Below are 116,872 nucleotides of genomic sequence, written 5' to 3' on the forward strand. Positions count from 1 at the left end.
CCGTTTTACGTAGAATTTAATCGAATTGTCCTATGTTACTGTGTAATGATATTATTCAACGTAAAAATCAAGTTGATCAAGACTGAAATTATTTATCTCACAAGTTAATCATAATACTTGAAGAATCAGTATCGATGTTCATGACATAGTAAACATTCACAAATTATTTTTTATTGAACTCAATATTTTATGCATTTAATAGCATTTAGGTAAGCACATTTTAGGCCGACATATATGCAATGTATTGTTTCTTAGGTAATATTCGAGTTCTAACCGATCAGGCTTTAGAAAATCATAACGCGGTATACCGTCTTCGGAATTGATGAAGGTTAAACATAGTTAAAATGAAGAATATTTATTTTAGTATTAGCAAATGACGCGGAATTGTAATCGCCGAAGAATAATTCCTTGTGTAACTATATAACCATGTATTAATTTATCTAATTTATCTAACTTTATTACAAACCCTGATTTCGAATATAGCTCATAGTCTGAAAAGCACCACGGGCAAACTGCATTTTTTTGCTGTACAGATGTTGTTGCTGTGAACAGGTTAATTCATTTAACAATTTTTCTAGTTTAAAACAACATCCTTTATAAAAAGGCTCTAGCTTTCAAGAGAAGTTACACGTGCATGCATAGAACCAAAATAAAAATTTATTCCATAGAGATTGTTTTTGCTAACATTAGAAACCTGTCAAACGTCACAAATACGAGTACAGTATATGCTAGATGCTTAAAATGTTAAATGTTCCGTGAAACGTAAAAAGAAAGATTTTTTTTCCGTTTGCTTTTTACGGTGTCCCGTTAGAGCTACAGCCGCATAATGTAAGCTCGAAACAACGTTACGATGTTGAAAAGTCGAATTGACGAAACATGTAGTTTCGTGATTTCGACTTTCAACCACCGTCGTTCAGTGTTTTAATCATCGTGATTTCGACTTTCCACCATGATTATTTTAATTTCGATTTAGATTTACAAACGTCTAAGATAGACTTAACGTTTCCAAATGACGTGTTAAATGTACGGATTTAATATTTCAGTTGAGAATGGTGGAACAGTGGTAGTGTTTGATATCAATGGTAAATGTTTCATTGTTATGTAGAAATTTCATTTCAGGACAGTTTTTTGTTTTGCAATATTGAGTATTTTGTTAATATCTGGATGTATGGGATTCGTTTGAAAGCATTTTCTTACTATTTACGATTAAAAACTAAAATTAATTGTAATAAACAAGATACATTCAAAACTTATTAATAATGATATTTTCAGATGAGATTGGTAATTCACTAAATTTCCCAGGGCCTGGGAAAATATCACAAATACATTGTGACGAACAAGAAATACAGGTAAATAAAAACGTATATACAGTATCACTTTTTCAAGGTATCAAAACGGTTTTTGGTGAGAAACTACATGAGCCGTGCCATGAGAAAATCAACATAATGGGTTTGCGACCAGCATGGATCCAGACCAGCCTGCGCATCCGCGCAGTCTGGTCAGGATCCATGCTGTTCGCTAATAGTTTCTCCAATTCCAATAGGCTTTAAAAGCGAACAGCATGGAGCCTGACCAGACTGCGCGGATGCAGAAGACTTCAAACAATTGCTGAATGTAAATGTAGTTAGCATGTTTGCTATGAGTAAGGTGAGAACATTGTAAAAAGCTTTACCGTATATGTTTTAAGAATTTTATTTGCACGAGTTTTTTCCCAGGCTTTCTCTCTCCCTCTTGTTCAGGAAATTCTTTCTTTAAAAGCTTGTTAACGTATAACGGGATATTTTTACTGCTGAAAAAGTTTACAGATTGGGGTAAAACTATGGAATCCCAGTGCGACATGCTTTTTGCTATATTGCGTTTTGCTTTTTTAAAAGCAATGACATACACATATACTAAAATCTATAAAGACATCTTCAAGGGCTTTAAAAATATTAAATCTATGAGATCTTAAACTGAGGTCGTGAACTCAATTGTATTTTTTGGAAATCATGTGCTCCATGTCTTTCGCTATCTACTTTTTGAACGCTCATGAAACGGGGCGTTTTTATTTTATTGGAACACCTGTGGCGGCGGACAGCGTTCACTAAAGTTGTCCGCACTCTTAACTTGAGCAGTTCTTATCAAATATCCACTAACTTGGTCACAAGCCAGATAGTATTTGTTTTTCTTGCAAGTACCGGGCCTATTTTTGGACAGTTTACCATTCATTTACACGGTTACATTTTTAGGAATCTCGGTGCGACATGTATTTTTTTGCTATTTGCTTCTTGTATTTTGCTCTTTGTTTCTTGCGTTTTCATATTTGCTTCTTGTGTTTTGCTCTTTGTTTCTTGCGTTTTGCTCTTAGCTATTTGTGTTCGCGTTTACGTTTTGTGTGTGTGTGTGTGTGTGTGTGTGTGCGTGGGTGGGTGCGTGTGTGTGTACGCGTGTGTGTGTTTTGCTTATTGTGCTTCAGTCTGACTGAAATCTTCTCCTAAAATGCTACATTAGTGAGATCGTGTACGTCAGTCAGATTAATTGTGTTTTTTTTTTATCTAGAAAAGAAATATTACATACTATGTTTACAATAACGTTTACCTAAAGCAGTTCCTATAAAAAGTCGAGCAGATCTTGAATTTCAGCAGCAGGGACTGTATCTTAAACACAACTGTCGAAAAAAGCAAAACGCAAAAAGCAAAACACAAACAGCAAAACATGAAATGCAAGTAGCAAAAAGCAATTAGCAAAAAGCATGTCGCACCGGGATTCCATATAAAACACATGATTTTATTTTATACGATTTTAAAATTTACGAAATCACAAGATACCAGTTAACTTGACTCTATGTGGCGAATTAATACGAGGCCAATATTTGCAAATCTGATTTGATCGTAAAAATAGTAAAGATTAGAAGCAGGCAAAATACCCGTTATACGGTATTTTAAAAGATATTCTAACAGTGGTAAATTGTTCCAAATGCTAGTAAAATGTTCAGTTATTGATAGTATGTGCGTATGTTGATATAAACAAATATGATCGGCAGGGCACGTGGCTTTTAGGCTGTTCTTAGATATGTGGCAGGGGCTGTAAGTATGTGTATGACAATACATGATTATTGACGATATAAAACAATGTTGGCGTATGACATAACAAAAGGTTCCTCATACACACATGTCAACGGTAGTCAAATAATGTCATCTAATATACAAAAAGATATATAAAAGAACAGATCATTTGTATGTAAAACCCGTAGTTATTTTCATTTACATATACAACGTACTTAGGCGTAAAAAAATTGTTTGTTTCCGGTATCCCGACCTACCGTAAATTTATGGCCTGACCCTAAATGTTTTTATGGCCTAGGAGAATTTTTTTTTTAACTTTTTAACAAAATATTGCAAAACTGAACTTTTTATGCTTTAAACATGCTCAGTGATGTTAAAAATAAACATACTGATGCTCTAAAGGCATAATCCCCTTGTTTGTATTCGTTTTTAGACACAAAAATATTTTGTGAAAAGTCTGCCTTAATAAAAATATCCCCCCAAAAAATCCGGCCTACCTACCCTATTTTCTTTTGAGCATGTTACCGGAAACAAAGAATTTGTCTAGGCCTATATAATGTTCATTGCTGATATGATCACAATAACGGTTCATTGAGAGGGCAAAGGGAGGTAATAACATAGCTGTGGATCAGTGCTAGTGATAAGACCTGTGATTGTAAAGTTTCGGTTTACAAACTGATTACTGTCTACTATTGACTGCTAACTACGTGACAACAACTAGATTTTAATACAGTACGTAAGTGAAAGTATGAAATATGACAAACATGTTCCATATATAACTCGTCCTTGCCTTTAACCCTTTAATACAGTATGTTCCTGAACATATAAACTCTGTTATAAATGGCGTACTACACATGGCCCATGTAGGTTACTGATAATTATACACTAGAATACAGATTATAACAATTGATTTTTAGGTGGTTTGTTATAGATTTAGCGCTATTTCTACAGAATAAAGTGAGCTTTTTTATAGAATAACTTTCCTAAAAGGCATGTGAATGGTTTTAGATAATCGGTCCGGTCTGTTTCAGTATACACTGCCATATCTCCGAAAGTCTGGAGGAAGTATTGTGAATATTTCAAGTTTTAGTGGTACAAATGGACAGGCAAGGACACCAACATACTGTTCCTCAAACGTATACCTGTGCTTCTCAGTTCTAAGGCCAGTTATGAATGTCAGTATTTAACCTTATAACTGATACAATTCCTTGCTTAGTCACTCTCTGTCAGATGCTAGAGCTTGTAGACTGATTTTCCTCTTGTCAAGTAGATACATGGTGAAATATTCTTTTATATTTTAGAATCATATTTTAGAAACAAATTATTTATTTTTTGTTGGTTTAACGACGCACCAATACATTTATAGGTCATACGGCGACTTTCCGGATTTGATGGTGGAGGAAGACCCAAGGTGCTCCTCCATGCATTATTTCATCACGAGCAGGTAGAACCACCAACCTTCCTTAAGCCAGCTGGATGGCTTTCTCACATACTTAATACTTAATAGTTAATGTAATTATTTTACGGTGGGGATCCAATTAGGTGGAATGTGTCTTAGTTTAGTTTGATGTTTCCTGTTCGATATTTTGTCAAATATAACATTCAGCATACTACCGAGTTGATTTAAGACTGATAGCTTTGACATATTCGTAGATTTTGTTAAACTTTCAAACATACCTATTGACGTCAATCTATAATGAACTGCGATTAAATGTCTGTCATACAGTTTCGTAAATTGTTGTAAATTAACAGTTATTAAATCCAAAGAAGAATTTTCAAACGTGTTTTTTCTTTCTACAGCGTGTGTCCTGGCCCTACAGATACACCGTTACTTCGTAGATTGCTTAAAGATGATATCGAAAATCGGTCGGTATGTTAACTCAGTTTTATCAGTTACCGTTATATCATTACGAAAAGTCACGAAAAATATTACACAAACGTAAACTGTTGCATGAGTAATAGTATCTATAGTACGCATACGTGATCTTAGATAATGCTATATGCAAATGAATTATCAAATTACAAACAAAATCTCATGATCCCAAATGCAGAGCATCCCAAAGGTCAGAGTATTGGAACTGCTACGTTTGTTCACATAGGTCGCGTTGAAACATAAAAATGCAAATTTTATTGGAAGTTAAGTGTTGCACATGGTGTGCGTTCGTTATGTTGTGACGTTAAAATGTTGCTGTTCCAACAGTCGCCCTTAGTAGACATTGTATCATATCAGAGCTATATTATTTCAAAGGTATGAACTATTGGACCAATTAAATCATATGAAAGAAATTGTTAACAGAATTGTATACATAACAAATGATTTGCGGTTACATACAATATATGTCTGGATAGTAAACATGTTTAAGCATATAGCCGTTTGAAGTATGCACGAGGTAGGTCCTTTGGGCTCCGCACAATTTATGAAGTCCTAGATTTGTTTAAAAGATGTTAAGACATTAGTTTGCTAAACTTTTGAAAGGCTCATAATGCCTTTCTGTTAAATCCTATTTCTGAAAATTGAATATTACTGAATATATTAGAATGTTTTATTGATTTAAAAAAAATATATTTCCTCCCTTTAAGGTTTTAACTATAACAGTTCATGTGCAGTATTATAAGTATTATTTTTCTTACCATGTAATTACATGTACGCATAGCATCTTTATTTGGAAAGCTGTTTCATCCCTCTCGAAGACAAAATTTAAAGTATTATATTAAGTATCCTGCTAAAATGTTTATATCTTTAAGAAAAAGACTTTAAATGCTAATGAAACCACACTTTAGCACCACTTGTGTCCTAGCAATCGCTTTGTAAATATGAATCAGTACTGTCTACCATAAATTTAACTTGCATAACTCTGAAAAAAGCACAAACTTCCAAAAGTTTTGAAAGTGCTTTTAAATTAACGATTGATTTTTATGCATTTACACAGCAATTGAGAAGATTCGGGGAGCCACGTGAAATAGGATTAGCATGTCTATTTTTAGCAACAGAGGCTACGTTCACGACAGGTACGGAAATCATGTACACCGACTGAAATTGGATATGGTGAAATTTTTTTTGAATGTATTGATGCCATCTTGTGATCACGTGTAAACTGTAAACCAAACACATCAGAATTTGAAAAATGGAAACGTCATAAGTTTAACACAAGACATGTTGCAGCTTCTTAAAAGAATGCATCTGAACGTTCCTGCTCAAGCGGTCACATCGTCAATAACTTTTCACTGATGCCAGTTAAGCGGTACAATAATAGTAACACTCGCTTGTTCTGATGGTATTCTCAATACAGTTTGCAGCAAGACGTGTACTCCGAAACACTGTTTAAAAGGCTCATATGATTGTCTTTTTAACCCTGTTTAACAAATTTCATTTTAAACGTCATTAACTTTTACTTTCTACATTGATATATTTTGCTTTGCATTCTTTTGTCATTTGAATCCATAATTAAACTACTAAGTATGCTAAGTGTTATAACATTATTTGACGTCGTCGACGAATTTGAATTTTGTGTATTTTTTATATCTTTGAAGGAGGCTTTAAATCGAAATATGTTACAAAATGGTAAAACAATAGTTATACGCATGAATTGCTCTCTTCAAATATCTAGTTGTAACATAGTATATAATTTAATGCTTAACACAAGACATTTTGCAGCTTCTTAAAAGAATGTATCTCAACATTTCTACTCAAGTGGTCAATCACTGCCAATGTACCTATAACAAGGTATATAACTTAATGTAAATGATTCCTGGTATGCATTACAGTTGATTGGATAACTAGTTAATCTTTTTGCAACCTTGTATTTCTGGAAATGCTTGCATAATTCTTCATGTTTTTATAGTAAGTTATGTCCTTAATTCAGATAAATCTTACTAGAAAAACTAGTGTGTTCTAAAATTATAATGTTTATTTTGTCACATATTATATTCAGGTTATAACACACTAAATAGTCGTTGTTTTTTATTCTATATAAAATGGACATATTTCCAATGGCCGCAGGACACATCAGGACCCATTTTAAATGTCTGTAACTTACATTTTCTTGAAGAATATTGTCAGTGCTAAATAAAAATCTAAGAACAGTGGGGGTCATGTTTGATGCAAGAAAAGTAATTTCAGTCAAACACACAAACTGCAGAATCTATTAAAAATTAGACCCAAAATTATAGTGGTGGTATATGATCTAAGTTTCCATGCAAAATTCGGTCATATTGTTATTTGATTATGAAAATGCTACCTACATGTCAAACATAGCTCTTTCATGTGATTTTAGCAACAAATGCAACGAAAATAAGGAAAATACACAGCTCTACATAGCAAAAAAAATCCGAGGACTATTTATATCCGCCATTTTGCGACTACCATTTTTTTTCGAGCCGTTTTTCTATTTAAGGTATTGGACCCCTAATAGTAGTGTTTAAGAAATGGCATTTGCTTGGTATATTCTTAAAGTTGACCATGTTTCGCACTGTGTTGCTAATTTTAAACAACTTTTACCGTGTCGTTTTTTGTAAATTTTGTATAATTTATGGACTTTCCTCAATCTCAAGTAGAGACAAATTCCAATGTGATGGTCACTATCTAAAACGTTTGCAGAGAATTCACTACAGCATTAGTTTTGATAAAAGAAACATCAAACTATTGTTAAACAATTATAAAACACAAAATAAAACTGTAAATATAATCTTTCCTAGGATGTCTCAAGTAAACAGATTTAATGAGACAGCATTCTAACTCCAACATTGAAAAAATTTAAGGTAGAATCCTGTGGGTCTGTTTTGAATTTTGCTCACTTTAATCAAAAATAACCTTGGGGCAGAAGTAAAACCTACCTGTATTTCTTCCACAATATGTAATCCAAAGAATGAAGGCAAAATAGAGAACATTTACCGCATGTAACTCAGTATTTTTAAAAGATGTCTACTCTACCCCTCCTGATTCAGAGGCAATTCACTTTGAACAGCAAGAAATCACTTATAAAATGAAAATTTTCCACTTTTGTTCAATACATCCATTATAAGTCTTGAAAGAAGTAAAATCTTACTAGAAAAAAGGAAAATATGGAGAAAAAAATTTGGTCCTAGTGGGGCTTGAACCTACACCCCCTGAAAATTGCAGTCAAAGTAGGTTTATGGTAGGAATTGAATACTCTTCAAAAGGGAGGAACTCTATTACGGGTCCAATACCTTAATGTCTGTATGCCTTCAATGGTTACATTAAACTGACAAAATAAGTACGTAAGTAGAGTTTCCCTGTGTTACGGACCTTGATTACTTTGTCTAGATATTCAAAATATTTCAAAATAGTTCTTGTGTTTTTATGTGATTGGAAACACCATGAACAAATTTTGTACGGCCTTGTACTTTTATTGTTTTAGTTCACGCGTTACGACGAATAAAGTCAATCTTGTTCTTCAATCTGACTAAAGTACATATCCTATTACGCTACGCATAGGATCTGACAACGAGCTATTGATAGCCTCGTTCTGACGACCCTTCCACTAGCCAATCAAAAGTCAACTTACAACATTCTGCAAGCTTTAAAAAGCCTTGGTTTTTGATATCAACAATTTTTATGTCAAAAGATGTCAGATAGCCGGTTAGCTCAGTCTGTAGGACATTTGCTCTGTAAGCGTTAGGTCCCGTGTTCGATCCCTGGATTGAGTGCAAATTTTTCTTACTCTTTGACATTCGAACAAGTTGTCTGATTGGTTCAAATAAAAATAGCAATATTGGAAATCCAAAATATACAGAAGACGAATGTGAATAGGTCGTTCTCAGATCTTCGTTTAGAAAATCAAGTACTTTAGTCAGATTGTCAGGTTCTTTATATTTAAAAGATGTCTTTACATTTGAAATTGCTTTTTGTTCAAAGCTAGCTTTTTTAACGATAACAACGTGAGCTTTGATCTATTTTCTGAAACGGTGTCATTTTGTTACATTGGGTATATGCGACAGTTATAATAACTATTTAAATTTTCACGTGCACTCTTCAACATTTTATGTCTTTATCAGTTTTCAAACTCGTATCTGGAGAGCTTAAACTAGGTCGGCAAGTGATCATTACATAATTGAGACGATAAATGTTAATCTTTACTCCCTAGACTTAAGTCAAGGTTGTGATTGTTTGCCAATAATGTGAATTTAAACTGTACGAATGCTTGCGTATGACATCTGTTAAGGATTTAAACCAGCAAAGGTAAGTAACTCATGTTATATTAATACTAACTGTTTATTAATGCATTTTTAATTGAAAGAAGTTTAACTGTATTAATATATCGCGACAATGTTCGAACTATTTACCTACTACAGTAACTGTAAGATTTATTCTGTTTTAAACTTTAAACATAAACACATAATTTTAATGAATTGTTACAGTGATATGCTGAGCTGTCATGTTACATTCCAACTTTCAACTTGTACAGCTTATACTCATTTCATATGCAGCTATCTATGTGCTATCAAAGATATTATTCAGAATTAAAGATACCGGCAGATACGTTAGGTATTATGCAACAATGATGTATACATATATAAATATGAAATTAATATAGATTAATATTATAGTATTATCAAACGTTTAAGTGCGTGATCGGATAAGAATCACCCAAAGTCATCTCTACTGCCCTTGAAACAAAAAGTCCTCAGGTTGCAGAAAAAACATGGCAAGCGGACTGCGTTTTAAAGACAAGGTTGCTATAATAACGGGCGGTTGTAGCGGTATCGGTGAAGGATGTGTAGAAGTATTTGGTAAGACTCTTGTTTGCAAACGTCGTAGAATACATTAGGAAACATACACCGTTAATAATACCGCTGTTTGAACAAGTTTTGTCACCTATTGCCTTTGTAATAAAAGTGTTTGTGTTTTTAAATACAATTAAAACGTCGTGTTTTGAAATACTTTGAAAGAAAAATGTCATTAACGTGAACAGCCAACATTTGTTAAGGGGACCTTAGATGTTTTTATTTGTTCACACATTAACGAATCATTTCTTATTCGTTGTAAACACAGCAAGATATTTTAGAGCAAGACATTTTAGAAAATATGTCCATTCAGGGAGACTTTTAATGACAGAATACCAACGTTAAAATATGGCCAAGGAGCCATAAACTCTGACCTTTCGAACTATAAATACTATTCCGTAGTATATTTCAGTGTTATAAAGCATTGATATGAATTATGTTTGTAATAACGGATTCTGTTCGTTTGAAATAAACACTTATTACATATACTTACTTCTCTTTTTCAGCTGAGAATGGTGGAACAGTGGTGGTGTTTGATATTAATGGTAACTGCAACACTATAATGTTATTTTGTTTTCATATCCCTTCAAAATCATGTTTTAGCAAGAGTGAATTAGACTTGGTTGATATTTGAAGTTTTTCAATACTAGGTTAACAATCAAAGTATTGACAATTTCTGTATAGTACGTTAAAATGCATACAGAATTATGTCAGAAAAGAAGTTGTATTTGTAGATAAGAATAATTGAAGACGTACCTGCTTAAACTAGGTGTCAATGTAGGGTTTGTCTGGGTAATTCAACAATGGTTTAAATCAAACATTGTTTACAAATAATATTTTCAGACGAGGTTGGGAACTCGCTAAAAACTCCAGGACCTGGAAAAATAATTTACGTACATTGTGACGTCACAGACGAACAAGAAATAAAGGTAATATACATTTACACATAAACATAGACGAAAGCAATAGTATGTATAGAATTTCGTTTCTAGGTACAGTAATGTGGATTCAAAGTGTACGAACTCTTGAAATTGTTTTCTTTCATTCGTTTTAATGCTATTCAATCGCGAGAAGTGACATTTATCTCCGTTCACATCATACCTACGTTACTTTTTTTTTCAGTATATTGAAATAGTCGTTAAATTATTTGGCAAGCTTTATTTGTGTTTTATATTATTCAGAAATCCATTGAAGACACAGCTGCAAAGTTTGGCAGTATTGATTGTCTCGTGAACGATGTTGGACACCGTATGTTACAATTGCTTCGTAAAGAACTGTGGATAATCTTCTATAATATTAGAGTAACTTATAAATGGGCAACCGCTTTCATTTTCCTGACTGAGTGTACTGCTATCATTTACATTGCTAAATTTCTAAAATGGACTGGTCTGTCGTTCAATTTGGTCAGTACAACTTCTTATTCGAAGGAGTGTTCGCTGAAAATTTACTGATCGCAAAGGCAGACTCACTTGCTGCCACGTTTATTCGGTGCAAACTATTATAGACTTTCATGGGAGAATACCATTTTCTTAAAATGTGATTTTTTGTGTCTCTGAATTGATTTATCTAAATGATGTTGATATTCACTGGATGCTTATCAAGCACATTTTATTAATTAAGCGAAGGTACGACCCTCCTTTCAAATATATTTTGTCTAATTTTAAGATCACGGCACTCACACCATTGACGAGCTGACTGTAGAAAGTTTCCGACAAATACTGGATGTAAATGTCGTTAGCATGTTCGCGATGAGTAAGGTGAGTTGTAAGTCTTAAATAGGCTTTGCCTCAAGCTTGCAAATCGAAATACCTGACCTTCGGTCACTGTAGCTTTATACACATTATTTGCACCTCACATCATAAGATCAACCAAACACAGAAGTTTCTTATCCCTCAAAGAAGTCCGTCTAACGTGAGTCTCCAATATGGATTATGTTCTACTGAAACTCAAGATATTTCTTCCCAATAGAAATTCTACTTTCCTTCAAAATCTGTATCTGTTTTCGAAAAACTACTTTAACATGTTCATTATCTACTGTGGAAACACTGTCCCCTTTCTGTTGATTACTACTAGAGTGGAAATCGAAGTTGAAAAATAGATTTATTGCACTGACTAGATTTCATCTTCTGTTTCATTTACAGTTGAGGCTTTTTAATTGAAGTAGCAAAAACTTTCGAAAACTATCGTTCTGAATCATCTTTTTGTGCCGACCAAAATATGCCTCCAGAATTAACGTTTCTGTTTTACATATAAAGTCATAAGAATATTTGAAAAATAGGAAAAGAATCAGCCGAAAAAAGCAAGAGACCCCATCTTTCAGAAACATATGATTTCAAAATTATTGCTTTATTGTCGTAGAGGGTGCTGCCGAACATCAGTCGAACACTGTTTATACTGTATTGTATAGCAATGTTTGTAATTTCAGTAAGTTCCTGATAATATTAACATTATTCCTAATTAACTGTTATGATATTTAATATCTGTAATGCTGTATATTCAGAATATGCAAACATTGCCTATTTTAGTACGCGTTGCCACATCTCCGGAAATCTAGAGGGAGTATAGTGAATATTTCAAGTTTTAGCGGAACAAATGCGCAAGCAAAGACTCCAACATACTGCTCTTCTAAGGTATACCCATGTTTCCAAGGTAACAAATATGAACACAACAATTACGACCTGGAGTTTAAAGTAGAAACTGCCTAAAACCTTAGAGTTAAGACCGTTGGTCTTCATTTGTGGCGGTTTTAAAGCTTGAAATGTTGATCTTGCCTTCCATTTAATGTATATGCATAATGTAGTTTCACTTAAGTCTGTGAAGAGTGACGTTGGTATGTAGGATTTGCATAATTAATCAATGGCCGCCGTTTTTCGGATGACAGCGAGAATCTTGCTTTTATTACATTGGTGTGTTATTTCCCGTACAATGGCACACAGAGCATGAAAATCTTACATACAGCTGATAATAAACAATTTCCAGATTTCCTAAGTAACAGATATTTCGTGTACAAAATGCCTTTATCGGACTTTTATCTTTAGGAGCTCACCACATCAGAAAATTTGTTTCGCAATAAAATATTCCAGATGTGTTATTTGTCAACATTTGACTAGCGATGAGCTTTTTTTGTGAAGGAGGGAGTTCTTAAAATTATTTTGAAAATGAAAGTCTGATATGGGTGTAGTTTTTGTCTAGTTTAATATGACAATTGGCAGGCTGACATATTTTTCCTCATTTAAAATCTTTATATAGAAACTTGCCATTTAACATAATTTTGGTGTGTATATTTATGCTGTCGTTTATTACTGCCGTATAAATATATTTGAATTTATGAATGTGTAGAGGAAAACAGACTGCACTCAGTTTCTTTCAACTGAATTAATTTTTCTTTTTGCATCGCCTGACGACAGTCTATTGTATTTTTCAAAACTAATATGGTTTCTTGTATTACGCATAGCAGACACCAAAACAGTTTGACTTTGACTTAAGGAAGTCAGTAACAGAGAAACATTTTTTAACTGTTTATACACATATTTACGTTTGATTAAAAGACGTCTATCATTTTAGGGTGCTATCATATCCTTGTCAAAGGCTCTGGCTATTGACGAGGCCAAAAACGGAGTAAGAGTGAATACGTAAGTCTGTGCTACTAGTTTAATGTGATTCAGTAAAGGAACAATTTACGCAACAATGTATAAAATTATTAAAACTTATTTTGTATCGGTGGGTTAATAATTTTGCAATAAAGATTCTAGCAACAAACAGGACTGAACAAAACTCCAAATTTATGAAGAGTACTAGTTATCTAGTTACTCCCGCTTTTCGTCCTATAGATAGATATGCGTTGTAGTAAACAAGAAATGCAAACAGTTCTGTTCAATCAATTATTTGTTGTTAAGCCTTAGATATTTGCTAAATATATGTTTTCCGTTTTTTACAGAGTATGTCCTGGTCCTATAAATACACCATTACTTCGGGCTTGGCTCGAAAGTGATGATGAAAAACGTAAACAGGCGGAAAATTGGACGGTATGTTAACTTTTATTTTGAGGTTGATGTATTGTTCGAATGTGCATTCTAGTCTTAGTGGCACACTTAGTGCCAAAAGTGCCCGAAGGCCATTATCGCCACAGTTTTATTTTCCTATTTGTTGTGTACCTTTTTACCTGTTTCATATCCTTCACAAAATAATTATGAATTGTATTTCTTTTTCTATCGGTAATGTCAGATATATAAGAGAATCGATCTAAAAACGAAACATGCCATTACATTTATTCTGCTTGGCTAATAGGTCAGAATGCGCCGACGTTCCAATTACACAGGGTCCATTTGCCACCTTAGACACAGTTTTACACCACGAATCTGTCAAATGCGATCGTAATCGTTTTTTGTTAATAATATAAATAATAAGATTATTCCGTCATGAAATTTTGAAAAAAAAAGTTATATATTTCAAAATGGTAGCACGAGTCTTATATCCGATTGTTAGATCAAATTAAATACACCTTATATATTACTTGAAAGATAATGTGATGGACTTATCTCAGGCCTAAGCATATACAAAATAATTTAAAAATGCATTTTCATCACATATTTTCTATCTATACAGCAACTGGGAAGATTTGGAGAGCCACGCGAAATAGGACTTTCATGTCTTTTCCTAGCAACAGAAGCTACATTCACGACTGGTACGGAACTAATGTGCACCGGCGGATGTGAAATTGGATATGGTGTCAAAGCGGACTTTTAAAATGATTATACAGTCATAATAAACTTAGTAATTACTGTAGTGTAACTGCTTCTGAATGAAATTCTGCAAAAGAACTAGTTTTCTGACATCACACAGACAACCTGCTAAAAAATTACAATTCGACAGACTGGACCTTGCAAATAGCCTTCAAAATAAATAGACATTTCTCATATTCCTTTATTTGTTAGTTAAAGTGCTTTTTATTTGACCTGGCGGAGTTAATCTCTGGCCTATGCTAATAAAAAACGAGCACAATAGGTAGAGCTACAGTGGTAAAGTGTAAGGCCAATAAATAAGAAATCTTGTTGCCGAATTTACTACATATCCTGCACAATAATGCAGAGGGCTTTCACAAAACCCCGTCCCACCAGGTCGATTAAAATGAACTATAACACAGCATTAAATAGCTTTCTTGAAGAATTTATTTTGTAATATCATTGAGTTTATATTTTGTATAAACTGTCTTTATATTTTTGTATTGGGTAGGATGCATTTGCACTTTATTTCCCAATTATTACGGCGTTCTGCAATCTGTTTGGTGTGTTGTTATGGTAACGGAATGGAAGAGATTTCAAGCCGTCTGCGAGTATTATTCTTTATAAAGTGCTGGGTATAAGAAAATCCGTGTAAATGTGTTGCTCGCTTTATTTGAGACAAAACGTATAAAACTAAGAATTCAGATTTTTCAAATCAAAACTTTACTTTTATAACTACGAAATTTGATTTTTTTACGTACACATAGTTGCATGTATACAGCATCATTATTTGAAAACTACTATGTTCTGAAGTAATGACAATTCGGAGCTAATTTTTGTAAAAGTAAAGCAAAAAAATATACTCGTACTCGTGTTACACAAGTATGTAATCAAAACCTTAATAATTTTGTTAACCGGAACATAAAAGGCCGCAATACAAATACACGGAAGCTCAATGCCTAAGACGGAAAGGATGTTGAAAGATTTGCGCATGAAAACCAAGTAATGTCCTTCCGTCAGTAACATCTTATAAAGCATAACGAATACGCTGAAAAACAGATACTTCAGTAGGTCAGTGGAAGGATCAGCAAAATTGCTACCTGTACTACAAGTGAAACACTACTAGTGAACATTAATGTTTATTATGGAATGCAAAGAAAATTCAGGGAAGAGTGACATTACGTTTGAATATCCCTCATTTGATAATAAAACTTGACTGAAATAGTTGGATCTGTAATAGAATAATAGAGTAATTAAGCCTGTGCTAGGGGGCGTGAGAGGTGTTGCATATTTCATTACCTCTCATGAACATAGCAATCAAACCGAGTCTGCTCTTATTCTGTTTGGTTTCATTCATTGATTACAGATTTCATTAACTATCAAAACAGCAATCTTTACGTGCCGTGTGGCGGCTGTAAAAGGTCTCCTCGTACTTGGATTCAGTGTTGTTATATTTGCTGGTCCTTTGGGATCATGGAGTCCATTCAACATGTGTGCATTTGAGTTCCGCTTAAGCCGTTACTAGGGAGTGTGAGAGGTGTTGCATATTTGATTACATGTACTTATCATGAACATACTCAATCAAACCGAGTCTGCTATTATTCTGTAAGGTTGCATTCTTTACTTCCAAGGGATCTTTTTACAGATTTTATTAACTATCACAACAGCAATATTTACGTGCCGTGTGGCGGCTGTAAAAGGTCTCCCCGTACTTGGATTCAGTGTTGTTATATTTTCTGGTCTTTTGGGATTACGGAGTCCATTCAATTAATATCTAACAGAGTTCAGCTTAAGCCGGTGCTAGGGGTCGTGAGAAGTGATGCATATTTCATTACCTGTCATGAACAGACTCGATCAAACCGAGTCTGCTTTTGTTCTGTTAGGTCGCATTCTTTGCTGCCAAGGGATCTTTTTACAGATTCTGTTGGTAGTTCACGCGGAAAAACATATGACATACGTTCGTCCAATGACGTATTGTCATTTTCTCCTTCGGCATTTCCGTACAAGTCGTGCACTTGTATTTAAAAAATAAGTAATTAAGTGCCGTTACATGATTCGAAATATTAAATATTTCTGTACCAATGAAGCCAATGAACATCTCACATAAAGCGTTTCCCTGTATTACGGATCTCGCTTTATCTGTCCAGTGCCGCATTGTATGTGCTTTTTATTAATTTTTGAAATAACCATGAACAATTTTTGTATTCTTTGTGTTAACGCGTTATTTTGAATAAAGTTTATCGTGTTCTGTATTGTTATGACATAAACGATGTATTACAATATTTCACATTTAAACATACCAGGGGCCATATTCATAAAGCATCTTAAGTATAAGTTTTGACTTAAGTTTAACATTTTATTTAAGTCTGTGATGATTTCAACTTAAGTCTAAGTAAAAACTTAAGTTCTAGTCATAAAACAGCTAAAATTTAAGATGCGTAAGAAATGACTTAAGTCAGAAAATAAAATAGCGCGGTGAGTAGGATTAAAGTGTTGTTTTCAGATAAAAGCACTTTAAACATAAGTGTGCATGTTGTATCTGTCTGAAATTAATGTGTTTGTTTTAATGTTTTCGTCCACAATAAAAACAAAAATTATTTATTAAGTTGTTTTATGAATAACAAATATACTTATTAATAAGTAAAATAATTTCTAACCTAAGAAATACTTAGGTAAATAATCATTTTCTTTTACTTATACTTAAGATGCTTGATGAATACGGCCCCTGATATACCAAATATCAAACTAGCGCTTTTTACCGATAACTACTTAAGCTTTAAAGGCGTTATGTTATTTTGGTCGAGTAAGTGACCTAATAACTGTTTAAAAGCTTCATGCACACTTGCACACAATTCTCTTCATCATATCTAGGTTACGACGGCGAGTTATTTTACATAGTTGAGAAATAAATGTTTATGTCAACTTCCTAACAAGGTCGTGATTGTTTGCGAATATTAAAACTGTTTGAATACTTCTGCATGACATTTGTAAAGATCTGAAACCAGCAAAGGTAAGCGAATTATAGTTATGTTATATTAAGTACAACTTCTGAAATTAACTGAATAAAGCTTTTATTGTATTAATATGTCGAGATCATGTTCAACATATTTAACTGTTACTGTAAGAAGATTGTTATTCTTTAAGTAAAGCGCATACAATGAATTGTTATAGTGGTATGCTCTCATGATATACTCATTTCATATGCATTTTTATCTTATGTTGCAAGGGCTTGTCGCACTTCATTTGAAGTTGTATATGTGCTGTTGAAGATATTATTCAAAATCAATCAAGCATGTCTTTCTGTATGTTAGTTATTATGTAAATATGACGCAGTCATGATATAATATTGATATAGTACTCCTATTAACAAACGTTTATGTGTGTTATAGAATTAGAATTCAAAACAATGAATGCTAAAACAAACTGGTTGAATATGGTACTCTGTTTCATCCCTAGTCATGGCAAGCGGACTGCGTTTTAAAGACAAGGTTGCTATAATAACGGGCGGTTGTAGCGGTATCGGTGAAGGATGTGTAGAAGTATTTGGTAAGATTGTTTTTTGGGCCAATTATAATGTTTAACAAGTAAACATCATAGAATACAATAGGAAACAAACAAAATATCCGTGTTTGAACAAGTTTTGCAACATATTTCCTTTGTAATAAAATTGTTATAAATACAATAGCAATGTGGTTTTAAAAAGAAAATCATTCATGTGAACAGCAAATACTTATTATGTTGACTTCAGATCTTTTGTTTGATAACAAATTTACGAATAAAATTTGCCTTTCCGTTTTTGTTTTAAAAACAACAACACATTTTAGAAAATTTAATTATGTTATCTATATTTCTTTTAAAATTGCGAATTTTCCTACCATGAACCGGATGCAGCAGTTATAGCTTTGGACCATTTAACAGCTTCAGTATTCACTATGTTCAATGGCAACTGTGCCATAGTAGAATTAACAAGAAATATCTTTGAAAATGATTGTCGGCGAATTGTAATAAGGAAAGAAGTTTATGAATTTTTCATCTAACATTCATCTTTCATCTAACATTTTTCAAACTGCAAAACTAAACACCGCACTTCAACAATTTAAATGATTCTCTTTTAATTTTTCGCAAAGGTTTCGTAGGGTTGCAATTTTGTTTCGTTTATCCTTAGACGAATAATTACAGCAGTAGTTTGATGAAGATTCATGAAGCGGTTCATGAGAAGAGGTCATTAAACGTGTTTATATTTTTAGCTAAATTGGTCCCTATCCCCATTTGTAACAAAATAGCAGGAGACCTTACGACCCAGCTGAACAAAGTTGGATGCGGGCCTAATAAAGATGCTACAAATCAAGTTTGATTAGAATACATGAGAAAAAATCAATTAAAGCATTTTTTTATTTATTATTTTTATTTATTTCTAAAATAGGCCAACTGATCCCGCTTTAACAAATGCATTTTCTCTATTCATGAATCTTTGGACAATGACGTCACACCTATAAAAAAGTGAAGGTCAAGCAAAACATTGTAATTATTTCAATATTTCTGTTTCATAAGCAAAGTTTGACCGTAGTCATATCACATAGATAAACCGTATGCAGCGTACCTTCATTTCTGTGTAATGAGATTCAGTCATTATATAGCATATACATAATAAAACAGATTTCAACTGAGTTCAATATTTGCATACCATACTAAAGAAAAATATTCATATATAATAAATCAGTTAAATAATTTATAACAAATATATCAAAGCAAACAAGTACTCATTTTAATACGCAATCTGAATAAGTCACAAAAGCAAGAAACCTTTTCATATACAGACGACAATTGTAACAAGGAAAATCTTTAAAAAAGCACTTCTCTACATAAAAGACTCTTATCACACCCTTATTCATGTGATACGCAGACCGTATTCAGCTCTTTCTTTAATTTGATATATGTTGGTATTTGAACAGGTTTTTATCATATTCATTAAACTTACTCATCATTTTGAGATATATCAATATTCTTGCTAAATATACTGAGCCAAAGTTAGCTTTAAAACTGTGAACAGCGTCGTTCAGGATAAAAGCTTTGTCTACATTTCACTCAGCGTAGCACAATCAACAGAGTGAAAGAAATTGACACTCTCGTCCAATCAGGCAGAGTGTTGCATAAATCTTATCTTCCATTTTGATAAATTATCTATAATGCGTTATCAAGTAGTTTGATTTGCAAACAGAAGTCACGTGGCATAGGTAACGAATTCGTTCTTAGACGGCGTTCGCCGAAAAAGAAAACTGACCAAGGATGTTTAATGAAAGAATAATGGCGCTAACAAATTGTCAAGTAGCCATTATTTTCACAATTTGCAATTTGGAACTGATATTTTATTCTGGAGAATATTTCAATGTTATAAAGAACTGAGATTGATTATGTTTGCAATTTTGTATTATGTCCATTTGAAAATATAGACTTCTTATGTGTATTTATTTCTTTTTTCAGCTGAGAATGGTGGAACTGTGGTGGTCTTTGATATCAATGGTAAATACTGCACTTTAATGATGGATTTTTTTCAAAGGCTCATAGTGAACGTTTGTGACCGCTTGATGTCCGTCGTGCGTCGTGCGTCCGTCTACATTTTGTAAAAAAACATAAATCTTGCAAAGTTGATGACCCCTTTGGTTTTTTTTGGTCACTCTATCAAAGGTCAAGCCCACAGGGGCGATCTGTCCGTCACACTTCTTTTTCGGTCAATAACTGGAGAACCATTTGATATAGAACCTTCAAACTTCATAGGGGATAGGGCTTCCAGAGTAGGTGACCCTGATAATTTATAAGGTTACTAGATCAAAAGTGAAGGTCACAGGGGCCTGAACATGGAAACCTGTTTCTGATAAATAACTTAAAAAATAAGGGCAACTGATGACGTACCGGTCGGCTTAAACGAGGTGTAAATTAAGGTTTATATTGGTAATACAGCTGTGGTATAAGACATTATTCACAAAAAATATTTTCAGATGAGGTAGGGAATTCGCTAAGTATTCCTGGGCCTGGGAAAATAGTTTACATACATTGTGACGTCACAGACGAACAACAAATAAAGGTAATATACAGTTACACATATACATTGCCGAAAGAAAGGTTTTTGTTGTATTGCTATTTCTAGGTACTGTAACGGTTGACACACGTATATACGAGCTCTTGAAATGACATTTTTTTTCTTTTAATCTTTTTTCTAATGATACTTTATCACGAGAAGGTATATTTACTTCCGCCTACATCTTGCCAATATTACTATTTGTCTTTTTAAACATACTGAAATAGTCATAAAATTCTTATGCCAACTATAAATTTATTTGATGAATTTCAGAAATCAATTGAAAGCACAGTTGCAAAGTTTGGCGGTATCGATTGTCTTGTGAACGATGTTGGACATGGTATGTTTTAGTTGCTTCATGTGGAAGTTTTATATAACATTTAATTAGTTAATAACTGGATAACCTCTTTCATTTTCCTGCAAGACTGAGTGTACTGTAAATTCGGTGAAAACGAATATATCATTCTTGAAGTGAAAATGTGATCTCCCTATATTTATTTATATAAATAATGTAAACATTTACTGAATGTTTTGCCGGCACGTTTTGTTAATTAAACAAATGCACGTGGTCCTTCTTTTAGATATTTTCGTCTGAATTTAAGATCACGGTACTCACACCATAGACGAGCTGACTGTAGAAAGTTTTAGGCAAATACTGGATGTAAATGTCGTTAGCATGTTTGCGATGAGTAAGGTTAGTAGATTTGTTCAAGGACTAACTGTACAAAGCGTTATTGTGTAAGTCTAAAAACAGGCTTTGCCTTAAGTTGGCAAATAAAATATTTTGACCTTGAAGTTTTGCACCTTACATCATAATTATGTATAAGGTCCTACCAACTCGTAGTCTTCAAAGAAATGTGTCTGATGTGAATCTCCAATATGGATTATGTTCTCCAGTTGTCGAGGTGATTTCTTTTCACTAGAAATTATACTTTCCTTCAAAATCTGTGTTGGTTCTTTTTATCATCTTTTCTCGAAATTTGTATTGGTTACTTTGACAAACTATTGAAGTGAAAATCCTAGTTGAAATATACATACATTCCATAAGGTAAATTTCGTCATATGTTTCATTGACACTGGAAGACCTTTTTATTTTAACCAACTTCAGATGATATCCGTTCTGAATCAATGGGAGACTATGGTCAGTTATCTCCCTTTCATACTCTATTAAAGTAAGTAGGTCCTTTCATTTGGATTACTCTGTTGTTATCGCTATGTTTTTGTAACAGTATGATGTAAATGAAAGTAAGTTATTGATCATCCTGACTGTTGATTTAAAATGCTTTCAAGTACATATTCTATAAACACTCAAGTGTCTAATTTTGACATTCCAGACATTCAATTTAACAAAAATGCAAGATACCTCATACCTTAGAACTGAGATATCTCATTGGCCAAACAGCGATAAAGTCAGAGGTTTCCAAATGATGGGACCTACTTACAACTTACAATTTTTATTATCTTGGACATTATCCAGTAAGAGAGACAATTTAAAACTCACCAAAGTCCCTTATTGTTTGTTTCGGTCAAAGCGTGCTTCAAAATGTAGATATTAATTATAATAGATATTGTACGAGTAGCTTAAACATTCCACTTACATTCCATCTTATCGTAAAAAAACATTAGTGAAATAAAATGCATACGAGTATAAAGGACCGGTTGAAAAGTAGAGGTTTGTTCTGTTAGAGGCATATCGACAAATTTCATAATTATTGCTGTGTAATCATATGGAGAGTTTCCGAAAACATTCAGACTGTGATCTCTGATTAAACTGTACAGTGCGTACAGGAACATGTTTAAATTAAAGACTTTGACAATGTAAATACTGTTCCTAATTGAATTGAGTTTAACGTCGCATCGACACAGTTATAGGCGTCTTTCTAGCTTTGATGATGGAGGAAGACCCCAGGTGCCCCTCCGTACATTATTTCATTACGGGTCGGTACATATGTAGAACCCCCGACCTAACGTAAGCCAGCTGGATGGCTTCCTCACATGACGAACCCAACACCCCGAGGAGTGAGGCTCGACCCACATTGTCGAGGGACAAGTGATTTGAAGTCAAAGACCTTAACCACTCGGCCATGGCCGCCCCCAATCGAATGGTCTATTATCAAATATCGGTTTTGCTGTATGTTCAGAATTTGCAATATTGCTTGTTTCAGTATGCGTTGCCACATCTACGAAAATCCAGAGGGAGCATAGTGAATATTTCAAGTCTTGGCGGAACAAATGCGCAAGCAAAGAAATCAACATACTGCTCTTCAAAGGTATGCTCATATATCCAAGATTATAAAACTAAACATACCAACCAAGCACTTGAATCTAAAGACTGAGTTATATTCTTTGACCCTTTATTTATCACCGTTTAAAGATTGAAAATGTAGATCGTCATCTGAGGTAATGATATCCGTTCAATTTATATGCATAATCCAGTCTTACATTAGCTTGCAGAGGGAAGTTGGTATGTAGGATTTACGTAATCAAATGACCCCCGAACTTTCGGAACATTCAGAAACTTTTATGACAGTTAACATCTTGCAATTATTAGTTCGGTTTGAGATCTCCTGTACAATGGCACACATAACATCAAAATCTGGCAAACAGCTGAATAACAATTTCAAGATTTCCAGTTACAGACATTTCGTGTACAAAATACCAAATATGGGACTTTTATCTCCATGTGTTCTCTATCAGAAAATTTGTTTGGTATTAAAATTCTCCGAACGTATCATTTGTCAACATTTGATCTGTTTTGTGAAGGAAAGAACCCTTAACATTATTTTAAAATTCGATGAAAGTCGGATTTTGAGTGTTGTTTTTGTTCACGTTTACGAGTTTACGCCTGTTTCTCTCTATTGCAGTAGTTGAATATGACCACTGACATATTCTTCCTGTGTAATTTCCGTTATGTAAAATGTTTAATAAATGTTTATACAGATAAATACATTGTATGAAAATAATTTTATTATATAAGGGTGCTGTTATATCCCTGTCAAAGGCTCTGGCCATTGACGAGGCCAAAAACGGAGTAAGAGTGAATACGTAAGTCTATGCTATTAGTTTAATGCGATTTAAATTAGTAAATAAACAATTTAACAAAATTATTATTTAAATGATTAAAATGTATTGTATATAGGTGGGTTGATTAACTGTTTCGGAATGAATGGTTCTGGTTACTCCGGCGTTCGACTAGCATCGACGAAACTAAAAAATAAAAACACAAATTTTAAATGGCTTTAACCTTATGACAGTTTTTCTTTTTTATTTGTCTTTTGCATTAAAATGAATAATAGATACAAACAGTTCTTTTCAATTTAAAATTCTTTCAAAGCCTAAGATAATTACATTGCTAACAATGTGTATTGTATTTTCACAGCGTGTGTCCTGGCCCAATAAATACACCATTAATGCGAGCTTGGCTCGAAAATGATGATGAAACACGTAAACAGGTGGAAAGTTGGACGGTATGTTTGCACTTACAGAGGTTGATATAATTATTGTTTGTTGTACAATCTAGCAAAAATGGCACACTTAGTGCCAAAAGTGCCAGAGGACCATTATGAATGATGGTGTGTCATAATCGCTAGAAGGTACACACAAACTGTTTACTGTTATTTTTTGTTTGTTCTCTTTTTAATTTTTCATATTCTCCACAAACTAGTATCAATTGTATTTTTCTATTGTCTTTTTATTCATAATATAATAATCGATCTCAAAACGATCCAGTACTCTTTCACACGCCATTACAACGTTGCTGGTTGCCTTTGACGCCAGAATGCACCAACGCTCCGGTTACGCAGGGCTCTAATGGCATATTATGCATAGTTTTGCATCATGAATCGTAATCCTCCTTTTTCTACCTTCTTTTTGCTAGTAATATAAATAATAAAGAGAGTTTATTCCGTCTTGAAATTTCTAAGAGATGTTATGTATTTCAAAATAGTTGCACGAGTCTTATAACATTAAATACACCTTGGATATTACTTGTAAGGTAATGTGATGCAGTTATCTTGGGCATAAAGCATATATATCTATCAACCGAGTTTAAAATGCATTTTCTTCACATATTTTTTATTTACACAGCAACTGGGAAGATTTGGAGAGCCGCGCGAAATAGGCCTAGCATGTCTATTTTTAGCAACAGAAGCTACTTTCACGACTGGTACGGAACTCATGTGCACCGGCGGATGTGAAATTGGATATGGTATCAAAGCGGACTTTTGACATGATTATACAGTCGTAATTACTGTAGTATAATTGATACTGAATTGAATTAAGCAACGGAGCTAGTTTCGGACATCACACAGACAACCTGCTAAAGAAGTTAAAATTTAGAGTGATCACTCCAGCAGTCAGCTTTCAAAATAAATAGACATTGCTTAGATTCTTTTATTTGTTAGCATTATATATATAAGAGAACAATAGACTTCATAGTTCATATTTTAGATAAACTTTCTTTCTGTTTCGGTTATGGGTAAGATACATTTGTACTTTGTTTCCCATTTTTACGGCTTTCTAAAATGAATTTTTTGTTACAAAGGTAATCGAGAGGGAAAAATTTCAAAACGTATACGAGTATTATTCTTTATAAAATGCTGGGTATATGTTCTTTTTCTTCAAGTAAGTCCATGTATATGAGTTGCTCGCTTTATGTGAGTCAAAACGTATAAAAATAAGAATTTAGATTTTTCAAATCAAAACTTTAGTTTTATAACTACGACATTTGATTTTTTACGTACACATATTTGCATGTATACAGCATAACTATTTGAAAACTACTATGTTCTGAAGATATGAAAATTTGGAGCTAATTTTAAAAAAAATAAATAAAGCAAGAAAATATACTCGTATTCGTGTTACTTAACCACAAAATAGAAGGCCGCAATACAAATGCCCGGAAGCTCAATGCCTAAGACGAAAAGGGTGTTGAGAGATTTACGCCTGAAAACCAAATAATGTCCTTCCTTAGCGTCTGGTACATTATGAACGTCTTATAAAGTATAATGAATATACTGAAAATTGTTGCGACATCAACCATTCCTGTCAATTCAGCATACAACGCCAACATCATGTCTCTGGTACTGAATTAATAGAATTATTGTGTCTAATACCTTTTTACAAAATAAGACTTCTAGACATCAGTATGTTTAAAATGTAGTTACATTAATGTAACTGTTATGATATTACATTTTTATAGTACGTAACTTATATCGTGTCGGAACAATGTTGTCTTTTTTTCTCCTAGTATCGTGTGCGCGGAACTAATGTATCAAGGTTCCAATTTCACTGGTTGCAGTTCCAATGTGGTTTTGTCTTTTGCCTGGCATTAAAAGATAGTCACGACTAGAGATCACATGGAATTAATTTTGGCTAGTGATTGATTAAAAAACTTGAAACGGGGTCAATGTCAAGGTGTATGCCTTTCGATCCTGGGGTTGTAGGTTCAAGCTCTTCTGGGGTCGCAACAACACCTTAAGCTTACTTATCTTCCAGGAAGTGGACTGTAAAAGTGTGAATCTTCATCACAACTAGGGTGAAATAAATAGATAAAACGTGAGACCATGTGAAATGCAGTAGAAAATCATTACTACTACAAAATCTAACGTAATTTATACTTTGGTGATGAAAAGCGCATCTGTCATCATTCTATTTACATAGACACATTTTATTTTATATTATTATTTTGAGTGTGTGTGTAGGGGTGAGGGGGTGCGGGTAATATATGAACCTGCTAGGCTAATGCTATTTAGTGAGAGATACGCAACGAGATATAGCTTTTATACTGAAAACCCGTTCTTTGAAGTAAAAACATGGTGTCTTCAGTCAAAACTAGACGATGACTATCCCGGAAACATTAGAAATAAGCAAGTCAAAATAGAAGACAGGAGCAGGATTCAAAAAGACACATTTGGTTGACTTGGTGAATAAATAGGGACCATCAACCTGACATGTCCGATCATCCAATTAAGTTTCAAAGTTCTAGGTCAAGTGGTTCTTATGTAATGGATTGAAAATGGATTCCAAATATTCTGGCCCCTAAGACCTTGAACTTTGACGTAGTGACCCTAAAACACCAGTTTCTTTTACTGTTGCGGGACTGGACCCCGACACCGACACCATTTTACGTTCTGGCCCGACTTTGACGCAAGCTCACGAAAAAACCAGACCTTAACCGGGATGGCCACAATGCCGGGTCCGCATGCACGGAACCTCTCTACAACGCCCACCCGGTGGCACCCCAGTTTCTTCTACGGTTACTGCCAGGCAATCAACTGCTGGAGGCGAATGTTTTCGAGCGTTCCTGACCAAACGCAAAAGTCCACCCTTGCTCGGAAACCACACCATAACCAGGATGGCCACCACCCGGGCGTGTCGGGCGTTCACCCTCTCTACAACGCCCGCCAGGTGGCACCCCAGTTTCTTCTACTGTTGCGGGACTGGACCCCGACACCGAAACTCGCCGTTTTACGTTCTGGCCCGACTTTGACCCACCCCCACTCATTTGGTTTCTTGTCATACATTATGTTTATTCTTTTTACGTCTCCTTTGTTCTATTATAATGATAAATAACTATTCGAATATAAATGCATGTAAAATTTGAAAATTTGTATTCAAATTAGAATTTTATGAGTAAATAATACCTACCTGACATTACCGTAAGGATTATTCCGTTCGGCACGGCTTTTAACCCGCTCTAAACCGGAAGTAAAAAACTTGACCTTCACGGTCAAATGTACTTCCGTTAGAAGCACCATGCATCAGTTTCCTTGTAGGCGTAAGCAAGTCGCCTGGAAACAAGATATTAAAGGGGAGGATGGGAGGGTAAATGTAATGTCAGGTAGGTATTATTTACTCATAAAATTCTAATTTGAATACAAATTTTCAAATTTCATTTCGTAAATAACCTACCTGACATTACCGTAAGGATTTTCTAGATTCCAAAGCAATGTCATGGGAGGAGGGAAATTTATTTCCAAACCCAAAAACATCTGAATCATATAAAATAAGTATTAAACAACAGATAAATTAAGTTATTTACCTGAATTAATCTTCATCTGTACACTACAGTTTATATGGACATCCAAGAATAAAATACCATGCTCTTCCCACTATTTACATCTAATATACAACAGTTACTGTAATATCCCCTATATACATGTCTGTAATCCTAAGTTAACTGGTTTTAATAAAACACTGTTCAAAATCCAGGCAACCCGCCGGAAGAGATAACACAGAAAAAGTTTATTTTAACTTCCAAATAATTAACATTAACTTGTTTTAAATAATGTTTCACAAATGTGGTCTCTCTTGACCAATCCGCTGACTCCATAATTTGCTGAAAAGATGCTCCTTTAAAAATTGCCCACGAAGGTCCTATACTCCGTGTAGAATGTCCAGTTACACAACCCACTGACTTATTGGACTTTTTATAACAGTATTTAATAGTACCAGTTATCCATCTAGATATTGTCTGGGATGAAACTGGCTTATGAGGTTTGTTGATTGCCAAGAATAATTTCAAAGAAACGTCTGATTCACTACGAAACTTTTCAGTTTTCATTAAGTAAAATGTCAGAGCTCTTTTGGGATCCACAAATTTATCTCTTGTGAATGCAGGTATGAAAACTGACCTTTTTATATGACTAGGTCTATCAGTCTTGGATAAACCAGTTCTAAGAAATGTGACACCTTTCTTCTGTATATTTACATTTTGTTCTCCAAGCTGTAAAGATTGTAGGTCACTGCATCTCTGGAAAGTGGTGACAGCGATCAAAAAACAGGGTTTCCAAGTAATAAATTTCAAAGCAGCATCCTTCATAGGTTCGAATGGAGCCCGTCTCAAACAACCTAAAACGAGAGGTAAATCCCATTCGGGTATTAGTTTTTTTTACGGGTGGTCTTTGATTGAAAATACCTTTTAGTAGACGAATAATACAAGGATGCTGACCTACAGGTTTTCCCTCAATTGAGGGTAACACTGAAGATAACATGGATCTGTACCCATTAATTGTCCTATATTTTAAACCTTTGTCAAAAAATAGAAAGGACAAGAAATCTGCACAATCAGTTAAAGTTGCTGCATACGTATCAACCTGTTGTTGACTACACCAACTACTGAACAGTCTGAATTTGCAGCGATAATCTTTCTGGGTTCCCTTTTCTCTAGGAGGAGGCCAGTAAATTTCTAGTTTGTTTTGAAAACCCCTTTGATAACAAGTTTCTGTCGATAACAGCCATGCAGTCAGACTGAGAGTTTGTGGGTTTGGATGTACAAGTTTGTTCACCCCTTGAAACAATAGGTCTTTCCTGCATGGCAGTCTGACTGGTTGTGCAATCAGTAAATGTAACAATTGGGGAAACCAAAACTGTCTTGGCCAACAGGGGGCAATCAAGATTAGTCTGCAATTCATTTGACACTGAAAATGTGACAATACCCTGGGAATCAACTGGACTGGGGGGAATGCATACGCAAACATGTTCATCCAGGATATTGACAGGGCATCCACTGCAAATGCCTGATGATGTGCGGTCCAAGAACAAAACACTGGTGTTTGTTTGTTTTGTGCTGTTGTAAATAAATCTATCTGAGGTGCCCCCAGAGTGTTGAAAATCTGAAACACTACTGTTTTGTTCAAGCACCACTCGGTTTCTCGGACTAAGTTCCGACTCAAAGCATCTGCTAGAGTGTTCAAACTCCCGTTTACAAAGGCTGCTTTCAGCTTGATATTGTTCTGTAGAGCTAAATTCCATAGCTTCCAGGTCAGGCGACACAACTGTTGAGATTTGGTACCCCACTGTTTGTTTATGTACTGGATAACAGTCGTGTTGTCTGATCTGATCAGAACATTCTGGTTCCGTAATTTCGGCAAGAAATGTTCCACTGTATGAATTACATCTTTCATTTCCAGACAATTTATGTGTAGCAACCTCTCTATCGGAGACCAACGGCCTTGCACTGTACAACGGTTCATGTGACCACCCCACCCCCATGTCGAGCTTGCATCGGTCGTAATTGTGACTGGAAATAATTCTGTCACAAGTGTGCGACCCCTCAGAATGTTCTGATCCTGTAACCACCATTCTAAATGTTTCAACAGGTCTGGTGTAACAGGAATCTGGTATGACAAAGCCATTCTGGAGGGACTCCAGTTGTTCAACAGATGAAGTTGGAGTGGTCTCATGAACAGACGAGCATTGGGTATAAGTTCTAAGCAAGATGCTATCCGACCCAATAAAATAAGGAAATGTCTTGCAGTTGCTTGTCCTTGTATTATACTGAGAACTGCTTTTTTTCAAGTTTACTATTCTCTCTCGAGTAGGGTACACTAATCCATGATTTAGTAGAAATAGGCAGCCTATGAATGTTGGATTCTGAACAGGATTCAACTGAGATTTGGTTTTGTTTATCCTGAACCCCAGCTGAAAAAGTGTACTGAGAATTACAGTTCTGTCCTGTAATAACCTTTTTCTGCTTTGTTTCAGAGCTAGCCAGTCGTCCAGATAATTTGACAGTATTATTGCATGTTTGCGTAAATGTGCTGTTACAACTGAAACTATTTTTGTAAAAATTCTCGGAGCTAAAGTTGGTCCGAAGCAGAGAGCTCGGAACTGATAGATTTTGTTTTGAAAAGCGAAACGAAGGTATTTTCTGTGATTTTTGTAAATTTTTATGTGAAAATAGGCATCTTTCAGATCTAGATTTATACTCCAGCTGCCTTTTTCTACTAAATGCAAAACCTTTTGAATTGTCTCCATTTTGAAATGTAATTTCCGGAGATACCTGTTTAGAGGTTTCAAGTTGATGACTGGTCTCATTTCCCCATTTTTCTTCGGGACAAGAAATAATGTGCTGTAAAAACCTTCTTTTGCATGGTTCATTTTTACTCTTTGAATGACATTTTTGTAAAAGCTTGTCTATTTCTTCTTTTATGAAGGGAATATGGTTTGAAGGCACTTTTGTAGTTTTGATGCCCGAAAAAGAAGGTTTCTTTAAAAATTCCAGTTTGTAACCGTTTTTTATTACATCTAGTACCCATTTGTCTTGAGTAATTTGTTCCCATGCTGGTAGAAAATGAGACAGTCGACCCCCAACAGGAATCTCCGGATGTTTTGCTATAGTACAAACCTTGTCATTGTTCATCTGCTTTTCCCAGTCTTCCTTTAGTGGCGGTACTCTGGGAAGATCTCTTAAAGTGGGGAAAGCTAGATCTTTTCTGTTTGTGACTGAACTTGTCTTGATCTCTGGATACTTTGGGGATCCGAAAATTGTTAAAAGTACGGTCTGCAGTGCTAGATGTTGCTGCAGTATTTTGACGTTGTTCCAAACTAGGTTTTTTAAAAGTATGATCCTGAGCTGGTATAGCACCTTGTTTTCGTTTAAGATCTCTCCTTTTTATATCTGGAACAATGTCTTCTATTTGTTTCTTTTTCTCTTCCCTACTTTTGAGAAAGGTTTCAAAGTCTGGACCAAAAAACACCTTTTCCTGACAGAGGGAGATTGGCCAGCTCATTAGCATCGTCTAATTCAAAAAGTGCAGAATCGGTCATGGCTACAGTGCGACGAATAACATGGTGAAAAGCACCAGACCTTCCCATTTGATCTAGGGATTTAGTTGTCATTGCGAATATATCCTTGACTTGCTTCATAGCCTTTTCTTTGTCAAAGGAATCATCTTGAAACTGTTGAAGTAATGTCGCAAGACTCTGTTGAATATATGTAGTCAACACGATGCCTAGCCTAGCAGCTTGCTGACCTTTATATGCTATTTGTTCCACTTTTTTACAAGGCTGAGTAACTAAAGACCTCGAACGAGATTTACTGAACGAGGCCTTAGATCCATGCCGTTTAACTAAACAACTTTCAGTAAGGGTGTCTAGTGGTGGCACCTGTAGAAATTCATTTGTTTCTTCATCAACTGGAAAAAGTTCAAAGTTTTCTTCTGAAAATGAAGATAAATATCTAGGTGTCTTTGACCTAAAACTGTTTTCTATCACTTCCTTTTGAGAAGCATCGAGTGAAATGCCCTCTTGTTTGACATTTTTCTTGATTGTAGCATCTTCGCCAAACAAATCAAACAAGCACTTTTTATTTGTTTGTGATAACTGTTGATTGTCATCAGAAATTTCTTCTGTGAACATATTGTCATTTTTAGACCGTACCGACAGCGCATCATCATTTTCACATGAGTTATTTGATGAAGCATAAGAATCACTGTCTTCAGAATGATCTGAAAAATGTATCCGTCTGTGTGACGAAACTTTCTTTTTCTGTCTGTGTGACAGAGACTGTTTTTTCTGTCTGTGTGACGAGAAATCATCCTGTCTGTGTGACGGGGAAGAAACTGAAGACAATGACCGTCTGTGTGATCGGTCATTCTGTCTGTGTGACGGGGAAAAATCTGGAGACACTGACCGTCTGTGTGATTGGTCAGATTTCAAACTTTTAATCAAATCTGCTAGACCTTCCACAGTCTTATTGACATTGGCAATATTTCTGTCTAAACTATTCAAACGACCATCCATATTGCCAAATTTTTCATTCCATTCCGCTTCTAAAATATCATAGCGAGAACGACGCTTACCTTTATTACCAGTGGAAGGTGTACCGGAATTTGTTTCCGAATGAGAAACGTCCGAAATGTGTTCATCTTCGGAGGCAATATCCATCCGAGAACGTTTGACCTCTAACTCGGTCATTCCCAGACACGAAACATTCACTATCCTCAAACAACAAACTTTAAAAAATAAAGTTAACACTAAGAGCGAGTAGAAAAACGTCCGACTTAATTGCGCCGAAAGAGAAAACTGAAGCATGGTGCTTCTAACGGAAGTATATTTGACCGTGAAGGTCAAGTTTTTTACTTCTGGTTTAGAGCGGGTTAAAAGCCGTGCCGAACGGAATAATCCTTACGGTAATGTCAGGTAGGTTATTTACGAAATGAAATGCATATACGCCTTTTATATAAACTTACGAAACTATCAAAATCTTTTCAATTCCACTTTACTAATTGGAATTTCCTACTTTCGTTTTAGTGAAAGATAATTATAAGGGGATGCAATTCCGAAGAATTCTTTCTGTTCAATTTTCCTTTTTTTGGACAATAACTGACAATTGTTAACTGCTCACTTCCCACCGATGGTGGAAGGTGCGTATTACCGTGTTTCAGTGTATATAATTAAGCCATTCCTGTTATTGCTGTTCAAAAGAAATCCCATGACCAGAAAGTGGTTTATCAAAATTAAATGATCAACTTATTTTCATCATATTCCCGTGCTGCTGGAATTGGCTTACTACGTACAGAAAATGTCAATGGTCGGTTATATAAATTAGCTTAAACTGTAATTTCTTATTAAGCAGTATTTCATTGTTTAGTCTTTTATATTTGTTAATTATCATAGTTTGTAGCGATCTTCATGTTTCTTATCCCATTGCAGAATGTAAATTTCTGATTTTCTTTTTTCTGTGATTATTTTTCTCCATCGCCGTCCTTCCGTCCGTCCCGAAATTCTTGTCCGGATATCTGATCTTCAACAAAATGCAAAATTATGAAATGAAATTGTGAGTATTTCAGGACATGTACGTGTTGTGACATGACCCTTTGACAATATACATTAAGCTACAGTTATTCTTTTAGAATAACACCTGTAACAGTTTTCAAGGTAACTGGTCCAAACGTACAAAAATGAATTTAGTATGAGGTAAGCTTATGCAAATTGCCAGGCCATCCGTCTACTATGTCTACAGCCTTTGGCAGTAAGTAAGAAATTAAAGCGTTCTATTAACTTATCTGAAGGATAAATGCATGTCTATTAAGTACATACATCCCCATACATCCATTGTAAAACTTGAAGCATTATGAGAAAGTGTGAGTATTTTAAAGAAATATACGTATCTTTAATATAATCATAATGATACATTTTTGCAATTAATTTGCAAATGCAGAGATATTTATCTTTCAAATGGTTTACTTTTAATTGTGTAATCAGTTGGGAACTTGTTTTTTTTTTTAAACAACACTATCAGTATGGTTTTTTTCTTCTTCTCTTTTTGCGTCCGCGAACAGTGTATGAAGAGAATTTACTGAGTCTTAATCGGACGAATTTTACCAGCGGTATGACATGCTTCCAGTAAGATTGTTTCATTAAGATGAAATTGCATTTGCTGATTAATTTAATAAAGAGAAGCAGAAAAGGGTCGCTATGGTAATTTCTCCGTTTAAATACTAAGAATCAACATAATAAAATCGCGAGTAAAAGGCAGATGCGTTTCCAGTCGATGTAATAGCATCTGGTAGTTTTCATACTTGCTAACAGTATAAACTCTAGCTAGGTATTATTGTTTCCGGAACACCTAACAGACTGATTTTTCATTATTCCGGAACACCTAACCGACTGATTTTTCATTATCATTGATTATTATTACGTAAGCGTCTGAATTTATTTAACGATGTACAAGCGATTTTTTTCTAACGTTAAGAATGTTTTCATACCCTGTGAGCTTGAAGAACATTAGTTTTTAAGACAAACAAGAACAGAAAAAAATATATCACCGAACTCGTTTTAATTTTATAGGATATTTTCTTCACCCACGCATTTCTAAAATTTTGTAAAATTGAAAAAATGTTGGTACTTTATAAAACATATAATAAATTAATCTTATAGGGATTTCAGGTCTTACAGGTTAATATGAATATATGATGATGTCAGTATTGTATAAGCATAAATGTCACTAACAAATCTCTTTATTTTTTAAACGTTGACATAATTACCCCACCCACTTTATTTTCAATGGAATAAACGTATTTTAGATCTACAGAAAAATTCTGACGTTAAGATTTTCAGAATATTTTGCAGCATTAATGACACACAAAAATGCTTCAAAATGGAAAGAAAAAAAAGTTGGGGTCACCATGCATCTAAGAGATTTATTAAGAAAAAACTGTTAAAAAGTGGTGAATTTTGATAGTTTTTGTTTTTTTTTTGTTTTAATTTATATTTTCTAGATAATATAAAGTGCTATCTTGAAAACATTTATTTTATTTATAGCTTAACATTATATGTATCAGTCAGAAAAATATAGGACTTCAATAAGCCTACTGGCTTCCAGTCCAGAATTTGTGTATGTAAATAATCATTTGAAATGCACATACTGAGAAATAAAAATATGTTTAAACCAAAAATATCAAAACCAAACCTGATCTGCTTTAATAGAAATTACCTACCCCTACCCCATTGTAAATCTTACGTCAATTTTAGGCAAATGCCAGCCCAAAAAAAGTGTGAAATGTTTTTTTTTCGCAAAAAAGCATAATATATTTTGTTAAATGGTACATTATTAGCCATATTTTCATTATTTAGCATTAATTTTTGGCAAAACTTTTGTTAGAAAGCAATATTCGAAAAAACATTTTTCAAAATGGCGGATATCCTGAAAAACAAACGCTCGTACATCCTTAATAACGGCGAATAATGTTTGCTTGGCGATATATGTAATATCGTAAAAGATGCAACTCTCTTAAATTAGAATGATTTTTTCTATATTTACAGTTCTATTGTGTGTTATTGTCCACTTCTATTTATACTAAAGAATTGTTTCACTGGATTCAAATTAACAAAGTCTTTTAAATGAGATATTGTATTGTACATTTTAGTTACTTAAAGAAGCACAAAACCAATCAATAACAAAATAGTTTCTGTTGGATTAGTCCATTAATAAGCTTTTATATGTATCCAGTCTTCACTTTATTCAAAAACATCAAGATGGTAGGAGATGTGTAACACTTAGATAATAACAGATTACTGTCTTTTAAGAAAGGGTTTCTCAGACGAGGCTTGAGGTTGGGTGCGCACCATAAACCGGTTTAAGCTCCCCAGTGGTGTTTTTGCCACTGACCGTTGCAAGGCGGTGCCCCACTGTGCTCCTTTGTTTGTTCGTTTTGTCCTTATGTGTTGACTTTGTGTGCGCGCGTGTGTGTGTGTGTTGTTCGTTTTGTCCTTATGTGTTGGCTTTGAGTGTGTGTGTGTGTGTGGTGCACGCGTCTGCGTGTTGTGGGTGTGGTGCACGCGTCTGCTTGCTGGGGGTTTCGTTTTGAGGAGGCTGCGTTTTTAGTGTGTGGCATTCCCTGTTTGATATTTTCCTTTGTTTTTTTGATATGGTCCTGAAAGGAGCGTGGCTTGCTGAGCTCCTTTCGGACCATATCTAGCCGAGTCTGAGAAATCCCTTCCTCAAAAGACAGAACGTTACGTGTTACCATTATTAACAACATGTATCCTACTTTCATGCGGCATAAAGCGCAAAACGTAGGGGTAGAATACATTTTGCTGTTTTGCCGGTCTTTTGTTTTTGAGTTTTGTTTTCAAAACGAACCATCTTGTTTTTGAGAATAAGTGCTAAAGTGGCAGGGGCCAGTTTCGCATTTGGCCCGAGTAAGTTTTTTAAATAAAATAGACATATGTACTACACAGGCATATATATTCAAGTGGTTATTTATGATGTTTACAGAACTAAGGATTCCTGCGTACGAGTGATTATTGTGTAAAATAAATATGTGCATGTATCGATTTTCCTAGCTCCATGTAGACGGCAAGGTGTGCATTTTGGGCCATTTTTGTCTAAACATTTAGTGTCCTGAAACCTGCGGTTTACTCGTTTTTATCACAGAAGCAACAGAATCGACAGATTGAAAATGTCACATAATGAAGTGCTATGTCTATGCAAGACATCCGCTCAACAATTGCCTTGAATTCGTCGAAATTGGATTTTTTATGATTGTTTTTCGCACTGGTATCAGCGCGAAGTTGTGGAGTTTTCAAATTAACAGTCCCTTGCCCCCTAAAATACATATTTACGCAACTACTTTTATAAACGTATTCTTATTAGGTGCGTGTCACTAATGTATAGCATATGTCTACCGTATTTGCAATTACCACAAAAAAGTTTTGTTTATATAACGGAAACGCTCATAGAAACGGAAATGAAAGCGTTCGGTCAGTATTTTAGATTTTAAATATTTCAGTGCAGTATAAGGGCGTATTAATTGTTAGATGCAAGACAAACACAATCTTATGCCCTAGGACCTTATCATAGGTTTACACAGTGTAAAGTGTTCTCAAGTCACTGTCCTGAGAAAGGCTGCTCAGACAGGCTTTATCGTGCAGTTGTTATAGTAATGGCATGATAGATCGCGAACTGTACAAGTTTAAATAAATCAGTAAGCATTCCTGCCACTTAATGCAACAAACCGTTTAACGTAAACAATCTAACCAGATGAAGAATGTCAGTAAGTTTTAAGATCCAGAGATAGGCTAATTAAGCAACAGGATGCATGTTTTTCATTATTTTGTGTGAGTTCTGTCTGGAAAGATGTATAAATTTTGGCTAAGCGTTTGTGTAATTATTGTAAGTAAATCTATCCTCTTTTTGATATTTATTTCGTTTAAATTTTTGAAAGAGGGGAATATATAGCATGCCTTTCAAACATGTATTTAAAACCTACTCAGGCATGTTGTACGAGTTAGTCTAAGGCGTTGGTCTTATTTTGTTTTTGAAAATACGACTTTTGAAAGCTGACGTTTCAATTTTCGATGTTATATTTTAAAAAAGTAAAGAGTTGTTTAGATGTCTATGCGGTCATTTATGTCAAAGCTGATTTTACACAGTCTTGCCTTGTCAACAAATTAAATATCTCAATAAAATGACAGCAAGAGCATGGAAATACCTGTGTCCTATGGATATATCAGTTAGCCTTGTTTTGAATTTCCGAAAATATTTGAAGACTTCCACAAGTAAATATCGTTATCAGTCGGAAGATCTTCTTTCTATTTAAAAAAGGAGAAAAATACGGATGAGCATAGAAAAAAGTTTCATTCATGATCTATTTTGTATTTTTGATGTGGAATGTTAAAGATTTGCGTAATGCTTACATACAAGAAGTTGTAAGTATGATGTTTCATGTTTTAGATTCTTGTACAGACCCAAAACATTTCCGGAGATTTGTCAATAGACCAAAGAATCCGAGAAGGAAATCGCAAGCGAGGTTTGTTTCTATATAAATGTACCAAACTGTATTTGTACTGAGTACATATGTACTCATAAACTTTTCCTAAAATGCTTTAGCCAAAGTCTTTTTGTTGGACATACGAACTTAATCTATTAATACATAACGCTTTAGTTCATATGTTAGTACTGTACTTTACACAGAAAACAACTGTGAACTTCATGTATACTTATTACATAATGATACGTGCGTATATATAATTCGCAACATAGCCGCTTTTTTAATATTGTATTATTGTATCCTCTCTATAAATTGTGCAGTTATTTGAAATGCACATGTCTAACATCATTTCAATGTTTTGAATACAAAAAGATAAAGAGCCATGACATCCATATGGATGCAACCTCCCATAGATAATTTATACCAACAATCCTTGCTACCTAAATTCCTTAAGCTATACATTTGAACAAACAAATTCGACTAAACAGACCAAAGTTAATGAATACCTATATCCATCTTTCTTCTTACACGTTTCTTAATACCTATTGGTCAAGGGACATCACGTGCATCCAGATATATTCAATATCGGATTAGTCAATTTCCAGTTAAAACAAAATGCGGATGCCACATCGCTGGCCTTGTCGAATCATGTCGGATCATTTTAACTGCATCTAGAGATATTTTTTCCTGAGAATTAACTTATATTATTTATTATTATTTGGGCCGTTTTCATCCAATAATATAAATTTCGTACAATGGCAATAGCCATATTAAAGAGGCGAAAGTAAAGGAACAGAGACTGTGTGTGGGAGCTAACTGAAGATTGTTTAATTCAAGTGTATTATTAAATCTTTGTTAAGCAAGGGATTTAACTTTATTTTTTACTCAGCTGTTTATTGTATAATACTTTAATCTACATGCTAGATAAAGGATGTAACAGGAAATATGATGAAAACAAAGTTTAAAGTAATTTCTGTCATACTGGATTCTGATGATTTTCAAAATGTTTCAGTACTTATTATACAAATATTTCATAACCTGTTTAAATAAGCGTCAAACGGGCAATCCTAATACTCTGGTTTACATGAAGACTGTTTATGTGGATGAAAATTAGGAAAAGTAAAAACATGTGCGTTTTAAGATATAAAACTATGCCACTTGATCAAACTATAAAAACAATTAGTTATAACAGTCTAGCGAGAATGTTTTCTACCTGATACTTATATTTAATAAAATCTAGGCGAAAAAGGAAACTCTCTAATTATCTTGGATCAAACCTTCTGTCTCCAGGTTAAAAGATAGATAAACCTTGCTAATGGAACAGACACTCTATTTAATACCTGATTTACATGGAATAAAATGGGAACATTTTTCTTGATGAAATAGAGATCAACTTTGAAGTTTGATTATTCGGGATCAAAAGCAAAGTAAATGGATCAGAACAAAGGGAAACATTAATACTTGTTCATTTTATATTCGCGGGAACAGTTAACATCCGTAAGGGTAGAAACAGCAACTCCCTCCCCCACCTCCCCCAAAAACAAACAAAGAAAGAAACATCAAAGGGACAGTTTGATTTAGCTGTGTAATGACGGTCTATTTTTTTCACCTGAAATTTCCATGGAATTATTCTTCGGAACCAGAATATGTTAGAATTTTATTGTGGAGGACCTTTTAGTAATTCTAGGAAAACAATGGCAGAAAATGTTGTATTTGATGAAGATATACAACATTTAAGTTTGAGAAGTAGTACGAAGTAGTAATACCTTACAACATTATAATTTTGATATAATTCTATAGACCTTTTAACAGATAGCTATTCCCTTGGCAACCTACGGGAGTAAATTTTCGCGTATGAGCACTCTACGTAGGATAAAAAGACATGACCACACAATATAAACTGCGTTAAAGTTATATAGCATTTCAATCTATTCGATCAATAATGTGTCCGTTTTTATAGTAAATTACCACCGCAAAACAAAGGAAAAAAGTATGTAGATCTTTGCAAACCCGTAACTGTCTTGCTCAAAATGAGATACTTTAACTAATGCGAATTATGATTGATGATTTTGCATTCATACTGATCAGGCAATAAAGTTTTTTCAGCAATTCGGATCTTTCATCCCGACAAATTTAGGTTAAAATTTTAAACTTACATGCTTCAGTAACTTTTATGATTCGCTCTAATTACGTGACATCCTCTGAGTAACATTAGGGTTGAAATCAAGACCAAGGTAATCTATGTTTTATAATGATAATTATCATGTCATTTGCATAATACTTACGTAATTATTTCCGGTATATTACTTAAAACAACTACTTCAGTGACAAAGAGCCGCATCCACTAAGAGTACCTGATAGATTTCGTTCAAGTCTGGTAAAATATAAACAACTATTTGAAATTGTATAAAACAAGAGCTGTCCGTAAGACAGCCAAGCTCGACTATTCGAAATATTGGCCCAGAAGCAGGAAAATATTACCCAAAAAGGTTAAATATCAAAAGATTTAAGTTCAAAAGGGGACATAATTTGACCAAAATGCATATCAGTTATGGGATTTGCAGCTATCAACTAGTTTTATAACCCCGAAGGCACATGTGAAGTTTCAATTCAATATCTGCATTAGTTTTGGAGATAGAAACTTTCATGTAAAACTTTAACCAAAATTGTCTAAGTCCAAAAAGGGGAATAATTTGCTCAAAATACATGTCAGAATTATGGGACTTGATCCAGTGAGGTTGGTAATTGATCTAGAAAAAGAAAAAATAAGTTTCAAATCTATATGCCTTTTAGTAATAGCTGTATGTACTTGCACGCAAAACTTTAACCAGAATTTTCTAAGTCCAAAAGGGGGCATAATTTGGCCAAAATAAAGGTCAAAGTTATGGGACTTGCTGCTATCAACTAGTTTTATAACCCCGAAGACACATGTTTAGTTTCAATTCAATATCTGCATTAGTTTTGGAGATAGTAACTTGCATGTAAAACTTTAACCAGAATTTTCTAAGTCCAAAAGGGGGCATAATTTTCTCAAAATACATGTCAGAGTTATGGGACTTGACCCGGTGAGGTTGGTAATTGATCTAGAAAAAGAAAAAATAAGTTTCAAATCTCTATGCCTTTTAGAAATAGCTGTATGTACTTGCACGCAAAACTTTAACCAGAATTTTCTAAGTCCAAAAGGGGGCATAATTTGGCCAAAATGAAGGTCAGAGTTATGGGACTTGCTGCTATCAACTAGTTTTATAACCCCGAAGACACATGTGAAGTTTCAATTCAATATCTGCATTAGTTTTGGAGATAGTAACTTGCATGTAAAACTTTAACCAAAATTGTCTAAGTCCAAAAGGGGGCATAATTTTCTCAAAATACATGTCAGAGTTTTGGGACTTGACCCAGTGAGGTTGGTAATTGATCTAGAAAAAGAAAAAATAAGTTTCAAATCTCTATGCTTTTTAGAAATAGCTGTATGTACTTGCACGCAAAACTTTAACCAGAATTTTCTAAGTCCAAAAGGGGGCATAATTTGGCCAAAATGAAGGTCAGAGTTATGGGACTTGCTGCTATCAACTAGTTTTATAACCCCGAAGACACATGTGAAGTTTCAATTCAATATCTGCATTAGTTTTGGAGATAGTAACTTGCATGTAAAACTTTAACCAAAATTGTCTAAGTCCAAAAGGGGGTATAATTTGCTCAAAATACATGTCAGAGTTATGGGACTTGACCCAGTGAGGTTGGTAATTGACCTAGAAAAAGAAAAAATAAGTTTCAAAGCTATATACCTTTAATTGATGGCTGTATGTACTTGCATGCAAAAACTTAACCAAGGTGTGACGCCGACGCCGACGCCGACGCCAGGGTGAGTAGAATAGCTAGACTATTCTTCGAATAGTCGAGCTAAAAACTAAATCAAATGAAAGAAAGTATGACACTTTTAAATGAAATGAACAAGTTTTATATTTGTATGATGTGTGGAAATAGACTAGGGATAGTGCTTATTCCTTTCTGACTAACATAAGAATAAAGTCGGCGTCTCAGGTAAGACATGATTAATTACATACATGTCTTTAATCAAAACATTCTGTAAAATAAACTGTTCAATTAAAATCATCTTTATTTTGGCAAAACAAACCGTAATATATTGATGAGTTTATGTAGGTTTACTTATTGTTCAGCGGTCTTTTTGCAACACGCAAACAGCGCATGAAAATCAAAATCAAAAAATCCGCTAGATCTACTTTGCGACCAACCGCATTGTAAAAAGGTCTGTTGCAAAGAAATTTTGACAGGAATATTCTCTCTAAGAAGATATACGACCCCGACAAATCTAATTTTATGCCTTTTCGTAATGTTATCTTCAAAATGAGGTGTGGTGTTCGTTTTTGAACCGGGCCTACCTAAGTTTGATAGCATTACGAATCTAGCATGACACATACAACATTATCAACTTTCACCCTACTAAATTTCTGCAATGGACTAGTCCATCATTCAATTTGGACAGTACCATTTATTATTCAAAGGGATGTTCACTGAAAATTTACTGACTGAATAGCAAAGAGAACAGACCATGATAAACCTGCAACGATGTGATCTTGTCTGCGCTGGTCGCATAGGCAGAATTACTTGTTGCCAGCAGGTTAAAGGTTAAGGATACTCTGGTCTTAATTATTTATTATACGAATCTGGGAAGATATAACACTTTATTATTTGTTAACTTCAAACTAACCCAATGTCGTTGTGATTTTTCTGGTTTTATTATATTTCCTTTTGCTTGTCAAGGCTCGCAACTTTTATAATATTGTGATAAAAGGATCAGTACATATAAATTGTATTTAAAAAGCTGACATCAGAAAAAGTATAGATCTGCAGAATATATCCATTTGTCTTTTTATAGCATTAGACGTCCGTTTGGTTGGTGGGAGTTCATCGCTGGAGGGTCGAATTGAGATTCGATATAACAACACATGGGGTACAGTGTGTGACAAAAAATTTAATAGAAAAGCTGCTAAAGTCATATGCCATATGCTTGGCTATCAAAGGTAATATTAATTTTACTCTGTAGTCCATATATCCTCCCACAATGTTGTCATAAAGAACAAACTAGATAGTTTCAGAAGTCTATACAGTATCCCACCATTTTGGCATACATTTATTCCATGTAATTAAAAGTAGCTAGTTCTAGAAAATCCATGGATACTAACACTTTGTTAATAGAACAATATTTCCAATTACCGCAATTATCATAGACAAAGAAATGTACAATCAGGCTCTACGTAATAAGTGTGTATTGATATCTGCCAACAGATGTCATTTGTTTGACAAAGATACCAGTTGGTCTCAATTTTCAGTTAATTTGTAAGCTTGAAACATATTGTTAAGTGAAAGACACGCAAATATGTGTATAATTAAGAATGAAATGCTTTCTGTGCATGTATTCGGGCATAAACCATCCTTGATTTCATAACACAAATGTTCTGAGTATAAATCAATGATATATATTGAAAGTAAATTATGTTGTTTTAATTTCCTTTAAAGGCTTTACAGAAATAAATATGCTGAGGTTTCGTTTCCGTAATAATTAGAACTAACACAAGTTGTATACATGCTTGATTGTGACGAAATTGTATTAGATAACTCTATAGCGTACTTGACATATTGTAGATATGTTGTAAAATTGATATATTCTATAGTCTTTTCTATTTTATCTCCTTCAGAGGTAACGGTGAATAAGAAATTGCTGTAATACTTGTTCACATTTTGAGTTCAAATGTTAATAGGGTCCGTATTTTTAGCAAATTTAGTAACTCTTCAAACCGTCAACTGCTCCGTTTATTACTTGTCAAATACATATCCCTGTTCCGGGGGGGGGGGGGGGGGGGGGGGGGGGGGGGGGGGGGGGGGGGGGGGGGGATAAGAGATACGATTCATCTCCGATATATATCTCTCCAAGTCATCAAGCGATTTTTTAAGTCTGCAGCATCCGTTTAATGTTTAAAATGGGTACTATCTCGACAGACTAACTCATGTGGTGTAAATCCAAAAGAATTAGTACTAACGTATTACTTGTAAACATTTAGAGCTGGAGCAAAGGCTTACAAGCGAGCTACATATGGTAAAGGGAAGGGACCGATATGGTTAGATAAGTTACGATGTCATGGTAACGAGATTTCTGTGAAAGACTGCCGCCATTTACCTTGGGGATCGCACAGCTGTAGACACAAAGACGATGCAGGTGTAAAATGTAAAGCAAGTATGTACATGGTCATAGAATTTGTGAGATTTTACAAAGTGCAAGGCAGAATTATGGCCGTACTTGGATTCAGTGTTGTTATATTTTCTGGTCCTTTGGGATCATGGAGTCCACTCAATGTTCATGGACAATAGAGTTTCGCTTAAGCCGGTGCTAGGGGCGTGATTGGTGTTGCACTTTCGATAACCTCTCATGAACAGACTCAACTAATCCGAGTCTACTATTATTATTCTTGGCTGCATTTTATGCTTCCAAATGGTCTTCTTTCAGATTTTTAATATAGAAGTCTACTGTACCAAAAATATCCTTACAAAACTTTAATTTAATTGATCGCATTTGTTTATGCAAAAGATCTTTTCGTTCGAGGGCCAAACTTGATACCCTAAATCTTTTAAGCCGGGGAAATAATGCAACCGACTGCAACCTGAAACAATAAATACGACCATTCTTACAGCTGTGAAGCTTCTTCAGTGTTTTACTACAAATAATTGCACACATAGTTCTTCATAGAGTCAAACAGATGTACTCTCACTACTGGATGCACATGCCATTAAAAGGCTCATGAAATTGGCCTTACTTTTTTCAAACTTTTTTAACAGAGTTTTAACAGGTCACCATTAAAATTCACCTCTTACTTTTTACTATTTAATGGCATTTACTTGACAATAGCTTTAATGCCATATATTAAAAAGCCACGAAATAAGTATATTAAAACCCTGGTAAAACATACCTTGTTAAAATGACATTGAGGACCATGAAAAGCTGCTAAAAATAAACCATTAAAATAATTTTATTGACTTCTTTAAACCCCATGAAAATTTCTTAATTGACATTAAATTAATGAGTCATTAAAAAGGTACCCCTTAATTTCACATTAATTAGTAAATACTAAGAGGGCCATTATTTTTTTTGATACTCTATTAATGGCTGTTAATTATTATGAATTACTTAATGGTCTCATTATCTATGTTAGATTCAATTTTAATGAGTTTGTAATATTTTAATCATGTTAATGGTATATCGAATTAAGGGCCATGAAAATTTACCACCAGAATTAGACATCTTTATGATAATTAACTTCATATTGAGATTTACCTTATTCATTTAAACTACGTATTACTACACATGTATAATAGTATCTATACATATGTACTGTTTTGTAAAATGCTAGAAGAATATTTAATACTTTTTTCTCTCATTATTTTGTTATGTAAACACATGTAACAAGCTTGTACAAACATTTGTCATATTGTGTTCATATGAAATGAGAAAATAAATGGATATTGTATTGTGTTGTACTGAGAAGGGATTACAGGTACCGGTTTCACTATTAAGATCAAGTGACCATGTGGGTAGTTTTAACTAACCAACATTTTTATATTGACAAACATTCTGACCAAGTGTTTATTGGTATAGACATTAGGCGCCATGTGTATTCAAAAAGCCACAGTTGTTGACAATGTCAGCACACAATGAGCGATCACAATTTAGCTCTCCTTCAGTACTTTGTGCTAAGAGCAAATGTTTTAGGGATTGCATCACAAGTAGCTCCCCTCAATCAAGCGTACCGCAATCTTAGATTCATTGAAACGAAAAAGCCATTGGTCTGCCCATGCCCCAAGTGAATTTAAATCAGACTGTAAATCTTCACAATCATGTATACTGTTCACTTCCCTATAAACCTTAGTTTCTACTCGAGGATTGGAAAATTTGAAAATCTATACTGGTCTGAACATAACTCATGAAATAGATTCCTTACCCCGCCCACTTTCGTATACAAATGCTGATTATTTGGGAAGGAAAAATAGAAAAGTCGAATCCATAAATACGTATTTACCCTTACCAAAATAATGTAGATAGATGTTATCAAATAAATTAGTATGGTTTCATCCGACTTTCATTAAAAAAAATCCGATTTTTTGTAAGAACACAATTTGGCAAACATCTGAAGAAAATGGCGTAACTGCATCAAGGGGAAATAATTTTAATGCAACTAAATATCACATTATGATATATTATAGGCGATGTGTGCATAGTATGTATTAATTGTGATTAAAGTCCATTTTAGAACAATATGGGACTGGAATTATAAGCATTCAATGGGGTGAGCGCAAGCAAAAAACAAAAAAAAAATGTATTTTTTTGTGTTTCTGAAAATATACGAATCACATTTAACAGAATGTACGATATAATGGGCATCACATTGCTGTTAAGGGCCATTAATTTTACTCTTAAAACAAATCGTACAGAACCTATAATACATTTAACGGGCATTAAATCAAAGTTAAGGGCCATGAACAATCCTGTGGAAGTCAAAATATACAGAATTTTATTATTTTTTCAGAGCCATTAACATTTTTAACTACCAAACCAAATTATTAACGGCATGGTTCATGGTAAAAAATGAGTATTTTAATGGTATTTTAACATGTAACCCATTAATATTGTGAAACCTGTAAAATAAAGTGATGCAAGAATTAATGGGGTTAATTGACGGTTTTACCTATTTTAATGGATATTTTACATGTTTTAAACCATGTTTAATGGTATGTGCATCTAGTAGTGTCTGTAACACTTTATAACTAAAGACTGGGTAAGTTAATTGAAACTATTGTACCATTCGCAGAAAAGAAAGTTGAAAGGGACAGAATGACCACACTTGAGCTTGACATGGTTGTAGAAGAGAATAATAAACACAAAATATTTCACAGGTAAGACAAACATAAACATAAATATAAATCAAATCAATTAGAATTGTTTACGTTTGTAAACATGTGTTTCTACGTGCAAATCTATTACGTTTAAGTGCATTTAAATTTAAAATTCCCTTATTTGCCAACTTAACCGTAAAAACGTCATTCCTAAGTTTCATCGATTAATAGAAATCAATTTACCGCCTGCCTGTTATGCGCAGCAGTCTAAGACGGAAACAGTATCTGTAATCGGTAGATCTTTTGGAAGAATAGAAAACAACTAGGCAAAATAATAACAAATAGTAATCAAAGCCTTGATACGTCTTGTGGTTGCGGGTTTTGGGTTTTCTGTTTAAATGCCAATCTATAAAAATACATGAATAAGGAACAAAAATAAATGTGCCGCATGTCTAATAAACTCTGCCTGACCTAGTTTGTGATGTTACCATTGGCTGCAAAACCTTATCACTGATCTTATATAATCTAAATGGTCAGTGGGAATGGATACAGGTTGGAACAGAACTGCTTGATCATTGATTATTCATCCGCATTGTTCATGAATGGGACTATTTTGTGTAGCACATGAACATCCTTTGGATGGGATTTGGAATAAAATAAAGATGCTACATTGTATATGATTGTCAGAAATATACTTGTAAGTTTGGTAGCGGGCTAAACCTGCAACCGAAAACACACATGTAAAAAAATTTCGTGAAGGGGGTTAAATTTCGCTTAAAGTGTCGTTACTGAACAGAAAATATGATAGCGAAACTTAAGCACCAACGAAATTTAAAGACTAGTGAAATTTTGTTAGAATGTGGGAAATGCTACGTGTTTGCCGGTATATATCGATATGTTTTATCTCTAAATTGGCACCATGGCGTAGGGAGTCCGGAAACATTGATGATTTTGGGATAGTTGTTATTAGATAGTCACGATAAAGTTTTCTTCCTGCCAGTGGTTAATTGTCCTTCCAATTCGGAAATATCATCCAAGGACCAAAACACGAGACATTTTAATTTAAATTTTGCATGACTGTACTTATTTGCTCTTAAATGTCCCTAGTCTCCGAACTTCCCATTGAGTACACTACATGCTACATTTTTTTAAGACGATATCTGCGGTGCTAAAACTCTCCCGACAATCGTTACATTTTGCAACTACATTTATCTCTTCACCCGGAGAGAGGCTATAATTGTCACATTTTACTTAAGTGGACTACCCAGCACGCAAGCATACATGGGGCCCATATGTTTTCCCATGTGGGACCTATAGGGGCTACCCATATGGGACACAGATGGGTTCTGCAAACCATTTTGGCATGGGTCCCATATGGTATGTTTTATATGGGACCATTGTGGGTCCCTTATGGGTCCCAGATCTTATAAACCATGTGGGACCTTTCAGGGTCCCATATCGTATATAATAATAACGAACAGTTTAGGGGCGTTCAAGGATTGTGTGGTTCTTATTGACTTTTTTATTGTCAACAGGATCCGTAACATTATAGCTGCCCATTTAGTTGTTTTCGGATCACTTTGGACAGTTTTATTTCTCCAGATCTGTTGCACCTCCAAGTCACTTCATCACCGATCCTTTGAAAAAGCATTCTGTAAAGTAAATAAGTAATGTCTGTCTGAGCACATGTCTATAAAAAGACTATTTGCAAAATATCATGACATATTTGCAAGCATTTTACATGTTTCTAAAAAATAAATGACAAATATACAAGATTACAGAGACAATCGAGCTCGCAACTGGGAGATAAATTTGTAAAGAACAAGAAAAGTGTATTAACATATCATGAAAGTATAAAGGAATACTTTTTAGACTTTGGTCAAACGTGATACATTTGTCCAGACCGAGCCCAGATATAGCCCATAAGGGTCCAATATGGGCTTGTCACAACGGTTGTGAAAACACATGAAAAACGTAATAGAAATGTATTAAAATTCGTGCTGGGTATAAGGTGGCCCGAACAGGAGCCCGTAGCATATGGAAGAGACAAATCATTCTACGAATAAATGTCATCCCTTTTGTACAGTCATTTATAATGACAGTAGCATTATGTTCTTAGAAAGACAGAAATGTTGACACTTAAAATAACACTTAAAATAAGTTGTGCCTTCCACTCCGCTCAAATTTCTCATTGGGAAATATTTCAAAAATATACTCACGGACATACGTTATATATTTTTATGTCAAGGTTTGAAAAATATCTTTTCTGCAAAATATCATGAAAGACTTCCAAAATGAAACTTTGTGAGGAGTCAAACAATCTACAGTATACTTTTGAAAAACCGGGGTTTCTACATCGTAGAATACGCTCTCAAGTGTATAATTCTTATATGTCACAGTATCATTGAGGAGAGCTATCTGAAAGATCCTTAATAGGCTTTATGATATGTCTTTATGGAACACCTTGATTTATGCAGATGTTCATGTATACATTCCTTGCCTCTTATGCTGAATGGTGTCTGACTTTAATCGACTAGTTATTTAACTCATAACTTTTGCCCTTAAAATAGGTTTCAAATATGTCAGGGCCTAAAAATGTGAAAATATGACAACACATTATTATCTATTGTGAATGAGCCGGATATGAATGGATGCGATGATAAAATACTGTTTTTTTTACTCCATATGCACAGTACCCAGGTGTCCGTTCGTGATAAAATAATGCACGGAGGGACACCTGGAGTCTTCCTCCGCCATCAAAGCGGAAAGTCGCTAAATGACCTAAAATTGTGTCGGTGCGACGTTGAACCGATGAAAAAAAAACCTTCAATTTGCACAGATGCCCCTATCCGACCAAATCGTTCCGTATGGACATATACTTTATAACAATCAAGGGTTTTGTGCCTTTGATACGCACACACCATTTGGCGTTTTTTTTCAGTCCATATACATAAAATCACGCGTTTTTCAGATTTTGTTACTAATGTGTAAATAGCCTTACTAACATTACATCTAAACCTCTTTATAGAATTTCTCATTGTAAACGTGAGTACCGAAAATCGTATCTTTGATTTGCTATTCTTTATTTAAGAAATAATTTATAGCAAAAGAGTGCTTTAACACTATTTATGCACGATGGGTGGTTATACGTCGGGCGTAATAATTTCACGAGGGCGAAGCCCGAGTAAAATTATATGAACGACGTATCACCACCAGAGTGCATAAATAGTGTTAAAACACGCTTGTGCTATAAATTATTTTAATTCTAATATGCCCTTAATCTAAAACAGTAGAAAATATAGAAGCGCTCTTTCTTGCTCGCAACAAAAACTTTGACTTCACCGCACGTTAATGTGACGTCATTATAGCGTAAGAGTGTTTTAACAAGGCAAGCATATTAGAATATTTTTTGAAGTTATTGCTTTTGAAAACATTAATTATAAAACATTCCATAAATAATGAGGCTGTAGATGATGATTATAAAAAAGTCACAATATCTGTCAATGTCAATTAAGTCATTAGGATTTCAAGAAAATATTACATGTATATTTTATAAGTTTATATTTTTTTCAGATTATTCATGTCGTAGATTTATGCTTTAATTCCAGATATAATTACAATAAAAATGCAGCCAAAGACACATCAAAGCGTTGGGCTAGAGGCACTATATTTTATAAGTTTAACGCTAGCATAGGTGAGCACCAAATAATATTTCTTCTTGTCTTGTCATTGCATCGTAGAAAATATCGTAAAATTATAAAATGACTTCACCCGCTCGCTTAGATTTTCTGAAATGTTAATATAAAAGCCATAAACTAGTTTCGCCGTGAATGGCGCGGGGCTCGTGTTCCAAGGTAACGCAATTTTAAACAACTATGTAAGATAAATAATTTGTTTCAGAAGAATGTATATACAAACACATTAAATTTGTCGTAAATCCTAACGTTAACTGTTAAGGTATCTACGTCCTTCATTCTATCTTCAGATAGTAATACAGGTCATCTAATTCGAGATGCCTTCGACGAATGGGAATATTTTTCCTGCTTGCATTTCGCTAAAGATGTCTTAGACGAACACTACAACAGAATCGTCTTCACTTATAATCAGGACGATAAAGGGTAAAAACACGCATCTTTTAGTAAAACCGTCGCCTGTTTCTTATAGTACTCTTCAAAAGTGAAATTAACGTTGACATAAAGAGCAACCAATAATTCACCTAAATTAATATCAAGTGATTGGCAAGCTTCTGTAAAAAATAAGTCCAGTATGTCCTTTTACAGTTTTAAAGGAGAATTGTTCCAGCTCCATTGAAAGAGATACAGGTTTGCCATTATATCTTCCGATAGAGCAGTAGACTTTTAACATTATTTGTATATTTTACAGATTTGCTCTATTTAATGCAGAAAAAGGCTTCGAAAGTCGAATTAACTATCAACAAAATACCAGTTGTTGATTGTTTTCACCCAGAAAAGTTTACAAGAAGTTAATAATAAAGTTTGATATTGCTTATTCAAAATTTTGAAAATAGAAGATAGAGAAACGTTCCTATCAGTTTTGGAATTTGCTTTAGTTTGTAGTTATTATAAACCGTTGGTACTGTCTTATTTAAAATAGAATATACGTGTGTGTGCGTGTTTGCATGCTCAGGCGTGCTTGCTTGAGTGCGTGTGCGTTTGCGCAGGCGTTTGTGCGTACGTGCGTATTTTCAAGTCTGTTAGTGTAAAGATTGTGAATCATAGTCAATTAAAGTAAATGTTTCTTCTCCATAATGGATATACAATTGATACAACCAACGCATATTTCCTACATGTATGACATAAAGCTAAGACTCATGCTGTTATCGACTAACAAGTATTGAATTTATTTGTAGTATAACCCAATAAAGTATTTGTTCATTTTTTAAATTTCGGATGAAGCAATTTTGTTTTGTGACTCTACGTAGGTGTGCCTCCACTTATGTTGAAATGAAACAAGGATCTTAAGAAATTCATCTTGGAAAAAGCTGCCTACACGTACGTTTTCAGTCTTGTGTATAGATTTGACATTTTAATAACAATGATACATTGTAGCTCCAAAAATAAAGTCCACACTATGCAATATTGGACACAATGTTAGAGATTTGTGCAGATCATTTCATACCATATCAAAGACATTGAGCCAATACAAAAATCGAGGTCAGTATGAGAAATGCAGAGCCAGTTAAAAGAAAATCAAGCAAGTTCGATGAATTGGTATCCTCCGCCGAAACGGTTCGTGGTAAGGAATTACAAAAATATTATCCTGCAAAAGGATGTTACTAAGAAGCAAATAATTTCATTAGGCAAGATCAGTTAAACAGAAAACGAATGTTTCAAGTGTACATTATGTAGTACATTTGAACTTAAAAGAACTGATGTCCTTCAGAGAGCACAATCAAGGAAGAAATCTGGCACGTGGGTGGTTGGAGAGTGTGTGTATGTGTGTGTGGCGTGGGGGGGGGGGGGGGGGGGGGAGGTACAACTTAACATGTTGGTAAATGTTCATGAAAGGTTTCGATGGAAAAAGTTGTGTGTGGTAGATTGTGTGTGTGTGTGTGGGGGGGGGGGGGGGGGGGGGGGGATGGGGGGGGGGGAGGGGGGGGGTGGGGCTATCCGTGTGAAGGTACAAAACTTCACATGTTGATAATAAATATTAATGGAAAAAATTGTTGGGGGCAGGGTGGGAGGAATATATGATCGGGGCGATGGGGATGACTAGGTAAAGGAGCGAGTGGGGGAAGGGTACAACCATGGAAGGTTTGAAAAAAAAAATATAAAAGGAATGAAAAAAAAAACCTTGGGGGATGGGGTTGGAAGGGGAGGGGTGTGACCAGGGCGGTGGGGTGACCGGTGGGTATAAAACTTAACATGTTGATAATAAATGCTCATGGAAAAAAATGAAAGAAGTTAAATGAAATTCTATCAGTTTGTTAAGTTTTTAATGTACAAACAGTTATGTGGCTTTTTAAATAATTAAAGGGCAATAACTCCTGATGAAATGGTTATCTAAATTTAATTTAAGTCTCATAGTTTTTGGTCAAATATATCACAAGCTATAAAGCAGAAATTGCCATATTTAAAGTTCCCTAATAAAGGCTATATAATTAACACTAGAAACTTCTAAGAGCCACAACTCTGTTCTTACTTCGGCAATCCTGACTGAAACTGAAGGGCCGTATCTCCCTATAGTGGTTAACATGTAGTTTTAGTGAAATATTTCCAACCATTTCTTATATATAGCTCCTTACGGACGGAAAACGCCAAAACTATATATCTCCGCCTTGGGCGGAGAATAACAATTTTCCAAATTTAGGAGTCCAATGAGCTGTTGAATAAAACATATCATTGATCAAGTGTTTTGTATTGACCTCATTATTCGCCTCTGGCTGTAGAACAGAAAATCGTCCTTCGAGTTCGTGCAAAACGACCATACTTTGACCAACATCAAGATCAATAAGAAATCATGTTGTTATAATAAGTACAATATACCACACTGACAACCTGTGAAAATTTAACTTAACTCTCTTCACCATATTAACAAGTTGTGCAAACCAGACAGAAGAGACTTTCTAACGGGGGTTGCCGTGCTTGAAAATATACGTTTTACCTTTTTTTTAAAACGGAAAAAGAGATCATGGTCTTTATAATAGAGAATGACAAGCGTCATGTTGTTAAACACACTTAAATTGGTTGTGCGATTAACGAAAATTTATTCTTGTTCAGCATGTAGTAGTGTTGTATTTTTTACAATTCTATTTTTACTTTCAGTTCAGAATCTTTGAAATATGTACGATATGCACTATTTTGCAACAACTATGTTTTGGTTTGGCTTTTACTTTCATTACGTTTACATTTTGCTGCATTTCGACTCGATCGACACGTGATCGACACGTGATTACAATACATTATAGATTTCGATGCATAATCGAACAATAAGCTGATTTCCTCTTGATAATTTTACGAATGAAGTAAAATCTATGCTTTAGTTCACCTATAATTAACATCTGCCTGATATTGCTTACAAGTATGTATTTGCTGCAGGGGGATATTATTCTACACGAAGTAGGTCATGCATTAGGTTTTTATCATGAGCACAACCGTGCAGATAGAGACCGCTTTATAAAAGTACATGATGAGAATATCGAACAGGGCTACGAGGACAGTTTCCAAAAAAAGAAACAAAATGACTATGAAGATTTTGGCAAACCATACGACTACAAGAGCATAATGCATTATGGGCAATATGTAAGTACTTGCTTATTGTTCTTCATCATTATACAGGCGACGACAACCTGTCAAAAGCGTGTGCTAATGCTTGCCCTAATTGTTCTCATTGCATACATTGTAATGTTTATAAAACTTTAAATATAATTAATAATTATTTTCAAAATATTTTAGTTTACATTTAATATATACTTATTAAAAGCTATTTAGTTTGGTTCAGGGCACGTTGTATCAAATAGTAGTAGTCATTGGTAAAATCTGTGATTTATCATCACTATTTGTGTATGCCCGTCTTGCCCGGACCATGTTTTTGTAACCCCTTTTGAGGTTATAAATTTTAAGAAGAATGTCATTTCGGAGTAAAGCACTCATAATCTGTTATTACCTCTTCAACACCAATTTATATAATAAGAGCAAATTAAAAGGTACATTAATGTTGAATAGTTATTTATTCTTTTCCTTATTTATTTACAATGTGGCATAAGTGTAACAAAATTTTGATTTAAAACGAACAGAAAGTAACGTCTAATCTGCAAAGAAGAGATCCTTCGTAACCCTTATCATACTAAATACGACTGATTCTGCCTTTGCGGCCATGCAGGCTGATCATGGTCTGCACTGTTCGCTATTCAGTCAGTAAATTTTCAGTAAACACCCCTTCCTATAATAAACAGGTTTTTAGATATTGCACGTTCTTGTACATGCAATTGATACCAATCTGCATTGTCTCAAAATGTGGTTTTTGTCAATGAACCACCTCATATGGCCGATATTGTTTTATACGTAATATATTTAACTGCAGTAATCACTATAATTGCATATTTTCAGTTTTTCTCAAAGAACGAGTCCAAAGGACTTATCACCATGGAAACGCTGGACTCTAAGTTTCAGAAAATAATCGGTAACGCAAAACACCCGAGCTTTCTAGATTACAAAATATTGAATATTATGTATGAATGTTCAGGTAATTATTGCATTTTTCTTTTAATGCCAAAATCATCATTTATTGTTATTATTTTGTTCTTCGATATAGATCTTCCAGGTAGGTATCATTATTTCACTTTGATTTAACTTTTATAAATGTTGAGTCAGAAGGATACAGTTGTATTTCACGAAAATGAATGCGACTTATGTTGTCTTCTTCGTCCTTACTTGATTGCTTTACGTTGTGTATGCATATCGGATCCCTCTCTCCCTCTCTGCTCGCACACAAGACCGTATTTGTAATAAACAACGTACTCCAACGTCAGGGAGCTCGGAAAATCGCAATTCTCGCCCTGAACACGGGCTTGTGCATGAATAACATATGAACCACGGGAAGACGTAGCTGTATAATTTTGTTTTTATATCGTTACATTTGTTTTATCAGTTGACGCAAGTCCAAAAGAAGGTGGAATGTAGACAGAGGGTACTTGCTCGGATGAACATCGTGCGATGTTTATGGAACTTAAATACGACTTTCGTTGAATATAGCAGGTATCTAGTACCTTAGATGTGAAGTCGTTTATCCCATCTTATTTGTAAATACACGTTATGTAGTTATTTTCATCAGATTTCCTTAAAAACGCCTTACTTTCGATTTCCTTAATGCACGGGATCTGTCTCGGTCGGTGCAATTTTGTCTCACGGAATCCCCCTTGACCCTCTGCACCCGGCACGGGAACCCTCTTTGCAAAATTTTCTATCGGCACCGGCACCCTTAACTTCAATGTTAGAATTTTGAGATGGTATTCTTATTGAAAACAATATCTTTTACTGAGGGAAATAAATGGTGTGTTTACTTCCGTTAATATGCTTTTAAAATGAAAATAAATTAGCAATTTATTTCACGTAACATGCATATTAAAATTTTATTATCAAATTTACCTGTACCATAGAGATACTCAAGTTATTTTTAACCTAGAATTTATATAATTTGATTTTATACAAAGAGGGGCTATTCATGCACAGCTAGCCTGAAAAGTGGGTATTTCAGCGACACATCTGTACCATAACAAATCCCCGTCCGCCAGGACACACAAGTCTGTATTTTTACATCCTCGTTTCTATTTTCCAGTGAGTTACAATGGTACTGGACACATCAATATTTTTCCATACACTGACGCCTGACTTTCATATCGGGTGCGTGACGTAATTTAAAATGTGGTGGCATTAATTCTTTTATTTAGTTCAGTATTGTCAATGTTATTCAGGCTATTGAACAAATTTATAGTAGTTACATTGCATTGTATGCGTTATTAATAAAAAGGTTATTATCTTTGCATCGGAAAACATGCACTCGTTCTTTAGCGGAAGAATATTGCGCCCCTAAAGACGCGCAATTGATTTCTACTGCAGAACCCGTGCATATTTCCCGATACAAAGCTATAAACCTATAATAATTGTTCTGCTTTAAAATACGAATACCATCTCATAAATATAACAATGAAGTTATATTGAGATGGCGCCGGTGCCGATAGAAAATTAATTGGGTCAGAAAGGGTTCTCGTGCCGGCTGCAGAGAATCAAGAGTGATCCTGTGAGGCAATATTGCACCGACTGAGGGGGATCCCGTGCATTAACGAAATCGAAAGTAAGGCGTTTTTAATGAAACATGATCAAAATAACCACATAAAGTGTATTTACAAGTAAGATCAACGGCTTCACATGTAAGGTATTAGATACTTGCTATATTCAAGGAAAATCGTATTTAAGTTTCACCATACGACGTTCATCTGAGCCAGCTCCCTCCGTCTACATTCCTTCTTCGTTTGGACTTGTGTCAACTGATAGCACAAATGTAACGATAAAAAAACAACGGTATATCACAAACTTGTGTTCAGGACGAAAATGTCGATTTTCCGAGCTCCCTGGCGTTGGAGTTCGTTGTTTACCACAAAGTCCTGTGCGCGAACAGAGAGGAATCCGTTTTCTCATTAACCACAGAGAGGGATCCAATATGCATACATACAGTGTGCTTGTTTTTATTGTGTAAATGTCAGTCGTCTAACATACACTATGTTGATACAGTAACTGATGACCTTTTTGAGAAGGCTGCCTTGTTCGATAGCAGTTTGCAATAGACCAAAATATTAAAATGCTTTTATGAAAACATTTCGAACTCCGCTCTAACCACAGGCTAACTGATATCCTGAGACCGCTTTCCGATCACAGTTTAAAAAGGTTTTACCAATAATTTATTACTGAAATTTAGCCGACTGTAATGATGTTCAATGTCCTGATGACGCCTTCCTTGGAAAACAATGTCGCTGTTACTGCGAGGGAAAAGAAGACGACAAACCTGTCGTACCTTGTTTTAAAAAGGGTAAGTTTTACGTTTATGATTTTAAGATCATAGATATTGATGATTACGTTTAAGCTGTTTTCATATTACATCTGCAATTTTTCACGTTTGTGCAAACTTGCGATAGTGCTATCTCTCATACCACACGTGCGTTATCAGGACAAAGCTCATAGTGTGGAATAAGTATAAAAAGTTTTACTCTGTTTGATGCAAAAACGGTTTAATACTCAATCAGCTTAGTTATGTATCTGCTGCATACATTATATATTTGTATAAACTAGACTTCCCTCAACCTCTGTACTTTGGGGTCCGACTGGCGTTGCATTTTTTCATTGCCTCTTAATCAAACAAAGTCCGGTATTATTGTGCTTGATTGTGCTCTATGCTCCCAAAGGTTCTTATAGATATTTTAAATTGTCTTTAATATCATTAACTCCTCTTTTCATTTTCCAGACGAATGCCCAAACCCATCGATTAATCCATATCTGTTTGAAGTACTGGATAAAAGAAATTGGACAGAGGAAAATATAAACCTAGCCTTTTATCCCGACAAAACAGTCTTAAACTTATTCTCAAAAAATTTGAAGTGTAGTCTCGCTTCTCAACTTCAATGTGATAATGGCACATGGAAAAGAAAAATTCAAGACTGTCCTGTTGAACTCGGTATGATTCTCCTAATGAATTTTATATGCCCATTACTTCTTACTTATCTGTGTTTTCATATACCTGGTTAACACCCATTCTTATATTTCAATTTTGGTAACTGATCGTAAATCCAGATTTGGTTTTCATTTTTAGCCTATCTAAATATTTTCTTTGCTCTTTTCCGCTTATGACTGAGATATCTTTTTGCAGCGTTTTCACAAATCATACTTAGAATTATATTAAGTTATACACACGGCATTAGTATTGTTATTCTGGTCTCATTCAATTATAGGTTTTCATCAGTCCTTTTCTGCAACACAGAATTTTCGATAACAGACAAATGATAAAATAGGAAGAAATTGGTAACAGAAAATGAAAACCATCTTAAAAATGTATTTCAGCATCTTTTGGAAAAAAAAGTAGCATTTTCATTTGTGCGCTTATCGTTTGTAATTATTGGTGTTTTATACCATTAGTTTAGGAGCAAAGTACATTGTGTTATTGCCAAAAACAGTTCAAAGTATAAATATAACTCACATTCGATGAATGGATAACATTCATTAGGTATTTTATTTTAGTCGTTTGTAATGGAAGAATAAAGATAACTAAACCTACGATTCTTTTCAAGAGATTCAGTTTGTTAGGTGCTCACAGAATGAAGATATTATTGAAGTGATATTAAATGGAGAGCGTGGTTTGATTTGTAATGATAGTTGGGACGATAATGATGCAACTGTTGCCTGTAGAATGATGGGATTTGAGTAAGTATACCTTTAAGGTAAAACAAAGTTAGCTGAGTAAATGACAATGTGATTTCAGTAAGTAAAATTTTCAGGTAGATGTGAGCTCAACGATACCTGAAGGATAATGTGATTCCAATTTGTAAAATATCTACTGCATGATACAGAACAGAGGTTTTAGTTAAAATGATTTTTTTTTATTTTACAAGCTAACCATTAATCAACATTATTAGTCTCAAACAATTGTAACAGGAACCTTAAGTATACCCTTTCCGCGCATGCAACGTAATAAAAACAAAGACAAATATCAAACAGGGAATGCCACGTACCAAAATCGCAGCCTCCCCAAAACGAAACCTACAGCACGCAGACGTGCACACCACAAACATACACACACATACACGTGCACACACACAAAGCCAACACACGAGGACAAAACGAACAAACAAAGGAACACACACATATACACACACAAAGCCTACACAAGAGGACAAAACGAACAAACAAAGGAACACAGTGGGGCACCGCCTTGGAACGGTCAGTGGCAAAAACCCCACTGGGGAGCTTAAACCGGTTTATGGTGCGGACCCAACCTCACTCTTACCCCCACCATGTTCCCCTCCAGGTGAATCTCTAACACACGTAATGGAAACAAAAAGGCATGGCATGTAAAACACAAAAATGCTCGTGTATAAAAATATAAAAAGCAAACCTTTAGAACCAAAAACGTATGTACTCAATGCCTTTTCAGAAGACAGAGCAACAAGAGAAACACCCTTAAGGGCCCGACGAAACCGCCCAGAAGACAGATATCAAAACAGTTCAGTTCCGGTAGGATTTAAAAACTGCTTATCATAGAGTCCTCCCCCTCTTCCGTCAGACACAATCAAAGAGGGAAGCGAAGTGTCCAACTGTAAACGGGTGTATTAGCGTCTGCTGGCCCTTTCACGCTTCCGTAGAATCAACATTTATTACACGAATTTCAGTTGAAACTATTTTTAAAATGTCTAGGTCTGCAGCTCTGGAATACGGAAATATCTACATCCGAGGCATATATGACACTTTTAGACAACATCAAAAAGGACCTTTTGGAACGATTTGACGAAGTTCCAGATATCATCTCCATATACTCTTGCTCCGTTACGGACCCCTTTGGGATTTTTGTAGTAAATGCTGAAAAATGACTCCCCATCAGCAAATAAAAACAGTAAAAAAAGCGAAGTCCACGCGCATACATTTGGACAGGTTGACCACTGCGCGTGACCCCTGACTACAGACCAATGCAAATGCGACTTTCGTTTTCAAGTTTAGCCTGTTTACTTGCATTTCCTTTACTTCCGGGAAAAGCTGAAGCTCGTCTGACGTCACTTTCTGTGTTGTTAAAAATATACGTATGCCTGCTGAGATTTATAAGAATGTGCCCGGTGTCCTAAGGATATTGAAGGGGCCTCCGTGACCGAGTGGTCAATGTTGCTGACTTCAAATCACTTGCCCCTCACTGATGTTGGTTCCAGCCACTCTCGGGGCGTTGAATTCTTCATGCGAGGAAGCCATTCAGCTGACTCGCGGAAGGTCGGTGGTTCTACCTAGGTGCTCGCTCGTGACGAAAAAAAAGCACGGAGGGGCACCTGGGGTCATCCTCCACCATCAAAGCTTGAAAGTCGCCATATGCCCTATAACTGTGTCGGTGAAACGTTAAATCAAACAACAACAACAACAACAACAAAAGGATATTGAAGGCAACCTGACTTCCTTGTAAACCGTGTGCTGTATGATTTTAATGAATTTAATTAATCTATCGGAAAAAATGTCTGGCCCATTGAAGTAATGCTTATGTGGTCATTCAGAATTTATTTTATACTTGTTTATTTTTCTTTTTTTTTCTTTCTTGTTTTGAAAATTTCACATAGCGACATCTAAAATGGTACAAAAATAGCAATTTTATGACTGAAATTCACGGTGAAAAATATAGAAAAAATTCAAGATTTTCGGTGATTTATTTTAATTGCTTTTACGTATTTCAATAACTATATACGTGTTGTCATGAAGATTTCTTTAGAATAATGTATACATACTTGTAAAAATATCAATGCCATTGCCTAGTCTGTAAAGAAAACAAGTGGGGCTCTGAATATGAATAACAGGCAGATGTTATTAAAAATATATTCGCACTCACCTTGTCAAATACCTAACTTGAATTATTTTCTCTAAGAGTTTTTCAAATACTATCTAACTATTTCTTACCTTGATATAAGTTTGAAATGTTATATTACAAATAAATCAAGGTTTGGATATGAAACTTTTAACTGCTTGGTCAATATTTTGTTAGGTATGTCAATATTTAAATAACGCCAGCGAATGTAATATAACATATAGCCCGCTTTAGAAAAGTTACATCACCCTAGGTAAATCCCATTTTCCATATCACCTGAGCAAGCTTTGTTATACAGATGAATTTTGCAAACGAGCTATGAAAGGTAGGACTTGGTAAAATCATCTTTTCACTGACCAAAGCATTTAAAACTATCAAAATTGCCAATGGTATAACTTTTAATGTTAATGTTAATTTTGATATTGATTGAAATGAACCTAATAACGGTATTTATTATGCTGGTCAAACAAATCGATCTCCTTAATATTCGATGCAGCAAAATATTTACTACCTTTTTGTAACAACATTTTTTTTTCAAATCGGGTCACACCTTTAACCCTTTAACTAAATAGCCTGTAGAACAAGTAATGTATGATAAAAATGCAACAATATTTTGTAAAATCAAGGTAGTAAGATGGAAGAAAAACGTTGCAAACACGATTTCTTTTAGCCTAAAATGACAATATATATCAGGAAGATTACATTTGTTGACCTTATTTCGATTATGAACATTCGTAAATCTTGCTCTCATGGAATAAGACGAAATGGTAATAATAAACGTAAACCACATATAACTTTGTCTTTTGCAGACTTGAATTAAATACATTCACATTCTGGTAACAACGCTATGCTATCTCTTCTCACAAACTACTTGATGAGGAAGCCGAGATTGTTTTTCCTACTGATACATTATATTGCTGCAAATATCCTATTCAAAGTTATACTCAACATGTATTCCGGTCCCATTTTTAAGCAGAATTTGGTCAAAACAGGCCTTTTCTTTAGATTTCTTCTTCTCCTATTGATCGATATACCTAGAATATTTCATGATACACGTGTTAACGAATCTGCTCCATAGAATATTAACCACATATTAAAAATGGTATCTTTAGTTATAATTACATTGTTTCGGGCCTGGATATACCATCAAATACGTCTACGGAGTGTCACTGTCAAAACCCTCCGGAAATTTTTATATTATTGAATATAAAAGAATTTGTACTTACTTTTTAAACGCCCTTCAGATACCGACTTTGATGCCTGTCGTGGTGAGTCTATTGAAGCATTTTATGTCAAACTGAGCTGTCTGAAAAATGCAGATGCTAACAGTATTACAGCTTTGAAGTATGCTATTTTAGATATTATTGATACTCGTATCAAAGTTTAGAATTCTTCAAACTAAATTTACTTTTCGACATTTAAAACAGGGTATCCAGGAATACTGTACAAAATACGTTTTGGTTCCAGCAGAAAAAGTAGCTAGTACAAATAATCTGGCGCCTTCAGTTAATAAATATTTCTAAGATGAATAAGTTAATACCTGGTCATACTCTGCGACTCCATCCAATGAGCATGATACTGTTAAGTACTGGATTCCCAAAATAAATACATAGCTTTACAAGCTCGTTCCATTCCCAATTCTAGTTCCAGTACTCTTATTAATATTTCCAAACTTTAAATATAGTGTCTCATTGCTGTCAAAGAACATGTGAGAAAGTACTGTGATAAAGTGTATGAAAATTCTGGGATAAAGTCTATTCTGGTAAGTTAAGAATATCAAAACTACAAAACTGCACCATTTTGTATATATATTTTTTCCACTACCACATTGTCTTTTTAAAGACAAAGTAATTGCTCGAAAAAAAAAAGAAAAGAAAACAACATTTAGTAGTATTGTTAAGTGTTAAATAATTTTGATTTGTGACGTTTTTGTAAGACCATTTCTGATAATTATCTTTATAAGACAACAGTTTTGTTTCTGATATTGGTTTTCCCATTAAAACAAACTGTGCGCGGCTTGTCGCAGACTTGTTTTCATGTCGCAGTTAAAAATATTTTATGTTCAGTTTATTGTCATACACACAGGCAGTTGTCAGCAATAGCTGTAACAACACTTGACGCTATCTGGACTGTATATCTAACATTTATTATCCGTCTTTTGGTCAAGTGGTTGCCTATATATATCCTAGAGAGCTTCAGTAAAATAAAGCTAAGAACGATGGTACTGTTGAACACACGTATTTAGATTTATAAATCTCCAGCAATAATGGAGTTAAACGTACAAACATACATGATAAGAGAGATGACTTAATTATGATATTGTCGATTTCTCTCTCCTTCACAGTGATATACCCGGGGTACATATTTTACAACTAATTCAGCATGTTAGCTTGTAGAAGATCTCAATCTGCGTAAAACTGCTATAATCAGACAGCTTCTTCAGCAGAGCTACAACTAGCATAAACTTCATAAATCGTTTGCTAAATTTTAACACCGTAATTCTGAAGTAGTGATTTAATTCAAAAGAAATATTCTGCGACACGGTATTTTAGTCTGATGCTGTGGAGATATAGTTTTCAAACTTTGCACAATTATCGGGCATATCCATTTCGATGCAATATTTATTAAACTTATGTAATTTCTATTGTAAGAGGCTTTGATCGTATTGTTCTGAGGTACAATGCATGTGTAGTATTCAGCCGTCTTTCAGTTGGTAACCACGCTTTTTTTAACCGTGCGATGACGGTCATGTTGGTGACTACATGGGAAATAGCTCCTAAATACCCCTCTTTGCACGGACGGGTTTGATACTTTTCCTCTGCTCAGCTGTTCGTAAAGGTGCTTCGTTTGGTGCTCCAGCTTCTGAAGTCACTGATTACGTATGTTTACGGTTCCATGGGTTTTTATTTCTATAGTTTACATGATCATATTTTGTGTTTTACAATGTGTTCCTATGGTTACTTTTCTTGTGTTAGAGAGATTAATTTCATTTATACTGTTCTATCATACAGGAACATGGTAGAGCTTAAAGAATGTGGTTTGGCACCAATAAACTAGTTTCAATTCTCATGTGGTGTTTTCCCACTGACCTTAAATTTTAGTTTTTACATCTTTGTTATTACTGCGTTCGTTTGTGTTGTTGTGTACATTTACCCAGCCATTGCACGTGCATACAGTTACGCATACCCATATTTCCATGTGGAGTGCTATGTAGGCGGCTATATATAAGTTCCTTTAATGTGGCTTTTTCTGTAGCCTTTTGTCCTTGTCTTTTGTCATTCTTTTGTTTTTGACTGTACGGACACGATTGATACCCGGGTTTTTTTCAAGGAGCCGCCACAATGGAGCACATGTCTGTACGGAAATTTGGAAATGAATACATTTGTTACAGCCCTGTATTTTTTCAAACCATTCACAACTTAATATTGTTTGATATGTAGTTATTAAATTCTAATTGTCCGAAAGTTTTAACTGATTGTTTACCTCAGATTTTATAAAACCAGTCTACACGGTAACCAATTATTAATGTAGTGGTTTACTTGTTAGTAAGTCTGGTGTACGTTTTATTAGCTGGTTACACACAAACGTTTCGGCCAGTTACGTGTCGATTTACCAATTGTGCAAAACAGCAAAAGGCAAATTTTCTTTTATTTTTCGGCATGCCATCTCACTCTCTAATTTCTTTCCATTTAAGATTTGGTAAAGCTCGATTTGAAAACAATTCCAAGGCAAACGAGTCCCTGCCAATCTTATTGGACGAGGTGAAATGTAGTGGGCATGAATCAACGTTGTCTGAATGCAAGCACAATGATTGGGGAAAACATGATTGTGATCACAGCGAAGTTGCAGCAGTAACGTGTTTTGCTAACAGACTTACTAAACATGTTGATGTTCTAAGTAACTACGACTGTGGTATGTTAAATTCTTCTTTGGTCTTTTATCATTATGATATGTTTAATAGTTTTGTAAAGGAGGGGTCTCCGTCACCGAGTGAGTGAGGTCGCTTACAATGAATGAGTTGCTTGCACGTCAACAAAGTGAGATCAAGCCTTATGGAAGGGTGCTGGTTTTACCCATATGCCTTTGGTGAAATAATACAAGGTCTTCCTCAACCAAAGCTGAGAAGTCGTCATATGGCATATGAATTTAAACCCAACAAAATACAGATTTTTAAACAAATATCATGGTTAATTCAATGGAATATTATTTGCCGCTGACAGTCCCAAGGTGGTGCCATTCTTTTGTCCTTGTTGACTTACTGTTATACCTTCTCATTTTTGTGTATGCGTCAATTATTAACACATAAAATAAAACAGCATTTGCTTTTGGAAAAATGCGTTATTAAAACGTGGCCATTCCTCCTTGTTTTGGTTATATAACAGTGTGTATAAAATGTGCCATTACGCGGGCAAAGGCGATTTCGTTAAACACAAAATGTAAGCAGATACACATTTTAAGTCTTTTTCCTTAACTATACACTGTTCAATATATAATACTGAGGTGATATATTAAATTTGTTGTTGGATTTACTGTATTGCCATAGCATAATGATACAAATAAAAAATGAAAATTTTAGTCAGTTTGCATTAATCATATATATTACTTTCCTGGATGCATACATCAAAGAAATTAGTATAGCAGAGCTCCGACACTCCCAATTAGTATTTACTGATAAAGTATGTTTTATGCGATTAAAATCAAAACATAAATCAATTTCTGTATTCAAGTTGGCTGCTGATCAATGTGAAATACTTTACATACTATTAGAGGTCAGTGAAAGGGAGTGCAGTGATAAGGAACCATAACTCTAGGTGACCCCATTTTTTAATTCTCTTCCTTTTTTTTGAAAGCTTTGTCCGACACATAATTTGAATACTTTGTAAGGTATTGACTTGAAACTTTACTTAGCGATAGAGGTCAGTAAGAGTGAGTGCAGTGACAAGAAACCGTAACTCCAGCTCGACCCATCATTCCCATTTTTGAACTGTCTCTCTTTTTTTAAAACCTTGTACAGGGCATAATTTGAATACGCTGTAAGGTATGACTTCATTCTTTAGATATTCGTAGAGGTCAGTAAGAGGGAGTGAAGTGACAAGGAACCATAAATCTAGGTAGTTACAATTTCTAATTAGTTTCCTTTTTTTGAAAACATTGGCTGGGGCATAACTCGAATACTATGTAAGGTATTGACTTGATACTTGTATATTCATAGACATCAATGAGAGGGAATGCACATTGCTCATTAGCAAAACCTCTATGACTGAAAAACCCCTTATGCTATATAATTTCGGGGAGCATCCGTCGCTGTTACCGATCGCCTTGTTTAGATATTGTCCTAGTTAGAATTTGAAAGCTATGTCAATGGAATTGTTTTAAAGGAATATAAAAGTTGGGCAAGATATCTTATACGGTTCTGAGCCACACATTTGACCTATCTGAAACCACAGTGAAAGTGCTTTGAAGTAACAAGATATGAATATTATACGAACACAAGATTTGAATTAATACATTCAGAACGCAGTAGTGGGGACGAATTAACACAAGCTTTATAAGAATTAATCTTTTATTACTTGTAATTTGTACCCCATTACAATCCCTTCCATTGCTATGAAGGTGACTCTCAAAAGCACGAGTATTTTAACGATAATCCAACTTTCAGTAGACAAACTTAACAAATAAATTCTAACTAAATTTGATAATTTGCCAATGCATCTTTGAGGGCTTTTGAATTTACAGGCAAAATTCCACAAAAAAGCTCCAAACGAAGAAAACGAGAAGAACGGGTATTTGGGGGAGTTGAGGCAGTCAAGGGAATGTATCCATGGCAAGTTGGAATTCAAAGACGGAAAGGAAAATTGATACACTGGTGTGGTGGAACAATTATAAATAGTCAATGGATACTGAGTGCTGCTCATTGTTATAAGTATATTCGTCCTTCTGTTACGAGTGTAGGATACTAGTTTATTGTGATCAAACATAAATATATGATGGTATTAAAACGCAAAAATGCTTACTGATTGGCAGGTTAATATGCTTATGTCAAGTGTACAATTGTACATCTGTAAAACAACCTTAAACATGAACGTAGTACCTTAACTTTACAATGATAACTGAAAGGGTAATGGACAAGCTATAAATTTTATTTTTAGAGATTTAACAAAAAGACAAGATGGCAGAAATAGAAAAGTGAACTATGAAGACTTTAGAGTACATATTGGTGACCACGACTTAAAGAAACCTGATGAATATGAGAAAATATTTCACATTGAATATTTGGTCAAACACTGGAACTATAGTGGTATGTTTATTTGTAACTAGTCTTTTGATTGTTTTCTATGAACATATTTTTTTTTTCATTTTAATATATTCTATCAATTTATCAATCGTTACTTTTAAGGTGCGTCAACATGTCCGTTTATAGGCTGTACAGTAGTAATAAATATGCTACATGTTCTATATGAAATTAGCAATCGTCTGAGAGCTGTTACACAGAGCCAGGCCTATTTTATCAAATAGAAAAGTGAACTATGAAGACTTTATAGTACATATTGGTGACCACGACTAAAACAAACCTTATGAATTTGAGAAAATATTTCACATTGAATATTTGGTCAAACACTGGCAGTATAGTGGTTTGTTTATTTGTAACTAGTCTTTTGATTTTTTTTCTACGAACATATATTTTTCATTTTAATATATTCTATCAATTTATCAATCGTTACTTTTAAGGTGTGTCAACATGTCCGTTTATAGGCTGTACAATAATAATTGATATGCTATATTTGTTTGTTTTGGGTTTAACGCCGTTTTTCAACAGTATTTCAGTCATGTAACGGCGGGCAATTAACCTAACTAGTGTTCCTGGATTCTGTACCAGGACAAACATGTTCTCCGCAAGTAACTGCCAACTTCCCCACATGAATTATCAGAGGTGGAGGAATAATGATTTCAGACACAATGTCGTTTATCAAATAGTCACGGAGAACAAACGCCCCGCCCGAGGATCAAACTCGCGACCCCGCGATCCGTAGACCAACGCTCTTACCCATTGAGCTAAGCGGGCGGGCTGAAATATACTATATGTTCTACATGAAATTAGCAATCGTTTGAGAGCTATAACACATAACCAGGCCTATTTTATCAAAGAATTAAATACATATATAAACCTTAAATTTTTAAATGAATGAACCATGAAAACACAAAGAAAAGTAAGGGTCATATATCTTCTTAGAGAATTTTCTATCTGACAGGTAAACATGGAACATCTTCCATACTGACAACTTAAATTTGAGTATGAACTCATGAGTAAGAAGGTTTGTTTACATTTCTGTAAGTGCAAAAAATGTCCTTTAAAATACTACCAAAATGTCAAGTTAGGTCCACAATAAATAAATCCTGGAACTGGGTTACGCTACACATGCAAATGCTACTGTTCCTTTACCTGAGAAAGAATTGTACAAGACTTTTTTCCGCCAATATCGGACAAGCCTAGAATTGCTGCTTGATTACCTATTTAGTACTACAGTAACTGTTTCTGTATAAAGTATAGACAGAATAAGAATATTTTTGGACTTGGTATTCAAATTTGAGAACCTGGAACTGGAGCGAACTATAAATTCAATCTCGTATTAAACTGATGCAATGATTTTTCTGAAATTTTAATGGCATGCTTAGTTAAGACAAAGAGATTTTTTCTAACTTTGTCGATGTAGACCTGAGCACAATTTGTGTGCTTTTTATGCTCCCGAAGGTGAGCATATTAAAATCGCACTGTTCGTCCGTCCGTGAGTGCGTCCGAAAATTCTTGTCCGGGCTGTACTCTTCCATCCATTACGGAATTTTGTAACAACTTGCAATAAATGTGTATCAGAATGAGTCGACGTGTCATGCGCAAGACTCAGACCCCTAGCTCCATGGTCAAGGTCACACTTCAATGTTAAATGTTAAGATGGCCCGTCTTGTCCGATCCATAACTCATTACTTACCACAAATGTTCCCTATAACGAGATAGTGTCATGCACGAAACCAAAGGTCAAAGGTTAACATGGTCTGTTTCGTCTCCGGTCCATAACTCTGCCATTTATCAAGGGATATTGAAATAACTTGGCATAAATGTTCATCATAATTAGATGACGTGTCATACACAAGACCCAGACCCCTAGCTCTAATGTCAAGGTCAAAGTTCAAGGTTAAATGCTAACACGAAGTGACAAGGTGAGCTATTGTGACCGCTTGATGCCCGTCGTGCGTCGTGCGTAGTACGTCGTGCGTCAACAAGTTCTAAAAAAGCTTCGTCTTGAAAACCACTTGGCAGAATTACATCAAACTTCACAGGAATGATACTTGGGTGGCCCCCTTTCAAAATTTTTCAAAAAAAAAAAAAAATGAATTCCATGCAGAACTCTGGATGCAATGGCAACCGAAAGAAAAACAAACTTCTTGTCCGAAACCACAGGGCCTAGGGCTTTGGTATCTAGTATGTACCATCATCTAGTAGTCATCTACCAAAATTGTTCAAATTATCCACCTAGGGTTAAATATGGCCCCACCCCGGGAGTCACATGGTTTATATAGACGTATATAGGGAAAATTTTGAAAATCTTCTTGTACATAATCACATGGCTTAGGTCTTTGATATTTGGTGTGTAGCTTTGTCTAGTGGTCCTCTACCAGGATTTTCCAGATTACACCCCTAGGGTCAAGTATGGCCCCACCCCGGGGGTCCCAAGTTTTACATAGACTTATATATTAACACCTTAGCTTTCAAATTTTTATGACATACACAGGTTTGCACACAAATGGTAAAACTGAATTTCACTGATCATGAATGTGACCTACTGACTTTCTTAATATTTTATTATCAGTTTGACATTTGAAACATGTAGCTCATATTACTCAGGTGAGCGATCCAGGGTAATCATGACCCTCTTGTTTTGCTTGAGATCAGCTTAAGATAGTGCTCTAAAGGAGCTGACCAATGTTGACAGAAGTATTTTTAATAGCAACAATGGTAAATGATTGAAATTTGGTCAATTTTGTGACTTGAAGACGAAACTTATAGAAACGAGTATTTTACAATATAAAACTTTTGTAGTCCTTTAGGATGCTTTCTAAAGTACAGATGTCTAGATAGCTTGTTATGACATTCTAGGAAATCGTCAAAATCTTCAATGAACAGAAATACAGTTAACATTGAACACTCAGTTTTGCTACTTTCGTGACACACTTTCATAGATCCAAGATGGCCGGCGCACATGCTATTTTTTTCTGTCTAACTGGCACATACTACATGTACTCTCCGCAACTATTCTACTTCATATTTTACCAGAAAAAGTAAATTCAAATTAAGTATCAAACCGGCAACTGCCCGAAAGTTTAGAAATGGATCATTAATTCCTGTGTTTAGCACGCATATTTCTTAAATTATAAAGTTAAGAGAACTGTATGTAAAACAACCTTTTCATGAAGTGTGAAGATAATAGAGAATACCATGATATTATAACAAACAAACAAACAAAAAAAAAAAAAAACAAAAACAAACAAACAAGAAAACAACAACAAAAAAAGCTCTGCTTTTAAAATCTTCAAAATTATAGAAATGTTAACAAACTAAATTAAAATAAAATACTTAGTGGAAGATTAATACTTGATTTTTCTATTCAAGTAAAGTTGATAATTTCTGTAAACACTTTTACAGAGGAGGGTAGATGGTCGCTATTACAATGCTGCAACAGGTTTATCAGTTTCGCAATATAAAACACAATCTCCAACGCAATGCTACTTCCCCTTAGTATAAATTGGACTAAAATTGAGTCGAATGATATTATTTTAAGCGTTTTGTATAAGGTTTTTATTTCAGTAGTTGAATATATATATATATGTATATACATTAAGGGATATAATTATATTCAGAACAGCTGAGTTTCCCATACATGAGATCCGCTAGGATACAAGTTCGCATTATAAATTATTATATAGTAGAGAGAATTTATACGAACTAAATCACCACCACAATACGGCAAAGCGCCTAGCAGTACAAACGAACACGCACATGCCACAGCAAGTCCACTAACCCAATAAGATAAGTTTCGATACTGCTTTATATACGAGCCCGAATTGTACTACACATTCGTACTGGTTCAACATTTGCATATATGTATATTCTCAAATCTCTGTTTTCATGTTTCACAAATCAGTAGTGACTTTTTAGTCTTAATAACTGATTGGGACCAGAGAAGCTATATTTTCTCTCTCTGAAAGTTAACTGGATCTCGAGGATACATTGAATATATATATAGATAATTTGCATTAAGGGATATAATAATTATATTCAGAACAGTTGACTTTCCCATACGTGAGATCCGCTAGGATACAAGTTCGCATTATAAATTATTATATACATGTGTAGTAGAGAGAATTTATACGAACTAAATCACCACCACAATATACCTACCACTATATAAACCTAGAAATAATGCAGAAAGTAAATTACTTCTTTTTCTGGTGTTTTGAGGCGCACCTACTAAAATGTAAGCTATGAAATTATTTTACGGTATTGTGAGTACAGTAAGAGAATTTGACGATTGGCATACTGCATAATATAGATACATTGAAATACTTTCATTATGTTCTTAAATGTTGTGACCTAAATTTCAATTTGCTTAGATTATGGCAATAATTCGATTAATCAGGCGTTGCCAAGCGTGTCGCCACTTTAAGTGATTCGCTTGGAGGCAGGGATGATTGACATTATTCAGCCTGCGCACAGGTTGTTTAAAACATTGATAGCAAATACTTTAAATCGACAGAATTAGAAAACAATTTATCACAAATACTAGAATACACGCAGTATCAAAAAAAAAGGACTTAATCATTATCAGAAAGTAATTGTTTCCTTATTAAAAGTTATTATGCAAGATTGAATTAAACATCCTAGTACATTTGTATTTCTTTTTTATTTTAGAAAGAGACATAACACATCCCATCCATGACGTAGCTTTACTCAAAATCAACTCAAGTGTAGTTTTTAATGATTACGTGCAGCCAGCATGCCTACCGGGAGAAAATGATCAGCTTAATTATGGAATGAAATGTGAGGTCTCTGGCTGGGGAGAGCGTAACAAGAGTGGTAAATATATTGTTAATTAGAAAAGAAAACTGATATTTTCTTTAGATACAGATTTATAGATACTTGTTTGCTTCAGTGTACGATGTTATCTTTCACTAAGTGAAGCAAAGATGTAGTATTGGAATATATTTCACATTTTTCGCATTGAAGTTACCAGATGTATTTCACTAAAATAATTCTACTAGAAGTATCTTTTTACAGCGTATATAAACACAACAGTAATCGTAGGTGCGCCTTTGCTATCATGTACTCCATGCAGCATATGTGCAATAAAATTCCGCAAAGGTCGGTGCTAGGGGCCGTCAGAGGTGTTGCACATTTCATTAAATCTCATGAACAGACTCAATCAAACCGAATCTGCTATTATTCTTCTTGGTTGCATTCTTTGCTTCCAAAGGTTCTTTCTTCAAATTTTATTAACTATCACAACAACAATCTTTAAGCACCGTGTGGTATCTATACAAAGGCTCCTTGAACTTGGATTCAGTATTGTTATATTTTCTGTTTTATGGGATCATGGAGTCCATTCAACATATATGCAGTGAAGGTCCGCTTAAGCCAGTGCTAGGGGGCGTAAGAGGTGTTGCACATGTCTTTACCTCTACTGAACAGACTTAATCAAACCGAGTCTGCCACTTTTTTTCTTTATTGCATTCTTTGCTTAATAAGGATCTTTTTACAGATTTTGTTCATTAGAACACCTTGTGTGACATTCTGATCATTTTCGTTAAATACGAGAGAGACTAATACATGCATAAATACTGTAATATCACAGTCATAAAATAGAACATAAAAATGACTAAATTTGATAATCATGTAAAAACCCATGCAAGTATTACTAATACTGTTCTGTATAGCTAATTCGGTCTTTAGAATTAACTTAATTTATTGGAAGACACACATTGGTATTCGTACGAACGGTGATCGATCAGTATAATTAACAGGGCTTGACTTAAAAAATATAAGCACGCTATAAACTTTCTAATGACCATGCGTAGCATCAATAGAAACATATCACTGGGCTTAGTCACCTGTTCATTTGCCGGTTACGTCCCCTTGATAACACTAGTAAAAGATTAAATGTTCACGAGTTTATTAACTAACACAATGGGGACTACTTTAAAAGAAACTTGGGAATTTCATGTAACTTGATATTTAACATTTCTAATTTATTTTGTTGGATTTAACGTCGCACTGACACATGATAGATCACATGGCAACTTTCCAGCTTTAATGGTGGAGGAAGACCCCAGGTTCCCCTCCGTGCATTATTTCATCACGAGCGGGCACCTGGGTAGAACCACCGACCTTCCGTAAGCCAGCTAGATGGCTTCCTCACATGAAGAATTCAACGCCCCGAGTGAGGCTCGAACCCACATCGATGAGGGGCAAGTGATTTGAAGTCAGCGACCTTAACCACTCGGCCACGGACCCTTAACATTTCTAAAGATAGTAACATTTAGTGAAATTTAAGCATAATTCCGGCAAGTAAAGTTATATATCACAGTTGCAGTAACATGCACGCGAAACTTATTTGTTCACATTCTTTCCAAACTTATTATTTTCTGGCGTGAAAAAAAAAAAAAAAAAAAAAAAAAAAAAAAAAAAAAAACAAAAAAAAAAAAAACATTCACAAAATAATTAAGATTCACAACAAAAGAAAATTAAAATTTATAAGTTGACATTGAGCACACGACCAACACATACACTCACACAAAGCATGCTGACTAGGACAAAATGAACAAACAAAGAACAGAAGACACCGCCTTAAAACGGCAAGCGGCAAAACCACCACTGGCGAGTTTAAACCGATTTCTGATGCACCTAACCTCACTCTTACTCCCACCATGTCAAAAGTCACAGAACAGTAAAAATAAAAGTTATCCATGGTTAATCTTGCAAACATTGATACTGACTTTTCCATCCATCCAAAGCTTTTGACTTATGTGCCATTAACCGATTTTGATAGTGGCCCTACTTTCAGCAAAATGTTGTGTCCTTATTTTTGAATGTCATGTTCAAGTCTCGTTTGAAATTTTGCTTAAATTGTACCGTCTTTCAAGAGGTATTGCTGTATATTAGAATTTCACCGATACTGTACCAGCTATACTTTGCAGATGCCAAACTAGTCGATTTAAGATCAAGTTGAAAGTGCCTTATTACGTTCCATATTAGATTTTGTTCAGAGTATTTGAACTGATATTTACAGGAGGCATTTCGGATAAACTGATGGCGGCTGAAGTTCCGATAGTAGATAAAAAGAAGTGTAAAGAGTTTTTAGAACGCTATCCAGTTGATTCACAAGGAATGTTCTGCGCCGGTGAAATCAATATTGATGCCTGCCAAGGGGATTCAGGTGGACCTCTTGTCTGTGATATGAATGACAAAAACACCGTTATTGGCATAACATCCTGGGGTGACGGCTGTGGCAAACCTAATGCTCCCGGTGTATACACAAATGTTGCTGCATATGTAAGCTGGATAAAAGAACAGATATCACTCCATGAATCAGCAGGCAAGTCAAATAATTCAATGTAAGTAGTGTAAGACATCGATAAGAATTCTTATTTCCTTTAAAAATACAGCATTTGTAACTGGTGGCCATCTAAAATTTACGTAGCACGGACTTTGGTCATTTAGGCAGTTATAATGGAGTTTACTTTAAATGCAGTGACCTCCAGATTTTGGCTAAAAATAATCGTTCTTTTAAATTTAAGTTTAATCACATAGGGAAGATCAGAACATGAGTATTTGTTTCTTATCGTCTTCAAAATGTCAAATCGAAAAAAAGGATAGAAACCCGGGCCGCCGCGGCAATAAGATCGTCCCTATGTTCTTGACCTTTACACCACGGAGGAATTTGTACTTAGCGGTCGTTAGATATAACGCTTTATAATTAAGAGAGTATACCTCCGGTATCCCGTTACAAACGCTTTTCAGTTTTTGAATGGAAAAAAGTAGTAAAACAACTTGTGTATTTCAATAACATATAATTTGCCGGTAATTAAGTTTCAAAGCCTTCTTATAAAATATAGTGAAGATTTTTATCTGATTCAAAATGGTTGTCGTACGATCTGGATGTTAGTGCCTTTAATACCTTTTCTGTCCTTTCGATTAATATTTTAAAGTAAAGGGAACGGAAAAGGATAGCAAATTTCAATAATGCCTTAAATATGTACCAATACATACGAATGAGCTCCAAACATCTCATTCTTATTCTAATTTCAGGACAATGGTACAAGTTCTATTTATTTTTAGCTAACAAGGGTATCTTTTCTAGATTTATGGTGGCATGATGTACATTACATGGTCATTACAATGATACACATCGGTAACAAGAAACTGAAAACTTGGAAACTTGTCAGTAATTATCACATTTCAGAATGAAATTTCAGGCCAATGTTTTAACTTATTTAAAAAAGAAAGTTTGAAATATTCATACCAACCACGGGAATCATCGATCTCTCTCACTCTTACCACGGTTACGTCCCGCTACTGTTCTTTAGCCACTGCCACGTAGGTTTACACAAATACCTTGCCCATGGACAAGAACATGTTGCCATGAATGTTTTTCGTCATAATTAAACTAAACAGTGTATTTGGCATTAGAATTGCTCTATTTTCAAATCTACCAAAATGTTTGCTTGAAACCATCAGAAAGATAAAAGTTAATTAAAGGAAGAAAGAAGAAAATTAATATAATTCGGCCATTTTGCAGCCGAATAAATTGTGTGTATGCAGTTGTTATAAAAAAGTAGTCGCAACTTGACCGCGATGGTTGACCTTAGGCTGATTCATATCGATTATTTCGTAGTAGGAATAAGGGGTGCTTAGGGTAGCCGTGTATATTTATATGGAATTAGTTTGTATACGGTGCAGTATCAAAGTATGTATACTTACATTTGATCAGTTAAAACTTTCCAATACACTAATTTATATTTACAAAAATTTATATCTCCATTTTCTCGTGCAGCTCGTGTTTTTTTTCAACAAATTTGCCTTGACATGTACAATACTGTGTTTATTTGATTCGGACTGAAATATTATTATTATACAGTTTGTACATGTATGGTTAAACTAATGTCTTTGAACAAAAAGATATGAAAAATACATAAAATAAAAAAACAAAAACAAACAACAAAAAAAAAAAAAAAAAAAGAGAGAGGGCCATCAAGGCCCTGTATCGCTCACCTGACCTATTGACCTAAAGATCACCAAGATTAACATTCTGACCAAGTTTCATTAAGATATGGTCATAAATGTGGCCTCTACAGTGTTAACGAGTTTTTCCTTTAATCTGACCTAGTGACCTAGTTTTAGAACCCACATGACCCAGAATCGAACTTGACCTAAAGATCTTCAAGATTAAAATTCTGAATAAGTTTCATGAACATATAGTCATAAATGTAGCCACTATGGTGTTAACAAGCTTGATTTTGATTTGACCTAGTGACCTAGTATTTGACTCACATGACCAAGATTCAAACCTGCCATGGCAACCAGAGTTCTGCATGGAATTCAATTCTTTGAACCATTTTTGAAGAGTTTCACCCAAGGAACATTTCTGTGAAGTTTGGATGAAATTGGCCTAGCGGTTTATGAGGAGATATAGTTTAAACTAAAAGTTTACGGACGGACAACGGACGACGGACGATGGACGCCGGACGGTGAGTGATCACAATACCTCACCCTGAGACTTTGGCTCAGGTGAGCTAAAAAGAAAAGGTAGGATAGTTATTGTTCTATGACAATTCACTTGTTATCAATGTCTTCTACCATTCTGTAAAGTTTCAACCAAATGCCTAAAAACTAGGTATGACATGGTTATGGTTCTTTGACATTGCGCTCCCTGTCAATGGCCTCTATCATTTTATGAAGTTTCAGTTCAATACATTAAATTCTTTCGAAAATAATGCTCCGGACAAGTATTATTTTGTATAACAAAAGGAGGTAATTCAAAAACTAGGAAAGATAGAGTCATTGTTCTTTGACACTACACTTTATCTTAATTGCTTCTATGACTACCTGAAGTTCCAATCAAATGCCATTTATGCTCCGGACAAAATGTGTGACGGACAGAAGGACGGACAAAGCCGTAACTATATATGTATGCTCGCCTTTTTCGGGAGCATAAGAATACCTATGCTTGCAGATCCTTGTTATCTATTTTGAAATTTCAATGGTCTCGTCAAAACATCGCAAACCCTTAACAAAAAAAAAAAAAAGAAAAGAAAAATTAACAAATATGGTAATGTTGACATAATCTAGAAATATGCAATTCAACATTAACAAGGCACTCTCTTGTACCGTAGATCATATATACTTATGGAGATACTGTATGTAACAAAAATATAGTCCGTTAATTTGAAATGCTAGTAAATGATTTCTTTTATTGATGTTATGCCTTGAATAGACTGATTTTGATAAGGGACTAGTATCTCATCAAAACATATTCTTAAACCTTAAAAATGTCGTTCCGATGTGTCAAGCAATATTGACATTAGCCTGATGCAGAGGAAAATGTGAGTGTAAGAAACGAATTGGAGCCAACAAAGCATCAAACCTTCATTTTAGCTCAAGATCTGCGGAGTAAAAAAAATAATGCACCACATATGTAGCCCTTGCACAACATATGTATCCCATTCGGTTTTTCGCCAGTAAATATTTTCCTAGCAATGTGATCGTCAGATAGGTTTTCTTCTGGATGGGGTTTAGCATACGCCATATTACAGAATGTTTCAAGGACAAAATTTAAGCAGGCACAGGGTAATTACAACATATTTCCATCTGTTGATAAAATGTTGCTAATTTTCAGTCATACCGCTTCTCGGCGAATAAGTTTTTCTCCGTCATTTCAACAAGTACAGGTAAGGTAAATGCACTAGCACGTAATGTATACCCGGTTGCACTGCATCGCGAAATTTTGGCAAAACAATTTCATTTTCACAAAATTCACTCACAAATAAAGATCTCACCTGTTTATCTGTGAAATGTTTACCACATATGTACTACAGGAAGCACAACATCTGATTTTAGGCGGAGCCCATTTGGGAATACATATGTTGGTTCCCCCTCCGTGCTCTAGAGTGTTAACGAGAGGCCAATATTGTTACGCACTAGTATTTCAAATGAAGTAAAAAATTACGCCTTGAAGGAGTTCTTTATACTTGCAAGCATGTTTAACGCACTGTAGTCAAAGAAAGAACGTACTTGTGGTGTTGTTACAGGATCAAAATGTCCCGTGCTGAGGAGTCCAAACAATGGTGAAGTTAAAGTTGAAGGAGACAAGGCACACTTTTGATGTGACGAAGGGTTTATTTTAGAAGGTTCGCATACAGTGACATGTCAACAGGGTGGTAGGTGGGACGGTATAATACCTGTTTGTAAAAGTAAGTTCTCAACTACTAAACCATTAATGTTCCAAATGCTTGTGAAGCAGTTTCTAACTTAATTGACAATGTAACCGAAACTGTTCCAAATCTATTTATGATATTTTACTGTGCATTCGTTAATAAAGTTGTTTTTCAAAATTTAAGTCTCTCTCAAGCAGACAAACAGAACAACCTTATTCGCGATAAACTAAAACAAAATAAATACATAAATAAATGAAAAACAACAGTGCAAAAAACAAGAAAAGATCATCTCGTACGTCTCAAAATTATTGCTGTCATTCAATATATAATGGAAAACATTTATGATATACAATGACTAAAATATATACTATACAGTCAAACCTGGGCTAAAGACCATCTGAAAGAGAACCACTGCATAGATGTTTTTTTATCTAACATTTACATTATTAACTTAATAAAGACATCTATAGAAGACAACATTTTGTCATTGACCGCTTTAAATTGACTGATTATCCTAATTTACTAAATACCTATGTCTAATGATTATGAAAAAACGCATCATTTTATCTACTTTATTATACATTAATTAACAATTTAATGGTTATAAATACACTTGAGTCATATGATTATCCTCAGTCAAAAATACGACTTATACACAAAAGTTACGATACGTAGACTTCAAAATTGTTTAAACAGTTCTGAAGTATGCTTAGAACAATAATACTGCCAGTCAACATTGATATTCTACCAATTGCAACTTGTTCAGATTAATCAATGAAAATGAAATTTATTTACTGAATAATTGAATTTTAATTGATTTTTTCATTATGTTTTACGTTATTAATTTTTAGTATTATATACAATAAACCATATATGTTTATACCATCTTTTAACATTTTTATAAAAAATAAACAATAATAACCACATAATACACTTGTTTTGTTTTGATATTGTATGTTATTGTATTTTACATCCGGAATATAACTAATTACCTCTTTTGGTGGAGGAAGTCTAAATGGATCAAAGTACAAAGTACTATGAAGAAAACCCTTGGTTTGATCAAAGTATATTTTACCAATATAACATACCCAATGTGTTCCAGACCCAGCAGAGTCATCGAAATTGATTATTCCACATTCGACCTTTGATTCTTTTGTTTTGGTAGATTATTTCTGCTAAATACACCCCGAAAGTTTTTACTTTTTAATTGTTTTACCCATTGTTTAATTTCAAAGGTAGAAATTGGTTTGTTTATAAATTTTACTTTTTTTTGCAATAGGAATTCGTCTGTAAGGCCTTCGTCGAGAGTCAATTTGTATGCATTTACCACTTAACAAGGATGTAATCAAAGGTATCCCTAGACTAGCCGCAAGCATACCTAGAAACCCACCGTTTTGTTTTTGTTTTTGTGTTAATCTAATTACTCCTGATCCCCTTCATTCTTTTCTTTGATTAGGTGTAAGATATGGTGATATTATGTTTCTCTTATCATTAGCTAGCTACCAAAATCATACCATTTCCAAGTAACTTACAGACACCAGTACTGGCAAGACCAGAAAGAGCACCAACGCCTAACGGCCCTAATACTTTTGGAGCTATTTTTGCAGCTACCGGAAGTACTGTTCGACCTAACAAACCAGCCAAAGCTCCCAAAAATCCACCATTTTGACCTTGACCGGACATTTGTTATTTTGAAATTGTAATTTCCCATCTTATTCCTAATAGACTTTTCAATTTGATTAATCTGTGTTTTTGTTAAAAGTAAAGGGAAGTTTCCACGTAACTGTTCATGTTTTAATCTAAAAGTATGTGGAATCTTGTTGTTATAAGCTTGTGCTAATTTTTTTTTCTGTCCATCTGTTAAATTTACTTTATACATGTATTCAATATAATTTGATGCCGTTATATATTTTATATATATTTTATTTACACAATAACAAGTTCATTTCCCATAGTATTTATTTCAACTGTTTCTTCATACAATATAATTGCATAAACACGGATATTAGCTGTTGGCCGAACATTTAATTTAGTTGTTAATGTAATATGCTTAGGATCTTCTGTAATTCCTTCCTTTTTAAATTCTAAGTTAAAATGAACAAATCCAAACAAACTTTTAAAATTTGATAAATTTCAGAGACTTCCAGTAGTTTTATTAATTTGTTTATAAGAATAATTAAGAACATCATCATAAATTCTTGATATACTTGTATATTCCGTTTCAGGATAAAGAAACACCGTTACCAACTTCAAGATGGCAAGATTTCAGCTTGCAATCATTATCTGCTGCATTAGCTTTAAATGTATCTAATAAATGTGGATTATGTTCTTGTGAATTACTTTTATCAGGCCATTGTAAATAAACAAACACATATTCGGGATTTTGTACACCAGCTGTTTTTCTAAAAGTTATATTATTTTGCTGTGTATCTACAGATTGTGTTATCATTTCACGAAGATATTTCCAACTTGTTGCTTTCATATATCTTTCAGAAATTAAATTAAGTCCATATGGATTAAAAATTAAACGTGGAACCAATAAAATTAATCTAGTTACAATTACCCTACCTGCATCAGCAGCATTAGCTCTGTAAATTAATTCATCATCATTTGTTAATTGTAATGTTATTTGTATTTGGCTTGAGGTAACATGTTTTGTTCCAAACTTTGAAAAAATGAATAATTATTTAATGGAATTTTAGCATTTACCTCACTACCACCCTGGATTAATCCCTTTCTAGAAGCAAAACCTGGATTATATCCAGCTTAGTTTCTTTTACTTTCAGCAACAGCAGTAGTATCTAAATAAATAAATTCATTTGTTCCAGTTGTTTCTACATAATTCTTAGATAGTTCAACTAAATTTTATACATTTATTTCCTTACGTAAATTATTACAATCATAGACAATTTTTCCATTTTGTTTAATTATTAGCTGATCAATTATTGAAGCTGCATTATTAATTAGAGCAGTTTGATCATCGCCACCATAATTGTTACCATTAGCAAGTTTATTAACTTTAAAACTTACTTCAAAATAACCATTAAACCAATCAAAATATGAACTTCTATCATTAATTGTACTTTTTTGTTGTTTAACATTATTTCCCAAGACAGAAATTAGAGATGTATCTAATTGAATAGGGGTTAGTTCGTATCTTTCAAAATACTGCTTTGTTCTAAACATGTATATTATATATTATTTTATCTTTTATAAATTAATCTGTTAATACGTTTACGCTGAGCTGAAGTCCCAGATCCTGATAATATTTTGTTTATTCTTATATTAATATCCTCCTCATTATCATTATTATTTTCACTATTATTTTTTTCTTGTAATTTCTTGGCAATTAATTCACCAACAGCAGTTTTTTTTTAAACTTTTGATTTTTTTCTGTAATTTTATCAGCAGCTAAACTTCCGACTTCCGTTCCAATCTTTTTTGTTCCACTTCCAAGCGCGGATTTTCCTGCAGTTTCCAGAGCTTTTTTTTCCGGCACTCGCAATTGAAGATGCAACAGAAGATGAAAACAATTTTGTTAAAGTGTCAAAGATACCTGAACCTTGCATAATTTCTTCTCCGTTCCAAGGATCAACATAAATAAATATTCCTTTATTTTTATCATAAACTTTTTTGTACATTATATATTTATATTTCTTTTAAAATTAGTGTAAAACTTGTGTCAACTCCATTAAAATTAATTATTGTACCAAATACATCTGTAATATATATTCTAATTGAATTTATAACATTTTTATTAATTTCAGAATATCCGACTCTGTTTGGTACTTTTGTAAACGGATAAGCTCTTGTTAAATCTGCAGTACTTAAAGCATAGATAATATCACTAAAATTACCATGAACAAGTGAATTATCAATCACAATGAATGTAAATTGTATCCACAGAGTTAGTTATATTTGGTGTTGTAGTTCCCAATTCAGTATTTCTTAAAGGTTTTTTCTCAAATCCAAGCAATGTATGAAAATTTGACATTCTTAAATCCAACATAAATTTATCATAAATTGAAATTAATATTTTAAAACTACTTAAATCAAATTCCAAACTTATTGGAGCAATATTTGATTCGCCATTAAAATCATCATTGGCCATTAATGTTTCTCTGATATGATTATTGATGTCTCTATAACTGTAAGAACCATTTTGAAATATGATATCTTTCCAATCTTTATCATTATTATAACGAATTCTTTTATTATCGTATTCATCACTAATATTATGTCAAGAGTAAGTCATAGTGTTAATACTATCTAAACCAATAGCATAAGTTTTATTTTTATCTAAAATTAAGGAACGACTGAATCTGACTGTAAAATCGATTGGAATGTTTTTAATATTATCATTTTTAACAGCTTCAGAACTTAATACTATTTTTTGTTCCATTTAAATATTCAAGAAAAATATTTTTTATATAACATTTCATGTTCTTTTGGTAACAATTTATTTATTTTTAATAGTTCATCAATTATTCTAATACTTTCATTTTTTAGTTGTTCATTATTATTTCCAGCATCAATTGAACCAGAAATAAGCTCTTTCTCTTTACTTTTTTTTTTCTTTTTCTCTTAATTCTTTTATTTCTCTTTCTTCATTCCATATTTTTCCTAAAGTACAAGATAGTTTTATTGAAAAATCATTATCTACCTTTCTATTAACCATTTATATAATATACTTATAGAAAAATATCTTTAAAAAACGCACGTAAAGAAATAAATCCAGCAATCTAAATTTAATACAACTCTTCTTCTTTTCTATTTTTATATCCGTTAAGTTTAAATTCCTTCATATGCATTTCAAGAGGCATTGAATAGTCTTTTTCTTTCTGCATTTCTAACAGTATTGTAAAAATATCCTGAATAACTTTATTTGAATCTTCTTTATTTACTTTTCCAGGATCATTAGGGTCATGAACAGCTAAAGCTGCAATCCATGCTTTTGTTATAAGTTGTTTTATTTTGTGATGATGTAACTTTAAAATAGCTCTTTTGTCTTCAACTTTTAGTCTATTAATAAATATTGTAATTACTGATGGAACAGCGCCAGCAACTGCTACAAATATAGTAATAGCTGGAACAAGTGCTAATGCAGCTGAGCAACCAAAATACCTGCTGTAATTTGTAATCCTGTATTTACTCTTCCACAAAATTTATAACTTTTTCTATAAGCAGCAGCAAGTTTATTTAAGTGGTCTATTAATTGATCTATTGTTTCTATTCCATTAGAAATTAGATTTTTATTACTCATTTATATAGTATATTTTTTAAATTAAAGTTTTTTCCAATTCACTAAATGGTAGCCAGCTATTAAATTTTTAACTATAACCTTTCCATTTTACTAAAGCTTGTTTTTTCTTATAGTATCGTTAATAACTTTTTCTATTCTAAAAACCTCTTGTTTAGTAGGTAAAAGTTCTTGCTCATAAAATGAACCTTGAATTATTTCATTATTTAAATCTTTAAGGACGTATGCTAGAATTTGGTGCAAAAATTTTCCCAATAACAGAATTTCTTCAAACTTTGGATATTGAAGGACAATCATCTAAGAAACAAAAAAATGAAATAAAAATCATAGGTCACCGGTATCGAAAAAGAGTTATCTGCCCTTGAAAACCGCATTTCCCCAAAAAATGGCGTTTTCAAGGGCAGATAACTCTTTTTCGATACCGGTGACCTATGATTTTTATTGCATTTTTTTTCTTAGATGATTGTCCTTCAATATCCAAAGTTTAAAGAAATTCTGTTATTGGGAAAATTTTCGCCCATCTCATATACAGGGAATTCTAGCGTACGCCTTTAATAGTGTATGTTCTGGGAGTTGTGTTATTAATTCCATAAATTATAAATATTTCCTCTGTCCAGTTTGGTGTATATCCTTTTTCAAAATGTCGTTTAAGTTTGCTTAAACGAACTCGATCACCAATTTTAAACTTTGGTTTACTCTTTGATATCTTTAAATTACCATATAAATTAAAGTATATAGTACCTTAAATTAAGTTTTTACTGGCTTCAGTTGGTGTCATTTTCATACTAGAATGTTTTCTTTTGTTATATTTATCAACCATATCCTGCAAATTATCTAAATAAGTGTAAGTATTATTTGCTGTAAAATATTTCCACATTATTCTTTTTAAACTTCTATTAAATCTTTCAATTACTACAGCTTTTCCTTCATTAAATGTATGATACATATTAATCTTATCTTTATTCAAAAATGATTCAAACTTTTTTTTATAAAATTCTTTTCCTTCATCTACCCATAAATTTGTAGGTGTTCTACCGTCAGAAATTATTTTATCAAATGCTTCAGTAACATATTCTCCAGTTTTATTCTTTAATGGAGTAACCCAAGCGTATTTACTGAATATATCAATAACGGTTAACAAGTACTTTATACCTTTATTATATTTTGAAAAAGCTTGCATATCAACTAAATCAGCAGACCAAGTATCATCAATATCATTACCTATCACTCTTCGTTTCATAAATTTTCGTTTAATTGGTTTATGTAATTCTTCTGCTAATTTATCACTCCGTGTTATTTCGGGGCCCTTTTTGAGTAAGCTTTTAGCTTCCAAGGACTTACGTCCAAGTAAATACTCTATCCCCTTTTCCCGTTTTTTGACTAACGTCCAAGCCCAAGTTTGTATTTCGTTTTAATTGCTGGTTTTACAACTAAATGTTTTGCAATCTTTTCTCCAAATGTTTTTGATTTAGTGTTATTTAAGTTGGAAAGCATTTGCTTGTCGCATGTACCTTTTTTTACACCACTGTCCTAGCAAAAGTCATGGGTCTTGCATACTGCGTCCAGTTCATTAACAGGAGGCCCATTATCTAAAGGGTTTCCTGGCCCGCAATAGTTGTATTCTGGGAGTGTTAAACCTTTCTTAGGTAATAAAGGTAACATTGCTTTATGAATATCTAAATTACCCCCTGTACTTTTAACAAACTTTGATTTCATTCTTCCACAAGATGATCAGGTAGCCATTATCATTTTCTCCCGTTGTTTGCTGTAACATAATGAGGATTTATATTATCAGTAAGTTTTCTTTCTTTTAAACAATATATTTTATTCTGTAAACTCATTTATATTATATGTATTTAAATTTAATAAAACACTTATATTAAATCAACTGTAAAGCGTAAAGTGCAAACGTATCGGATTTAAATCAAACAAAACAGGGAAGTTTAAACGGGAGTGGCATTTACTATCATTCATGAAGTTAACCGATATGTTTACTTTGTAAACACACCGTGTGTCACTTCAATTACAATAACTGATATGAAGAATATGACGGTAGTAAAGGAAGTACCCGTATGCATTGGACTCGGATTCAGTCATGCGTGTGATTATGGTATAATCCTACGGTTGGATGACTTTAGTTGTTTGTATAACATGTTTTTTAAGATATTTTATAGTGTCGCACTAGTGTCATATTGGTGTCATTTTGGTGTCGCACTAGTGTCATATTGGTGTCATTTCGGTGTCGCATTGGTGTCGCACTGGTGTCATTTTGGTGTCGCATTGGTGTCATTTTGGTGTCGCACTGGTGTCATTTTGGTGTCGCACTTGTGTCGCAGGTGTCCATTGGTGTCGCACTGTTGTCGCATTGGTGTCGCACTGGTGTCATTTTGGTGTCGCAGGTGTCCATTGGTGTCGCACTGGTGTCGCATTGGTGTCGCACTGGTGTCATTTTGGTGTCGCATTGGTGTCATTTTGGTGTCGCACTGATGTCATTTTGGTGTCGCACTGGTGTCGCATTGGTGTCGCACTGTTGTCATACTTGTGTCGTAAAGCTTTATTTTTTTCATTTGGTTAAACCAGAGGTTTTCACAGTAAGTTGTTAAAACCTGTGGGTTTTTTAATTGGTCGGCATTGGTTGGTTTGGGTTAAAGGCGAGGGGTCAAATGAGGTCAGACAGCGCTAATAGCCTTATAATATACACTACTTAAACTTAATTTATCAAACTGTCAATAATATGTCTGATCAAAGTGCGACAAACTGCTATTGTAGTTGAAATTTACCTTTCGGCTTTTTCAGCCGTCAAATTAAGACGCGGTAAAAGCGGACTTGACATCGTGTTATTAGTCGACATATCGTCCAGTATAGGTGACACATCTTTGGCGTATGCAAAGAAGTTCATGAAACTTCTTGTTGACATATATGGAGTCTCGGACAAAGCGACAGGAGGTAAATTCAAATTAGTCAGCTTTTTCATTAATATCAATGTATAAGGGTTTTTCTGTCAGCTGCTTAGATATTTAACCTCTCGAGATAACGCCATCGTGGCTAAAAACTGCTGTGCAATTAAACTTTAAATAGTCGTTTATCTAACCACAATGTACAAATGTCTTTTTCTCCAATATCAAAGAAGTTTTTGTAATGTTTTCTTTTAGGTTTAGCGATGTTTTCAAGCTTTTTCTGCTGAAGGACAATCCCATGTTCCCCTCAATTTACCGTATTATAAACTTTCCTCATGGGTACACGGGTAGAACCCACGACATTCTGTAAGCCAGTCGAATGACTTCCTCACACGAAGAATTCTACATTCCAAGCTCTTTCTAGTTTTGTTTACATTACATATATTTAACATAAGGTGACTTCCACTAACCCATCATAGTTGCACGAAAAGCAAAATAAAACAAAATGTTAATGTTTTCTTCAGGCAAGAACGGCACACGGTTTGCCTTGGTGACGTTCAGTAATAATGCCGATATTAAATTCAACTTGGATGATACAAAAGCAAGATCAAAAGAGGCGGTTAAGGCATTAATTGACGCAATTCAGGTATAAACTTAAACTTTTAAAATACACACTTTTCACGGAGTGCACTCGTTCTAATGCAGTGTGCATTTACGCGAGATTTGTATTACTGTTAATACATCAACTATTCAAAACATGTACGAATGGTGTTTAAAAGTTGCTAAATCCTCGCTTAGTTTTGCCTGTCATAATATTTCGTTTTCATTTATTTTGCTAAACATATTTCTCGCTTTTTACTTTGCATGAAAGATAGCTGTCAGTAACTATAGGAGACAAAAATAACAAAGAATCAGAAAATTCAAATAACCAGGAAGTATAACTGATTGTCAAATTTTTGCCTCGTGTTTTGCGGAAATTAGGTTTTGCCTAGGTTTCTAGTCACCAGAGCGTTTTACTTCGTATTGTCCGGTCTGACATGCGTCAGGCTCAGTGAGGTTCGGTACATGTACGTCTAATTATGTGTATCATGCCATGATTCGTTATGTTTTACGGCGAGTCCCTACGTTTCACTTTACGGGTTGAAACGAGTTCAACCGGAAAAATGTAGCTACACGTAGTAACACAAAGTGATAACAAGCAGCACACACACACACGCACAACCCCCCCCCCCCCCCCCCCCCCCCCCCATGCCCCACACACAAATAAACTAGCAAAACGTAGAATAAGGCGTAGCTAGACGTCGTAAAGACGTATCAAAGCTCACACGATTCGCATTAGTACGCAGGCTGCAACTAGGTTCAAGTACGTTTCTGTACGTTTTAAATACGTTTTACTACTTTTTAGTACGTTTCAGCAAGCCTGCATTTAAGTAGGTATATACTACGCATATCGAAACCTCGCGTTTGTTTTGAACAGTCCAAATAAACAGTATCATACACGTTTTTCTACGTATATTGCCAGTTTACTACATTTAGAAACTTATTAATACCTAGACCGTTTTTAAAATACCTGACGTATGCCTACATTACCGTTTGTCTTCGGTGATAAGTAACTACAAATTCTCTTACTCCTTTCCATTTCAGAATACAAGAGGTGGAACAGACTTAAGGAGGGCATTGCTGACAGTTTCTGGTAGAATCTTCGTGGCAAAAATACTGTTCGCTGTAGACAAGTCGCGCCTGAGGTACGCGACACGTGCTGTGTTTCTAATAACGGACGGTGAGGTTACAAGCACTTTGGCAGCTAACAGGATTGAGAGATCTAAGTCAATAGCGGACAATCTGAAGATTGGTAATTAAAATATATTTGCCATCGTATTAAATAGAACCATTTCGTAAACGTTCGCAACACTCTGGAAAAAAATAAATGAGCCGTGCCATGAGAAAATCAACATAGTGGCTTTGCGACCAGCATGGATCCAGACCAGCCTGCACATCCACGCAGACTGGTCAGGATCCATGCTGTTCGCTTTCAAAGCCTATTGGAATTAGAGATACTGTTAGCGAACAGCATGGATCCTGACCAGATTGCGCCAAAGGTGATTTATTGCGCCTATATTACTTCCCTTTATGCATTCAGTAATCGTTACATTACTTTCCCCTCCGAGAAATTTCGTCCCGAGATTTGGCCTAGGAAATGCATGGGTAAGGCAACTCCAGTCCGGCAGTTGACTTCATCCTACCGCTGCCACCATTTGTAACGTTTAAGTGCCATGTACTGGGCATCCACACGGACAGACACACACAAATCCCGCCGGTGAAAAGCTAGCTCATCACCAAAGGTGATTTATTGCGCCTATATACTGTCATTTTACTCCAATGACAATTGACAGGTTTACAGATTTGCATATTAATGGAATTACTTCCCTTTATGCATTCAGTTATCGCTACAAAATAAGTCATCACGGCAAGCCAAATGAGTAAGGCTAGATAAACCCAATACATTGTTTTGGATCATACCAAACTGCAGAAAAGAACAGTATTTCCCTTTCGCATTTATAACTATGCTGTTGGTGTTGGTGATACATATTATTGTGTTGCAGCTTTATTGATGCAAATACATTTTAGTATGATAAAATTAAAGCAATTTGCACGAAAGAAAAAACAAAATTGTAACTTGCGGTTAAATTATTCCTATGTGGGTATAATTCGGTTTTCATTCGTATTTTAAATTATTATTGGAAAATGTAGTTCATATTTATTTTAAGGTTCGTGTAAAGTTTATTAAAACTGCCCCTCTGGTGACTTTTTGTTTTATGTTTTTAGGCCTCGGTGGTTTTTGGTTTTAATAAAATGTCTACCAAATTGTTCAGAATAAGTAGAAATGTCTTTCAGGAGAACGGATGCTGTTCTGTTTGGAATATATTTTTTTTTCTTACACCACTACATGTACTCTACTTCTGTTATTTTAGAAAATATCAAACTTTACTTTCAAGAATATTTTGACATTATGTATTTGATTATTGTGTGCCTAACATATTTCTCCTGGTACTCCCATTGTTGAAATTGAATAAATCATGTAATTTCATAACATTACGAAAACTGCAATGTGAAAGTGAAAGTAGAGCTGTCAATATGACAAAATACTGTTATGTTTAAGAAAATGTACAAGTTAACCATATTTCATTACTGGGAGTACCTAAATGAATATGTTACGCACACAAGCAATACAAAGTTAAAGAAAAAATACTTTCGAAAAAGAAGTTATTATTAAAAATATTTTTCGACAAAATAGAACATTTATAGTCGAAGTACATGAAATAATACACAAAATACATATTCCAAAAGATGCTTACCTTTGTAGAAGAGAATTCCTACTTCCCCTGAACAATATAGAATATCTATTATAAAAGGTAATGGTCTATGAGAAATAAATTTCCAAAATTAAAATACATCTTAGGGGTGGTCTTCAAACACTTGATGAACCTTAAAATGTCAATGCGATTAACATATTTTTTTAGGTTGAAATTGCGAAGCGGTTAAGACCTATAATTACCGTATTCTGAAGCTTGCAAGAATATCATACTGACAGTTTTCATTTATCTGTAGCTGATGGTTTTGAGATATTTGCTATCGGCGTTGGACTAAACATTGACAAATCTGTTTTGTCGGAAATAGCCTCAACACCGCGCATTGAGCACGTATTTCTTTTGGAGCAATTGGAGGACCTTGAGAAAGTTGGAGATATCATCGCAGAAAGAAATATTGGTACGTAGGCCTGGACAGATGTAGACAAGGTTTTTGTCCAAAAAGTTGATATATTTCACAATTGGCTGAGATCAGAAACCTGCAGTGAAATGAATTTAAGTGAAACGATTCATTCGTATGTAAATGAATAGGAAATCCCAGAACTTTAAATGCAACTGTCCAATTCTGTTGTAAATTACGGTAATTTAGGACAGAAAAAAAAATTTAAAATTCTAATTTCGACTACATTTGTTGTTGTTATAAAACTCATCAGTGTAAACACAACATTTCCAAGCAAACACTTCGAGAGAAAATCTAAACTTTCTCATGAGCAAGTATTTTACATAGGGAGATTTTTATCATATAATTGACGATTTCAAAGACATCTTAAATTTCAAAGATATCCTACCACCCGGAATACAATTTAAATGGTGAAGGAAAATAAAGAAAATTGCTTATCGATTTTAACTCAGTATAAATTTAACGTAGTGGACCCGTATTGATAAGAAAACAAATTTTGTCCAATTCCGCGTTCTCCATTTCGGCATTTTCCGGATTATATGATTATGGCCAAAGGATGCCGAAATAGTATACGAAGAAAACACGATCTCACGGAAAATGCCGAGTGTCATTACTGGTCCGTTAACTTAATAGAAACAATCTCAAACTTATCAATATTGAAATTATGAACCTATTTTAAAACAGACTATGGGCAGTGTGGCATCTCCGGCAAAACTGAGATACCCCAGGGATCGCGAAAAGCGGCAAAGGTACGTGCAATACTTTCAAACAATGAACAGTTCTTGCAACGGGTATTGCATGAATTGATCTAAACGAAAAGTAATACAGAAAATCAAAGCTTGGAAGTTAGACTCAGCATCACTTAGAGCTGCCAATGCTTGATCAGTAAAAGTTTGTCGCAAGTACGGGTATTCCATTTCAACCATTATTACTTCGTAGCTTGCAAACTGCATTAAACTGGTCATGAATGTATACCAGAATATAATCTATTTCCTACATTCAAACATATGCTAAAGACCTCCACGAATAAAGACCGCTATACGAAACCTGCGTACAATGGCCACTAGCTTATTTTCCCGCTTACCCATGTGTTGAAAGATCACATGTCAACAAAAAAAAACAGTTTTGTTGCCATGAGATCTTCATCCACTGTTATTTCTGGTAGCCTAATAGATATTCAAATAAGGGCAGAAATTGGGCAATCAGTGGTCACACAGCAGAGCTACGTACGATAAAAATGATCATGAATACTGGATATGGTTAAGACAGATGAAACAATACTTAGAATGATTTCAAACTCGAGTGTAATCCTAAAACTCAGTATTTCAAAATCACATGTACACTTAAAATGATATGCTACAGGTATAACAAGAATGCAGCTCTGCTAGTGATGACAGTCAGTATTTGTGAACGCCATAGAGACGATGTAATCTGCAAATTTAGTTGGATTACATTGCATGACTCGTAAAGAAAGATTATATAGCTTCGGTTTCCGAGAAGAGATTTACATGATGTAACCTTGCATACCCATGTCCAGCTGCATTGATGTTTACTTATTTGCTCTTTGTGAACTTGTGAAATGCCTTTGCTTTGTAAATAAAGTAGACTTAAAACATGCTAGTCAAGTCGGTGTGAGAAAATTGTCATAGAACATGTGCCACGTTTTAGAATGTATTAATAATAGAGAGTTTGAGATTTCAACCTTCGCCTTCCCCTTCAACGTCTCTTGCGAAGTTAACGTATGAAGTTGAAGTTCGATTAAAATTCCTTGAGATTTCAAACTTTAGATTGAACCTAACTTGTTTTAATCCGCCCATTCAATTTATCCGTAATTATGATCTTTTTTTTCGTGCATTTTGATACCAATTGTCCGAAAGGGCAGGAATTTTACAAGAGGTTTTAAAAATGAAAAAAATGAAAATTAAATAAAAAAAAACATTTCAATTAATATAATCATCGCATGGATATTAGAGCGATAATAATAATAAAAAAAAATAAATAAATAGATAAATAAAATAAAAAGATAAAACAATGTGAACAATGTAAAAACTCGTTAGTGTTGCTCCAAACATTTAGGTTTTATATAAAATTATGTCAGTATAGTCAGTATACAATGCACGATTGTAAATCATACATGAGAGGAAATAAAAATGATAATTACATACCTAAAATTATTTTCCATTGGGTTTCAATGGACCGTGATCGTGCAATATTTTTCCATATCATGACGTTGAACGCTTTCATATCGGACTAGTCCCAATCCGTGACTCTAGTTACCTCCCCTGACGTTCTGTCCATTGCGGATCTCGTTTCTTTAGATTTTTGTTGCTATTGTGTGCTTGTTTAATTTGTAATTTATGCAACATTTTGTTTACTTTTACACTTTGATTAATCTGACCTATTAGATACTGGCACGCAGTAATTTATCAGACTGAAATGAAATGAAAGTTATAATTACGTCATGAGTTGGACTAATATAGGACGTGGAATGTTTTCTTAACGTTGTAATGGAAAGAATCGCGTGATGTCCATGGCGTCCACGCGCACGTTGCGACAACAAGTTGACGTCATTTTCGCGGAAAATATTAATGCGCGTCAGTTTGATTTGTTTATTGCGTTTTCGGAGAATATTTTTCCGTATTTTTTCCTGTCTTTCGTGACAGAACGATAATTTAGATATAAATTAATCATTTGATAGTGGATATGTAATAAAAAGGTTATCAGCTTTGTATGTGGATATATGCACGCGTTCTTTCGCGGACAATTACCGATGCAGAACTCGTGCATATATCCACAAACAAAGTTAATAACCTATAATGATCATATTAACGTGATAATGACACTCTGTATGACTCTGTTTAATGCCAAACTCTCAGACAGCACAATATGATTTTAATATACTATTTTATAAGTAAAGCATCTGCGGATCCAGGAATTTTGGTTAGAGGGACACCAACATTAAAGAGGGGGTCACCCATTTCAGAGGAGGAGGGAGGTGGGGGGGGGGGGGGGGGGTAGGATCACGCCGAGTTTCAAGACCGACTTTCTTTGTAAAATGTAAGAATCAAAGGGGGAATTAACCCACAATGTCCCTCTGCCAGGCTCTGGTTCCGTGCATTTAAAGAATGGATTTATCCCATACGGCTAACAGGAAACGTCTCTCATCATGATATCATAGATCTGAAATTGTCTGATACTTCAGAAGAATTTTCCGTCTTACTAGTACCATTTTATGTTTATAATTAAAACGCAATTGTCGTATTAAGTGTCCGAAAATAAAATGTTCTACCAAATGATAATCACACGTAATTATTTATTTTTCATGTAAAATGACTGTCATGCCATGTGCCTCCATCCAGATTTCAGTCTTTGATGCCGAGTATGTGGACAGAGCAGATGTAAAAAGAATGAAGTTTCGACTTTCGTGATATCACATCTTCGGACGTTCAAAACTTCACTTCATACGACAAAAAGGCCCATCTGGTATAATCGATACCGCCTGGGGACACAAATATGCCGTAGAAGTTAAAGTTTGAACAAAATCTCAAAGTTTCTCAAAATCAGTTGATAACTTCATACTTCCAGGTTCAATTCAATGTATTTAGTTAAAATCATTAGCCATACAAAACTTCATTATTCTTATACCTATTGATAGTGTTTCGCATCAAATTTAGTCTAATTATATATATGAATAATCAAATAACTTAATAAGCAGAAATCCTGAAACTAAGCTTTTTATTTCGCACAGTAATAAAGAGAAGTTTTAGGCTTACGTGATATTACATGGAAAACTTTAGTAGCAACGTGTGATATAAATAAAATACACGCGTATCGGTGACGTTTTACCCAAAATATATATGAGAGACGTTGAAGGGGAAGGCGAAGTTTGAAATCTCAAACTCTCTAATATCTTTAACATACACTACGTCAACTAATTCATTTGAGAAATTTAAAATGTTTTGAATTACTAGGGAGCCTGGCCCTGGCTTGGATGGCTGAGCGTTATAAGCGACGGTATGTTGCCAAGAACTTGTGGTGGAGCTATAGTTTGCGATAGCAGCAGCAAGCTGTGTTTCTACGGTGGAAGACAACTTAGTTATTCCGTTTAATGCGTCACAGGTAATTACGACATTAATATAAATATACCTTACATTTGATTCGAACTGTTGGTTACATCATTTTGCACATGTGTACATTTTGTATTCAAGACGTTTTGCAAATAATTTATGACTTGACACAGCCGAGATGATTCAGTAAGCACGCAAATAGTGGTTTCTTTTAACAAGCTAATATCTAAGCTAGACCACGTGTACTCATTTCATTAAAGTCGTAGATGGTTGCTTTTTGCTGCGTATCTATGAAGGACTGTCAAATAGGGAATAGTAAGTTTTTGCTAGTAACTACCAATAAAATTAAATCGTTACTGAAAGTCGTGCGTGAACTGCACCCATCTGGCTCTAAAGTAGTTGCAGTTAAGACTTTAAACTTTTCCCGTGTAAATAGACTTCTTAACTAGAGCTGTTTTTAAGAAAAGCGCATGTCTCCCACAACTGCCTAATCATCTAAATAGTAAGTCAGATTTTATATATCGTTTACTCACTACAAGCATACCTTTTAAGAGTAAAAAAGCTGATTTTCGGTAATTCAAGTGCCACAATTTCGAAGTGCCTAGGTCGATTTGGCTAGTTATCGAACTTGGCCGATGACTTATGGTCAAACACATTTCGTTTAAGTTTGGTGAAGATCGGATAAGAAATGTTCGACTAAGAGCGTGGACAGGAGTAAAAAGTCCGATTTTGGTAATTCAAGGGCCATAACTCCAAAATGTCTAGGCCGATTTAGCTCATTATCGAAGTTGCCGTACTAGAGCGCATGCACATTTATCAAGTCAAAAGGACTCCTATACTTCTTAGAGCGCATGCACATTCCTGGAGCCAAGTTATATAAACGACGGTGTCTACTTGTAGCAGTGAGCACAATGCCCAACTTTATAGTGCTGCCTAACTAGAATATCACGCCGTAGACACGTGACATGATACCCCACCCAGTCACATTATACTGACACCGTGCTGACCAGTCCTAGCACTACCCTCATAATGCTGAAAGCCAAGCGAGGAAGCTGCTAGTACCATTTTTACGTCTATGGTATGACGCGGCCGGGGTCCACGTGGTGGGAGAAATAATAAATACTGCCTGCAAATAAAGACAACAATCGGGCTCCCTAAAGATGGACTTTATGGACAAGTTTGACCGTATTTCATTAATATCAGAGAGGTTTGTGTTCCAGCTATCAATAAATCAATGTTTCTATTATAGATCAACATCTATCTGAAAGACTATAATATATACATGACGGCCGAGGAGGAGATTTTGCTAGTGGTAAAGAACGTTTTAATCCATGACAATTATACCGGAAAAGAAATCGAGCCTCTTGGTATCCGGGAAAATGATATAGCTTTGCTTGATCTAGGCGAATTTGAGACAGAGAGACCGGTATTCAACAAATTCCTTCGTCCAATCTGTTTTCCTACGGGTTAGTAGTCAAGTATTAAAAAGAATTTGTGGAATGCAGGATGACCCCAGGTCTATTCATAATTTACTTAAGGTCGCCTGTGAAGGAAGTTCTACAACTTATATTAATCATTCTCGACACCTCATTCCTGATGGAATCCATCGCCACGAGGGTATGAATGAAGAGGCCAGTTTCTCTTTTAAAGCTGAGCACCAAGCAAGGGAGCTACCGGTACCATTTTTCACGTCTTTGGTATGACGCGGCCGGGGATCGAACCCACGACCGAACTCGAAGCGGACGCGCTACCACTAGGGTGTCGAGGCTAGTATATCCCAGGTTCCCCTATGTAAATTATTTTACCGAGGGCGGACACCCGTGTAGAACCACTGGCCTCCCGTAAGCCATCTAAACAGTTTCCCACATGAAGAATTCAACGCCCGGCGTGAGGGTCGAATAAACATCGATGAGGGGCAAGTGATTTGAAGTCAGCGACGTTAACCACTCGGCCACGGAGGCCCCTGCAAGTTTTTTATATATATAATGTGACAAATATTATAGAGTACACTGGCGGCTTTGAAAAACGATACCTCTAAAACAAAACAGCATCAAGAAGAAATGATTCAACCGGAGCAACTGACAGGATTTCGCAGTAAATTGGATATTACCCGAATCATTTTGATTTGAAATGAGTATTGGCTAAACTGCATAGGATAGTTCAAAACCCGTTACCCAATGATTTTTACATTAATTGGGTATCCGTGCATTTCAGCTAATTATTCCAGTTTTTCAGTAATCACACTTGTCAATTCTCTTACCATTTTTGTATTAACCCATTCGCCGGAACGCGCACATTTCGTCGACATTTCTATTGCAAGTATACACTTTGTACAACTCGATATAGTGTCATTCAAAATACTTTTTACATTGAATTTCAAAACCGACGCCAACTATTTCTATGAAAGTAGTTAGTCATAAATTTTTGCTTTAAATATACGCACGTATCGGGATGAGACTTGGGTATTTTGGTCCTACACATCAGTTCAAATATGCATTTGAAGAAAATTCTATTGCGTATTTTGCAAATTAAATTAGGTATTTACGCAAAAAAAACCCAAAAAATACGCAGTTGATCTGTTGCTTTGAATTCAACGTTATTGTTTTGCAACTTATACATTCAATGTGAAATAAAAAAAAAGAAAAATAATGGAAGACCGATACAGGTAAAGTAACGGTTTTAAATAGAGCATTTTGTATGCACTTTCAGGCGATACATCTCTTGGAATAGCCAAAGTACATCTACAGGCCATGATATCGTTCCCACAGTCGTATGGTGCATATACTGCAGGGTGGGGTCACGCTCCAGATATAGCGGAAAACATGGACAAACTGTTTTCCGAAATGAGACAAAATCGAAGGCCAGTTCTGCAACGAAAGGCATGCAGAGAGCGCTATCCTGACCTTGACCGTGACAGATTTTTCTGTGTTGGCGATGAATTTCAAGAAAGGTATTAGATCTACTTATAGCTTATGGGTGTTTTGCTTTACAACATTCTTAAGGTGCAATAGTAATCAGCGGTGACCCCGTAATTACGTACATTGAGGTAAACATTCATACCAAATATAAATAAGATTGGTCCATGCAGCCACGTCAAGGTTACGGTCCGGACAATATCGAAGGACGCACAGTCGTACATACACCGACCCGCCAAATGCGACGACTATATCGACCTCACCTCAAGCGGACTCTAAATGCACTATTATATTGCTTTGTTGTAATAAATTTTAGCGATGAGGTTGGGAACCTCCATGACCGAGTAAATATATATATTATATATATTTACCTACCGGCTTCTTTGTTCCGATGAGGTCTATAAACACATTAAAGGTGCAAAATAAAGACAAATGAATAGACATAACTCTTAAAAAAAGACTACACATTTTGAAATATAATACTAAACATTACGATAGCCGTGCAATATTCCCGTGAAATCAACACATGTACAGAGAAACAAATGATTGTTTCTGTATTTTCTTAGACTGACATGGGTGGACATTTTGTCCTACTTTCATGTTTATCGTTTTTCCGTAATCGGTCGGAAATTCTTCGGGATCACATGATTTTAAAATTGTTTCGTATCCGTTAAAAGACGCGCGACAAAATAACTGTAATTATTCACGACTTGCACGAAAAATATGAGATGTACAAAATTTAAGTTTAAAATTAACAGTGACATATATAAAGGCCAAGACAATGTGTTTAATGTCTAAAATCTTATCAAATTAATGTAGCAATATGTACATAAATCAGTGTATTTAGGTTAATTTCAATCACATTTTGTTTCTGCAGTGTAAGACAGTTATTCATTTATATTCTTAAAATTATACTGAAAAGAGATTAACTGAAAAAGTTTGCAGACGATGTTGTAAAAACACTTTTATTCGGGAAGGGCCTGAAAACTTGTAGTATAGCTGTTTATTACCTGTATTATAAGAATGATTTTTATGAAGTTTTTGTGAGTTACAAAATTGTTGAATTCCATGTGCTAAGTTTGTAAAAATCACGTTATCGTTTGGGCATATAATATATTTTGCATCTATTTATAAATTATAGCCTCGTTTTGGAGGAGTCTTCCGAAAAAATCCGAAGATGCTCGACGGGTTCGTAAGCAGTCGGAAAACATACTTTCGGTTTGACATAGGCAACATTTTTAACCAGGTTTTCAACGAAAACCTGAGTTATTAGATTGGGGTAGAGGTCGGTCGGGCGGGCGGGCGGCGGCGGCGGCGTCAAACTGGTGTTTCCGGTCAATAACTTTTGTTTCGGTAAAGATATTTGAATAAAACTTGGTATGTATGTAGCTTATATTAAGACAAAGGCTGGGATTGATTTTGGGATTTCTGGGGTCAAGGTCAAGGTCACTGTTACTTAAAATAGAAAAAGGGTTTCCGGTCAATAATTTTTGTTTCGGTAAAGATATTTGAATAAAACTTGGTATGTATGTAGCTTATATCAAGACAAAGGCTGAGATTGATTTTGGGGTTTCTGGGGTCAAGGTCAAGGTCACTGTTACTTAAAATAGGAAAAGGGTTTCCGGTCAATAACTTAACTTAGGAATGAGCTATCATGATGAAACTTGGTGTTTAGACAACTTATATAAAGTTGTAGCTTGGGATTGGTTTTGGGGTTTCTGGGAACAAGGTCAAGGTTATTGTTACTAAAAATAGGGTTAGGGTTTGGTTAGGGTTAGGGTTAGCATATCTTCTACATTTATGGAGGGATTTTGATGAAAGATGGCACAATTGTTCACAATCATGAGACGGAGTGTCATGCGCAAGAACCAGGTCCCTAGATCTAAGGTCAAGGTCACACTTAGAGGTCAAAGGATACAAGAATGAAAACTTTGTCCGGAGCATATCTTCTTCATGCATAGCGGGATTTTGATGTAACTTGGCACAATTATACACCATCATGAGACGAAGTGTCTTGCGCAGTTCCCTTCTTTAGAATTGCTTCCCTTTGTTGTTACTATAAATAGCTTATATTGTAACTTTTTCATTACTAGACGTAGGGAAAAATCGAGACCACTTTTCTGTAGTACAACATGCATGTTACATCCAATTTTGAGGTGTATTTTGACCAATCTCTACCTGGTAAGGATTTCTGTGTGGACTTACAATTTTTTTTTTGTATTTGTTTTTTTTTTTTTAAGATTAACTTCCCTTAGTTGTTACTATAAATAACTTATATTGTAACTTGTTTATAATTGACCGTAGGGAAAAACCTAGACCATTTTTCTGTGGTACAACATAGTTGTTACTTTCTAAATTTAGGTGTATTTTAAGGTATCTCTACCTGGTAAGGAGTTTTTTTGTGGACTTAGAAAAACAAAAGAATTACAATGATTACTAAACAACCACAAAATTAAAATTACATCTGCAAATACAGGTGCTAGAGTAAAGAAATTTGCTGTGACGGGCGTATATTGTGACATTCTGGCACTCTTGTTTATTCTTATGAAAAGTGTTGAAAATCTGGTTTCGTGGCATTGCCGCGTTTCTTGTTTGTTTATTTGTTAGTTATTCTTGAACATATTCATGACTATTTGGTCAGATCCGATGCAGTGGGCCATATTTTCAGTAAATAGGAAGTCTCAGCTACAAACTCTGGTTTTCATATAATACTCGTTCGGATTTTAGTAGTGGACCTTTAAGAGGTCTGTAACAATTTCCAGACCTGTCCTACCTCTGCTGTTTACACGAAAATGACGAAAAATCTCAAGTGCTTGTAGCGGGAATCGAACCAGAGTCGCTCGGATGATAGTCCAATGCTCTAACCACTGAGCCAAATTGTCAACACACTTACGCACTTGTCAGAGATTAAATTTAAAGTTATGCGTAAGCGACCGAAACAATGCAGTAGAATTATGAGAAATCCGTGCCTGTCATTTAAGGTTATCGCGTGACTGACTTCGTAAATATAGTATCACTTGTTTTAAAAAAATAAGTACGTTTTAAGTGAGAAATTTCCGACCAGTTTTACATATCTTGAAAATTGATCTAAACATGACTTTACTGTAAAGTTTTAACATTTAATTCTAAGAAAGATCTTGTTATTTGTCTGAAAGTTAATACGGACACACTCGTCCGTCTAGGAGGAGAATGCTTCATGCAGGACATTCTATTTTACAATGAAAAATAATGACAATGATATAATTGCAAAAACTACAAACAACACAAATTTCCTCCAGGTTACTCATTAATCTGCTATTGTAAATTGTGACGTTTTTCTGTACAATCAACATGGAAATTCCAAACGTGTCTGAAATAAGATTGACAATTTAAAAATGTTTAAAGGCAGCTTTTAGGCAGTGGTAGTTGGTGGGTAACTGGTCAAAGTACATTTCTTGTTTTCTGAAACATGTTGTTATTTTGCTGAATGTCGTTATTCATATCAAATTAACAGTTGACATTTTATGCCTTTAAATATCATAAGATATGTTGCACTGTACAAAGTTTTGTCGACTTGGCAGTCTTTCATTCGTGTAAAACTGTCAGTTTCCTGGATTCTATACTTGTATTTACATCCACAAGTATCTGACAACTTTTCACTTGAACCAGATGTGGAGGACCAGAACGACTTTAAACTATATAATATTTATTCAAATCGTTGCCATGCCAATTAAAACTGAGGCCTCGAACTACAAGCCTCTTAATTAGTTGTACTCATTACTTTCATTGTCAAGAAGACTGAAGGTTTTAATATCTCACGATGGTGAGCGCGCAGTCTTTTAGCACATTCCGTTGTGTCTTCTTGGCGTGTGCCTGATCACGGTATATTATGATAGCATCTCTTGTGATAATGTAATGGTAAATATATATCTATACTTTTTTATACGGCAATGTATATTTAGGTAGCAAATTAAAGAAGTGAATAAACTTGAAAGTTCCTTATGATAATTATGAAAAACAAGAGCTGCAACTATTGGTGACAAATGCCCCCGAAGTAGGCCCCAGAAAGCCACAGAGGTATGCGCAAAAAAATCACATATCATTTTTTGACCTTGACCTTGTCCTAAGAGGCCTCTGTCTTAAACGTGACACATCTCCTCAATATGGTTAACATTTGTGTCTTATCTTCAAATTAATTGAGTTATGGACCAGACAAGAAATACCTTTGACTTCTAAGTGTGACTTTGACCTTGGAGCTAGGGGTCTGGGTCCCATGACACCTCATCTCATTATATGGAAGATTTATGTAGATCATTTCAAAATCCCTTCATTAATGGCAGCGTTATGGACCGGACAAGAAATAAACCATGTTAACCTTTGACCTATAATTGTGACCTTGACCTTAGAGCTAGGGGTCTGGGTCTTGGTCATGACAGGTCGTCTCACTATTGTAAACATTTATGCCAAGCAATTTCAAAATCCCTTAATGAATGGAAGAGTTATGAACCGGACACGAAACATACCTGTTAACCTTTGACTTATAAGTGTGACCTTGACCTTGGGAGCCAGAAATCTGGGACACATCGTCTCACTATGATGAATATTTGTGCCAAGTTGTTTCAAAATCCCTTCATGGATGGCAGCGTTATGGACCGGACGCGAAACAGACCATGTTAACATTTGACCTCTATGTATGACCTTGACCTTGGAGCTAAGGGTGTGGGTCTTGCGCACGACACGTCGTCTCACTATTGTTAATATTTAATCCAAGTTATTTCAAAATCCCTTCATGGATGAAAGCTGTACATCCCGGACAAGAAAATACCGGACGCACACATGCACGGACGGACGGACAGTGTGATTTTTTCTGCGGGCATAAAAAACTTTAAAAAATACCATTCGCGTCAAATTCTGACTAATACCCCAGTCACACATACGGCGCGGATAGCTACGTCTAGCTACGGATAGAAACGTAGTAATCCGTATCGATCCGTTCCTAAGCCGTACAGATTGATACGGATTGATACGAATTACTACTTTACGGTACGGCTCAAGTACAGATAAATACGGATCGATACGGATTACTACGTTTCTATCCGTGGCTAGACGTAGCTATCAGCGCCGTATGTGTGACTGGGGTATAATTGGCTAGATGCACATTGATGATCTCAGAAAGAGGCTATAATCTTATGATGTATAGAAAAATAACTTTTGATTATGATATCCAAATGCCTATTACCATTTATATAATTTATTTTTAAGTCGACATTCATGCCCTTCGTCAAAAGAAGCTAAAGAGTACAATCATTCAATTTGACTATCTACTTCTCTCTGATCTATTTTCTTGTCATTTTGACTTTGAATCACTTGCCCCTCACCGGGTTCAAACATCTCTTTGGGCGTTGAATCATATGGGAAAGCAATTCAGCAGGCTAACGGAAGGTTATGCCGTTGATTATACTAAAGTGCCCGCCCGTGATAAAATAAAAAATGGACAGGTACCTAGAGTCTTCCTCCGCCGTCAAAACCTTGAATTTCGCCTAATGACCTATGATTGTGCCGGCGTGAATTATTTAATGTGAAAGATATTGCACAAGTGAAATAATGCCAATCTAACCATCGGTTGACTCGCAAACGCGCTAAAAATTAGAAAATTAGAATCTATTTATCAGAGACATACTATACCTCGGAATTATATTTTTGTCCGAGTTGTTGCTATATAACCTGTAGCACCATGGCTTCGCGGTTTCGATTTGTTTTATTAAAGTTGATGCAACTTGATTTGTCAATTCCGAGAATTTTGGAACATTTACTGGGTAAAGGTAAACTTCTGTCTTACATCATTCGAACAATTACTGTGTAAGTGTACACTTCTGTGTCACATTACTGAAACAATTACAAAAACTGTGTAAGTGTACACTTCTGTGTTACATCATCCGAACAATTACTATGTACGTGTACACTTCTGTATCACATCACTGGAAAAATTACTGTGTAAGTACAGTGTAACTTCCGAAAACCGAACGACCCCCGGACCAGCATAAAACTTCGGTATTTGGAAGTTTCCGGAATTCAGAAGTTTGAAAGTTTGTAGGCAAAGTAGACGTGGTGCACAAGAGTTATGTTTTCTTACACGTAGGATGAAGGAGATTATTATCCTTTATAATTTTACAAGTTTATATAAAGTAATTAATTAATTGATTAATTAATAAATTACAAACATTAAGGATAAACAAATACATAAATAACAAATATAAAAACATAGCTGTAATAATTATTATAGCATTTACGCAAACATTTTCCACTTACATTTTACCATTTTTGGAGCCTGGAGTTCGTCAATATTTAATTAATGCTGATAATGCATAGTTTAATTGATTTAACTAAATCAATTAAAACACCGATCTTTCTTTCGTTCAAACATTAAGGAAGGTGTTCACACTTAAGTAATTTCCGATTACTTCTTTACTTTTGCATTAAATGTTCAGTGTAATTATGAAGTATGTCAAAAAAAATGCGCGCTGCTAATATATCAACAAAAGAACATGTTGAAAACTTGCCACCGGCATGTTTGGATTATCAGGTGACACTTTTAATCCGGCAAATATTTTGCTGTTCGGTTTTCAGAAGTCAATTTTAGAGTTAAAATATAAACGATCCTTCGAAAATCGTCCGGTTTTCAGAATTCGGAACTTCCGGTTTTCAGAAGTTAAAAATATATAGAAATAAGAACAGAAAAAAAAACGGGAACTTGTGTTTCGTGCGTTTTTCAGAGGTTTCCGGTTTTTAGAAGGTCCGGTTTTCGGAAGTTCCACTGTATTCATTTATGTGTCACATCTCTTGGGCAGATACTGTGTAAGTGTATACTTCTGCGTCACATCACTAGAAAACTAACTGTAAGTATACACTTCTGCGTCACATCGCTGGAAAAAAAATACTGAATAAGGTAATATTTTAGTGTCACAAAATTTGAACGATAACTGTGTAAGAGAACACTTCTGCGTCATATCACTGGAGTAATTATGGTGTAAATGTACACTTCTGTGTCAAATCATTGGAGTTATAATTGTGTATGAGTACACTTGTGTCACATCACTGGAAAATGTGGTGTGTAAGTGAACACTTTAGCGTCACATCATTAGAGAGATTACTGTATAAGTGTACACTTCTGCGTCATATCACTGGAGTAATAACTGTGTAAGTGAACATTTCATCGTCACGTCATTGGAGCGATAACTGTGTTAGTATACACTTCTGCGTCAAATCAGTGGAACAATTACTGTGTAAGTGTACACTTCTGTCTCACGTCTCTGTACACTTGTGTGTCACATCCCTCGAACAATTAATGTGCAAACAGACACACCGTTCACTGTAACGATTACTGTATAAGTGTACACTTCTGCGTTACGTCAACTGTGAATAATTACTGTGCAAGTTAACATTTCTGCTTTACATCACTAGAACAATTACTGTGTAAGTGTGTACGTCTGCACCACATCACTTGAGCAATTACTGTGCAAGTTAACATTTCTGCGTCACGTCACTGGAGCAATTACTGTGTACATGCCTACTTCTGTTTCAAATCATTAGATCAATAACCGTGCTAAAGCACATTTCTGCGTCACATCATTGGAACGATAAATGTATAAGTGCACACTTCTGCGTCATATCACTAGAGCAGTTAATCTGTAACTGTTAACTTCTGCATCACATCACATCTGCGTCACATCACTGGAACAAGTGGACATTTCTGGTTACTAGTACATCATTTGAGCAATTACATTGTAATTGAACTTTTCTGCGTCCCTTCATTGGAACGATAACCGTGTAATTGTACACTACTCTGTCACACCACTGGAACAAAATCTTTGTAAGTGAACATTTCTGCGTCCAATCATTGTAACGATAATTGTGTAACAGTACATTTTTGTGTCACATCCCTGGAACAATTAATGTGCAAGTAGACATTTCTTTGTCGCATGTAAGTGATCACTTTTGTGTCAAAAATTGGAATAAGTACTGTGTAAGTAAACGTTTATGCGTCACGTCATTGAAACAAGCTTTTGCGTCGTATCATAGGAACAATTGCTGTAGAAGTAAACATTTCTGTGTCGCATCATTTTCTGTGTAAGCAAAAATTTCTGCTTCACTTCACCGAAGCAATTTCTGTTTAAGTAAACCTTTCTGCGTCTTGTTAAAATTCTAAATTTCATTAATCGTTATATTTATTTCAAAATATTGATATCTCTTAAATACTGTATGATTGAAACGTGTATTACAGGTAATGACATCAGCCATAAGCCAGACGCAAAGTAATAAGCCATGATTTATGATAATGACTTATAATATCATCATTCCGTTACACATGAGTTAGCGTCCAACTATATAGAGGTAAAAGAAAATGCAACATCTCTTATTAATAAGCATCCCTAGCACTCTATTTTACAAGTTTTGAATGGACTTCATGATTCCAAAGGACCAGAAAATATAACAATATGATATATACAACAATCCAAATTCTAAAGCCTCGATAAAACATTAATGATAACGTCGAGTTTCTGGCATTAAATAGAACATTTACTAACAGCGCTAGCACTAAAATGCCTCACCTTGTAGGTATTTTTTTTTTCATTTGTTAAGTAATTCTAATCAGCAATAATCGCACAAAATCCCTGTCATTATTTTGATTGTTTGTACTCAACATTATATGCTTCCACAAAATGATTGTAGACTTTATTACACAACAAAATTATTGATCAGTCACTTCATAGCTTTGTGTCTTGTTTGTTGGAATACAACAGCCTGCTATTGTCATGTTCCCTTCTGAGGTATGTTGTGGTATTAAACAGATCTACCATGCAGGAGCCTGAAAAACAAATGACCAGGAGCAGCACAGATTTCTAATTCACGACAACGTTAAAATTTTGGGATGGGTTGGTGGGATAAGTAAGATAATAGTCTATGTTTATTGTTGCGGTCAGACGTGTTTTATCACTGTAGTTTAAAAGGAGATTATAAGTGTTTTTGGACATAGAGTAACATATAAGTTACATCATTGTGATTCTAACAAGACGGACATTTGTTTGTATAGATCACAGTGAGTAACCTTTATAATTTGGAGAAAACGACATATATTGTTTCGTGAAAAAAATACCAATAACTCCATTACTGGACATATATCCAGGTAGTTAACACAAGTCTATTCAAGTGTAACAGTAGATCTATAATTAAGCAATCCGTTATAATTGTATAGAGGATAAGCCACTAACAAGTTTGTCTATTAGATCCAGAAAAGTTAATTTATAGCTTAAAAGCTTCATTTCAGCAGTTTCAATGTGTGCCATATAGACCTATTTTAAACTAATTGATTTGCACCTATTTTGTTGTATGGGGCAGAGATTTAGGGTTTAAAAAGCCGCAAAGTGTTGAAAATGTACAAAAAAATTATGCAGTAATGGGCAGTGTGGCAGATACCCAATGTATATATTTGCTGCTAAACGATTAGATTGGATTAGACTTTTGTCACAGATATATCCGACCGTGTTATGAAATGTTACTGTACATAGACATATTAGGTTATAGTAACTGTGCTACGGAGGTAAGAACTAACCTTTTTGAAAACGGTTTCGGGTATGTTTGGTGAGAACAAATGGTTACATATCCAGAAAAAAAGTTTTTTATATGTTAAGCGGTTAAAAGACTAGTATATTCAATATTGGAAAGTTAAATGTGAACAAAATGTAAAACAAAATTACTACGTACACTTTAATATCTCATATACTGTAGATAATACATAAATGTTGTTGATGTTAAAAAAATAGAAAGCAACTTTTTATGTTTCGAAGCTCATATCACTATCTTATGGTTGATAAATGTAGGCAATATGGTATTGACAGAGAATATCGGCATTGTCCTTTTTGTGAATATCCACTGGGGGATGAGCTTCATTTTACATTATTTTACGCTCTGTAAAATAACATCAGAGTAATACATTGTATATATCTCAGAATTTACAGTACATAAGCGAATGAAGAGAAGTTTAACATGCTTATGTGTAACGGAAATGTCGAAACAATGCGAAATCTTTTTAAATGTTTTTATATCATGCCTTCCATAAGAGAGAAGAATACCTGTCTATATTCAAATAGTTTATTGTACAGGGAAACAAAACTGATTGATTGTATCACGCTGGCTTGTAACCGTCACTGTATATTATGATGTTTATATTGTATGCGTATTTGTATATGGGCCAGAGGCCTTATTTACAATTAAAAAAATGAAATTGAAAGAATTGAAATTGTTCCATCGATAACCAGGATTGAAATTAAAAAGCAAACGTAGTAAATCCCAAAATAAAATTCAAGCTTTTATTACAAAACGCGTGTAAATGCAAAGCGTAACAACTAGGGCGCTACTAAATACTAAGAAACTGTACTCGTCGCGACCGTCTTGCTGGAACAGGGGTCCCTGAAAAAATCAGGTTTATTATACTCAGAAAACAACATAAACCCCACTATTTTTCATCAATGGATCGTATTTAAAATGAAATAACAGAAGCCATAACCCAGACGCAGAACAATATGCCATTATTTATAGAAAACTATAGTCAAAATTACTATTGACTTATGATGCGTATATACTATGTATAAAGAGTTACGCATTCAGTCATGGTAACGCTTAAGAATACTCAGTTTCTAAATATTTCATATAAAACTGTATAATAAAAGAACCCAGTTTTGGTTATTACTTTAATATACCAATGCACAATAATATTATATTTCGGTGGCACATAAGTCAGCGTCCGGCCATATACGCCTGTCACACCCATCACTTATTTATCAGTATAGTTGAAAATTACAAAACTGTTTATTGGGGTCGCACCTTTTTTTAAAAGATTTCAAAGTGAGATAATATTTAAAATGTGCATACTATGCAAACAGCTAAACATATATATTGAAAATAACCTTATTACATTTGCCCCAAGGAAAACTGCATATTAACAAACAAAATACATTAAACTAATACAATAAAATTTGAATCCAGCGAATGAGCAATTATCCTCTGCAGTGGCTGCAAAAGGAAACATTGCTAGCAATAAACATTCTCATAGAACTAGTTCGAGTTGAAGCATTGTTCCCGTCTTTAACATACATCACCTTGCTTCTTGCCATACCTGAAATGCACGTATAAAGTGTGTTGAAGGGCCACTAAAATTATTATTTTATATACGTTTATATAATATTTTCACAATTTTCATCTTCATTTGTCTGTATAACGAAACAGTCCCAAAAGCCTGCAACATGCATTGCCAGTTATCTTTTTTTCTTTGATTTTCTAACGAAGCAGATTTCGTGATAATTTCTTCTATCACAACATCAGTTAAATGTCATTATCTTGTGTACTGAGGATTTATATATCTCCTTACTGATTGTTTTTGAAAAAGACAAGGAAGTTTCAAATTTACAATAACCTCTTGTGCTTCTTAAAGATTATTATCACTGGAAGACGTTATCAGTCTCTATGGACTAATTAAATCTGCAGAAAAGATCGTTTATTTCAGACTGCATTACTAATAATACTGTAGATTTTTGCCTAAACTACAGACTTTATATAGTAAATAGCTGCGTAAGCGTTGAACGATCAACAAGTCATTTGTTAGTACCACAGAGTTGACATAAATACCTAAATTTTGGGCAACAATAACATGTCCTTTTATAATCATATTTTGTTATATACCACCACAAAGATCATGTCAAGATCAGAGAAAGAGGTAATAAATTTGTATTTCATAAAAGGTAAGTGTCATTAAGAAAGGTGAAACTGGTAATCTGCATGATAAATACCTGTGTCAAGAGACGCGATAAACGACCAGATAAATGTGTGACAATTTGTACTGTTATGTAATAGTGAAGACATTGGTATGAAACCAAAAAAAAATATCACGCATAACGAAATCAACAATTTTACTTTTTACAGAACTTAAACAACGGAATCATGGATACCCCATATCGGTCTTTCGTGGGTTATGCATACTTTGCTATCCATGCGGTGATCTTTTATGGGGATAGTTGAAAACGATGTTTGTAGCTAAAAATTCCAACATACTTTGGGTTAAGCCAGCTAAATGGATTCCTCATATGTCTTTTGCAGATATATTTCATCTTTAACCAAGCTGCCTAAATGTTTCCTATGCTAAAACAGATAACTTTCTGTGCAAGGTGTCGAATCATCCGCGTATCACAGTGTTACAAATGCCAACGCAATTGATACATTTAGAAATATATTTTGTTTTCATTAATTAGCACACGTGAGGACATTTTTCTTTAATGAAAATAAATTAGTACATTGATATAGAAATACAATAATTATCCCCTTTTATTGCGCTAAAGGCTTTAGTTTCTGAGAAACATTGCAGAAGGGCTTTTAACCCAATTTATAACGCATATTCTCTGATACGACAGCGGTTTTGTCAGTTTTTGAAACATAGAATGTAAACCGTTTGTAGTATGTAAAACACTTTTGATAATCAGTCACTCTTGAATTGTAAGAATTAGCTTTTGTTATATAATAATCGCAGATTGAGAAAAGGGACATTGTGACATAACGTACAAGCGCCTTTACCTTAAACCTGTTCAAAAATAAAGAAAAATGCATTTGTATTCATATTTTGGCAGGACTCATTCTCTGTTCAATGCCTTGTTAACTTATCGTTGATATGAACTTTGTGGCCATGACAATATCTGTTCTCTAACAACCTTTGATTTTGAGAAAGAATTCGTAAGTTTGAATGACACTGTTTCGAATAACGAACTCAACAGTTCATTCCTGCCTTTATATCATGTATTTGGAAGATTCTTGTAAATCTAAGTAAAACACAAAGTTCCTTGTGTCTCTTTAAAGCCTATAATGTTACATAATATTGTATTGTTAAAAAATGACACCAATAACGTAACAGGCTATGAGACAAGTACAAAACGAAGTTGACTTTTAAAAAGTCATACCAAAATTTAGCTCTTGTGCATTAATCAAATATTTCTGTTTTTATTGCCCTTTATACTTACTCGATTTGCGGTGACGTATATGCCTAGTACTGCCGATTAATTCAGCATTTTACCCGATTCTCTACACATTAAAAGCGATAATTGGAAATACGGTTAGCTGTATACATATGAATCAAAGTAACAAATAAGTAGAAACGGAAAATGAGATTATTCATATTAGAGTCTTGAATAATGTTGTATGTTCGAACCACAAATGCTGCGATTTTTCATGTACAGTTTCATTTCAAATTGATAATGCAAAAATTTGCGATACACTTTTGCTTAGATTTACTAACTCGTTAATGTATTTCTAAGACAAAAAAGCACACTTATAATAATTATTTGTATGTGAGAGCATCGATCCCGGGGGCATATGTAAAAATTTTGCTGTAAATAGTTTTGAATCAACTATCGATTAGTAATGACGTCAGTAAAATTGTTTAAATATTATATTATGTACCATGCCTTTTATTCTTCAGAAGTTTCGACCAAGTACAGAGAAAAATGCCGTAAAACAGAACATAAAAGGCTATTATTATAATTGTTGTTATTATATATTGTTATTGTCAAACATGCGTCCCTCATAGTAGTTCACAAGAGAAGATCCTTAGGATAAAAGATGCAATTAGACAGAAAGTATTAGTGAGATATAATGAAATGTGTGGCATCCCTAGGATCAGTGGTCTGAAAGGTAACACCGAATCAAAGTACGGGTAGCATTTTAACGGCCTCCACATGACACCTAAAGCTACTTTGGTGATAGTGGCAACAAAAGTAGAATACATTAAGTATGTATATTTCATTATGTAAGCTGTATTAAAAATATACCGTTTATTAGTGGTCGCCATACAATTATACTTCTAAATCTATGGCTTAGGGAAATTAACAAAGAGCCTGGTTACATAAGTTTTTAATCGTGTAACATATGTGATGACAGAAGTATGCTGATTTAAGCACTTGACAACTGGGGTAGGATTTTAGGTAGTTTAAGCTTAGTTCTTGAAAACTTTGTTTGGTTGGTTGCGAACCTTCAAGTGTTGATCAGCACGTTCGCACGCACTTACTCCTATATTAGGGTAATGCAGCAGTAAAACAAAATGTATTAATGTTAATCTGATACCATTAGTATCTAAGCAGATGTGGTTATTATACAGTTTTAGCCTTCCGGCGATATTGTCAGGTTTGATGATAGCATTTGAACTGAACCTGTTATTCACCTCAATATAAAAAGCTCAGTTACACTTAAGGGGTTGAATACTGCTAAATTCACCGTTGAAGAAATGAGGAAGGTTGTTTATTTAAGAAATTGATGAGGGAAGATAAAAAACATATTCTTAAATTGATAAAATACTGACGGACACCTGTAATATTCAGTACTTTATGGATACGGAACTATGTGGTACTATGAATGTAACAAGAAAAAAGAGGTCTTTGTGAAAGAACATTCAACACATTAAATTAAGATTTTGTATAAGGCAAAACAGGTTTTGTACAACACCAGTGTAACAAATAATGTTGTAGGGATGACTTCTTCTTTCTAACGCACCAGGTTGCTTAAACATGTAGAAAATTATCGCCCCGTGATCTTAACTCGGGATGGACGCCATGTTTCTCATTGATAAAAATGTAAACAAAATATTGGAGTGGGATTAGCATTGCAAGGGCATAACATGACATTCTACATAATGAACACCTTAGTACAAATATCTAAGATGCTACACAGGTCTGCTGGGTTAAATGCATAACGTTGATCACTTGAAATTGATCTTAAAAAGGTGAATAATTTTAGATTATTTATATGGTTTGTAATTTTCCCACGGCTTCTCGGCGATTCACTGCAAAAAAGTATTACTGCGCTGGACGAACGGTAACTCTAATAATCGACGGGAGACAACAATAACAAAACACAAAATTAATTAATAAAGCCACATATAAACCGACTGCTACTCATATCAGTGTAAGTGTATTTGTATCACAACATCATACTTGATCATATCACGTTATGAGATAAAGTTTTCTTGAACTGCAATATCAATTAATTACGTTTAGATGGTATTGCATTTACAACTTGTCTGACCCCCATTTTACGTGCAACTCGTGCAAACAGAGTTATGAAAAGTATGGTGTGAAATTCAAGAACACACTATATTGACATTAAAGTGATGATAATTGTATTTTCGTCGAGCTTTGATCATTGACATTCCTGCTGTTTATCTTAAGTATCGTAGTACGTTTTGTGAATGAGATTAGAAAGTTACTTTTGCACATATACACATTGATACAACTTCTCAACCAAATTCACACCATTTTTTAAGGATTCTTAAGACAAAAATCAATCAAACGTTTGTTGATTGTGTTTTGATATTTAAGTGCAATATAGTTCATGAATACCAGGTTGGAAATTAATAACTGAACCATCTCTAGTCCATAATTGCAAGCCACTCGACTTCTGTAATAATAACTGTTTAATGTATTAAAAGGAATATACTCTTTTACTTTTGGAATATGGCCTTCCTTGACCACCATATCTTTTCATATGCACAACTTTGTAAACAAACTATATACTGTGTTTAAGCTTACATATGCAAAATAAAAATAAAGACAGTGAACTTATTTCCCGTTTTTTCTTTAAATTAGAATCTGTAGGATATTGAAAGATGTTTGGACACGGTAAAGCGCTATTATTTTCTCACAAAAAAAATTAATTGTTGACCTTGAATGTACACAATAAGACGTATGTAATTCAACAATAACTTTCTTGTTTGAGCTTTTTTTAAATTCTTATTTTAGTGAGCAATCCTTTGTGTACTAATAACAGCTAAATTAAATACAATATCTAGAGATAGGCCCTAAAAATTTCAATGATAGAATTACATTAAATAAAATCTAGAAATTAATTTCCAAGTCCTTGAAATAACCAAAAATGATTTCACAAATGTGAAGTTTATGATAGTTTTGTTAATACCAATAACAGAAGTTTTAATTTTTGATTTTAAGTTGTGATCCACAAAGAATGACAACTCTTGCCTTGGGCCAGTACTTCTAAGTAGAGATCTATTAGTTTACTTCCCTTGCAATTACACAATTGAGTGGAAAATGAAAACTGTTTTAGACATAATATCATACTTTTTTGCACAACAAAATCATTAAGGATTTATTCATTTGTGTTTGATTTACCCCTCAAGACATGGTTCCTATGATTCTGTCAACTTACATATGGTAAAAAATTAACTTTTAACAAGCTAATAATAAAACGAAGTACCACTAGGTAAATAATAGTGCAGATAATACAGTTTTGCTTGTATCAGATGTCACAATAGATCCACTTTTGTAATACAGAACACCTGGTAGGATTAGTAAAGGTGCAATTATATTGATCTCTATTTCCTATGCCTACAATATCCATTTCATGTACCAAAACTTTGTATTTTTTGCAGATAAATTTTATCATACCCCACCAAATAAATATTTTTTTTCTAATTTCAAAGCCTGCGTCCCCTAAAGTGAAATTTTACACATTGCAAACATATATTATTTCTATTTTTTAGCTTGAAAATGTCATTTTGACTGTAGTGACAACAGAATTTCCTTCTTTATTTAAAACCGCACTGTTTGTAAATAACAACATTATGGCCTCTTGTGTTCTGTGCTTCCGGGAAATCTACCCTAACATTTTATCTTTCATATTTAGCTAATATGAAATAAGGCAATGCCTCAATCGGGAATCGTTACAGTCCATCAGCTTGCCCAGAAATTTGCATCTGTATCCATTTAAAGGTAGATTTTGGAATTAAAAAGCAGTACTAATAAACTTTGATAATGTGGCAGTTGACCTAAATCCAAATGACACTGTTTATTTTCCAATACAGGTAAATCCAATATTTGCTTCACAATAGATTTATGACGGATTATCTTTGAACACCCCTGGACTTATTGGACTCAACTGCCACATTATCAAAATTTATTAGTAGTTGCCCATATTTGTACTGACGTGCTAAACGTAGTGGTTCGGACAAGTTATGTGGACGCTTATTACGCAAAAGGAAAAAAAGTATTCTTGCAACAAAAAAATCCGAAGTCAGACGCTATGTGCACGTGCCAAAAGACAACATGCTTTTAAATTCGATAGTATATCTCATTCGGTATTTATCGCATGTTACCGTAGAGGGATCGACCCTGATCTTCGTGACAAAAAAATGGTAGGATCGATTCCCTATTATATTTTAAGGATCATCGTATCAAAGGGCACAGACATGTTGTGATAGATTGATTTGATAAGCATATTAAAGTCACAGGTAAGTTGTGATATAACAAATCAATCTATAGAAAGTACAGACACGTTGCTAATAAACCAATCAAACTACAAAACTTTTACTATTTTAACCAGTGTATCTGTCTCTTTATTGATTGTCATTTGTCAAATCGGTTTGTCTAAAATGGCCGATTCAAATCGGCCATTTTAGACAAATTAAAGGGACGAAGTAATGTTTTTAATTTCGTATTTTACACTTTTTTCGACGACTCTTTTGTCCGAGATGCAAAGGTCATTTTCACAGCTAGACAACATTGTTTTTTTCTCTTTTTAGTTACCACACCATCTAATTTCTTTTGTAACTATTTACTCGAGAATTGACAATTCAGATAATGTCTTTGTGCAAGCTTTCACATTCAAACCGTATTATTTAGCGTTAAACTGCAAATCTAAGTGTCATTATGTTACTGGATATACAGGCAGACGATAACACTTGCTCATTAGTACAATCCATTTTATTTCAATGCTTATAAATGAAATGTACCTTATTTTGAAAATGCACTTTTCATATTAGTTATGATATGGAGAATACGAGCTGTTTAATTAGTTTTTGGCTAAGAGATATATCAATTACCTGCAACATCGTTTACAATTCATTTAACATTCTAAATACTTAGGACACAATTAGCTCGTGGAAGATAAGAAAAGCAAGAGATGAAAGATCATCATGTTAAAAAAAAACAGGAAGAAAAATAATTTCTGAAATCATACGGACTATAGATGGCAAAACATCTAATGTCGAGAAAGAAATTAAAAGTAAAGAGAAGGAAATAGAGAACCCTCGGGCGCACTGCTCAAGTCTTAAACTCGGCACAGCCTCGTTTAAGACTTGAGCGGTGCGCCTCGGTTTGGGATTTTCTGATCTTTACCGAACACCAATGATGGATTCTATTTCTCACTTACCACAACAGAAACAGTAAAAACAAACATGAAAATATGAAACTATTTAAAACGCGGGTAACTGACGTCCGTTAGCAGAAGTGACGTCATGACATTTCAGTGACGCACAATAACAAAGTTCCGCTTTAGTTTTATCGTTTGTAGTGTAACGGTACGTTCTTTTCATAAAGTAACGAATTTTGAATCGAGAAATACACTTTAAGGATCGGAGAGAAAAGATAAAGGTACTTGATTTTTAATTATTTTACATAAATAATATGTATATTTAGTACATGAAGTAGTTCGTCACAGGAGTGTGGGATAACCCATGTGAGATAAGAGTTTCCAGCATTTCTAAAAATAGAGATTTTTCTGTCCGATAAGTGAGAAAGATAGATTAACTTAGGTAATGGTAATACGTAAAGGAATGAAAGTGTTTCATAATGACACATTAGCAGTAAACGTGTCTGCACTTCTTAATACACTACATATGCCACCTTTTTTCTTCCTTCTATTATTATCAAGTTAATATCCGTGGTCAACATCTGCCTACCTACCTTAAATTGAAAATGTATTTTCAAAAAATGACCCGATCTTGTCAGATATGATTTAATATTAGAAAATGTTCCGAAGAAACTATTAAAGTCGTCTTATTGAATAAAACAGCGAATGGTTTTAGGGAACAGAATTAACTTTAATAAGGAAATATAAATGGTAGAGATGTTGGTGTTACGACGAAAGTTCAAAGAAATTTTAACTTTGTACAAAACTATTGACAATGTTTGATTTCATCACATGATTTTGAAATAGATCAAAAGTGACTGTTTAACCTTGTTTTTAAGTTCAATTTTATTAAAAGGACTCATGACATCAAATTCATTAATGACTAAATATCATTTAATTTAGTTCTTTTAAAAATATCCTTTTTATAGCAATGCGCTTATGTGTCCGAGCTTGAGCGCATGTGTTTGTCTGTGAATTTATACAAATTAATTTAAAATTAGAATAATAAAATTTATTTTTACTTAAAATTCCCTTTTCATTCCGTGACCAAGTAGGTTTTACCTATATCATCGCCAAGCAACGTATTTGCGCTAAACAGAGCATATCTCTATATTCAGTTTGTTCCAAAACCAAATCATACACATATAACCCGAAAATCTTGTGACGTCTTCTCAGTTAAGCTACTGCTAACTTTCATTTACCCACATATTTCTTTTTAATTTGCCAACCCGCCACACCCCAAATACAATTATCATTTTATAAACATTGTTAATTTTTAATCTGCATTGAGAAATGTGCTATGAATTTCGGATTATCTGACTGCTCAATGAAGTAAGTATGTTACAGATACTATACTGCTGATTTCATGCTAGACTTGGAAGTGATCTGATTTGACACAGTCATCATCGAACCAGCTGCAAATCAAGTACATGGACATTTTGAGTGTGGACAGATAAAAGACTCTTTGCATCGGCGTCGCTAGAACAAATTTAAGTGAAGGAAGAATTCCATGCGTAAGGCCGTAGGGATAAACATAATTGATAGGGGAAGTGAGGTAAACAGTGTTGTAACAATTGTGACCATTTTAAGGGTATTATAGGCTGTGATTTTCTGTATCAAGAAACTGCATTATAATTCCATGTGTTTGTGTTAACTGTTGGTTTTTAACTTTCAGATATGATATGTCCATCAAAGGAGGCACACTTCTTTCTATTACCGTG

General features: G+C 34.4%; 3 protein-coding genes and 1 pseudogene across 4 annotated transcripts; all 4 read left to right on the forward strand.

The window, feature by feature from the left end:
* The first annotated feature begins 9,018 nt into the window (after positions 1–9,018).
* Positions 9,019–15,679, forward strand: LOC123555708 (17-beta-hydroxysteroid dehydrogenase 14-like). The gene is made up of 10 exons (XM_053525335.1): positions 9,019–9,243; positions 9,630–9,794; positions 10,295–10,333; positions 10,632–10,717; positions 10,970–11,036; positions 11,454–11,545; positions 12,314–12,418; positions 13,353–13,420; positions 13,726–13,813; positions 14,394–15,679. Exons 2-10 carry the CDS (start codon positions 9,707–9,709, stop codon positions 14,532–14,534), a joined length of 774 nt encoding a protein of 257 aa, XP_053381310.1. The 5' UTR covers positions 9,019–9,243; positions 9,630–9,706; the 3' UTR covers positions 14,535–15,679.
* Positions 15,680–17,254: 1,575 nt separating this feature from the next.
* On the forward strand, positions 17,255–25,430 carry LOC123555750 (17-beta-hydroxysteroid dehydrogenase 14-like). The gene is made up of 10 exons (XM_045346344.2): positions 17,255–17,519; positions 17,966–18,055; positions 19,991–20,029; positions 20,506–20,591; positions 20,859–20,925; positions 21,188–21,279; positions 22,751–22,855; positions 23,563–23,630; positions 23,965–24,052; positions 24,672–25,430. The coding sequence occupies exons 2-10, from the start codon at positions 17,968–17,970 to the stop codon at positions 24,810–24,812; spliced, it is 774 nt and encodes a 257-aa protein (XP_045202279.2). The 5' UTR covers positions 17,255–17,519; positions 17,966–17,967; the 3' UTR covers positions 24,813–25,430.
* Positions 25,431–36,875: 11,445 nt separating this feature from the next.
* LOC128549098 (scavenger receptor cysteine-rich domain superfamily protein-like) lies at positions 36,876–53,686 on the forward strand. Of its 2 annotated transcripts, none has more exons than XM_053525336.1 (9): positions 36,876–36,987; positions 37,549–37,624; positions 42,483–42,627; positions 43,666–43,838; positions 46,465–46,549; positions 50,098–50,183; positions 50,475–50,607; positions 51,432–51,501; positions 53,548–53,686. In XM_053525336.1, the coding sequence occupies exons 1-8, from the start codon at positions 36,952–36,954 to the stop codon at positions 51,469–51,471; spliced, it is 774 nt and encodes a 257-aa protein (XP_053381311.1). In that variant the 5' UTR covers positions 36,876–36,951; the 3' UTR covers positions 51,472–51,501; positions 53,548–53,686. The 2 variants fall into 2 exon arrangements, with proteins under 2 accessions (XP_053381311.1, XP_053381312.1); XM_053525337.1 differs by lacking the exon at positions 53,548–53,686 and adding an exon at positions 53,275–53,414.
* Positions 53,521–96,995, forward strand: LOC123555719 (uncharacterized; annotated as a pseudogene).
* Positions 96,996–116,872: the final 19,877 nt, after the last annotated feature.

This window comes from Mercenaria mercenaria, chromosome 15 (assembly GCF_021730395.1).
Source record: "Mercenaria mercenaria strain notata chromosome 15, MADL_Memer_1, whole genome shotgun sequence".
Classification (NCBI taxonomy): Eukaryota; Metazoa; Mollusca; class Bivalvia; order Venerida; family Veneridae; genus Mercenaria; species Mercenaria mercenaria.

Excerpts from the sequence above, each read along its gene's own strand:
- LOC128549098 (XM_053525336.1), top strand. The coding sequence starts at position 36,952 with ATGTATAAATTTTGGCTAAGCGTTTGTGTAATTATT. Across the intron at positions 37,625-42,482 it reads AGAAGGAAATCGCAAGCGAG|CATTAGACGTCCGTTTGGTT; the intron begins GTTTGTTTCTAT and ends GTCTTTTTATAG. Across the intron at positions 43,839-46,464 it reads AGGTGTAAAATGTAAAGCAA|AAAAGAAAGTTGAAAGGGAC; the intron begins GTATGTACATGG and ends TACCATTCGCAG.
- LOC123555708 (XM_053525335.1), top strand. The coding sequence starts at position 9,707 with ATGGCAAGCGGACTGCGTTTTAAAGACAAGGTTGCTATAATAACGGGC. Across the intron at positions 11,546-12,313 it reads GCATGTTCGCGATGAGTAAG|TACGCGTTGCCACATCTCCG; the intron begins GTGAGTTGTAAG and ends TGCCTATTTTAG. Across the intron at positions 12,419-13,352 it reads CAACATACTGCTCTTCTAAG|GGTGCTATCATATCCTTGTC; the intron begins GTATACCCATGT and ends CTATCATTTTAG.
- LOC123555750 (XM_045346344.2), top strand. The coding sequence starts at position 17,968 with ATGGCAAGCGGACTGCGTTTTAAAGACAAGGTTGCTATAATAACGGGC. Across the intron at positions 20,030-20,505 it reads GGTGGTCTTTGATATCAATG|ATGAGGTAGGGAATTCGCTA; the intron begins GTAAATACTGCA and ends AAATATTTTCAG. Across the intron at positions 20,926-21,187 it reads TGTGAACGATGTTGGACATG|ATCACGGTACTCACACCATA; the intron begins GTATGTTTTAGT and ends TCTGAATTTAAG.